Source organism: Lissotriton helveticus, chromosome 6 (assembly GCF_964261635.1).
Source record: "Lissotriton helveticus chromosome 6, aLisHel1.1, whole genome shotgun sequence".
Taxonomy (NCBI): Eukaryota; Metazoa; Chordata; class Amphibia; order Caudata; family Salamandridae; genus Lissotriton; species Lissotriton helveticus.
This window is the reverse complement of record NC_136067.1, coordinates 480184478-480328656: the sequence shown is the minus strand read 5'-3', so window position 1 is coordinate 480328656 and position 144179 is coordinate 480184478.

The window sequence follows — 144179 nt, the reverse complement described above, 5'->3', positions numbered from 1 at the left end:
TCCGTCCACAAACGCCAAAGTTATTAGACATAGAATTTTCAAAAATCCCATAGGGAAAAAATCCTAACTATATATACCTACTGGCGACCGCCAGTAGGTAATATATATATATATATATATACATATATATATAATATATTACCTACTGGCGGTCGCCAGTAGGTATATATAGTTAGGATTGATTTCCATAGGGAAATCGCAACATTCTATTGGGAATAACTTTGGCGCCGGTTAAGGAATCTGCCAGCAACTTTGCCTCGCGGCGCTCCGGTCCTTCCCTGAAAGTTTGGGGGGGATTCGTCAAGCGGGGGCCGAGATAAAAGGGGGGTCCCAAAACGTGTTTTCCCCATGTTAATTTCCATAGGGCGGTCTGTCGCACTTTTAGCTCGAACGGCTGAATGGATTTTCACCAAACTTGGCAAAATTGTAGGGACTGGTAGCCCGATGTGCCTTTGCTATGTCTCAAGATATGTGCTCCAGAGGATTTTGAGTAATTTAGGTTAAAAAAAAATGTATATATCTATGGCCGCGCCCCGGTACGCGCACCAGGGAGCGCTCCGGGCGAGCCACGCGACTTGCGCACGGGAAGCTGATTGGTTCTCGGGTGTCTGTAAACATTCGAAACAGTCTGCAGCGGCCGCCATCTTGTGTCTCGGTAGGATTGAGACACAAGAGGTGGCAAAAATCAAAGGGGGAAATGACCAAAAGGGGGCAGGGTAGACCCCCCCTGACCCCCTAGGTTTGATGTTGGGGCCATTAAAGGCTCCCGCGGGGCAAAACAATTTTTTTTTTCATTTTTCGCGGGGGGAGCGCCCGGTACGCGCACCGGGGAGCGTACCATGGGGAAAAATAGTGAAAAAAATTATATAATCATAATAATAAATAATAAAATAATCATTTTGAGTGATTACAGGTAGGGTAGCTCTGAAAAGAGCTTTTGGTTCTGTGGCTGTTTTAGGTACCTACAAGTACGTCCCACACACACCCACACACACAACCCCACACCTTCACACCCACACACTCCCCACACACACCTCACACACGCACACCTCCACCCACACCCAAACACCCCACACCCCCACACCGACACCTTACACATCCACACCCACACCCACACATCCAACACACACTCACTCACACACACACCTCACCCCCCAACACACAGACACGCACACACAGATACCTCACAGACACACCTCACACATGCCACACACACACCTCCCCCCACACACACACACACGCACACCTCACAGACACACCCACACATCCCACACATACACACACATCCTACACACATACCCCCCACACCCACACACACCCCACACACACCTCACACACCCACACCCCAACCTACACCCAAACACCCCACACACCCACACCCACACACACACCTTACACATCCACATCCCCACCCACACCCACATACACCACACACCTACACACACCTATACACCTCATCCCCCCTCAGACACACACACACACACACACCTCACAGACACACCCCACACATCCCCCACACACCTCACCCCTTCCCCACACACACACACCTCTGACACAGACCTCACACACACACACACACACACACACCACACACACTCCTCTCACACACACCCCCACATACTCCCCCCCACACACACACCCACAGACACACCCCACACACACACCCACACATCCTACACAAACACACCCCACACACATACCCCCCCACACACACACCCCACACCCACCCCCCCACACACACACACCACACACACACACTCATTATTTTTTTTATTTTTTTGAGGGGGTGCCCCACACACATACCCCGACACACACACCCCACACCCACTCCCCCACACACACACCCCACCATACCTCATACACCCACACCCAAACACCCCACACCCACACACCCACACACACACCATACACCCCCACACCCCAACCTATACCCACACACCCCACACACCCCCACCCACACACACCTCACTCCCCCCCACACACATGCACACCTCACAGACACACCCCACACATCCCCCACACACACCTCACCCCCCCCCACACACACACCTCTGACACCCCCCCCCACACACACACACACACACCTCACACACACACACCCACACCCACACACACATTCCTCACCCCCACACACACCCACACACACCCCCACCCCCACACACACACCCACACACACACACCCCACACACACCCACACATCCTACACACACACATCCCACACACATACCCCCCACACACACACCCCACACCCACCCCCCCACACACACACCACTCACACACACACTCATTCTTTTTTTTTCTTTTTTTGAGGGGTGCGCGCCCCGGTACACGTATCAGTACACGTACCGGTACGCGTACCCTGGAGAAAAAAGAAAGACAGAGTTTTTTAAAAATGTAGCATTTTTATATAAATTGGAGGTAGTTCTGAAAAGAACAGTTTTTTTATTCTTATTGTTGTTTTACATTTTTTTATTGTTTTTTTGTACCCCGCGACTTTAAAAAAAATATATATATTATTTTTTTTGCCTTGGGGGTCCTTGTGGGACCCCCTGAGCAGGCCTAGGGGGTCAGGGTGTTTCTACTCTGGTCCCTTTGCGAGTTTCACACCTTTGTTTCACTGCTTTCTTGTGCCTTGGTTCGAACAAGGCACAAGATGGCTGCCAGGGACACCCAGTATGCAAGGGGAATTAGTTCCCCCTCTTTAAACATGCACGGGGGCTGCGTTGCAGAGAGGTGTAAAAAAGGGTGTGGCCTCATTACACCTCTATGCAATGCAGCCATCTGGCGCATACTGGAGGCTCCTGGTGGGCTAGTTGGCCCCCAGGGACCCCCATTATGCAAGGGGAATTAGTTCCCCCTCTGCAAACGCGCCAGGCGGCTGCGTTGCAGAGAGGTGTAACAAGGGGCATAGCCTCATTACACCTCTGCAATGCAGCCCCCTGGCGCATACTGGAGGTTCCAGGTGGGCTAGTTGGCCCCCAGGGGCCCCCAGTATGCAGGGGGAATGAGTTCCCCTCTTCAAACATGCACGGGGGCTTCGTTGCAGAGAGGTGTAAAAAGGGCCATGGCTTAGTTACACCTCTCTGCAATGCAGTCCCCTGGTGCATACTGGAGATTCCTGGTGGGCTTTCAGGTCTTATATAGTTAGGAATTAGCATTTAAAAAACCTTTGAAATTCACTGAAAAACCATAGGTTTCAGGCCTTATATAGTTAGGAATTAGCATTTAAAAAACCTTGCAAATTCACTGAAAAAAACATAGGTTTCAGGCCTTATATAGTTAGGAATTAGCATTTAAAAAACCTTGCAAATTCAATGAAAAAACCATAGGTTTCAGGCCTTATATAGTTAGGAATTAGCATTTAAAAAACCTTGCAAATTCACTGAAAAAAACATAGATTTCAGGCCTTATATAGTTAGGAATTAGGCACAAGAAAGCAGAAAAACAAACGTGTAGAACACAAAAAGGGGGCAGGGTAGGAACACCCTGACCCCCTAGGGCTTCTCAGGTGGTCCCACTAGGATATTAATATATTTAAACGTTATCCGCTAATAGAATTAGCATTTAAAAAACCTTTGAAATTCACTGAAAAAAACATAGGTTTCAGGCCTTATATAGTTAGGAATTAGCATTTAAAAAACCTTTGAAATTCACTGAAAAAACATAGGTTTCAGACCTTATATAGTTAGGAATTAGCATTTAAAAAAACTTTTGAAATTCACTGAAAAAAACCATAGGTTTCAGGCCTTATATAGTTAGGAACTAGCATTTAAAAAAACCTTTGAAATTCACTGAAAAAACCATAGGTTTCAGGAGTTATATAGTTAGGAATTAGCTTTTACAAAACCTTTGAAATTCACTCAAAAAACTATACGTTTTAGTGGTGTTATAGTTAGCTGGACATTTTACTCATACAAAACCATTGAAATTGCTCCTATATAGTTAGTTGTACTAAGTATATATCGCGCACCCGCAATCCACTGCTGATGATGTCACATATTACATCATTCATGACATGGTCAGTGACAACACTGATGACATCTCAAATGACATCACTGATGACATCACTGATGACATCATCCACGTGACAATCACATACACCTTTTCATACACTTTTACAATTTTTCATCACTCTTTGTAAAATACAGAGTATCATATTTTAATCCATTGTCACAGCAATACAAGTATCTAAAAATCCACTCAGTGATTCATACATGTATACACACATCTAATCCCTTACCTATGGATTCACTCATACATGCTGTCAATGAACAATAGAACACTATCAAAAATACTTATACATCTATATCGACATTAAACAACAGCACGCATCCTATTCACATATTTATTCATCCTACTCACTTATGCAAACAATGGATCATACTTACATATTTACTTAGCAAAACACTTATACAAACACCACTTCTTCTATTCATTTACATAGTAAGTCATACTTAGTGAATTATAAAATCATTATTACAAGTATACAGTTATCCATACAGTCACTCACACAATCATTGTGTCTTATGTATACTTATTTATATACAACAACTGACACATACACTGCCTTTTATTTTTCTAGTTTGTTGGACCTGTACCTTTGAGAAATATATTTGCTCATCACCACACCCATAAAGCGATTCCCTCACCCAAACTGTTAGAACATGTAGTTTTAACTTCATATATCTACTGAATAAACTATTCACACATCGTTGGACAGTCACACACCCTCCACCGAACCACACACACTTTCACACTCCCATACAAATACTCAGTTAACTAATCAATAACTAATATAGACTTTCACATAGCTAGTAACCAACTGTAGAATCAGTCTACACAACAACTGACAAAGTGATACAGATATTCACACAGTTTAGTCACTATCCACTATATTTAGTGAGACATTATAAATTGGTCAAGTAAACAGTCAATTACACTGCTACTAAATCCTCCATCCAAATATTTATTTATATATCGACTCATTCTTCAATGCAAATTGCTATATATATAATGTATATTTAAATAACGAAGCAAACCACATTCACTGGATGATGTCATCAGTGATGTCATCAGTGATGTCATTTGAGATGTCAAAATAGTTACAAAAAGGGGGTGGTGATGGACAGAGTATCTGAGTTAATCAGAACACTCCTACCCAGTCAACAGATCAGGGCTTGATCCATCACCGGGTATACTCAGATGTGAGTCCCTTGCTCATTTCACCATCAGGATTCAAGCAAGCCGGGCCGAAGACGCCTGAAATGGCAGAAACCGCCCCGGAAGCTTGTTTCCTTCCCAGTGTAAGAATTGGCTTTTGTAGTCTGGTCTGCCCTGTTCCCATGATGCACTGGGCCAGGGACAGACTAATTTGCATACAGCCAGGTTCTGAAACTGGGATGGTGCAATGAGCTAAAAAACGGTGTTGGATCTAGCCCTGATCTCTTGACTGGGTGAGAGTACTCTGCTTAATTCAGAGACTCTGTCCATCACCACCCCATGTTGTAAATAAGTCATTTGAGATGTCATCAGCAGTGGATTGGGGGTGCGCGATATATACTTAGTACAACTAACTATATAGGAGCAATTTCAATGGTTTTGTATGAGTAAAATGTCCAGCTAACTATAACACCACTAAAGCTTATAGTTTTTTGAGTGAATTTCAAAGGTTTTGTAAAAGCTAATTCCTAACTATATAACTCCTGAAACCTATGGTTTTTTCAGTGAATTTCAAAGGTTTTTTTAAATGCTAATTCCTAACTATATAAGGCCTGAAACCTATGGTTTTTTCAGTGAATTTCAAAGGTTTTTTTAAATGCTAATTCCTAACTATATAAGGTCTGAAACCTATGTTTTTTTCAGTGAATATATATATATATATATATATATATATATTACCGACTGGCGGTCGCCAGTAGGTATATATAGTTAGGATTTTTTCTCTATGGGTTTTTTGAAAATTCTATGTCTAATAACTTTGCCGTTTGTGGACGGAATTGGCTGAAATTTTCAGGAAAATGGCGCATTTTGTTTCTGAGCAGCCTTTGAAAATTTGGGGGGGGTTCGTCAAGGGGGGGCCGAGAAAAAAGGGGGGTCCCAAAACGCGTTTTTCCCATGTTAATTTCCATAGGGCGGTTGGCCTCACTTTTAGCCCGAACGGCTGAATGGATTTGCACGAAACTTGGCAAAATTGTAGGGACTGGTAGCCCGATGTGCCTTTTGTAGGTCTCAATATATGTGCTCCAGTGGATTTTGAGAAATTAACGTTTAAAAAAAGATATATATCTGTAAGCGCGGACCAGGCAGCGGTCTGGTTCGCGGACTTTTCGCGCAACGGAGCTTTGTGAAGCAAAGCTGATTGGTTCTCCGGCGTCTGTCAACATTCCAAACAGTCCGTAGCGGCCGCCATCTTGTCTCTCGGTAGGATCGAGAGACAAGAGGAGGCGAAAGCGAAGGGGCAAATGACCATAAGGGGGAATAGTAGATCCTCGCTGACCCCCTAGGTTTGATGTGGAGGTTTTAAAAGGGCCCCGCGGGGCAAAAAAAAAAATAATAATAATAATCGAACGGCTGAATGGATTTGCACGAAACTTGGCAAAATTGTAGGGACTGGTAGCCCGATGTGCCTTTGCTAGGTCTCAATATATGTGCTCCAGTGGATTTTGAGAAATTAACGTTCAAAAAAAGATATATATCTGTAACAGCGCTCCGCTTCGCGTACTTTTCGCGTTACGGAGGTTTGCGAAGCTGATTGGTTTTTCGGCGTCTGTAAACATTCCAAACAGTCCGTAGCGGCCGCCATCTTGTCTCTCGGTAGGATCGAGAGACAAGAGGAGGCCAAAGCGAAGGGGCAAATGACCATAAGGGGGCATAGTAGATCGTCCCTGACCCCCTAGGTTTGATGTGGAGGCTTTGAAAGGTTCTCGCAGGGCAAAAAAATATATACCGTTTTTTTAGTTTTTTTGCGTGGAGTGCGCTCGGTTCGCGAACCGGGAAGCGTTCTGGGGAGCGTACTTTCTTGAAAATTAGTGAAAAAAGTTAGAGTACAATAATAATTGTGAGTGATCAGATGTAGGGTAGCTCTGAGAAGAGCTTTTGGGTTTATGGTACATTTAGGTACTTATAAGTAGGTACCAATGCACATTCTTAAATTCAGAGTGAAAACTCTGTTGCCCTCATCTGAGAAGTGAACTCCATCTCCTCTGTAGATATCTTGCATGTAGTAACGCAAGTTATTGTTGTACAGGGAGCCCATTCCATGGTCTCTCATGTAAGCTGAAACAGATTTGTTTACATGCTTCCTCGATTTCTCAATTTGTGGACAAAATTGGTTCGACCACCTCCATTTCTGTCTTTGGCATATATTTGAATATACCAAGGCAGTCTGAGGAAAAAGTGCCATCAATTGCTCAAAGGTGTCCTTTAAAAGCATTTCCAGACCTACCCCAGTCAAAGTGCCCAAATCATTACCTCCACAGTGCACAATTAACAGGTCAGGTTTTGGCAAATGCATAAAGGTTTTCACCAATGGTATCAATTGGTGACATTTTAATCCTCTGTGGCCAAACCACTTAATTTCCACATCTTGTAAATTGAGGTTAGGTAAATTCCTGTTTTCAGCGTACCTTTGAGCCCAATAGATGTAGCTATGTCCAACAATCCAGACAGAAAACATGGCGAGAGAAGGTTCTCCTGCAGTCAGATGAAGTGTGGCAATGAAATGGCAGTTGAAAAAATGAGAGTGTAAAATGAAAAAAACTGAGGAGTTTCTGTGTTAATGAAGCAGTAAGAGTGATTGGTGGATTTTGATTGCTGAAAACAGAAAGTTAGTGTGCATGGATGAGTTCGTTGAAAGATGTATTTTGAGTGGCGAAGAAAAAATCATTAAATGAAAGAATGCTTTGGATATGCAGGTGCACTGAGAGTTCAGAGTTCAATTGCAACATTGTTGTGTGAGAGGTCTTGCAAGAGGTGGTTGCTATGCAGAAAAAGCAGAGAGGGGGCAGAGGGGGGAAGGGTTTTGCTTTGAAAAAAAGTGAGGGAAGAGTTTTGATTGGGTGACATGAGAGATCTGTGTGAGGAATTACAGCATTTCTGTGCTTTTGATAGCTGCAGACTCTGGAGTGCATACCTTTTGCTCTGCTGAAGACAAATTGGTGTGTTTCTGAGACTGTTTTGAAACTCAAAGTACTTGCTAAGGTGAGAAAAAATTTCTTTAATTTAGATAGAAAATAGTGTGCTTTAAGGAGAAAATTATGAAGAAAGTTGTGTTTTTCAAATGTTGCTTTGTCTCAAGTGTTTCACAAATAGATTTTGTTTGTTTGAGAAATTGTAATTGGAGAAAATGTGAAGTATTAGTACTGACAGGGCTTTTATGTGCATAGGAGCTGTGGAGTGTTTTCAAATTATGACTTGTAAATCGTTTTTGAGAAAAAGCAATGGTTTTAATATTGATGAGAAGGACATAATGGTGTCTGCTTCTTTATAAGGTAATTGAGAGTCTTTCCCATTTCAATGTAAGAAGTTTGTCTGTGGAGCAAATTGCTTGTAAATATGCTCCCACCTGTGCATGGCAAATTTAGATTTTGAATGTTTCCGTTACATAGGCATGTTAAAGGTGACTGAAACATGCTGCAAAGGCAATCAAAAAATGCTTTTATGTGTCTTAAGGACATGTTAAGTCATTTCCCCATGTGCAGTGTTTTCAAATTATGAGTTGAAAATCGTTTTTGAGGTAAAGGAATGTTTTCAAAATTTATGTGCGCCATATGACCCCAAATTTTTTTTTCAGGGGTGCAGCAGGGTGTTCTTGAGATACCCCTGCACCGTCGGAAAAATTCGTAATTTGCGATGAGGTAATTGCTAATCGCAAATTGCACCTTCATTCCTATGGGCCTCCTGCTGCATGGAAATGAATGGGTAATCTTGCTGAAATGCAAAGTCGAATCTGTATTTAAAAGGGTCTGCACCTCTGTACGGGTGTTCGCTATGTGAAGCACGAAAGTTTCACGGGCCGAACTCAAGGCCACCTCTCTCTGAGACAAAAGAGCTCTTATTCTTGCCATGCTGTTGAAATGTGCTCCCAAGGTTGGTATTTGTGGCCAGATTGAAAACTCCCTATGTTCATGTGTGGGAGGAAATAGAACATTTCTGCAGCAAATAACCCGTTCATTTACTGTTACGATAAAATGAATACTTTTAATTAACCCAGAACAATCTTCATTATTGAGCATCAAATAACTACCATTTTCCAAGAACTTGAACGTGGGGATGATAGCAGGAACTGGCGTGCCTTGCAACACGCAAGCCATATTTGGTCGGTGTTTGTTGCATGAACCGTGTAACTGTCTGTGCCTACACATTAGTGAATGATCTGGCGTCTCAGTGCATTCCTCTCCATTCAGATAAAGTTCTTGATCATCTTTGAAAATCTGTATGTGTATGGAAGCGACCAGACTTGATGAAGAAAACCACTACCTAAAGGTTAATAACGACCTATTGGTATATATTTCATACAATTTGAAAACTTATATAAAGCAAAAGGCAGCGTTATTAAACCGTGGATAAGGCACGTTGCCAAAGCAGTCAACCTTTTGGATTTATACTGGAAATGTTTTTTTTTTTTTTTTTTTTTTTTTTTTTTTTTTATCCTCATTTGCCTGGCCACCTCTTATTTAGCCTCCAACTGCCAGCCACTCTATCCAGGTGCTGAGTTTCCTCTGCATCCTATGCTCTATTAGGTGGAATTCGGCAAGAAGATGGCTCGAAGAGTATCGTGGGGAAAAACTCCGAACTTGAATTTTTATTCAGTTGAACTAGCCATTCTGAGCCGTCTGGGGGGGAGGCCTAGTTCTTGGAGTTTCAAGGCATAATCATAGGACCGGGGAAAAAAAAAAAAAAAAAAAAAAAAAAAAAAAAAAAAAAAAAACCCCGGTCATTGTCTCCAGTGAACCAGAACGTCCCAAAAGAAGCGGCTACGCTCGCCACCTGTTCTCCTCAAATCAGTTTTAGAGGTTGCATAGAGAGACGACAGCCAGTTAGCGTGAGATGGTGCTGAGTTTTCAATCCAAACTTTGCATATCTCTCTTCTTGCAAGCAGTATGGCAAAAAACAAAAATGTCCTAGCGTGGCCCTTTATGTTGTTATCCCATCCAAATATGATCAAGGAGAGTGTGATGGAGATCGAAGTATTAAGGATGGAGTCCAGAGTTGCTTTAACTTCATTCCAGAATTGTAATATATTGGGGCATTCTTTGAACATGTGGACATCTGAGGCTGCAATGTGGCCACATTTATTGCATTTCTTCCCTGGGATGAATTTGGAAAGTTTTAGCGGTGTAAAATATGCACGGTGAATTGTAAAAAAATGATTGCGTCTGAGCCATGCGGGTTTAACACATTTATATAATAGGGTACAGGAGTTCTGCCAGATTTCGCTGCTCTGGTCCCCCAGATCTGAGCCCCATAGTTGTTCCGGGAGGGTGAAATCTCCGTCTATCTCTTCTAGCAGGCACCAGTACCATTTTGAGACCTCTTTACCCCCTGCAGGTTGCGCTACCAATTTCTCCTCGGTGATGCTATACTTCCCTAATGATGCCCCAGACCTATTTGTTGCCTTAACCCAGCTATCTAATTGTAGGTATTTAAACCTCGAAAGCTCTATCCCCCACTGCTCTCGCAAATCCTCCCAGGGCCTCAGAGAGTTACCTGTCAACATATCTCCCCATGTTAGTATCCCTCCTGATCTCAACGGGATAGTAAGCCTATCATCCCAGCAGGAAGGGAGCCCTGGTGATTCCCAGATGTGTGCAAGGTTGGAGTAGTATGACAAACCCAGGTTCCTCCTTATCTGTGCCCATAGTTTCGCTTGGGACATAAGAATTTTTAATTTAACTTTCTTGAAGTATTTCTGTTCTCCAAACTTAAACATATAGCCATTAGTTGGTAGGCCAGCACCGATCAACATTGCCATGAACATGAGGCCTATTGAAGTATTAGATGGTACTTTTAAGAGCATTCTTGAATGGGATAGTTGGAATGCCCACGCATAGTATTGTAAGTCAGGAAGGGATAGGCCCCCCTTTTCCCTCCTCCTCCTCAGCTTCTTCCAGGATATCCTTGCTGACTTGTATCCCCAAACAAAGGAGTTAATCTCTCTCTGGCATTTCTCTAACGCTGTTTTATCAAATGCGAGGGGGATCGTATTAAATAAGAAGGTAAACTTGGGAAGAATTGACATCTTTAGCAGGCTTACTCTGCCTAGGATAGTTAGTGGGAGATTAGACCAAGAATTCAAAGATTTTTTAATTTCCTTAAGGATTCTCTCAAGATTGACTTGGGCGATTTGTGCGATATCTTGCACTATCTGAATTCCCAAATATCTCATAGCATTTGATGTATTTGAGCGTAGGTCGGGTATGTTCCATGCCATAATATCTGTTTTAGAGGCGTTTATCTCATAGCCCGAGATACGTCCAAAATCTGCGGCTCTATCGATGACTACTGGTAGAGCAATCTCCGGGTCTGAAGTAAAGACCAAGATGTCATCTGCGTACAAGGCTACCCGCTTTTCCCACTCCCCAAACCTAAAAGATGGAATAGAGTCTTCTCGTCTGAGAACTTCCGCAAACGGTTCTATGTAAAGGTTAAAGAGGAGGGGGGAAAGCGGGCAGCCCTGTCTTGTGCCTCTAGAGATCTTAAACAATTCAGACAGCTTACCATTTATTAGAAGCCGTGCTGTTGGTGATTTATATATAAGTTTTATTGTTCGACAGAGTTTCTCTCCTAAATTGAACTTTTTTAAGACATCGTTTAAATAGGGCCAATTTACCCTGTCAAAAGCTTTAGCTGCGTCTAGGGTGAGGGTTGCCAGTGGGATAGAAAAAGCTGAGGCGATGTCAATTGCCCCCACTAGATCATATGTTAGGTCAGAAAGCTGACGCCCTTTAATGAATCCCTTTTGGTCTTGATGAATTATTTTCCCCATTACTGCTCCCAATCTAGCTGCTAAAATAGAGGCATATATTTTATAGTCATTATTTAATAATGATATTGGCCGGTAGGACCCACATAATGTTGGGTCTTTCCCAGGTTTTAAAATCAAGACTATAGTTGCCTCGCTCCATGATTGAGGTGGGTCATTACCGTCCTTCAGAATACCGTTGAAAAGGGCCGTCAGAGTAGGGACAATAATATCGGCCAAGGCTCTATACAGTTCTCCGGGGAGTCCGTCAGGACCTGTAGCCTTGCCATGTTTTAGTGCGGATAGAGTCTTTTTAACCTCTGTCTCTGAAATGTCCATTTCCAATGCCTCACTTTGTGCTTGCGATAAGTGTGGCAGAGGGATCTTATCCAGCCATGCCTTCCTCGCCTGTTGGTCCTCTTTGATATCATCCCTATATATTTCCGCAAAAAACTGCGTAAAGGCAGAACTAATTCCTACATCTGATGACCTAAGCTGATTTTCCCCCGCTACCATGATCCCTCTTATGTGGTTTTTTGCTTGGTCTGCTTTGACCCTCCAGGCTAAAATCTTCCCTGCGGTTTCTCCGAATTCAAAATTGGAGAGTTTACTCGCCTCCCATTTTTTTGAAACCCTTTCTTGTAGGATATCTTCTATCTGACTCTTGAGGCCTGACATATTTTTTTGATCTTGTAATGAGCCAGTTGTGCCCCTAAGCCTTTGTTCAATTATCTCCAGCTCCTGTTCTAGGTTTTTGATTTTGGCTAGATAGTTTTTCCTCCTAAAGGAGGCTCTGTTAGTAATGCAACCTCTCAGGTAAGCCTTCAGAGTTTCCCATACTAAGGCAAGGGAGGTTGAATGCAAATTGCTATCTAAAAACATCCTAGCTTCGAAGTTGAGATATGTTACTTCCTCCGGGACCAAAAGAATAGTTCGATCAAATGTCCAGGAGGGATGTTTTTTATAAGTTTGAAGTGTTAAGGTGAAAGAGAGGGCTGAGTGGTCGGATAAGTGAGAGGGTATATACTTAATACTGGCTATAGAGTTTTGGAGACAGTAACTAAACAGGGCAAAATCTATTCGTGAAGTATGTTTATACTTTATATTCCTATAAGATACCCCTGGTTTAGAGCCAGCTCTTTCTCTCCATAAATCTGCGAGACCCAAGTCCTCCATAATCCCTTTTATAGTCTGTCTAGATTTTGAGGGGGGTTGACCCCTATATCTGCTACTATTGGTGGTTTTATCAAGTTTGGGGTTCAAAATAACGTTAAAGTCCCCTGTCCAGATTATGGGATCAGAGGTGGTTATTAAATCGTTCCTTATTGTCTCCAAAAAAGATGGATCATCGGAGTTAGGACCATAATATCCGACTAAAGTGTATTTCTGCTCATGTATAGAGAGGTTGACTATGAGCCATCTTCCAGAATTGTCCTCTCTGAATTCAAGGATCCGCACGTTAGCTGGTTTTTTGCAGATTAAGAGAATTCCTCTTATATTTGCATTATGGTCAGTGCTTAAGAATACGTCAATCCATTTTTGCTTTTTTAAAATTGCATCTGCCTCGTTTTTTAAAAGATGCGATTCTTGAATGATGATGATCTGCGCCGGGGAGTCGCGCAAATATTGAAAGATGCGTTCTCTTCTCCCCTGCACGCGCAAACCATTCACGTTCCAAGATAAAAAGGATATCGATGTCATTTCTCCTTCCCTTTGCTCACTTCCATTCCACCTGATTTAGTGTTTATTACTTTATTTCTTTTAGTTATTGTATCTAAGGCGATTGGACTGTAAAAAAGAAAAATCTGTTTTAAAGGGCCAAGTTTCTGAGGATAATTTTGAGTTTTTATGCTTTTGTGTCCCCCCCCCCCCACCCCTCTGGAGAACCCCTCCATACTTATTCCGGCCAGTTGAAAGGCCGGTTTGCGCCGAACTGAGCTCTACTCTCGGCACGAGGTTGCACTCCTTAAAATTATCTGTGAAGAAACATTATACTATCGTGCCTGATCACCATCACCATCACCATCCCACTTTCCCCCTAATGATTATTACTCACTATCTCCAGATTTATCCATTTGCTCATTTATTTAGCTACAGAAAGGGGTTGTTTTGTGAAATAGTGCAATTTATTTATTTACTTTGTTTATTTGTTTATTTATTTATTTATTTATTTATTTATTTTTCCTCCATTAAAGTTCCTTTCCCTTTTCTTCCCCTTTTTTTTTTTTTTTTTTTTTTTCTTCTCCGTTCCTTCTTTTCCCCCTTACTTTCCTTCTCTTCTTTTTTTTTTTTTCCCCTTTTCTTTCCCTTATATATATATATTTTTTTTTTTATATATATATATATATATATATATATTTTTTTTTTTTTTTTTTTTTTTATCCTATTTCCTCCTCTTTTTTATTATTTTTTTTTTTATTTTATATGTGTATTTTCCCCCCTCTGTTCCTCGTTCTTCCCCCCTTCCCCCCTCCCTCACCCCAAAAGCTCGTACAGCTCCTACTTAATTAGTTACATTGTTAATCCTGTTGAGTAAGAACAAGTACACTGAGGCGGGGGGGGGGCCTAGTCATTCAAAATTTACCCTGCGAGTGGTTCTGAATAGTCTCCAGGAGCTCATCTGCCTCAAGTGGTGTTCTAACATTGTACATCTTGTTATTATACATGATGCGTAAATAGGCCGGGAATCTCATCTGGACTGTTGCACCAGCTGTTCTAAAACTATCCATCTTCTGTCCCAACTCCCACTGCCTATCAAGTGTAGCCTTGGATAAATCAGAGCGGATATCAAAAGGGAATTCAGAGCATTTTGTAGTTTTAAGTTTTAGTGCAGTATTGAGAATTTTCTCCTTTAAGGTATAAGTCAGGAAGTTGACAAGGATTTTTCGGGGTTTAGACCTGCCTGCGTTGAGACGGAATGGGTCACGATGGATCCGTTGGATGTCTTTCTCCAACACTTCTACTGTCTCCTCGAGATCCAAAGCTTCCTTCAAAAGTTTTGCAACGAAACTCTTAATGTCTCCGCCTTCTTTCCCCTCCGGAATTTTGAGAAGACGCAGGTTGTTTCTACGAGAGAAATTCTCTAATGTTTCCAATCTTTCTTTTACCACATTTCCCTCCTTGCGTAGGTTGTGAATTTTTGACTCAGCTGCTTCTAGATTGGCTTTTACCGCTCCAACTGTGCTCTCCAATGCCTCCGTTCTTTCACCCAAGCCATCTACTTTCCTTTCCAGAGCTTCACAAGATGAGCGAATGTCGTTTTGGTTAGCTTTGGAGACCAAAAAGTCACTACGAATTTCTTCTCTCATTGACGCGATTGAAGCTGCCAACGCTGCCAATGCCAACTCGGTCGTGGTATGAGTTATGATACCGACCTCCCCTTCCTCCTCTCTCCCCCCTGAAGCCTTTGCAGAGCCTGATGGTAAAGTGTTTAGGGCCTCTCCTTCAACATTGCATGGAGTATTAGCCTCCACTGACTGTGGCAGAGCGGGCGGTGATGAATCATCCATTTCTGTTAGTGGGAGTACACCCGCTAAGGGAATATCAATACCCAGAGGGGTCTCAAGGCTCTCTTCCTGATTATTAACTGGGCTTAGATCCAGAACTTGAGGCAGGACCTTAAAAAAAGAGCGTAAAGAGGGGGTGATTTTCACAGCGCTGTTAGTTGGACCTAGAGTCTTAGCCCCTTCTTGGCTGCTTTTACTGACTCTTTTGTCTCCCCTCTTTTTGGCTTTCGGTTTTATAGCTGTTTTTGTAGCTGTTAATCTGGGTTTCTGACTGAATTTCTTTTTCTCTTTCTCTTTCCCTTTTGATTGAGCTGGAAGACTAGGAGGGGCAAGCTCGCTTGAAGAATTGCCTGCAGAGGAGACAGGAGGAAGGGCAGGAGCGGGGACAGAAGACTCAATTGCTGCTGTTATATGAGACACCGTCTCTAAAGAAGGGGGTTCTGGTAGCTGTAGTAAAGCCTGGCTAACCCGTTTAATCTCTTTTAGATTGTTAACTACGGAGTTAAGATTACTTGCCACCCCTGATAAGTTGCACTTACTATTGCACTTACTATTGCCAAGTCCAGCTTTCCCTGATCCCTCAAAAAGCGACGAGCGCCCCCCCCACTGCTCCTTACTGTTACAGGTATTGTGTGTTGTTGTTGAGCCTGCACCGACTTGCACCTGGGGCTTGCTGATGGGCTCAGACTGCTTCTGTAGCAGCTGAACCACTGTGCCCCCGGAGCCCACACATTCAAGTCTGCCTCTAAGCAGACCTCGCGCCGAGCGCCCCCGGCGAAGCTCCACGGCTGCTCTGCTCCACAAACTCTGAGGGGGCGGAGAGCTGCTGGAAGGCAGGGCGAGACACATCCGAGGTGCACCGACTGACCAGGTGAGGGAGAAACGAGCCGGCAGTCCTATCCTCACCTTCCGCTATTCCGTCCTAGCTTTTCAGCGGCCGTCGATGGGCGCAGGGAGACTGGGGAGGGGGGAGGGGTCGGGGGTGCGACAGGGTGCGACAGGGCAGTGACTCCTCCGATGTCTCCGGAGCGGACCTGGTCTAACAAAGGGGCCCCCGGCAACCTCCTACCTTACTCCGCAGTCTCAGCCTGATGACAATCGGCCCGGCGTTTAAGTTGTTGCGCCGAGTCAGGTAGGGGGAAACAAAGCAGAAAGCAGCGGGAGCAGTGGGAGCTCAAAAAACGCCCGATCCTCACTCAGAGCGGAGAGCGAAGAGGAGTGCTTCCCATGCCAGAGGAGCTCAGATGCTCAGCGCGCGCACCGCACTAGCCTGCGGCCGCCATGTTCTCCGTGAACTGATCGGCGTTGTCGATGCTTGTTACTAACGTATTTGAGACTCTAGATTTGACCAAGTCTATACTGGAAATGTTAAAGGAAGAATTACGGAGTAGGGCCTGTAAATCTTTAATAGACAACGAGTAAAATTACTCCAACCATCGTATTCCTCTAACTCCGGGATAGTAGGGGTGTTTAATTTTTTAGAAGTAGCCAATCCAAAGCATTTGGTCTGGGAAATTGTTTCATTCACAAACAACATATGTTTTGGGATGAGACATGCACGGTGGAAAGCCTCAGTGCCTTGTACCTGCCAGGTTCGTGAACCCCAAACTGATGTAGATCCTGGATATTTTTACTCTGTATTACGTTAGCATGGTCTCATTACTGGTTTAAACGCCATTTTTCCTTTTTTGTAACTTCTGCACACGACACTTAGTTGTTGCTTTAGCTTTCAGCCTACCTGCGTCAAGATCTATGCCTGCTTCAAGCAGGCGCAGGGTTTTGATGTAGCTTTGTCCTATCTGATTGTAAATGCGGCACACCGTGGGTGGCAGAGCAGCGGTGCACGTTAACTGGTGCATCCCTGGGGATGTGCTAGTTAATATAAATCTGCCCCTTTACATTTAATTATGTGCAGGGGACACAGAGTAGGTGAGGTTTATCCAAGGTTAAGAAGAGATGAGTCCTGTTCAGTGAAAAATTGAAGATAGGCTTCAGTATATTATATACTTAAGTAGTGTGTTAAGTTTTTGATGACTGTTATTAATTTACTGTTGGGTAATAGTGGTTAATAACATTTTTTATTATATTTTACCACAGATTCAACTGCACATTATTTCAAGATTTTAGGATGCCTAGCAAAGAAAGAGTAAGAAAGGCTGGAAAACGTCAAAGACAGCAGGAGCATGGAATATTGCAGCAGTCCTCTAACAAAAAGATTTGTCAAGTCACCAAGAAAGCACCGGGTAAGAGTCGAAAAACAGTCATAAGAAATATGTGTAGTAAAAAAAATATTACTACAGAAAATGTTTCACTCCAGAAAAGGAGACCGAATTCAAATGGTAAGGAAAGGCCAATGAGAAATGTTACTGCTAGAGTAAGAGATAACTCTATGCATGAAAGTAGAAGGAAACAACAGTTTAGGGATATTCGTAAACGAATGTTCCGCAACAGGATAATTGGGAATTTGTTAAAAAATATTAAGAAAGGTCAGCAGAAAGTGGTTTTTTATAAGAGAAAAAAAATAGTTGAGAAAGTTATTGATCAGGCCTTTGAAATTAAACGTAAGTTATTTATTTTGACAATCAATAGAATTAGGAAGCTAAACAAGGTAATTTATGATTTCAAAAGAAATAGTAGATGGAAGAGAATAGTTAATCGTAGTAATTTTTGTGAAGTTTTTTCTGGAGAATGGATGCATAGTTCAAGCTCTGAGGCATTTTTTAATGAGGAGAGTTATTTCCAGGATAATGATTTGGTGCATGCAGTTGACACCAGTGGTCGAGCTTATGAAGTGAAAGATGGTTGTCCAGTTGAAAAAGAAAAACTTGTGAGAACAGAGATAGAAGAGGTGTTAGGTAATGAGGTTTTAGGGAGACGTCCTAAGGGTCCTGTGTACACCTGGAAGTGTAGTAGTATTTGCAGTGTACGACAGGATTCCATCAATTTGCTTTGTGATTTTATACGGTCATTTAGTAAGAAAAGTTTGAAGCAGAAAATGAAGTTGTTGCAAGAATTAGATCCTTGCAGAGTGAGAGAAGTGATAGGTTTGCATGGTCATTCACTGGCTTGTCTTTCCAGGAGAGTATGCCAGAGTGTTTTTCATCATTTCAGGATGCTAGCAGTGCATCATAATAAAGTGAGGAAATTAGTTAGAATGTTGTATTATGCTAAGAGTCCAGCAATTATGCTAAAACAATTATGCGCTGCTCTTTTGCATGGTTCTGAAATAGATGTGAAAAATATATGTGAAGAAATTGAGTTTTGTTACTTTGGAAGTAAAGAGGAGAATGTTGAAATTGACCAAGAAGAAGAGAGTAATGTGGAAGATAGTGTACAGGTTTCCAGTACAGATAATTTCCAGAGGGAAATTGCGACGTTTGAGGTGAAATCAAGTGAGAGGCCAAATTTCACTTGTGTGTGTTGTCGACGCACTTATTATAAGAATCAGACTAAGTTAGTGGATTTATATGGAAAAAGTGAAAGGGAAAATAATAGTGAATGGAAGGATTTTACAACATACTTGATGGTAGAAAATTGTTTTGATTTGGGATTGGATCAACGTGTGTGTACTTATTGTTGTAACAAATTAAATCAAAACCAGATGCCTGCTAGAGCAGTTCATAATAATCTGGAATTGGTTGAAATTCCTTCTGAATTGAAGGATTTAAATACTTATGAATCTATTTTGATTCAAAGTATCCATCCCTTTCAGGCTATTGTAAGAATGGAGCCAAAGACAGGGAAATTGCCTCCATCAGATTTACAGAGAGGATTAAAGGGAAGAGTTGTTTATTTGCCTCTAGATTTGAAGAAAAACATTAACACAATTGGAGTAGAAAAAGTGGAAGAGGAACCTCTGGTTATCTTAGTTAATGGGGTTCCGACAAAGAATAAGAAAATATGGCAAGATTTAGTAGATGTTAGGAAAGTCAAAAGGGCAACATTGTATTTGAAAAAATATAATAAATACTATAAAAATGTATATGTTGCAGAAGAGGAAGTAAGTGAGGAAGAGGATAGCGATTTGTGTGCTGGTCAAATTGAGAAAGTAGAACCCTGTACTAGTGAAGAAATATATGAACATTATAGTGTTCATCCTTTGCATTCCAAGGAAGTCATGGGGAATGCTATTGAGTTGTTTCAAATGAAACAAGCGAAAGGGAGTCCCATTAGTGTTTGGGAGGAAAGTTTGGAAGCTCGGTGTTTCCCACAGCTTTTTCCAACAGGTCAGGGAGGAAGATATGATGAGCGACCTCATCAAATTCCTGCTTCTGAATACCGGACTTTGCGATTGTATGCAGGAGATCCTAGGTTTCGACAATGCATTCCTTATTTGTTTCATCTCCTGTTTGAAAGCGATCAGTCTGGACTGTCATATGCAGTGAACCACATCTTGAAAAGTGGTATACACATGCAAAACATCTCGGCAAGTGACTTTATGGATAAAGTCAATGTCCAAGACAGTATTTTGGATTCTCACCTGATTAATCTCATGGCGTGTCAGCGTGGTACTAATGAGTACTGGTACCGTCGTCATGGTGATTTAAAATGTATGCTGAGGAACTTAGGAACTCCCACATGGTTCCTCACTTTGAGCTGTGCTGAGTATGGCTGGGAAGACTTACTTGAATTTCTACGAGAGGCAAATGCTAACGTAGAAAACATCGAATTCAAGACACCCGGAGAACTGTGCTCTTTGGATCCAGTCAATGTATGTAGGTACTTCAATCATAGATTTGAAGGTATGATGTCTTTCATCATGAATAAGAAGAATCCACCTCTTGGAGAGGTGTTGGATTTCTTCTGGAGGAAGGAGTACCAAGCAAGAGGTGCTCCTCATATACATATGTTGCTGTGGATCAAGGATGCACCTAAATTTGGAACGGATGCAGACGACTCAGTGATGAGTTTCATAGAACAGTATTCTACGTGTGCTGTTCCAAACGCAAAGGAGAAAAAAAGCCTAAGAGAAAAAGTTCTACGTTTCCAAAGCCATCGATGTGGAAAGTACTGTCGTCGTAAATTCCGGAACAAAGACAAGTTCTACACCAAATGTCGTTTCGGCTTTCCACGATCGGTGATTTCTAAAGGAAGAGTGAACAGTTTGATGTCTTCGCTGCGACATAATGTGATGAAGAAATCACCTAAAAACACATACAATTTGAAGAGGAACGAAGAGTCTAAGTACATCAACGACTACAACCCGGTGATTTTGTCCATGTGGAATGCTAACATGGATATACAGTTTGTGGCTGATAACTGTATGGCTGTGGCTAGGTATGTGACATCTTACATCACCAAAAAAGAGAAGACAGAATTGAAGGATATGTGGGAGGACATTTCCCATGAAAAGAGCCTCAGCAAGAAGTTGTACAGTTTCAGTCTGAAGATGTTGTCGCATCGAGAAATCGGAGCTTACGAATGTTCTGACCGGTTGTCTTCAGCAAGTCTCTATGCCAAGTCCAGGAGTATCGTTTGGGCGAGTGTTGGTCTTGCTGCAACGCGTAATCGAGTTCTGAAACCTGTGCGGGAAATTGAGTATTTGGCGGAAAAGGAGCCAAACAGTACCGACATTTTGAAGAGCAACATGTTGGATACATATTATCCAAATCGAAGCAGTCACCTCGAGAATGTTTGTCTGTATGAGGTTCTGCAAAATTACATATTCAAGAGGAACATCAAAGAAGATACTGAGAAAGGAGTGTATGCTGTAATAGGAAGTGAGGGATGTCTGGTCAAGCAAAGAAAATGCCACTTGATAAACCATCGAAAATTGAGTGGCGAATCTCCTGAAAAAAAGGAGTTTTTCTATTTAGCACTTTTGCAACTTTTTAAGCCTTGGCGTGCAGAAGAGGAACTGCTTGGAGATTTCCTCTGTTACGAAGACTCTTTCAATGCTGCCAAGGAGACCATAGAATGTCCTGCTTTTCCCAAATATGTAGAAATGTTGAATGTGGAAATTGAGCAGGAAGCAACGATTGCAGCCGAGATTGCCAGAGACAGTTCTCAGGACAGTCAGAGTTCTGCTTCATTGAGTCAGGATCCACTAGGAGGACCTCTTATCGAAAATGAAGCTGCCACTGCTATGAATGAAGTGGAAAGAGCCATGGCACATGCTCAGGAGGATGCGGTTAACTTAGAAGAGTTGGAAAGACAACTCAACGTTGAGCAGAGGAAAATATATGACGAACTTACCATGCAAATTGATCATGGATTAAGTCATGATAAGAAAGAGTGCTCATGTACGTCGTTGAAGCCTGTCCGACTGTACGTGAGTGGAGAAGCGGGAACTGGAAAAAGTTTCCTTATTAAAGCAATTTCATGTTATTTGCAGGAAAGGACAGAGTCATCGCTGTCTTGTGTTGTCACCGCTCCAACTGGACTGGCAGCACATAACATTAAAGGGATTACTTTACATCGTTTACTGATGCTGCCAGTGGAGCATGACAACAAATTAGAATATCACAAGCTATCTGGAGATGCTTGTTTTGAAGTTTCAAGAGTCTTGAGGAAAATGAAACTTCTTATCATTCACGAAGTAAGCATGGTTTCCAATGTTATGCTTGCCTTTGTGCATTTGAGAATGCAAGAAGTTCTCAAAACAGAGTATGATGTGTTATTTGGTGGCAAACACATCATTGTTTTTGGAGATCTTCTGCAGCTGACACCAGTGAAAGGGCAACCTGTGTTCAAAATGCTCACGCATGAAGATACCAGGAAGTGCTTAGGGAGTATTGGCAACGTCAATATATGGTTAAACTTCAATTATGCTGAACTGCATGAAAATATGCGTCAGGCAAAGGATGAAGTTTACAAGACTATTCTACAAGATGTTAGAATTGGAAAAGTGACCGAGCATGGGAAAGAAGCTTTACATGCACGATTACTGACAAATTTATATCCAGACGAAGATGTTGTGCCTGAGAATATTTTTCAGAAAGTTACTGAGAAAAAATCTGGAATATGTTTGATGCCAACTCTTGCAGAATGTGCCAAATTCAACAACAAAATGTTGCATTTAGAAAAGCAAGAGATTGTGAAATTGGAAGCTATTGACAGAGTAGAGCATATGGGATCAACAATTATTTTGTCTGAGAATCTGAAAACAAAATTGGATTCATTAGAGAAGAGTATATCTAAAACTGCGGGTTTTGAAAAGACTCTGAATGTGTGCTTGAACTGCCGTATAATTTTAAGAAGGAATTTACATGTTGAAAGAGGTCTGGTAAATGGATCAATGGGTAATGTTGTTGATTTTGTGAAATACAGAAATAGAGATGGAATTGAATTTTAAAAAATTAAATTTGATGGCATTGAGGAAGTACAGCTAATTGCTCGTTGTTCTGCTAGATTTTTGCTTGTAAAAGACTTATATGTTCGTCGTAAGCAGTTTCCTGTTTGCTTGGCATATGCGGTGACAATCCATAAATCGCAAGGTTTAAGTGTAGACTGTGCATTGGTGAATATTGGCAGTTCTGTGTTCAAGGAGGGTATGGCATATGTGGCATTGTCACGAGTTAGGACTTTATCGGGATTGTACTTGATTGAGTGTGATGTCACAAACATTTGTGCGGATCTAGATTGTGTTAAGGAATACAATAGGTTGAGAAGAGAGTATGCGCCACATTTGCCTCAGTATCCTTTGTTTGAGAAACGTGTGGTAGGCCGGAAACGAAGAAATGTGACCAATACTGGGGAGGTTGTAGCAAAAAGACGAAAAGTTGATGAACCTGAAATTATAAGCAGAAACAAAAAGGATTCTGTTGAAGATGTTGTTGGTTTTCAATTTGAAAACAGTTCTGGTGTCAACTGCTATGCTAATGTAGTGGTTAATGTTGTCTTTTCTCTAGAAACTTTAAAAGAACAGATTGTGGTCAATTCGGATCAAAGATTTTGCAGTTTGTTAAATTCTGTGTTAGAGAAATGTAGCACTGATAGAACAAACATAGAAAGTGTGTCTGAAATTCGAAATCTGTTAGACAGATGTTCAGGCCAAACACAATTCTCTCAAAATAGTCAGCAAGATTGTCAGGAGTTTTTAATGTATATGCTTGATGTATTGCATGATGAAGGTGTAGATGTAGATCACCTGTTTGGGCTTTCTTATCAATGGCAGCATGACTGCGAGAACTGTAGGGTATCAGCTACTACTAGTGTAGACTCAGAAAGATTTATATATTTAACTTTGCCAGACAGTAAATCAGTCTCTTTTAATAAGCTAGTAAAAGCAGCTGATCACAACATGGAGTGTAGCCAATGTAAATCTGAAATGATGTCCACTTTATTTATACGAACATATGGCCAGTATGTCATTTTAATGTTCCAACGATGTAGGCCTGATGGAACAAAATTGACAACTTTAATTAAAAATTTTGTGGCTTCACAGTTGTCAATATCAGGAAGGACTTTTGTAACTGTAGCAATTATATATCATGATGGTCCTTCAATAACATCAGGACATTATACAGCTTATTTAAAGTGTAGAAATGGCTGGTCATTCTGCAATGATTCTGTTTTAATTTTCAAAAAAAAATTGCCATATGACCTTAAAAACTCTTACCTGGTGTTTTTAAAACCAAAATTTTAGGGAAAGAATCTCGGGATGTGCTCTGAGGAATTTCAAGAAGTTCTTATGGCTCCTACACTATTTGGCCTTGAGGATAAGTGTAGTACAGAGACATAACTTCTAACCATAAGACTGGACGTCATGGAAAAATAACTGCACTTTGAATGAGTTCAGAAAAACTATTTCTTTTTATAAGCTAATTGAAGCAGCGAATCAAAACATGGAGTAGAGGGAATGTAAGTCTGCAATGCTGTCTACTGTTTTACATTGCTTTGTGATTAAAAGTGATGTAGAGAATTAAATAATTGTACTAGTCATAAAGGTAGTGTAAGTCTGCTTCATAGTAAGCAGTATCAGTGTGATAGGAAATGTAGAACATGATTGAGCAAGAAGGGGAAGATATTACTAGTCCAGGATTGTGTAAATGATCTTCAACATTTTAATTCTGAAAGTTGCGGAAATGCGAAAAGACGGGATTGGCTTACAAGAAATCCAAGAGTTATACATGGCTCTGACACGATTTGGCCTTGTGGAATCGTGTGGTAGAGAGCGAGAAGTCATTTATTGTATGTAACATGTTTTTGAAAACGATGGAGGTTTTCTTTCAGAAAGTGGCGGGTTGAAAGTAATAACAGCACAACAGAGTGTAAGCTGTTCATAGGACATCCTTGGCCGTCATGGAAAGTAAGTTAACTTTAAGGAGTTCTGAATTCTGATTTGTAATGTATGGGTTTTTTAAACACAATCATTTTGATTGTGTTTTTTTTTCCCCGCTGTTATATGATGAATACCTTCAAGTCACTGTTTTAGTGAAATTTGATACATTCTGAGAACAGCAAAAATAAACCATTTAACATGTATAATTAATTCTGTTCTGTTTGCATTTATGATGTACATGTAGAACTGTGTAGGAGGCATGGAGAAGGTGAGGCTTCTGTCAGTGTCAAAGTTGTTGCATACAGTGCTCATATTCTACGTAGTCTTTTATATTTCATTACTTTCACTGTTTCTGACAGATCTAAAAAAAATTTTTTTGAAAGAACAGTAAGTATAAGGGAAGGAAACAGACAGTTATGTTAAAAGAAACACAGCTATAGGGAATAAACTAGGGATACTGTTACCCGCAATCCTCTGCTGATGATGTCACTGAGCATGTCATGAATGATGTAATATGTGACATCATCAGCAGTGGATTACGGGTAATAGTATCTCTAGTTTACTCCCCTATAGCTGTCTTTCTTTTAACATAACTGTCTGTTTCCTTCCCTTATACTTACTGTTCTTTTTTATAAAAAAATTTTTTTGGTTCGCTTCCGGTTCGCGTACCGGGGAGCGAACTGGGAAGCGAACTAAGAGAAATAGAGGTTGGCACAGTTGCAAATATTGTACCAATTTTTTTATAACGGGGAGGTAGTTCTGAAAAGAACTTTTTTTTAAATTGTTTTTGTTGTTTTATATTTTTTTTATTATTTTTCTGAACATTTTTTTTACTTTTTTTGAATTTTTCTGAACAGTTTTATATTTTTTTTGTTTTTTTTTCGGAGGGGGCAACGAAAACGATTCATTGTAAAGGGCTCAACAGGAGGAAGAAAACAAAAAAAAGAATTTATTGTTTGGGGAGTTTCGGACAAACATGAGCATGATTGTTAATAGCTCTGTTGATCAGAGTGATGCTACTTTCTGCGTAGCAAATGATTCCACTGCAATGTACCCAGACTTGTTTTACTTCACGAAATCTCGTTTGTATATTTGGCACCATCTCCCTGCCCTCTGGTCCCGTTACTTCCGGTACAACAGATCTTCTGGCCATAATAGGGAGATTATCTAGGTCGTCCTGTTCCTCTTCTTCCTCTTCTTGCTGAATTATAACTTTAGCAGGTGGTCCACTCTTCCTTGGATGTGGTGGAGGTGGTGGGGAAGCACCAGCTGAAGCTAGTAAAGAAGCCATTGCTCACTGGTAACAAAGGGTCTTTCTCTCACAATGATGAAAGTCAGAGTGAGGAAAGAAGGAGGGATTTTCACCATTTGGGAAAAAAAATAGTTCTCAACCAATGAAAAGTGTTCATTTTAGATCATATGACCTAGTCTTACATCATTAGGAAACCGAAAGTGAAATGAACCAATGAAAAGTGTTATTACCAAGTCACATGACCTGCTGTGTTTACGTTACGCGCTTTGCAGGGCCTCCCGGTTTGCTTCCAGAAACCTGTGCTTTGCGACTCGGTAAGCGTACGAGTTCGCTAACGTAGCACGTCATATGACGTATCACGCGACAACGCGAAACGTCATGCGGACGGGAGGCGTCACGATGTTGTTTTCTAACGCGGCAGTTGCGGTATAGAAACGTTTACCGGCTCGCGGTCTATTTCGCGGCATCAAGGTCAGCTAACGGGAAGCTTCCCGATTCGCGAAGCGGGAACGAAGAAAAAAAAATATTTAAAAAAAAAAATTATTCATAAACATATAAAATATATTTTTGGATTTAAAGAAGAATACATTTTACAGCTACAGATATTAGCTGTTAAAAAACCAATGAAATTCACAGAAAAAACCATAGGTTATAGACCATATATAGTTAGGAATTAGCATTTACAAAACCTTGAAAATTCACTGAAAAAACCATAGGTTATAGACCATATATAGTTAGGAATTAGCATTTAAAAAACCTTATTTTACTCACACAAAACCATTGAAATTCCATATATAGTTAGTTGCACTAACTATATATCGCGCACCCGTAATCCACTGCTGATGATGTCACATATTACATCATTCATGACATGGTCAGTGACATCACTGATGACATCACTGATGACATCTCAAATGACATCACTGATGATATCTCATTTGACATCAATGGTCACATCAATGATGATATCATTAATGTGACAATACAATGCATCTCCTCACACTTTAATATAACCTCTGTTACACCCAGTGTTAAATACAGAGTATAATTTTTGAAACCATTGACACACCAATACTAGTTACTACATACCCACTCACTGATTCCTACGTCTACACACACATTCACTCATTCACCCATACAATCATTCATACATACAATCACTCATCTTTACAACACTATCATATGCACTCATACACCTATACAGACACTCACACTCTGCCACTCATCCATGGAGTTACTCACACACCTAGTCAGTCCTGTAAAGAATCAATCACAGTTCCATTTTCTAATCTACACAGTTAAACATAGAGTACCTTACATTTTAAAACATATACTAACACATACTTACTCTCTTATAGAATCACTGATACAAGTACACATTGATCTGCACAGAGTCACACACCTCCCAGCCAGTCATACACACACTCAGTCTCCCATACAAATACTTGTGCAACCAATCAATAACCCATATAGCTACTTATATAGCTACTGATCAACACATGCAGCAGCTTGCACAACAACAGACATGCTGATGCACACTTTCAGACAGTTTAGTCACTAACCCGTGCATTTAGTAAGACGCATTTAATCACTCACTCATACAGTCAATCACGCACCTACTAAAACCTTCATTGAGACACTTATACATCCACTCATTCTTCAATATGTAAAACATATTTAAACTTTACAGAAACACATAATCACTGGATGTTGTCATCAGTGATGTCATTTGAGATGTCATCAGTGATGTCATCAGTGATGTCACTGACCATGTCATGAATGATGTAATATGTGACATCATCAGCAGTGGATTACGGGTGCGCGATATATAGTTAGTGCAACTAACTATATATGGAATTTCAATGGTTTTGTGTGAGTAAAATAAGGTTTTTTAAATGCTAATTCCTAACTATATATGGTCTATAACCTATGGTTTTTTCAGTGAATTTTCAAGGTTTTGTAAATGCTAATTCCTAACTATATATGGTCTATAACCTATGGTTTTTTCTGTGAATATATATATATATATATATATATATATATATATATATATATATATATATATATATATATATATATATATATATATATTCCAACAACTCTCCCCCACAGAGAAGAAGTAGAGCCGCACAGAAACCGAAGTCTTTGCCACATTAGTTCATTTTATTTCCATTTCCTTTTCTTTTGGAAAAACGGCATTTATGCAAGACGCGTTTCGTTCTGCCAAGAACTTCATCAGTTTGCAAACACAGTTTCATTAGGAAGCCGATTCGTCACCACATGTTTCTTTGGTTTTAGAGGCTCATTTTCATTTGATGGTACGATCTTCGTTAGGTCACTTCCTGTTACTGAGCATGGTGGTCCTTGTAGTGCTCACGGCTCCCTTTTATAATTTCTTCCGAATTTTTTTTTATCCCTCCAGTGGGTCCGTGTTGTTCAATGCCATTAGTTATCATTTCTCCGGGCATTTTTAGGCAGCAGGTTTCCCCAAGTCGGCCCCCTTTCATGGCCGCTTGAAACCATAACCGGGTCCAGTACCCGGGAGCACCGCATCCACCTTGACCGTTTGGACGGAGTCAACGATATGGTTCGAGTCGGGGATGATGGCGCTCTCACTGGCTGTGTAGTCTCTTTCGGCGGAACTAAGCCGATTAAATATTCCAACAACTCTCCCCCGCAGAGAAGAAGTAGAGCTGCACAGAAACCGAAGTCTTTGCCACATTAGTTCATTTTATTTCGATTTCCTTTTCTTTTGGAAAAACGGCATTTATGCAAGACGCGTTTCGTTCTGCCAAGAACTTCATCAGTTTGCAAACACAGTTTCATTAGGAAGCCGATTTGTCACCACATGTTTCTTTGGTTTTAGAGGCTCATTTTCATTTGATGGTACGATCTTCGTTAGGTCACTTCCTGTTACTGAGCATGGTGGTCCTTGTAGTGCTCACGGCTCCCTTTTATAATTTCTTCCGAATTTTTTTTTATTCCTCCAGTGGGTCCGTATTGTTCAATGCCATTAGTTATCATTTCTCCGGGCATTTTTAGGCAGCAGGTTTCCCCAAGTCGGCCCCCTTTCATGGCCGCTTGAAACCATAACCGGGTCCAGTACCCGGGAGCACCGCATCCACCTTGACCGTTTGGACGGAGTCAACGATATGGTTCGAGTCGGGGATGATGGCGCTCTCACTGGCTGTGTAGTCTCTTTCGGCGGAACTAAGCCGATTAAATATTCCAACAACTCTCCCCCGCAGAGAAGAAGTAGAGCCGCACAGAAACCGAAGTCTTTGCCACATTAGTTCATTTTATTTCCATTTCCTTTTCTTTTGGAAAAACGGCATTTATGCAAGACGCGTTTCGTTCTGCCAAGAACTTCATCAGTTTGCAAACACTGTTTCATTAGGAAGCCGATTTGTCACCACATGTTTCTTTGGTTTTAGAGGCTCATTTTCATTTGATGGTACGATCTTCGTTAGGTCACTTCCTGTTACTGAGCATGGTGGTCCTTGTAGTGCTCACGGCTCCCTTTTATAATTTCTTCCGAAATTTTTTTTATCCCTCCAGTGGGTCCGTGTTGTTCAATGCCATTAGTTATCATTTCTCCGGGCATTTTTAGGCAGCAGGTTTCCCCAAGTCGGCCCCCTTTCATGGCCGCTTGAAACCATAACCGGGTCCAGTACCCGGGAGCACCGCATCCACCTTGACCGTTTGGACGGAGTCAACGATATGGTTCGAGTCGGGGATGATGGCGCTCTCACTGGCTGTGTAGTCTCTTTCGGCGGAACCAAGCCGATTAAATATTCCAACAACTCTCCCCCGCAGAGAAGAAGTAGAGCCGCACAGAAACCGAAGTCTTTGCCACATTAGTTCATTTTATTTCGATTTCCTTTTCTTTTGGAAAAACGGCATTTATGCAAGACGCGTTTCGTTCTGCCAAGAACTTCATTTGATATTTGATATTTTGATATTTGTGGGTATTTGTAAAGCGCGAGCGTTCGCTCCCAGGGGAGCATCATGGCGCTGGGCGAGTTACGGAGGAATAACTGAGATAAGTGGTGAATAAAAGATGGAACTAGATGGCAGCCAGGACAGAGGAGTCTGAGAGTTTGTAGACCCATGTCTTAAGAAGTTTCCTGAAGTTGTTCTCATTATTGATAACTCTGAGGTCAATGGGTAAGGTGTTCCAGGCTTTAGCTGCCAGAACATTAAAGGATTTTCCTCCTCTGGTCTTATATTTAAATCTGGGGATTTGGACAAGGTTAGTCCCAGAAGATCTCAGGCAGCGCGAAGGATTGTAGCGCTTGAAGCGGTTTACAAAATAGCGGGGTCCTGTATTTTGCATGGTCTTATAGACTGTGAGGAGCAGTTTGAAGAAGATTCTTTTGTGCAGTGGCATCCAATGAAGTGAATTCAGGGCTGCAGATGCAGATGACCTTCTGGGGAGTTGTAGAACCAGTCGAGCTGCAGCATGTTGTAGACTCTGCAGCTTCCTGAGGGTAGATTTTTTCACCCCAGCCATGAGGCCGTTGCAGTAGTCAAGTCGGGAGAGTAGAAGAGCTACCGCGACTGACTTTCTGGCTGTAATTGGGAGGAAATCGAAGAATTTCCTCAGGGATTTTATTAGTCCAAAACATCGACCGGCAGTGATCTTGACGTGGTCGTCAAAAGTGAGGGAGGAATCAAATTGTACGCCCAGATTTCTGGCTGCTGTAACTGCACTAGGAGGAGCCTCGGAGCCTGTGGGCCACCAATCTTTAGGGGAGAAAGAGATATTCTTGCCTATTGGAATGATCTCTGTCTTAGCGCTATTGCATCTAAGATGATTAGTGTTTAGCCATACAAAGACATCGGATAGGCAGTTTTTAAAGCGAAGCTCTGCGTCCGTACGCTGTTTGTCGATGGTGACGACCAATTGTGTGTCGTCAGCGTAGGACGTAACCAGGATACCATGCGACTCTATCACAGCTAAGAGGGGTGCCATGTAGATATTAAAAAATAGGGGGCTCAATATGGACCCCTGGGGCACTCCAGATGTAATTGACTTTTCGCTGGAAAGATATGGTCCAAGTGTTACAGTCTGGGACCTGTTTGATAGGAATGATGAAATCCAAGCCAGGGCTAAGTCTGTCACACCGATCTCTCGCATTCGATTGATTAGAATAGCGTGCGAGATGGTATCGAATGCCGCTGTGAGATCCAACAGGATGAGGACAGCTTGCTTGCCCTCATCCTGTAGGAATTTAATGGAGTCGGTAAGCTCGATCAAAGCTGTTTCTGTCGAGTGACCGGAGCGGAAGCCCGATTGCTGTGGATGCAGGATGTTATGGGCTTCTGTGAAGGTTTTAAGTTCCTCGTGCACTAAATGCTCCGTGACTTTGCCTAGGAAAGGAAGTAGGGAGATAGGCCGCATATTAGTCAGGTCTGTGGGTGGTTTATTCTGTTTTTTTAACAGGGGTTTGACAGTGGCCTTCTTCCATTTGGCAGGTACAATTCCAGATGCAAGGGATTCATTAATGATTCCATTGATGTGGGGATTGACTGTATCAATCAGGTGATGAAGGATGATAGGAGGACAGGAGTCCGTAGGTGCTCCTGATTTACAGGCGCGGATTGCCTTGCTTGTCTGTTCCAAGGATACTGGTTTAAAACTGGAGAGAGGAAGGTGATTGACTGTGACTTGTGTGGTGGTCGTCAGGGGTAGAGGAAAGTCTTTCTGAATGTTGACAATTTTGTCAACGAAGTAGTCTGCAATTTGGTTGCAGAGACTCTCTGACGGAGGTATGTCAGCGGTAAGAGCTTTTGGGTGGGTGAAGGACTTGACTATAGTGAAGATTGTTTTTTGGTTTTGGTGCGCTTCCATTATGAGATTAGTAAAATAGTCCTTTTTAGCTGCTTTGATGTCAGAGAGATATACTTTTCTCTGTTGAACATAGCGAGTTTTGGAGGCCGTGTCATATGTTTGTCTCCAGTGTCTTTCAAGTCTCCGGCATTGGAGGTGGCTATCTGCCAGGGTCTTAGTGTACCATGGGGCATTGTTTTTTTTTTTCTTGGGTCCCTTTCCTTGGTTGTTTTTGGGTTCAGAGTTAACCGCAACTATTTGGTGCATCCAGGTGTGGAAGTTGCATGAGTCAGCTTCGACATCTCCAGTTAGTGCGGGGGGTAGGGGCAACGGTTTTGACTCAAGCTGTATACGTTCTGCCACCTTCTTCCAGTTGACTGTATAAGCGGCTTGGGTGTGTCTGGGGTTAGATGGGGGAGCAGTAGGTGTCGTGATGTCAAAGGGGATAAAGAAATGATCGGTCCAAATTAAGGGCAGTGGAAGGGAGGTGGAAAGGGTAGGGATATTAGAACAGATGCCGTCAATGGTATGACCAGCACTATGGGTGGCCATATTAATAAGTTGGGGGAGGCTGAAGATGTTCAGGGACTGTAAAAAGGAAATGACGTGGGGGTCAGTGGATGATTCCATGTGTAAATTCATATCGCCAAGGAGCATGAAATTAGAATATTGTAACATAAGTGCGCCTAAGGCCTCGTCCAGAGAGTTGAGGAAAGAGGAGGGATTGCCCGGAGGACGATAGAGAAGTCCGGCCGAGAGAGAGAACGATGGAGTAATTTTAATTGAGAAACCCAGACTTTCAACGTCTTTAAGATGGTATAGGTCGAATGTGTGGCAAGGAAATATATCCTTGATTATTAATGCTATCCCACCACCTCGACCTGAGGGTCTGTCCCTTCTAAGAATAGTGTAACCTGGGGGGAGAGCAATGGCCAGGTCAGGGTTGGAAGAATCGTTAAGCCAACTTTCCGTGATAAACAAGGCATCCAGCTCTTGGTTTAGTATTAGGTCATGTACATCTTGGCAATGGCAGGCTAAGGACCTGGCATTAACCAGACCTCCCTTAAAGAGGGTGGGGCGAGTCTTTGGAGGGGCGTGCATGTCGTCGACGCCATTTGTGGGTATCAAAGGTGTCCATTTACAGCAAGGACATAACAGAGGGCTGGAGGAGGGGTCAATATGGGGGCAGACATGACCATGGAGGGCGGGTGGAGGGCGTAGGGACAATAAATGATTGTTGTCATACCTGATGACAGGCTTTGGACCGACAGCGTGCCCTGCGCCCAGCGCGATCCGGTCGCGGACGGGCGCAGACAGGCTTGGCTTAGGCGCGGCTTCGGCGCGCATCCGGCGCGCCCGCTGCGCCAGCCCGCTGCGCCGTCTGGCCGGATTGCACATGATATAGGGAGAAAAGGGGGCGGGAGTATAGCGCGACTAGAGCGCTCTCCCTGCCTCCCTCAAGATGGCGCCCACCGTCGCCGGTGTTAGAACAAAGCGGGAATGGCGGAAAAGTAGAGATTTTAGAGTGGTAGCGGTGTCAGTGTGCCTACTAAAATGTTTCCCCTTAGCTACAAGCAAGTCCCCCAAATTAAGGAAGAATAAAAGACTAAAAAACAATTAAGTTTAAAATTTGCACAAAGCGTATTTCAAAGTTTCCACGTTAATTAATAATTCACCACAGTTTCCAAGAATAAGAAGTAGCTCGCAGCCCCAGTTGCCTCGCTGGGGAGAGCTACTGTAGGGCACCGAGCGCGAGGAGGAGTCTGGTTAAATATTCCAGGGGGGCGGGAGTATAGCGCGACTAGAGCGCTCTCCCTGCCTCCCTCAAGATGGCGCCCACCGTCGCCGGTGTTAGAACAAAGCGGGAATGGCGGAAAAGTAGAGATTTTAGAGTGGTAGCGGTGTCAGTGTGCCTACTAAAATGTTTCCCCTTAGCTACAAGCAAGTCCCCCAAATTAAGGAAGAATAAAAGACTAAAAAACAATTAAGTTTAAAATTTGCACAAAGCGTATTTCAAAGTTTCCACGTTAATTAATAATTCACCACAGTTTCCAAGAATAAGAAGTAGCTCGCAGCCCCAGTTGCCTCGCTGGGGAGAGCTACTGTAGGGCACCGAGCGCGAGGAGGAGTCTGGTTAAATATTCCAGGGGGGCGGGAGTATAGCGCGACTAGAGCGCTCTCCCTGCCTCCCTCAAGATGGCGCCCACCGTCATCAGTTTGCAAACACAGTTTCATTAGGAAGCCGATTCGTCACCACATGTTTCTTTGGTTTTAGAGGCTCATTTTCATTTGATGGTACGATCTTCGTTAGGTCACTTCCTGTTACTGAGCATGGTGGTCCTTGTAGTGCTCACGGCTCCCTTTTATAATTTCTTCCGAATTTTTTTTTATCCCTCCAGTGGGTCCGTGTTGTTCAATGCCATTAGTTATCATTTCTCCGGGCATTTTTAGGCAGCAGGTTTCCCCAAGTCGGCCCCCTTTCATGGCCGCTTGAAACCATAACCGGGTCCAGTACCCGGGAGCACCGCATCCACCTTGACCGTTTGGACGGAGTCAACGATATGGTTCGAGTCGGGGATGATGGCGCTCTCACTGGCTGTGTAGTCTCTTTCGGCGGAACTAAGCCGATTAAATATTCCAACAACTCTCCCCCGCAGAGAAGAAGTAGAGCTGCACAGAAACCGAAGTCTTTGCCACATTAGTTCATTTTATTTCGATTTCCTTTTCTTTTGGAAAAACGGCATTTATGCAAGACGCGTTTCGTTCTGCCAAGAACTTCATCAGTTTGCAAACACAGTTTCATTAGGAAGCCGATTTGTCACCACATGTTTCTTTGGTTTTAGAGGCTCATTTTCATTTGATGGTACGATCTTCGTTAGGTCACTTCCTGTTACTGAGCATGGTGGTCCTTGTAGTGCTCACGGCTCCCTTTTATAATTTCTTCCGAAATTTTTTTTATTCCTCCAGTGGGTCCGTGTTGTTCAATGCCATTAGTTATCATTTCTCCGGGCATTTTTAGGCAGCAGGTTTCCCCAAGTCGGCCCCCTTTCATGGCCGCTTGAAACCATAACCGGGTCCAGTACCCGGGAGCACCGCATCCGCCTTGACCGTTTGGACGGAGTCAACGATATGGTTCGAGTCGGGGATGATGGCGCTCTCACTGGCTGTGTAGTCTCTTTCGGCGGAACCAAGCCGATTAAATATTCCAACAACTCTCCCCCGCAGAGAAGAAGTAGAGCTGCACAGAAACCGAAGTCTTTGCCACATTAGTTCATTTTATTTCGATTTCCTTTTCTTTTGGAAAAACGGCATTTATGCAAGACGCGTTTCGTTCTGCCAAGAACTTCATCAGTTTGCAAACACAGTTTCATTAGGAAGCCGATTTGTCACCACATGTTTCTTTGGTTTTAGAGGCTCATTTTCATTTGATGGTACGATCTTCGTTAGGTCACTTCCTGTTACTGAGCATGGTGGTCCTTGTAGTGCTCACGGCTCCCTTTTATAATTTCTTCCGAATTTTTTTTTATCCCTCCAGTGGGTCCGTGTTGTTCAATGCCATTAGTTATCATTTCTCCGGGCATTTTTAGGCAGCAGGTTTCCCCAAGTCGGCCCCCTTTCATGGCCGCTTGAAACCATAACCGGGTCCAGTACCCGGGTGCACCGCATCCACCTTGACCGTTTGGACGGAGTCAACGATATGGTTCGAGTCGGGGATGATGGCGCTCTCACTGGCTGTGTAGTCTCTTTCGGCGGAACCAAGCCGATTAAATATTCCAACAACTCTCCCCCGCAGAGAAGAAGTAGAGCCGCACAGAAACCGAAGTCTTTGCCACATTAGTTCATTTTATTTCCATTTCCTTTTCTTTTGGAAAAACGGCATTTATGCAAGACGCGTTTCGTTCTGCCAAGAACTTCATCAGTTTGCAAACACAGTTTCATTAGGAAGCCGATTTGTCACCACATGTTTCTTTGGTTTTAGAGGCTCATTTTCATTTGATGGTACGATCTTTGTTAGGTCACTTCCTGTTACTGAGCATGGTGGTCCTTGTAGTGCTCACGGCTCCCTTTTATAATTTCTTCCGAATTTTTTTTATCCCTCCAGTGGGTCCGTGTTGTTCAATGCCATTAGTTATCATTTCTCCTGGCATTTTTAGGCAGCAGGTTTCCCCAAGTCGGCCCCCTTTCATGGCCGCTTGAAACCATAACCCGGTCCAGTACCCGGGAGCACCGCATCCACCTTGACCATTTGGACGGAGTCAACGATATGGTTCGAGTCGGGGATGATGGCGCTCTCACTGTCTGTGTAGTCTCTTTTGGCGGAACCAAGCCGATTAAATATTCCAACAACTCTCCCCCGCAGAGAAGAAGTAGAGCCGCACAGAAACCGAAGTCTTTGCCACATTAGTTCATTTTATTTCGATTTCCTTTTCTTTTGGAAAAACGGCATTTATGCAAGACGCGTTTCGTTCTGCCAAGAACTTCATCAGTTTGCAAACACAGTTTCATTAGGAAGCCGATTTGTCACCACATGTTTCTTTGGTTTTAGAGGCTCATTTTCATTTGATGGTACGATCTTCGTTAGGTCACTTCCTGTTACTGAGCATGGTGGTCCTTGTAGTGCTCACGGCTCCCTTTTATAATTTCTTCCGAAATTTTTTTTATCCCTCCAGTGGGTCCGTGTTGTTCAATGCCATTAGTTATCATTTCTCCGGGCATTTTTAGGCAGCAGGTTTCCCCAAGTCGGCCCCCTTTCATGGCCGCTTGAAACCATAACCGGGTCCAGTACCCGGGAGCACCGCATCCACCTTGACCGTTTGGACGGAGTCAACGATATGGTTCGAGTCGGGGATGATGGCGCTCTCACTGGCTGTGTAGTCTCTTTTGGCGGAACCAAGCCGATTAAATATTCCAACAACTCTCCCCCGCAGAGAAGAAGTAGAGCCGCACAGAAACCGAAGTCTTTGCCACATTAGTTCATTTTATTTCGATTTCCTTTTCTTTTGGAAAAACGGCATTTATGCAAGACGCGTTTCGTTCTGCCAAGAACTTCATCAGTTTGCAAACAGAGTTTCATTAGGAAGCCGATTTGTCACCACATATTTCTTTGGTTTTAGAGGCTCATTTTCATTTGATGGTATGATCTTCGTTAGGTCACTTCCTGTTACTGAGCATGGTGGTCCTTGTAGTGCTCACGGCTCCCTTTTATAATTTCTTCCGAAATTTTTTTTATCCCTCCAGTGGGTCCGTGTTGTTCAATGCCATTAGTTATCATTTCTCCGGGCATTTTTAGGCAGCAGGTTTCCCCAAGTCGGCCCCCTTTCATGGCCGCTTGAAACCATAACCGGGTCCAGTACCCGGGAGCACCGCATCCACCTTGACCGTTTGGACGGAGTCAACGATATGGTTCGAGTCGGGGATGATGGCACTCTCACTGGCTGTGTAGTCTCTTTCGGTGGAACCAAGCCGATTAAATATTCCAACAACTCTCCCCCGCAGAGAAGAAGTAGAGCCGCACAGAAACCGAAGTCTTTGCCACATTAGTTCATTTTATTTCCATTTCCTTTTCTTTTGGAAAAACGGCATTTATGCAAGACGCGTTTCGTTCTGCCAAGAACTTCATCAGTTTGCAAACACAGTTTCATTAGGAAGCCGATTTGTCACCACATGTTTCTTTGGTTTTAGAGGCTCATTTTCATTTGATGGTACGATCTTTGTTAGGTCACTTCCTGTTACTGAGCATGGTGGTCCTTGTAGTGCTCACGGCTCCCTTTTATAATTTCTTCCGAATTTTTTTTATCCCTCCAGTGGGTCCGTGTTGTTCAATGCCATTAGTTATCATTTCTCCGGGCATTTTTAGGCAGCAGGTTTCCCCAAGTCGGCCCCCTTTCATGGCCGCTTGAAACCATAACCGGGTCCAGTACCCGGGAGCACCGCATCCACCTTGACCATTTGGACGGAGTCAACGATATGGTTCGAGTCGGGGATGATGGCGCTCTCACTGTCTGTGTAGTCTCTTTCGGCGGAACCAAGCCGATTAAATATTCCAACAACTCTCCCCCGCAGAGAAGAAGTAGAGCCGCACAGAAACCGAAGTCTTTGCCACATTAGTTCATTTTATTTCCATTTCCTTTTCTTTTGGAAAAACGGCATTTATGCAAGACGCGTTTCGTTCTGCCAAGAACTTCATCAGTTTGCAAACACAGTTTCATTAGGAAGCCGATTTGTCACCACATGTTTCTTTGGTTTTAGAGGCTCATTTTCATTTGATGGTACGATCTTCGTTAAGTCACTTCCTGTTACTGAGCATGGTGGTCCTTGTAGTGCTCACGGCTCCCTTTTATAATTTCTTCCGAATTTTTTTTTATCCCTCCAGTGGGTCCGTGTTGTTCAATGCCATTAGTTATCATTTCTCCGGGCATTTTTAGCCAGCAGGTTTCCCCAAGTCGGCCCCCTTTCATGGCCGCTTGAAACCATAACCGGGTCCAGTACCCGGGAGCACCGCATCCACCTTGACCGTTTGGACGGAGTCAACGATATGGTTCGAGTCGGGGATGATGGCGCTCTCACTGGCTGTGTAGTCTCTTTCGGCGGAACTAAGCCGATTAAATATTCCAACAACTCTCCCCCGCAGAGAAGAAGTAGAGCCGCACAGAAACCGAAGTCTTTGCCACATTAGTTCATTTTATTTCCATTTCCTTTTCTTTTGGAAAAACGGCATTTATGCAAGACGCGTTTCGTTCTGCCAAGAACTTCATCAGTTTGCAAACACAGTTTCATTAGGAAGCCGATTTGTCACCACATGTTTCTTTGGTTTTAGAGGCTCATTTTCATTTGATGGTACGATCTTCGTTAGGTCACTTCCTGTTACTGAGCATGGTGGTCCTTGTAGTGCTCACGGCTCCCTTTTATAATTTCTTCCGAATTTTTTTTTGTCCCTCCAGTGGGTCCGTGTTGTTCAATGCCATTAGTTATCATTTCTCCGGGCATTTTTAGGCAGCAGGTTTCCCCAAGTCGGCCCCCTTTCATGGCCGCTTGAAACCATAACCGGGTCCAGTACCCGGGAGCACCGCATCCACCTTGACCGTTTGGACGGAGTCAACGATATGGTTCGAGTCGGGGATGATGGCGCTCTCACTGGCTGTGTAGTCTCTTTCGGCGGAACCAAGCCGATTAAATATTCCAACAACTCTCCCCCGCAGAGAAGAAGTAGAGCCGCACAGAAACCGAAGTCTTTGCCACATTAGTTCATTTTATTTCCATTTCCTTTTCTTTTGGAAAAACGGCATTTATGCAAGACGCGTTTCGTTCTGCCAAGAACTTCATCAGTTTGCAAACACAGTTTCATTAGGAAGCCGATTTGTCACCACATGTTTCTTTGGTTTTAGAGGCTCATTTTCATTTGATGGTACGATCTTTGTTAGGTCACTTCCTGTTACTGAGCATGGTGGTCGTTGTAGTGCTCACGGCTCCCTTTTATAATTTCTTCCGAATTTTTTTTATCCCTCCAGTGGGTCCGTGTTGTTCAATGCCATTAGTTATCATTTCTCCGGGCATTTTTAGGCAGCAGGTTTCCCCAAGTCGGCCCCCTTTCATGGCCGCTTGAAACCATAACCGGGTCCAGTACCCGGGAGCACCGCATCCACCTTGACCATTCGGACGGAGTCAACGATATGGTTTGAGTCGGGGATGATGGAGCTCTCACTGTCTGTGTAGTCTCTTTCGGCGGAACCAAGCCGATTAAATATTCCAACAACTCTCCCCCGCAGAGAAGAAGTAGAGCCGCACAGAAACCGAAGTCTTTGCCACATTAGTTCATTTTATTTCCATTTCCTTTTCTTTTGGAAAAACGGCATTTATGCAAGACGCGTTTCGTTCTGCCAAGAACTTCATCAGTTTGCAAACACAGTTTCATTAGGAAGCCGATTTGTCACCACATGTTTCTTTGGTTTTAGAGGCTCATTTTCATTTGATGGTACGATCTTCGTTAGGTCACTTCCTGTTACTGAGCATGGTGGTCCTTGTAGTGCTCACGGCTCCCTTTTATAATTTCTTCCGAATTTTTTTTTATCCCTTCAGTGGGTCCGTGTTGTTCAATGCCATTAGTTATCATTTCTCCGGGCATTTTTAGGCAGCAGGTTTCCCCAAGTCGGCCCCCTTTCATGGCCGCTTGAAACCATAACCGGGTCCAGTACCCGGGAGCACCGCATCCACCTTGACCGTTTGGACGGAGTCAACGATATGGTTCGAGTCGGGGATGATGGCGCTCTCACTGGCTGTGTAGTCTCTTTCGGCGGAACTAAGCCGATTAAATATTCCAACAACTCTCCCCCGCAGAGAAGAAGTAGAGCCGCACAGAAACCGAAGTCTTTGCCACATTAGTTCATTTTATTTCCATTTCCTTTTCTTTTGGAAAAACGGCATTTATGCAAGACGCGTTTCGTTCTGCCAAGAACTTCATCAGTTTGCAAACACAGTTTCATTAGGAAGCCGATTTGTCACCACATGTTTCTTTGGTTTTAGGGGCTCATTTTCATTTGATGGTACGATCTTCGTTAGGTCACTTCCTGTTACTGAGCATGGTGGTCCTTGTAGTGCTCACGGCTCCCTTTTATAATTTCTTCCGAATTTTTTTTTATCCCTCCAGTGGGTCCGTGTTGTTCAATGCCATTAGTTATCATTTCTCCGGGCATTTTTAGGCAGCAGGTTTCCCCAAGTCGGCCCCCTTTCATGGCCGCTTGAAACCATAACCGGGTCCAGTACCCGGGAGCACCGCATCCACCTTGACCGTTTGGACGGAGTCAACGATATGGTTCGAGTCGGGGATGATGGCGCTCTCACTGGCTGTGTAGTCTCTTTCGGCGGAACCAAGCCGATTAAATATTCCAACAACTCTCCCCCGCAGAGAAGAAGTAGAGCCGCACAGAAACCGAAGTCTTTGCCACATTAGTTCATTTTATTTCGATTTCCTTTTCTTTTGGAAAAACGGCATTTATGCAAGACGCGTTTCGTTCTGCCAAGAACTTCATCAGTTTGCAAACACAGTTTCATTAGGAAGCCGATTTGTCACCACATGTTTCTTTGGTTTTAGAGGCTCATTTTCATTTGAGGGTACGATCTTCGTTAGGTCACTTCCTGTTACTGAGCATGGTGGTCCTTGTAGTGCTCACGGCTCCCTTTTATAATTTCTTCCGAATTTTTTTTTATCCCTCCAGTGGGTCCGTGTTGTTCAATGCCATTAGTTATCATTTCTCCGGGCATTTTTAGGCAGCAGGTTTCCCCAAGTCGGCCCCCTTTCATGGCCGCTTGAAACCATAACCGGGTCCAGTACCCGGGAGCACCGCATCCACCTTGACCGTTTGGACGGAGTCAACGATATGGTTCGAGTCGGGGATGATGGCGCTCTCACTGGCTGTGTAGTCTCTTTCGGCGGAACTAAGCCGATTAAATATTCCAACAACTCTCCCCCGCAGAGAAGAAGTAGAGCCGCACAGAAACCGAAGTCTTTGCCACATTAGTTCATTTTATTTCCATTTCCTTTTCTTTTGGAAAAACGGCATTTATGCAAGACGCGTTTCGTTCTGCCAAGAACTTCATCAGTTTGCAAACACAGTTTCATTAGGAAGCCGATTTGTCACCACATGTTTCTTTGGTTTTAGAGGCTCATTTTCATTTGATGGTACGATCTTCGTTAGGTCACTTCCTGTTACTGAGCATGGTGGTCCTTGTAGTGCTCACGGCTCCCTTTTATAATTTCTTCCGAAATTTTTTTTATCCCTCCAGTGGGTCCGTGTTGTTCAATGCCATTAGTTATCATTTCTCCGGGCATTTTTAGGCAGCAGGTTTCCCCAAGTCGGCCCCCTTTCATGGCCGCTTGAAACCATAACCGGGTCCAGTACCCGGGAGCACCGCATCCACCTTGACCGTTTGGACGGAGTCAACGATATGGTTCGAGTCGGGGATGATGGCGCTCTCACTGGCTGTGTAGTCTCTTTCGGCGGAACCAAGCCGATTAAATATTCCAACAACTCTCCCCCGCAGAGAATAAGTAGAGCCGCACAGAAACCGAAGTCTTTGCCACATTAGTTCATTTTATTTCGATTTCCTTTTCTTTTGGAAAAACGGCATTTATGCAAGACGCGTTTCGTTCTGCCAAGAACTTCATCAGTTTGCAAACACAGTTTCATTAGGAAGCCGATTTGTCACCACATGTTTCTTTGGTTTTAGGGGCTCATTTTCATTTGATGGTACGATCTTCGTTAGGTCACTTCCTGTTACTGAGCATGGTGGTCCTTGTAGTGCTCACGGCTCCCTTTTATAATTTCTTCCGAATATTTTTTTATCCCTCCAGTGGGTCCGTGTTGTTCAATGCCATTAGTTATCATTTCTCCGGGCATTTTTAGGCAGCAGGTTTCCCCAAGTCGGCCCCCTTTCATGGCCGCTTGAAACCATAACCGGGTCCAGTACCCGGGAGCACCGCATCCACCTTGACCGTTTGGACGGAGTCAACGATATGGTTCGAGTCGGGGATGATGGCGCTCTCACTGGCTGTGTAGTCTCTTTCGGCGGAACCAAGCCGATTAAATATTCCAACAACTCTCCCCCGCAGAGAAGAAGTAGAGCCGCACAGAAACCGAAGTCTTTGCCACATTAGTTCATTTTATTTCGATTTCCTTTTCTTTTGGAAACACGGCATTTATGCAAGACGCGTTTCGTTCTGCCAAGAACTTCATCAGTTTGCAAACACAGTTTCATTAGGAAGCCGATTTGTCACCACATGTTTCTTTGGTTTTAGAGGCTCATTTTCATTTGAGGGTACGATCTTCGTTAGGTCACTTCCTGTTACTGAGCATGGTGGTCCTTGTAGTGCTCACGGCTCCCTTTTATAATTTCTTCCGAATTTTTTTTTATCCCTCCAGTGGGTCCGTGTTGTTCAATGCCATTAGTTATCATTTCTCCGGGCATTTTTAGGCAGCAGGTTTCCCCAAGTCGGCCCCCTTTCATGGCCGCTTGAAACCATAACCGGGTCCAGTACCCGGGAGCACCGCATCCACCTTGACCGTTTGGACGGAGTCAACGATATGGTTCGAGTCGGGGATGATGGCGCTCTCACTGGCTGTGTAGTCTCTTTCGGCGGAACCAAGCCGATTAAATATTCCAACAACTCTCCCCCGCAGAGAAGAAGTAGAGCCGCACAGAAACCGAAGTCTTTGCCACATTAGTTCATTTTATTTCGATTTCCTTTTCTTTTGGAAAAACGGCATTTATGCAAGACGCGTTTCGTTCTGCCAAGAACTTCATCAGTTTGCAAACACAGTTTCATTAGGAAGCCGATTTGTCACCACATGTTTCTTTGGTTTTAGAGGCTCATTTTCATTTGAGGGTACGATCTTCGTTAGGTCACTTCCTGTTACTGAGCATGGTGGTCCTTGTAGTGCTCACGGCTCCCTTTTATAATTTCTTCCGAATTTTTTTTTATCCCTCCAGTGGGTCCGTGTTGTTCAATGCCATTAGTTATCATTTCTCCGGGCATTTTTAGCTAGCAGGTTTCCCCAAGTCGGCCCCCTTTCATGGCCGCTTGAAACCATAACCGGGTCCAGTACCCGGGAGCACCGCATCCACCTTGACCGTTTGGACGGAGTCAACGATATGGTTCGAGTCGGGGATGATGGCGCTCTCACTGGCTGTGTAGTCTCTTTCGGCGGAACTAAGCCGATTAAATATTCCAACAACTCTCCCCCGCAGAGAAGAAGTAGAGCCGCACAGAAACCGAAGTCTTTGCCACATTAGTTCATTTTATTTCCATTTCCTTTTCTTTTGGAAAAACGGCATTTATGCAAGACGCGTTTCGTTCTGCCAAGAACTTCATCAGTTTGCAAACACAGTTTCATTAGGAAGCCGATTTGCACCACATGTTTCTTTGGTTTTAGAGGCTCATTTTCATTTGATGGTACGATCTTCGTTAGGTCACTTCCTGTTACTGAGCATGGTGGTCCTTGTAGTGCTCACGGCTCCCTTTTATAATTTCTTCCGAAATTTTTTTTATCCCTCCAGTGGGTCCGTGTTGTTCAATGCCATTAGTTATCATTTCTCCGGGCATTTTTAGGCAGCAGGTTTCCCCAAGTCGGCCCCCTTTCATGGCCGCTTGAAACCATAACCGGGTCCAGTACCCGGGAGCACCGCATCCACCTTGACCGTTTGGACGGAGTCAACGATATGGTTCGAGTCGGGGATGATGGCGCTCTCACTGGCTGTGTAGTCTCTTTCGGCGGAACCAAGCCGATTAAATATTCCAACAACTCTCCCCCGCAGAGAATAAGTAGAGCCGCACAGAAACCGAAGTCTTTGCCACATTAGTTCATTTTATTTCGATTTCCTTTTCTTTTGGAAAAACGGCATTTATGCAAGACGCGTTTCGCTCTGCCAAGAACTTCATCAGTTTGCAAACACAGTTTCATTAGGAAGCCGATTTGTCACCACATGTTTCTTTGGTTTTAGAGGCTCATTTTCATTTGATGGTACGATCTTCGTTAGGTCACTTCCTGTTACTGAGCATGGTGGTCCTTGTAGTGCTCACGGCTCCCTTTTATAATTTCTTCCGAAATTTTTTTTATCCCTCCAGTGGGTCCGTGTTGTTCAATGCCATTAGTTATCATTTCTCCGGGCATTTTTAGGCAGCAGGTTTCCCCAAGTCGGCCCCCTTTCATGACCGCTTGAAACCATAACCGGGTCCAGTACCCGGGAGCACCGCATCCACCTTGACCGTTTGGACGGAGTCAACGATATGGTTCGAGTCGGGGATGATGGCGCTCTCACTGGCTGTGTAGTCTCTTTCGGCGGAACCAAGCCGAATAAATATTCCAACAACTCTCCCCCGCAGAGAAGAAGTAGAGCCGCACAGAAACCGAAGTCTTTGCCACATTAGTTCATTTTATTTCCATTTCCTTTTCTTTTGGAAAAACGGCATTTATGCAAGACGCGTTTCGTTCTGCCAAGAACTTCATCAGTTTGCAAACACAGTTTCATTAGGAAGCCGATTTGTCACCACATATTTCTTTGGTTTTAGAGGCTCATTTTCATTTGATGGTACGATCTTTGTTAGGTCACTTCCTGTTACTGAGCATGGTGGTCCTTGTAGTGCTCACGGCTCCCTTTTATAATTTCTTCCGAATTTTTTTTATCCCTCCAGTGGGTCCGTGTTGTTCAATGCCATTAGTTATCATTTCTCGGGGCATTTTTAGGCAGCAGGTTTCCCCAAGTCGGCCCCCTTTCATGGCCGCTTGAAACCATAACCGGGTCCAGTACCCGGGAGCACCGCATCCACCTTGACCGTTTGGACGGAGTCAACGATATGGTTCGAGTCGGGGATGATGGCGCTCTCACTGGCTGTGTAGTCTCTTTCGGCGGAACCAAGCCGATTAAATATTCCAACAACTCTCCCCCGCAGAGAAGAAGTAGCGCCGCACAGAAACCGAAGTCTTTGCCACATTAGTTCATTTTATTTCCATTTCCTTTTCTTTTGGAAAAACGGCATTTATGCAAGACGCGTTTCGTTCTGCCAAGAACTTCATCAGTTTGCAAACACAGTTTCATTAGGAAGCCGATTTGTCACCACATGTTTCTTTGGTTTTAGAGGCTCATTTTCATTTGATGGTACGATCTTCGTTAGGTCACTTCCTGTTACTGAGCATGGTGGTCCTTGTAGTGCTCACGGCTCCCTTTTATAATTTCTTCCGAAATTTTTTTTATCCCTCCAGTGGGTCCGTGTTGTTCAATGCCATTAGTTATCATTTCTCCGGGCATTTTTAGGCAGCAGGTTTCCCCAAGTCAGCCCACTTTCATGGCCACTTGAAATATATATATATTACCTACTGGCGGTCGCCAGTAGGTAGTTATAGTTAGGACCTAGTTTCCATAGGAAATCCGCAACATTCTATTGGGAATAACTTTGGCGTTGATGGATGGAATTGGCTGCTTTCTTGTGCCTAATTCCTAACTATATAAGGCCTGAAACCTATGGTTTTTTCATTGAATTTGCAAGGTTTTTTAAATGCTAATTCCTAACTATATAACTCCTGAAACCTATGGTTTTTTCAGTGAATTTCAAAGGTTTTTTTAAATGCTAATTCCTAACTATATAAGGCCTGAAACCTATGGTTTTTTAAGTGAATTTCAAAGGTTTTTTTAAATGCTAATTCCTAACTATATAAGGTCTGAAACCTATGTTTTTTTCAGTGAATATATATATATATATATATATTCACTGAAAAAACCATAGGTTATAGACCATATATAGTTAGGAATTAGCATTTAAAAAACCTTATTTTACTCACACAAAACCATTGAAATTCCATATATAGTTAGTTGCACTAACTATATATCGCGCACCCGCAATCCACTGCTGATCATGTCACAAATTACATCATTCATGACATGGTCAGTGACATCACTGATGACATCAGTGATGTCATTTGAGATGTCATCAGTGATGTCATCAGTGATGTCACTGACCATGTCATGAATGATGTAATTTGTGACATGATCAGCAGTGGATTGCGGGTGCGCGATATATAGTTAGTGCAACTAACTATATATGGAATTTCAATGGTTTTGTGTGAGTAAAATAAGGTTTTTTAAATGCTAATTCCTAACTATATATGGTCTATAACCTATGGTTTTTTCAGTGAATATATATATATATATATATATTCACTGAAAAAACCATAGGTTATAGACCATATATAGTTAGGAATTAGCATTTAAAAAACCTTATTTTACTCACACAAAACCATTGAAATTCCATATATAGTTAGTTGCACTAACTATATATCGCGCACCCGCAATCCACTGCTGATCATGTCACAAATTACATCATTCATGACATGGTCAGTGACATCACTGATGACATCACTGATGACATCTCAAATGACATCACTGATGACATCACTGATGACAACATCCAGTGACTGTATGTGTCTGTAAAGTTAAAATATGTCTTACATATTGAAGAATGAGTGGATGTATAAGTGTCTGGATGAAGGATTTAGTAGGTGCGTGACTGACTGTATGAGTGAGTGATTAAATGTGTCTCACTGAATGCATGGGTTAGTGACTAAACTGTCTTAATTTGTGCATCATTATGTCTGTTGTTCTGTAAACTGCTGCATGTGTTGATCATTAGCTATACGAGAGGCTATATGTGGTATTAATTGGTTGCCCAAGTATTTCTATGGGAGATTGAGTTTGTGTGGGGGTGGCTGGAAGGTGTGTGACTCTATGCATAGATGTGTGAGCAGTTTATTCACTAGGTGTATGAGTTCAAGAGTGCATGTGGAAACAGCTACATGGGCAGTTGACTGAGTGCATGAGTGTATTGATGAGTGAATGGATATCTCAATGCTACATGTCATAGTAAGTACATATGTAAAACACAGTACATGTGAGAGTTGGCATATATAAATAACTGTGCATGAGAGCCACTGAATGAGTGAGTGGTTGTATCGATCATTGTGAACTTGTATCAGGGATTGTATAAGAGAGTAAATATGTGTTAGTATATGTTTCAATAAGTAAGGTGTGTTTAACAGTATAGTTGAAGAAATGGAGGTGAGATTGTTTCTTTGCATGACTGACTGGGTGTGTGAGTAACTCCATGGATGAGTGGCAGTGTGTGAGTGTCTGTATACACTGAGTGTATCTAAGGTTATATTAGAGTCTGAAGAGGTTTATCGTATTAGCACAAGAATGATGTCAAATGAGATGTCATCAGTGATGTCATCAGTGATGTCACTGACCATGTCATGAATGATGTAATAAGTGACATGATCAGCAGTGGATTGCGGGTGCGCGATATATAGTTAGTGCAACTAACTATATATGGAATTTCAATGGTTTTGTGTGAGTAAAATAAGGTTTTTTAAATGCTAATTCCTAACTATATATGGTCTATAACCTATGGTTTTTTCAGTGAATTTTCAAGGTTTTGTAAATGCTAATTCCTAACTATATATGGTCTATAACCTATGGTTTTTTCAGTGAATTTCAATGTTTTTTTAATAGCAAATATCATAAGCTGTCGAATGTCAAGTACGTGGTAAGTGAAAACATTTTCGTGTTTATGCACACTGATCTGCTTTGAATGGTGCCCCCCCCCCTCATTTCTATTAGGAGTACTCTCTCTTTGCAGATAGTGAAAGGTAGTTAACGCAGGCCTTTGCCCCCGTTGTAATCCGTCGTGCCTGCTTCTCTCTCCATTTGATTGATTGTTATCCAAGTATTTACTGTTTTAGAATTAGTTCTCTTTGGTTCATTCTCTATTTACAAACAAACACAGAGTCGCAATACTCTGTTTAGTCTTTGCAGATAACGAAAAATCGTGTAAAAAAAAAGAAAAGGAATCGAGCAAAATCAGTAGGCCACTAATGGGATCTCTTTTTGACCTCGCTAAAATAAAAACATTAGGAACAACCCCTCATGACAAATACAAAACTAGTGAGATGAACTGAACTCCACACAATGATGGCTGCAAAACAGCTCGGCTCCGCCACCCACCCCGCCCAAAATAACGATAAAGAACGGCTGCCATGATTGGTTGCGGAATGACCACGACGGAGCTACGAAATGGTGCTGCTCTCATGCTAACCCCAGCTTCAGTCTGAAACATCCAGAAACACTGTAGACTACCAATTCGATCAGTTCCGGTAGCTCCCCAATGTAACCCGGTAGAGAAGAACTAGCCCTCCCCTCTTTGACTGATGGTTCTTGTTGCCTGTCCCTTCTGTTGTCATTTAACAGAACTATTTAGCCTGCTGAAAGGGGTTGTGTTCCGACCGCTGGTAGGTGGAGACATTTTGACTATATTCTGTACCTGCGTTGTCGCGTAATGCGTCATATGACGCGCCGCATTAGCGCATCCGGAAGTCATCCGGGGCACGCAGCGCGTAACGTAAGCATAACAAGTCATGTGACTTGTTAATAAAACTTTTCATTGGTTCATTTTATTTTTCTTATTGTAATGATGAAAGGCTTGGTCATATGACCTAAAAATTACGCTTTTCATTACTTCCGAACATTATTTTTTCTTAAATATATGTTATAATGTTCCAGGCTAATGTACTTTCCCGGAAATTTTACAACTGTCCTGCAAGTAAAATATATTCTTTTTTCGAGAAAAAGAGCGTTTCTTCGTCCCATGACGGAGCCGTTGAGCAAAAGAGGGTCGACCTGCTGTCTTAGTCGCCGATACGCCTGAATATGAGATTCTTATCGATCACTTTATGTTGCAGGAATAGAAAACACAACAGCCCTTGACCATTTATCTTTACTGCGTTCCTTCGTATTATACCTTTTACCCTTCATGTAATTGGTCTGCTTTATTTCACTTGCCTTTTAATGATTCTAAAACAGTCACTATTATTAAAAACTTTACCAATGTATATACTACTACCATGTTTTCTTTTAAAAACCTTTATTGTGAAAATTTCATTATACAAATACGAGCCTATAACCACGTGGGCCTGCCACAGAGCAAACTGTAATCGTATATGATGAATAGACATTTACACTGTAGAGGAACGTAACGGGCGGGCCATTAGGTTGCAAGAACTAAGGTGTCTAACAGTTACGGAATCGGTGGACGTACATTTTATAATTAAAATACGACAGGGCCAGTTACAATAAAATTATCTAGATATACATTTGCGGGCAAGTACCATGGGTGACGTTAATTCGAACTTTCAACAGTACAGTAATCAATAACACATCAGAACTTAATATCAATAGGGATGTCGAAATAGTCAATCAATTCTCGTCCCCGCCCGCCATGTGCTTCAAAACTGCATACGTATCTCGTGATTTCAAGGTTCTGCAACCAGTACACAACAAGGAGTTACGAGTCCCATTTATTCCGGCGCCATTTTGGGCGAGGACGGGCAGGTCCAGGATATAGTCAAAATGTCTCTACCAACCATCGACTATGATGATGTTCATATGCTGTATTTATTAGAGTAACACTCATCTGTCCACATGAAATTAATTTGCCACAATCTAAACATGTCATTTTAATCTTTCCAAAGTTCTTTTAAATATTTTGGACCGTTTCCCTTGCCTCTGAAGCTCTCAGTGCCACTTCTTTGATGAATGTACTAGCAGGTCAGGGGTTCTCCTCCAAATCTCTCTTTTATGCAGCACTATAATTAATTGGTGCCACCTCTCCATATGACGATGCATGGTATAGTTACCACAACTATATTTTTTTCGGTTCCTCTGGAGAGTTCATCGTGGCAGATGAAGCGTGTAACGTACCGGGCATTTACCTTTTTTTGCATGTACAGGAAAGGAAAAAAAAATCGAGCGTCCGAGTTCTAAGGTGTCCCAGGGCCATTTTAGTGGACCAGGCCCAAATCCAAAGAACAGGCCGCCATTTTGAGAGTCCTCTTGCAGCCGCCTGTCGCTGTAGCATCAAGAGCAGCCGAAACTCAGCTGAATGGCAACTGAAACGGTAAAGGGGCGCCCCACTACAGCAGACGAGCCTCCGCCTAGGAAGGCCCATTCACGCCGGCTCCCCCCCCCCCTTCGGGCACCCCACGCCGTTATTCGGAGCAGTATTGTAGGATGGCCACACCAGTGCGGCAACTTGCTAGACATCACCTCGGTGGTAACCGAATCTCAACGCCTTGTGGTGTCTTCTATTCAAAAAACATTGTTATGCTGCCTTCGACCTATTCGCCGCAAGTGCGCACACAACTCAACTGCATAGCTTGCTAGACACCACCTCGGTGCCATCCGGATCTTGGAATGTCAGCACCTTTTGGTGTCTTCTCTTCAGAAAATATTGTTGCGCTGCCTTTGGCCCCATTCGCACATCAGTCCGCTACTGACGCCATCTCACAGGCTAATGGGGCGCCCCACGCCGACTTTCAGCATTGTAGAATGACCACACCAGTACAGCAACTTGCTAGACATCACCTCGGTGCCATCCGGATCTCGGCGCCCCACTGCAGATGAAGTGCCTCTCAACTATGAAACCACCACGGTGACATCCGGATCTTGGCGCGTTGTGCTGCCTTCGGCCTATTCGCACATCGGTCAGCTACTGACGCCATCTCACAGGCTAATGGGGCGACCCACGCCGAGTTTCAGCATTGTAGGATGACCACACCAGTACAGCAACTTGCTAGACATCACCTCGGTGCCATCCGAATCTTGGCATCTCAACGCCTAGTGGTATCTTCCATACAAAAAATATTGTTACGCTGCCTTTGGCCCCATTCGCACATCAGTCCGCAACTTAGACATCACCTCGGTGCCATCCGGATCTTGGCATCTCAGCGCCTTGTGGTGTCAGTCAGAAAATATTGTTGCGCTGCCTTTGGCCCCATTCGCACATCGGTCCGCTACTGACGCTATCTCACAGGCCAACGGGGCGCCCCACGCCGACTTTCAACATTGTAGGATGGCCACAGAAGTGCGACAACTTACTAGACACCACCTCGGTGCCATCCGGATCTTGGCGCGTTGTGCTGCCTTCGGCCTATTCGCACATCGGTCCGCTACTGACGCCATCTCACAGGCCAACGGGGCGCCCCACGCCGACTTCCAGCATTGTTGGATGGCCACACCAGTGCGGCAACTTACTAGACACCACCTCGGTGCCATCCGGATCTTGGCGCGTTGTGCTGCCTTCGGCCTATTCGCACATCGGTCCGCTACTGACGCAAACTCACAGGCCAACGGGGCACCCCACGCCGACTTTCAGCATTGTAGGATGGCCACACCAGTGCTGCAACTTGCTGGACACCACCTCGGTGCCATTCGGATCTTGGCGCGTTGTATTGCCTTCGGCCTATTCGCACATCGGTCCGCTACTGACGCCGCCTCACGTGCCAACGTATTTTCTCCGCATTTTATACCCTATGCCGCATAACAGGTCATGTGACTTGTTTATAAAACTTTTCATTGGTTCATTTTACTTTTGGTTTCCTAATGATGGAAGGCTTGATCATATGACCTATAAACAACACTTTTCATTGGATGAAAACTTTTTTTTTTTCCCAAACGATGAAAGCCCCACCTTGTTTCTGGATGTTTCAGACTAAACTGGCGTCAGCATGAGAGCACCACCATCTCGTAGCTCCGTCGTGGTCATTCCACGAGCAATCATGGCAGCCGCTCCCCACCAGAAGCCTGCAGGAGTCGGGGCCCCCAAAACTTTTGATGAATTCTCAAGGCGGAGGGGACGCTTTCGAGAATGGGGTCCAAGACCTAGCAGACAAGCGTCCGATTTCCAAGGTGTCCCAGGGCCATTTCAGTGGACCAGGCCCAAAAAGGAAAGAGCCTGCCGCCATTTTGAGAGTCCTGTGACAGCCGCCTATCGCTGCACCGCAAGAGTGGGCGCAACTCAGCTGAATTGCGGCTTTTGACACAGTGGACCAAAAACGGACGGAATGGCAACTGAAACGGTAAAGGGGCGCCCCACTACAACAGATGACACTCCACCTGGAGAGGCCCGTTCACGCCGCCTCCCCCGGGGCGCCCCACGCCGTTATTCGGAGCAGCATTGTAGGATACCAAAACCAGTGCGGCAACTTACTGGACATCACCTTGGTGCCATCGTTCTGCTGCCTTGGAACTATTCGCACAACAGTTTGCTACTGATGACCCACCCCCCGCGACGCCCCACGCCGTTATTTGCTGGGTGGCAACTTACTAGACATCACTTTCGTGTCATCTAGATTTCGGCGCGTTCTGCTGCCTTGGAACTATTCGCACAACAGTTTGCTACTGATGACCCACCCCCTGCGACGCCCCACGCCGGAAATCTGGACGTTGTGCTGCGTTGGGACTATTCGCACAGCCGACCGCTACTTCGTTGTTTTTCCCTAAAAATGTTTATATGTTATTACTATTTTTGTTTTCTTGTATATATTTATAAATTATTAAAGTTTTATAATCTTACTACTTTGTCGGAGTGCTATATATTTTTAATGTGACACATAATTGTAAAAACTTTGATGTACAAAGAGTCATCCCTGGAATCTTCCGCTTCACGCTCGGTCCCCTCCCCAATCACAATACAGGATGGTTTTCAGATAATAGCAACGCTTCTGCTGTGACGGATCTCATCGAGTGTGGGCCTTGATCTACTATAACTCCTTTGAAGAGGGGTGATTCTTTACAGCTGTGGCCATAAACTACATCTGCAGGGCTAGCTGATAGCCTAGGACCGGCCTGGACAATCGGACACAGAGGAAAAGGAGTGTCAGAGGGTGCGGTAGTGAATAGGGCGAAAGGGAGGTGTCGGGCGGGCACAGGGTGTGATTCTCAGGGAAGAGCAGCGCAGATGGGGGGAGGTTTATTACCCATGCATAAGACAGAGAGCGGGGGTGACCACTGCCTGGGTGAGATGCTTGCGAGGGTGGGGAGCCATGCTAAGGATCGACAGCGTGCACAGAGTGGGTCTGGTCAAGGCATCTAAAATGGCTGCCGTGCACGACAAAAGTGTGGCATTTGAAAAAAGACAAGATGGCGCAGACAATGTTTTTCAACACTTCCTGATTTCCTTCGAATCGAACGTTAACAGACGTTGGGGCATATTACCAAAGTTAAGCGATATTTATCCCTAACGATGCATTGCAAAGATTTTTTTACCGTCAGAAATTATCGCAGATAAACCTTGCTATTATCAAGGTTTATCGCAAATACGATAAAAAACGACCGCAATGCATTAATATCGCTGAAAACTCAGCGATATTCATGCATTACCGAGCTATTGCTCTTAGCCATGTTATCCACCTCCCATTGGATAACATGGCTAAGAACTGCTCAGGGCAGCTGTTACTTTTTGGAGATATTCGCGCTTATCTCGAATATTTCCAAAAGTTGATAATAGGAGATAGCGATGTTAGCGACTGTTTCCAGTCGCTAACATCTTGGCATGCCCACTTTGCATGTCATTAGTGATAAATATCACTCACATGCAAAGTGGGGCCCAAGATGGTCGCTATCTCCTACTAGCCGTCGCTAACTGGTGTTAGCAACAGCTAGGTAATACAGATATAATTTTATCTCCGCGAAGCGGAGCGCTGTTACAGATATATATCTTGTTTTTGAACGTTAATTTCTCAAAATGCACTGAAGCACATATATTGAGACCTAGCAAAGGCACATCGGGCTACCAGTCCCTAATATTTTACCAAGTTTCGTGCAAATCCATTCAGCCGTTCGATTATTATTATTATTATATTTTTTTTTGCCCCGCGGGGCCCTTTTAAAACCTCCACATCAAACCTAGGGGGTCAGCGAGGATCTACTATGCCCCCTTATGGTCATTTGCCCCTTCGCTTTGGCCTCCTCTTGTCTCTCGATCCTACCGAGAGACAAGATGGCGGCCGCTACGTACTGTTTGGAATGTTTACAGACACCGGAGAGCCAATCAGCTTCGCTTCGCAAAGCTCCGTAACGCGAAAAGTACGCGAAGCGGTGCGCTGTTACAGATATATATCTTTTTTTGAACGTTAATTTCTCAAAATCCACTGAAGCACATATATTGAGACCTAGCAAAGGCACATCGGGCTACCAGTCCCTACAATTTTGCCAAGTTTCGTGCAAATCCATTCAGCCGTTCGATTATTATTATTATTTTTTTTTTTTGCCCCGCGGGGCCCTTTTAAAACCTCCACATCAAACCTAGGGGGTCAGCGAGGATCTACTATTCCCCCTTATGGTCATTTGCCCCTTTGCTTTGGCCTCCTCTTGTCTCTCGATCCTACCGAGAGACAAGATGGCGGCCGGTACGGACTGTTTGGAATGTTGACAGACGCCGGAGAACCAATCAGCTTCGCTTCACAAAGCTCCGTTGCGCGAAAAGTACGCGTCCTGGAGCGCTGCCCGGTCCGCTGTTACGGATATATATCTTTTTTTAAACGTTAATTTCTCAAAATCCACTGTAGCACATATATTGAGACCTACAAAAGGTACATCGGGCTACCAGTCCCTACAATTTTGCCAAGTTTCGTGCAAATCCATTCAGCCGTTCGGGCTAAAAGTGAGGCCAACCGCCCAATGGAAAACTCAATGTTAAAAACACGTTTTGGGACCCCCCTTTTTTCTCAACCCCCCCTGGACGAACCCCCCCCCAATTTTCAGGGGCTGCTCAGAAACAAAATGTGCCGTTTTCCTGAAAATTTCAGCCAATTCCGTCCACAAACGCCAAAGTTATTAGACATAGAATTTTCAAAAAACCCATAGAGAAAAAATCCTAACTATATATACCTACTGGCGACCGCCAGTAGGTAATATATATATATATATATATATATATATATATATATATATATATATATATATATATTATATATATATATATATATATATATATATATATATATATATATATATATATATATTACCCACTGGCGATAGCCAGTAGGTATATATAGTTAGGATTTTTTTCCTATGGGATTTTTGAAAATTCTATGTCGAATAACTTTGGCGTTTGAGGACAGAATTGGCCGAAATTTTCAGGAAAATGGAACATTTTGTTTCTGAGCAGCCCCTGAAAATTTGGGGGGGTTTCGTAAAGGGGGGTAGAGAAAAAAGGGGGGTCCCAAAACGTGTTTTTCCCATGCAATTTTCCATAGGGCGGTTGGCCTCACTTTTAGCCTGAACGGCTGAATGGATTTACACCAAACTTGGCAAAATTGTAGGGACTGGTAGCCCGATGTGCCTTTGCTATGTCTCAAGATATAGGCTCCAGTGGTTTTTCCGAAAATTAACTTTGAAAAATATATATTGGGCTACATTGGGCTATATATATGTTGGAGCCCAAATGTAGCCCAATGTAGCCCAATGTAGCCCAAAGATGGCCACCAGAGACAAAGAAAAACAAATGTAGCCCAAATATCAGCCAGATGTAGCCCAACTATAGCCCAATGACAGAATGTCCCAGAGTGTTCTAAAGAACAACTAGAGTGCTAACAGTCCTACTTATTACAAAGGTATGGCACACCTGAAGCCATCTTGATTGAAATAAAGTGGTAACTCTTAAAACATTTAATTTAAAAAGGAACAAAATGAGGGGGTTCATTTTGCCATAGAAAGTATGATTAGCGAATATATGACGAAATCCCGCATACCATCAGTCCGCAAAAAAAATCCCGCATGTACTATTAGGCCGCAAATTAAAATAACGAAAACTTTTAGAACGAATATGCCTTTAGCATACACTAAACAACTAAACTACCCTAAACCCTAATACACTACCCCCAGCATGACCCTACACTACACAAACAGTACAACACTACCCTAAACCCTAAAACACTACCCCCAGCATGACCCTACACTACACAAACACTACAACACTACCCTAAACCCTAAAACACTACCCCCAGCATGACCCTACACTACGCAAACACTACAACACTACCCAAAACCCTAAAACACTACACCCCAGCATGACCCTACACTACGCAAACACTACAACACTACCCTAAACCCTAAAACACTACCCCCAGCATGACCCTACACTACACAAACACTACAACACAACCCTAAACCCTAAAACACTACCCCCAGCATGACCCTACATTACGCAAACACTACAACACAACCCTAAACCCTAAAACACTACCCCCAGCATGACCCTACACTACGCAAACACTACAACACTACCCTAAACCCTAAAACACTACCCCCAGCATGACCCGACACTATGCAAACACTACAACACTACCCAAAACCCTAAAACACTACACCCCAGCATGACCCTACACTAAACAAACACTACAACACTACCCTAAACCCTAAAACACTACCCCCAGCATGACCCTACACTACGCAAACACTACAACACTACCCAAAACGCTAAAACACTACACCCCAGCATGACCCTACACTACGCAAACACTACAACACTACCCTAAACCCTAAAACACTACCCCCAGCATGACCCTACACTACGCAAACACTACAACACTACCCTAAACTCTAAAACACTACCCCCAGCATGACCCTACACTACGCAAACACTACAACACTACCCTAAACCCTAAAACACTACCCCCAGCATGACCCTACACTACGCAAACACTACAACCCTACCCTAAACCCTAAAACACTACCCCCAGCATGACCCTACACTACGCAAACACTACAACCCTACCCTAAACCCTAAAACACTACCCCCAGCATGACCCTACACTACGCAAACACTACAACACTACCCTAAACCCTAAAACACTACCCCCAGCATGACCCTACACTACGCAAACACTACAACACTACCCAAAACCCTAAAACACTACCCACCAGCATGACCCTACACTACGCAAACACTACAACACTACCCAAAACCCTAAAACACTACCCCCAGCATGACCCTACACTACGCAAACACTACAACACTACCCAAAACCCTAAAACACTACCCCCAGCATGACCCTACACTACGCAAACACTACAACACTACCCAAAACCCTAAAACACTACACCCCAGCTTGACCCTTCAATACGCAAACACTACAACACTACCCAAAACCCTAAAACACTACAACCCAGCATGACCCTACACTACGCAAACACTACAACACTACCCAAAACCCTAAAACACTACCCCCAGCATGACCCTACACTACACAAGCACTACAACACTACCCCAAACCCTAAAATACTACACCCCAGCATGACCCTACACTACGCAAACACTACAACACTACCCAAAACCCTAAAACACTACCCCCAGCATGACCCTACACTACGCAAACACTACAACACTATCCTAAACCCTAAAACACTACGCCCAGCATGACCCTACACTACGCAAACACTACAACACTACCCTAAACCCTAAAACACTAGCCCCAGCATGACCCTACACTACGCAAACACTACAACACAACCCTAAACCCTAAAACACTACCCCCAGCATGACCCTACACTACGCAAACACTACAACACAACCCTAAACCCTAAAACACTACCCCCAGCATGACCCTACACTAAACAACCACCACAACTCTACACTACACTAACACAACACTACACTACACAACACTACACTACACTACACAATCACTAACCCACGAAAAAATTAACACAAACCCACTTACCTCTCTCGTCATCGTGGTTTTCACAACGCAAATGCATTTACCATACATGCCTTTAAAACGTAATTCTTTGTAAAGGCATGCGCGATAAATGCACATGCGTTTTGAAAAAATGCGGGATAATGGTATGCGAGGTCAATGACCTTGCGGGATAATGGTATGCGGACTGAAAGTCTGCGGGATAAAAAATGCGGGAAAATGGCTGCAAACCATGATTAGCAGAAGACTTCCCTGGTGAGCACTAGCTTTACTACAGTGATCTAATGAGCCACTAGAGTGCTAACATTCAGAATTTATGGCAAATGTGTGACACATCTGAATGCCTTCTTAATAGAACCAAAGTAAACAAGCATTGAAAATGCAATAGATCTCGCCCTCGTTTAAGTCAAAGCCATTCTGTTTGTAATGAGGTGGCTTTTTAGCTTTGCTTTTATTACTGTTTTTAAAACTTTCATGTAAATAACATGCATATGTATGCATATATGTATATGTATGCATGCATTTATATTTATATAGATATGCAGATTATATATGTTTATATATGTATATTACCTACTGGCGATAGCCAGTGGGTATATATAGTTAGGATTTTTTCTCTATGGGATTTCTGAAAATTCTATGTCTAATAACTTTGGCGTTTGTGGACGGAATTGGTTGAAATTTTCAGGAAAATGGCACATTTTCTTTCTGAGCAGCCCCTGAAAATTTGGGGGGGTTTCGTCAAGGGGGGGGCCGAGAAAAAAGGGGGGTCCCAAAACGCGTTTTTCCCATTCATTTTTCCATAGGGCGGTTGGACTCACTTTTAGCTCGAACGGCTGAATAGATTTACATGAAACTTGGCAAAATTGTAGATATGGTTTGCCCGACGTGCCTTTGCTATGTCTCAATATATGTGCTCCAGTGGATTTTGAGAAATTAACGTTTAAAAACATATATATATCTGTGACAGCGCTCCGGTTAGCGCCCCGGTTCGCGTACCTGACGCGTAACGGAACTTCGCGAAGCAAAGCTGATTGGCTCTCCGGTGTCTGTCAACATTCTAAACAGTCCGAAGCGGCCGCCATCTTGTCTCTCGGTACGATCGAGAGACAAGATGTGGTGAAAAACGAAGGGGGAAATGAAGGAAAGGGGGCAAGGTAGACCACTCCTGACCCCCTAGGATTGATGAGGGGGATATTAAAGTGCCCCGCGGGGCAAAAAATAAATGTATTTTTTTGGGCGATTTTACGCCGTAGAGGCGCGTCCCGGTACGCGAACCGGGCAGCTCACCAGGCAGCTCACCGGGCAGCTCACCGGGCAGCTAACCGGGCAGCTAACCGGCAGCGTAGCTGTCAACATTGTAAACAGTCCGGAGCGGCCGCCATCTTGTCTCTCGGTAGGTTCGAGAGACAAGATGTGGTGAAAAAAGAAGGGGGAAATGAAGGAAAGGGGGCAAGGTAAACCCCTCCTGACCCCCTAGGATTGATGAGGGGGATATTAAAGTCCCCCGCGATTTTTCGCGGTAGAGGCGCTTCCCGGTACGCGAACCGGGCAGCTAACCGGCAGCGTAACGGGAGTCCGCCATCTTGTGTTTTTGGAGCGTCCGGTTCGCGTACCGGGTAGCGTCCCGGTAAGCGTAACAAGGGGAAAACCAAGAGAAACAGTAAAAAAAAAATTAAGGGAATAGATTTCCAGCAAACTTGGCAAAATTGTAGGGACTGTTTGTTTGATGTGCCTTTGCAAGGCCTCAAGATATGTGCACGTGTGGATTTTGTCTAATTAAGGTTAAAAAAAAATATATATATCTGTAAGCGTGCTCCGGCACGCTTACGTTACGGGTTTTGTTTGCGCTGCAGAGCCGATACGTCACGGTTATGCGACGCGTCATGAGGCGTCTCACGTGGCTACGTGATACGTCACGTAATAAAGAATATATTTTACAGCTACAGCTATAGATATTAGCTTTTAAAAAACCAATGAAATTCACTGAACCTTGAAAATTCACTGGACAAACCATAGGTTAGAGACCATATATTGACATAAAACCAATGAAATTCCATATATAGTTAGTTGCACTAACTATATATCGCGCACCCGCAATCCACTGCTGATGATGTCACATATTACATCATTCATGACATGGTCAGTGACATCACTGATGACATCACTGATGACATCTCAAATGACATCACTGATGACATCACTGATGACATCTCAAATTACATCACTGATGACATCATGACACTCCAATACCAGTTACTACATACGCACTCACTGATTCCTACGTCTACACACACATTCACTCATTCACCCATACAATCACTCATACATACAGTCACTCATTATTACAACACTATCATATGCACTCATACACCTATGCAGACACTCACACACTGCCACTCATCCATGGAGTTACTCACACACCTAGTCAGTCCTGTAAAGAATCAATCACACTTCCATTTCCTCATCTATACAGTTAAACACAGAACACCATACTTCAGTGACATCACTGATGACATCACTGATGACATCTCAAATGACATCACTGATGACATCTCAAATGACATCACTGATGACATCATGACACACCAATACCAGTTACTACATACACACTCACTGATTCCTACGTCTACACACACATTCACTCATTCACCCATACAATCACTCATACATACAGTCACTCATTATTACAACACTATCATATGCACTCATACACCTAGTCAGTCCTTTGAAGAATCAATCACACTTCGATTTCCTCATCTATACAGTTAAACACAGAACACCATACTTTTCACACATATACTAACACATACTTACTCTCTTATACAATCACTGATACAAGTACACATTGATATGCAGAGTCACACACCTCCCAGCCAGCCACACACACACTCAGTCTTCCATACATCCACTCATTCTTCAATATGTAAAACATATTTAAACTTTACAAAAACACACAGACACTAGATGATGTCATCAGTGATGTCATTTGAGATGTCATCAGTGATGTCATCAGTGATGTCATTTGAGATGTCATCAGTGATGTCATCAGTGATGTCACTGACCATGTCATGAATGATGTAATATGTGACATCATCAGCAGTGGATTGCGGGTGCGCGATATATAGTTAGTGCAACTAACTATATATGGAATTTCATTGGTTTTATGTCAATAAAATGTCCAGCTAACTATATATGGTCTCTAACCTATGGTTTTTTCAGTGAATTTTCAAGGTTTTGAAAAATGCAAATTCCTAACTATATATGGTCTATAACCTATGGTTTTTTCAGTGAATATATATATATATATATATATATATTCACTGAAAAAACCATAGGTTATAGACCATATATAGTTAGGAATTAGCATTTAAAAAACCTTATTTTACTCACACAAAACCATTGAAATTCCATATATAGTTAGTTGCACTAACTATATATCGCGCACCTGCAATCCACTGCTGATGATGTCACATATTACATCATTCATGACATGGTCAGTGACATCACTGATGACATCACTGATGACATCTCAAATGACATCACTGATGACATCACTGATGACATCTCAAATGACATCACTGATGACATCACTGATGACAACATCCAGTGACTGTATGTTTCTGTAAAGTTAAAATGTGTCTTACATATTGAAGAATGAGTGGAAGTATAAGTGTCTGAACAAAGGATTTAGTAGGTGCATGACTGAATGCATGAGTGAGTGATTAAATGTGTCTCACTGAGTGCATGGGTTAGTGACTAAAGTGTCTTAATTTGTGCATCATTATGTCTGTTGTTCTGTAAACTGCTGCATGTTTTGATCAGTAGCTATATAATTAACTATATGGGTTACTGATTGATTGTCCAAGTATTTGTATGGGAGACTGAGTGTGTGTGTGGCTGGCTGGGAGGTGTGTGACTCTGTGCAGATCAATGTGTACTTGTATCAATGATTGTATAACAAGGTAAGTATGTGTTAGTATATGTTTGAAAATGTAAGGTGCTCTATGTTTAACTGTATAGACAAGAAAATGGAAGTGTCATTGATTCTTTACAGGACTGACTAGGTGTGTGAGTAACTCCATGGATGAGTGGCAGACTGTGAGTGTCTGTATAGGTGTATGAGTGCATATGATAGTGTTGTAAAGATGAGTGATTGTATGTATGAATGATAGTATGGGTGAATGAGTGAAGGTGTGTGTAGACGTAGGAATCAGTGAGTGCGTATGTAGTAACTAGTATTGGTGTGTCAATGGTTTCAAAAATTATATTCTGTATTTAACACTGGGTGAAACAGAGGTTATATTAAAATGTGAGGAGATGCATTGTATTGTCACATGAATGATATCATCAGTGATGTGGTCATTGATGTCAAATGAGATGTCATCAGTGATGTCATCAGTGATGTCATTTGAGATGTCATCAGTGATGTCATCAGTGATGTCACTGACCATGTCATGAATGATGTAATATGTGACATCATCAGCAGTGGATTGCAGGTGCGCGATATATAGTTAGTGCAACTAACTATATATGGAATTTCAATGGTTTTGTGTGAGTAAAATAAGGTTTTTTAAATGCTAATTCCTAACTATATATGGTCTATAACCTATGGTTTTTTCAGTGAATTTTCAAGGTTTTGTAAATGCTAATTCCTAACTATATATGGTCTATAACCTATGGTTTTTTCAGTGAATTTCATTGGTTTTTTAAAAACTAATATCTATAGCTGTAAAATGTATTCTTCTTTAAATCCAAAAATATATTTTATATGTTTATTAATAATTTTTTTTAAATATTTTTTTTGTTTCGCTCCCGGTCCGCGAACCGGGAAGCTTCCCGTTAGCTCAATTCGATTCCGCGATCCGGTCCGCGAACCGGTAACAAATCAACATAGTTACGGTATCGCGTTGCCGCGTAATGCGTCTTATGACGTACGGCGTTAGCGCATCCGGAAGTGCCCCGGGGCGCGGACCGAGGCGCGAAACGCAACTCCCCGGAAGCGATCCGCGGCGCGAAAGCGCGACGTATCGCGTTGCCGCGAAATGCGTCTTGTGACGTACTGCGTTAGCGCACCCGGAAGTGTCCCCGGGCGCGGACCGAGGCGCGAAGCGCAGCGAACCGGAAGCTAACCGGGGAGCGTTCCGCAGCGCGTAACATGAAAGTTAGAGTCATGTGACTTGTTAATAAAGCTTTTCATTGGTTCATTTCACTTTTAGTTTCATAATTATGGAAGGCTAGGTCAGGTGACCTAAAAATAACACTTTTCATTGGTTGAGAAGTATTGTTTTTTCCAAATGATGAAAACCCCTCCTTCTTTCCTCACTCTGACTTTCATCATTGTGAGAGGAAGACCTTTATTAATACTTGAGAAATGACTTCAGTACTTGCTTCAGCTGGTGCACCCCCACCACCACCTCCACCTCCTCATGGGAAGAGAGGACCACCTCCCCAGGTGATCACCAACACAGAGGAGGAAGAGGAAGACCTAGAGGAAGAGGAGAGAGAAGAACCACAGTTCTTGGAAGAGGTGCCCCGGGTTTCCCATAGGAAAGCCAGTTTCATCTGGCAGTTTTATTCAATCCCTCCAGGGCAAAAGAAAGTGAATGCGAGGTATGTGACCTGCCTCATCTGCAAAGAGAAATTATCAAGAGGGACTGATAAAAAGTATAGCTATGGGAACTATACCATGCATCGGCACATGACCAGGAAGCATCCACTTAATTACAGCCGGGCGGAAATACGGGATATGGAACAAAACCCAACAGCAACTCCTGTGGCCAGGTCAACATCGTCAATATCATTGACACCAGCAGAGGCACGGGAAACTGTGCCAAACATCCAAGAGAATTTTGGGCACATGAAACATACTTGTATGCACTGTGGTGCGTTGATATCATGTGGTAACATGAGTATTAATGCCATCAACCTGGCTTATGACAATCATAATTGCCCTAACCGCCCCCAGTAATTTTTTTTTGCTCCTGTTGAGCCCTTTTCAACGCCTGTTTTTTGTTGTTCCCCCCCCCAAAAAAACCCAAAAAAAATATAAAATCGTTCAAAAAATACAAAAAAAAACAAAAAATGTTCAAAAAATACAAAAAAAATATAAAACAACAAAAATATAAAAAAAAAAGTTCTTTTCAGAACTACCTTCCCTTTCCAAAAAAATTGCTAGAATGTTTAGCACTCTGGCAAGCTCTATTTCTTTTGGTTCGCTTCCGGTTTAGCTTCCCGGTACGCGTACCGGGAGCTAACCAAAAAAAAAACTTTAAAAAAAAAAAGAGTAAGTATAAGGAAAGTAAACAGAGAGTGATGTTTCAAGAAAGACAGCTATAGGGAGTAAAGAAGAGATACTATTTAATAGATCTATTTACCAAAGAACAGACAGAAGATGGTATAATTGTGAAAAACAAAATAGATAACGAAGTGAAAGAAAAACAAGCATTGGCATAGCCAATAGGTATCGACTTTTGGACCTTCTAAGTCTTTAGTTATGCAGCATAATATCCTTGGTGCAGCAACATCAACTGTTGCATGGCTAAACACGTATAAGGTCCCAAAGGCAAGACCTATTGTCTATGCCAATGCTTGTTTCTTAAGTAGAATTGCAATACGTATGGCTCTTCCATGTAAAAAAATCTTATCTTGTGCTCTAAAGATTGCTAAAGTCTCGACAGAGAACAGGCTAGATTGTAAGTAGGGTAAATTGCGCTTGGTGATCTGTTTGAGGGAGCGTCTGCTTTGCCTGGTGTCTTTGGAGAGCAATTTTGATTGTTATACTGGACAATATAGCCCTAATGTAAATAACATAGGGGCATATTATCAACATAGGCAATAAAAGTTTTGCAGCTTTTATAGGCAGAAATGTGTCGCTAAAGCTGCTTTTGCGGCAGAAAACTGCCGCTAAAGCCGCTTTTGCACCAGTTTTCTGCCAATAAAAAGAGCAATAATTTTATTGGCTGCATTCATAATATGCCCCTTAGTGTGCTTCAACTACACAGAGAAAGCATTATGAACAAATAGTGATACAGTGATCAGTCTAAGACACTAAGAGTAATAGAGACGGAGTGAGTGAACAAGAGTGAGGAACTATGAGAAGAGAGGGACTGAGAAAAAAAGTGGAAGGAGTTGAGTAAGTAGGTAATAGAGAAAGGAATGAGGGAAGTAGCAAAGGCAGGAAACTGAGGATTAAAGAAATGAAGCAGTGGAACTAATAGTAGTTCAATGTGATAGAAATGTAACGAAAAGAGTACAAAATACTTACCTTATAATTGTTGTTAAATTCCTCACTTTTTATTTTTATACTTTCAATCTGTGAAAGAGAGAACAAACATTTGAAAAATATAAAAACATGTATTGAAAAATTACAAAAGACAAGGGCAAAGATTGAAGGACAAACAGTTTTTCAATAACTTTGACACTTACAGAAGCTACACAGTCCTAAAGATATACATTTTAAAGTAACACTATCTTGATGGAGATGAAGTGAGACCTATCTTAAAACATGGTGCATCTTTTGCATTGCTGTTGTCTCAGAAAAGTGTCGCAAGACACTAAAATTTAAAATAATTGCTTCAGGATGCCAATAAGATGTCTACTATCCAGAGTTTTGTTTCAGGTGAGGCCTACTCAGGGTTGCAGATGAAATTTCGAGTTGTTGAAGAGAATAGAAGACATAATACATGTGAAGGTCTACCAATGAAGTGAGTCATGTCCACTGCAATGTTCAACAAAGTCCAAACCTCCTATGTTTCCCTGGACAGACCTAAACTTGATCTGCACAATGTGATTCGTAATGATAGGAAACACAGGTGATGTAATTGAAATACATGCAATTTATTTTGCTCATTTCACAATCACATCACTTCTGTTTCCTTTGCTTAGGTATCTCATTGTGCAGATGTAGTCTAGCATATCAAAGAATACGCAGAAGTGCAGCACTGCATGCAACAACTTTGACACTTACAGAAGCCTCACCTTCTCCATGCCTTCTACACAGTTCTACATATACATCATAAATGGAAACATTACAGAATTAATTATACATGTTAAATGGTTTATTTTTGCTGTTCTCAGAATGTATCAAAATTCACTAAAAACAGTGACTTGAAGGTATTCATCATGTAACAGCGGGGAAAAAAAAACACAATCAAAATGATTGTGTTTAAAAAACCCATACAAGATCAGAAATCAAAAATCAGAACTCCTTAAAGTTAACTTACTTTCCATGACGTCCAAGGATGTCCTATGAATAGCTTATACTCTTTTGTGCTGTTATTACTTTCAGCCCACCAGTTTCTGAAAGAAAATCTCCATCGTTTTTAAAAACATGTTACATACAATAAATGACTTCTTGCTCTCTACCACAAGATTCCACAAGGCCAAATTTTGTCAGAGCCATGTATAACTCTTGGATTTCTTGTTAGCCAATCCCATCATTTGGTATTCCCGCAACTTTCAGAATTAAAATGTTGAAGATCATTTTCACAATCCTGGAATAGTAATATCTTCCCCTTCTTGCTCAGTCATGTTCTACATTTCGTATGACACTGATACTGCTTAATATGAAGCAGACTTACACTACCTCTATGAGTACTACAATTATTTAATTCTCTACATCACTTTTAATCACAAAGTAATGTAAAACAGTAGACAGCATTGCAGACTTACATTCCCTCTACTCCATGTTTTGATTGGCTGCTTTAATTAGCTTATGAAAAGAAACAGTTTTTCTGAACTCATTTAAACTGCACATACATGTCCATGATGTCCAATCCTATGATTAGAAGTTATGTCTCTGAACTACACTTATCCTCAAGGCCAAATTGTGTAGGAGCCATTAGAACTTCTTGAAATTCCACAGATCATATCCCGAGATTATTTTCCTAAAATTTTGGTTTTAAAAACACCAGGTAAGAGTTTTTAAGGTCATACGGCAATTTTTTTTTGAAAATTACAACAGAATCATTACAGAATGACCAGCCATTTCTAGACTTTAAATAAGCTGTGTAATGTCCTGATGATATTGAAGGGCCGTCATGATATATAATTGCTGTAGTTACAAAAGTCCTTCCTGATATTGACAACTGCGAAGCTACAACATTTTTTATTAAAGTTGTCAATTTTGTTCCATCAGGCCTACATCGTTGGAACATTAAAATGATGTACTGGCCATATGTTCGTATAAATAATGTGGACATCATTTCAGATTTACATTGGCTACACTCCATGTTGTGATTAGCTCCTTTTACTAGCTTATTAAAGGAGACTGATTTACTGTCTGGCAAAGTTAAATATACAAATCTTTCTGAGTCTACACTAGTAGTACTTGATACCATACAGTTCTCGCAGTCATGCTGCCATTGATAAGAAAGCCCAAACAGCTGATCTACATCTACACCTTCAGCATGTAATACATGAAGCATATACATTAAAAACTCCTGATAATCTTGCTGAATATTTTGAGAGAATTGTGTTTGGCCTGAACATCTATCTAACAGATTTCTAATTTCAGACACACTTTCTATGTTTCTTCTATCAGTGGTACATTTCTCTAACACAGAATTTAACAAACTGCAAAATCTTTGATCAGAATTGACCACAATCTCTTCTTTTACATTTTTTAGAGAAAACAAAACATTAATTACTACATTAGCATAGCAGTTGACACCAGAACTGTTTTCAAACTGAAAACCAACAACATCTTCAACAGAATCCTCTTTGTTTCTGCTTGTAATTTTAGGTTCATTCACTTTTTGTCTTTTTGCTACAACCTCTCCAGTAGTGTTCTCATTTCTTCGTTTCCGGCCTACCAGACGTTTCTCAAACAAAGGAAACTGAGGCAAATGTGGCGCATACTCTCTTCTTAACCTATTGTATTCCTTAACACAATCTAGATCTGCACAAATGTTTCTGACATCACAGTCAATCAAGTACAATCCCGATAAAGTTCTAACTCGTGACAATGCCACATATGCCATACCCTCCTTGAACACAGAACTGCCAATATTCACCAATGCAGTGTCTACACTTAAACCTTGCGATTTATGAATTGTCACCGCATATGCCAAGCAAACAGGGAACTGCTTACGGCGAACATATAAGTCTTTTACAAGCAAAAATCTAGCAGAACAACGAGCAATTAGCTGTACTTCCTCAATGCCATCAAATTTAATTTTTAAAAATTCAATTCCATCTCTATTTCTGTATTTCACAAAATCAACAACATTACCCATTGATCCATTTACCAGACCTCTTTCAACATGTAAATTCCTTCTTAAAATTATACGGCAGTTCAAGCACACATTCAGAGTCTTTTCAAAACCTGCAGTTTTAGATATACTCTTCTCTAATGAATCCAATTTTGTTTTCAGATTCTCAGACAAAATAATTGTTGATCCCATATGCTCTACTCTATCAATAGCTTCCACTTTCACAATCTCTTGCTTTTCTAAATGCAACATTTTGTTGTTAAATTTTGCACATTCTGCAAGAGTTGGCATCAAACATATTCCAGATTTCTTATCAGTAATTTTCTGAAAAATATTCTCAGGCACAACATCTTGTTCTGGATATAAATTTGTCAGTAATCGTGCATGTAAAGCTTCTTTCCCATGCTCGGTCACTTTTCCAATTCTAACATCTTGTAGAATAGTCTTGTAAACTTCATCCTTTGCCTGACGCATATTTTCATGCAGTTCAGCATAATTGAAGTTTAACCATATATTGACGTTGCCAATGCTGCCTAGGCACTTCCTGGTATCTTCATGCGTGAGCATTTTGAACACAGGTTGCCCTTTCACTGGTGTCAGCTGCAGAAGATCTCCAAAAACAATGATGTGTTTGCCACCGAATAACACATCATACTCTGTTTTGAGAACTTCTTGCATCCTCAAATGCACAAAGGCAAGCATGACATTGGAAACCATGCTTACTTCGTCAATGATAAGAAGTTTCATTTTCCTCAAGATTCTTGAAACTTCAAAACAAGCATCTCCAGATAGCTTGTGATATTCTAATTTGTTGTCATGCTCCACTGGCAGCATCAGTAAACGATGTAAAGTAATGCCTTTAATATTATGTGCTGCCAGTCCAGTTGGAGCAGTGACAACACAAGACAGTGATGACTCTGTCCTTTCCTGCAAATAGCATGAAATTGCTTTAATGAGGAAACTTTTTCCAGTTCCCGCTTCTCCACTAACGTACAGTCGGACAGGCTTCAACGACGTACATGAGCACTCTTTCTTATCATGACTTAATCCATGATCAATTTGCATGGTAACTTCGTCATATATTTTCCTCTGCTCAACGTTGAGTTGCCTTTCCAACTCTTCTAAGTTAACCGCATCCTCTTGAGCATGTGCCATGGCTCTTTCCACCTCATTCATAGCAGTGGCAGCTTCATTTTCAATAAGAGGTCCTCCTAGTGGATCCTGACTCAATGAAGCAGAACTCTGACTGTCCTGAGAACTGTCTCTGGCAATCTCGGCTGCAATCGTTGCTTCCTGCTCAATTTCCGCATTCAACATTTCTACATATTTGGGAAAAGCAGGACATTCTATGGTCTCCTTGGCGGCATTGAAAGAGTCTTCGTAACAGAGGAAATCTCCAAGCAGTTCCTCTTCTGCACGCCAAGGCTTGAAAAGTTGCAAAAGTGCTAAATAGAAAAACTCCTTTTTTTCAGGAGATTCGCCACTCAATTTTCGATGGTTTATCAAGTGGCATTTTCTTTGCTTGACCAGACATCCCTCACTTCCTATTACAGCATACACTCCTTTCTCAGTATCTTCTTTGATGTTCCTCTTGAACATGTAATTTTGCAGAACCTCATACAGACAAACATTCTCTAGGTGACTGCTTCGATTTGGATAATATGTATCCAACATGTTTGTCTTCAAAATGTCGGTATTGTTTGGCTCCTTTTCCGCCAAATACTCAATTTCCCGCACAGGTTTGAGAACTCGATTACGCGTTGCAGCAAGACCAAGACTCGCCCAAACGATACTCCTGGACTTGGCATAGAGACTTGCTGAAGACAACCGGTCAGAACATTCGTACGCTCCGATTTCTCGATGCGACAACATCTTCAGACTGAAACTGTACAACTTCTTGCTGAGGCTCTTTTCATGGGAAATGTCCTCCCACATATCCTTCAATTCTGTCTTCTCTTTTTTGGTGATATACGACGTCACATACCGAGCCACAGCCATACAGTTATCAGCCACAAACTGTATATCCATGTTAGCATTCCACATGGACAAAATCACCGGGTTGTAGTCGTTGATATACTTGGACTCTTCGTTCCTCTTCAAATTGTAAGTGTTTTTAGGTGATTTCTTCATCACATTATGTCGCAGCGAAGACATCAAACTGTTTACTCTTCCTTTAGAAATCACCGGTCGTGGGAAGCCGAAACGACATTTGGTGTAGAACTTGTCTTTGTTTCGGAATTTACGACGGCAGTACTTTCCACATCGATGGCTTTGGAAACGCAGAACTTTTTCTCTTAGGCTTTTCTTCTCCTTTGCGTTTGGAACAGCACACGTAGAATACTGTTGGATGAAACTCATCACTGAGTCTTCTGGATCCGTTCCAAATTTAGGTGCATCCTTGATCCACAGCAACATATGTATATGAGGAGCTCCTCTTGCTTGGTACTCCTTTCTCCAGAAGAAATCCAACACCTCTCCAAGAGGTGGATTCTTCTTATTCATGATGAAAGACATCATAGCTTCAAATCTATGATTGAAGTACCTACATACATTGACTGGATCCAAAGAGCACAGTTCTCCGGGTGTCTTGAATTCGATGTTTTCTACGTTAGCATTTGCCTCTCGTAGAAATTGAAGTAAGTCTTCCCAGCCATACTCGGCACAACTCAGAGTGAGGAACCATGTGGGAGTACCTAAGTTCCTCAGCATACATTTTAAATCACCATGACGACGGTACCAGTACTCATTAGTACCACGCTGACACGCCATGAGATTAATCAGGTGAGATTCCAAAATACTATCTTGGACATTCACTTTATCCATAAAATCACTTGCTGAGATGTTTTGCATGTGTATACCACTTTTCAAGATGTGGTTCACTGCATATGACAGTCCAGACAGATCACTTTCAAACAGGAGATGAAACAAATAAGGAATGCATTGTCGAAACCTAGCATCTCCTGCATACAATCGCAAAGTCCGGTATTCAGAAGCAGGAATTTGATGAGGTCGCTCATCATATCTTCCTCCCTGACCTGTTGGAAAAAGCTGTGGGAAACACCGAGCTTCCAAACTTTCCTCCCAAACACTAATGGGACTCCCTTTGGCTTGTTTCATTTGAAACAACTCAATAGCATTCCCCATGACTTCCTTTGAATGCAAAGGATGAACACTATAATGTTCATATATTTCCTCACTAGTAGAGGGTTCTACTTTCTCAATTTGACCAGCACACAAATCGCTATCCTCTTCCTCACTTACTTCCTCTTCTGCAACATATACATTCTTATAGTATTTATTATTTTTTTTCAAATACAATGTTGCCTTTTTAACTTTCCTAACATCTACTAAATCTTGCCATATTTTCTTATTCTTTGTCGGAACCCCATTAACTAAGATAACCAGAGGTTCCTCTTCCACTTTTTCTACTCCAATTGTGTTAATGTTTTTCTTCAAATCTAGAGGCAAATAAACAACTCTTCCCTTTAATCCTCTCTGTAAATCTGATGGAGGCAATTTCCCTGTCTTTGGCTCCATTCTTACAATAGCCTGAAAGGGATGGATACTTTGAATCAAAATAGATTCATAAGTATTTAAATCCTTCAATTCAGAAGGAATCTCAACCAATTCCAGATTATTATGAACTGCTCTAGCAGGCATCTGGTTTTGTTTTAATTTGTTACAACAATAAGTACACACACGTTGATCCAATCCCAAATCAAAACAATTTTCTACCATCAAGTATGTTGCAAAATCCTTCCATTCACTATTATTTTCCCTTTCACTTTTTGCATATAAATCCACTAACTTAGTCTGATTCTTATAATAAGTGCGTCTACAACACACACAAGTGAAATTAGGCCTCTCACTTGATTTCATGTCAAACGTCGCAATTTCCCTCTGGAAATTATCTGTACTGGAAACCTGTACACTATCTTCCAAATGACCCTCTACTTCTTGCTCAATTTCAACATTCTCCTCTTTACTTCCAAAGTAACAAAACTCAATTTCTTCACATATATTCTTCACATCTATTTCAGAACCATGCAAAAGAGCAGCGCATAATTGTTTCAGCATAATTGCTGGACTCTTAGCATAATACAACAGTCTAACTAACTTCCTCACTTTGTTATGATGCACTGCTAGCATCCTGAAATGATGAAAAACACTCTGGCATACTCTCCTGGAAAGACAAGCCAGTGAATGACCATGCAAACCTGTCACTTCTCTCACTCTGCAAGGATCTAATTCTTGCAACAACCTTATTTTCTGCTTCAAACTTTTCTTGTTAAATGTCCGTACAAAATCACAAAGCAAATTGATGGAATCCTGTCGCACACTGCAAATACTACTACACTTCCAGGTGTACACAGGACCCTTAGCACGTCTTCCTAAAACCTCATTACCTAACAACTCTTCTGCCTCTGTTGTCACAAGTTTTTCTTTTTCAACTGGACAACCATCTTTCACTTCATAAGCACGACCACTGATGTCAACTGCATGCACCAAATCATTATCCTGGAAATAACTCTCTTCATTAAAAAATGCCTCACAGCTTGAACTATGTATCCATTCTCCAGAAAAAACTTCACAAAAATTACTACGATTAACTATTCTCTTCCATCTACTATTTCTTTTGAAATCAAAAATTGCCTTGTTTAGCTTCCTAATTCTATTGATTATCAAAATAAATAACTTACGTTTAATTTCAAAAGCCTGATCAATAACTTTCTCAACTTTTTTTTTTCTCCTATAAAAAACTAATTTCTGTTGACCTTTCTTAATATTTTTTAACAAATTGCCAATTATCCTGTTACGGAACATTCGTTTACGAATCTCCGTAAACTGTTGTTTCCTTCTACTATCATGCACAGATTTATCTCTTGCTCTAGCAGTAACATTTTCATTTGTCCTTTTCTTTCCATTTGATTTACTTGTCATTTTATGGATTGAAACATTTTCTGTACTAATATTTTTTTTATTACAAATATTTCTTATGAAATATTTAGAGCTCTTACCCGGTGCTTTCTTCATGGCTTGAGAAATCTTTTTGTTAGAGGACTGCTGCATTTTTTTTTTCTCCTGCTGTCTTTGACGTTTTGCAGCCTTCATCTCTCTTATTTTTGTAGGCATCTTGAAATGATCTGCAGTTGAATCTGAGGAAAAAGATAATAAAAAATGTTATTAAACATTATTATCAAACAGTAAATCATTAATAGTGATCAAAAATATAACACACTACTTGACATTTTATTTTGAAGATTTTTTAGTCATTGCCATTTTTACAATACAGAAATACCAGAAAAGAAATGACATTTATATTTATGTTACCTATGCTATTTTATATGTGAATCTGATCTAATTTTATGAGCATATTTTAATATTTTATTGAAAACACTACACATAACCTGTTTTTGAAGGTGTTTTTATTTTTAAATTAAACGGTTTACCTTTTTACTTTTTATTGATTATAAATTTTAAAAATAAATGTTTATAATTCCAAAGGCTGAAGCGAGTCAGCTTCCCATCCGATATCATATAATTCAGACAAATCTGCATCCTCATCACGCTCTTCTTCATCCTCAGGATTTAAATCATCCAATGGATCAACATCCACTGATGTTTCAATTACAAGTTCAATGATGAGGTCAAAATCAACTGATTGCAGATTGTCGCTCATGTTGAGGTTGTCTTTATCTTTAAAGAAAGATAACAACAATGAGATGTTGCAGAGTAAGAGACAAATCTCACAGATTATAATAGTAAAATTATTTAACAAGAGTAACATTTTGCAGCTATTATTTAACCATGTCCAGCGATGCTGAGCAGGTGAAGCCTATGTCTAATTTTTCACTGAACAGGACTCATCTGTTCTTAACCTTGGATAAGCCTCAACGACTCTGTGTCCCCTGCACATACTCAAATGTTAAAGTGCAGATTTATATTAAATGGCAGATCCCCAGGCATGCACCAGTTAATGTGCACCACTGTTTTACCACCCATGGTGTGCCGCATTTACAATCAGATAGGAGAAAGCTGCTTCAAAACCCTGCGCCTGCTTGAAGCTTGCATAGGTCTTGACGCAGCATTGTATAGATGGGGCACCCCTGAGCCTTGCTGGAGCTGCATCGCACTTACGATACAACTCCAGCAATGCGCCACCTTTACAGCACAGATACGTCACGCATCTGTGCCATTTTTGCCCCATGCTGCGCCGCATTGTAAATACAGCACACCATGGGTGGCGGAACAGCGGCGCAAAATGACTGGCACATCCACTGCTGCATCGGTTTCATGTGGCACGTTTTTTTTACACCATGACACATCTGCCTAAATGCATCAATTTGTAATTTTCTCGCCTCATAGCAAATCTTTTGCACCGCCACTGCGTCACAAAAGTGACGCACAGTGGCGCAAAAGATGCATACACCTATCATAAATCTGTCCCTAGCATTTTAAATGATTAATTCAGGATGACGATAAGGTGTGGCCTATGCAGAGCTTTGTTTAAGGTGAGGCCTACTCAGGGTTGCAGATCAAAGTTACGCTTGATGAAGAATACAGAGGAGATAATACATGTAAAGGCCTACCAATGAAGTAAGTAATGTCCACTTTATTGCACCAGTCATCATAAATGTATCCCTAAGCTTCTTATCTTGTTACAGATGAACCACCATATGTACATGACATTTTAAGTAATTTCCACATGTGCAGTGTTTTCAAAATATAATTTGAAAATCGTTTTTGGGGAAAAGTAATGGTTTGCAAAATTATGACAATTACATAATGGTGTATGCTTCTCTATAAAGCATTTCAGTATCTCTAATGTCATTTTTCCCATATTACATTATAAGACCTTTCCCCATGAAGCACATTCCTTGTAAATATGCTCCCACCTGTGCATTGCAAATTTAGATTTTCACTGTTTCAGACACATAGCCATGTTGAAAGTGACCCAAAAAAATTGCAAACGTTTCCCCATGAAGCACATTCCTTGTAAATATGCTCCCACCTGTACATTGCAAATTTAGATTTTGACTGTTGCAGACACATAGCCATGTTGAAAGTGACCCAAAAAATTTGCAAACGTTTAAAAAAAAAAAACATTCATGTGTCTTAATGACATTTTAAGTCATTTCCCCATGGAGAATGTTTTCTAAGTGGCACAAAAGAGGTATACACCTATCATAAATCTATCCCTAGCATTATAAATGATTAAATCAGGATGACAATAATATGTGGCCTATCCAGAGGTTTGTTTAAGGTGAGGCCTACTCAGGATTGCAGATTAAAGTTACGCTTGATGAACAAAACAGAGGAGAACATTTTATTGTAAATGCCTACCAATGAAGTAAGTGATTTCTACTTCATTGCACCAGTCATCATAAATGTATCCATAACCTTACTTAAATTGTCCTTAAGACACATAAAAGCGTTTTTTGATTGGCTTTCCTGCATGGTAGGGTCACTTTTAACATGGCTATGTAACATAAACATTCAAAATCAAAATTTTCCATGTACAGGTGGGAGCATATTTACAAGCAATTTGCGCCACAAAGAAAGGTCTGACATTAAAATGGCAAAAATAACATCAGGGACAGTCAATTGCCTTATAAAAAACCATACACCATTATGTCCTTCTCATGCATTTAAAAACAATTCCTTTTTCCCAAAAACGATTTTCAAATCATAATTTCAAAAAACTGCACATGAGAAAATGACTTAAAATGTCATTGAAACACATTAAAGCATTTTTTGATTGGTTTTCCTGCATTGTTGATTCATTTTTATCATGGCTATGTAACACAAACATTGATAATTAAAATTTTCATGCACATGTAAGAGCATATTTACAAGCAATTTGCGCCACAGAGAAAGGTCTTACACTAAAATGAGAAAAATAACATCAGGAACAGTCAATTGCCTTATAAAGAACCATACACCATTATGTCCTTGTCATGAATTTATAAACAATTCCTTTTCCCCAAAAACGATTTTAAAATCATAATTTCTAAACACTGCACATCAGAAAATGACTTAAAATGTCATTAAAACACATGAAAGCGTTTTTTGATTGCCTTCCCAGCATGGTTTGGTCACTTTTAACATAGCTATTTAACACAAACATTCAAAATCTAAATTTTCCATGCACATGTGAGAGCATATTTACAAGCAATTTGCGCCACATAAATCATAATTTTCTCCTTAAAGCACACTATTCTCTATCTAAAGTAAAGAAATATTTTCTCACCTTAGCAAATACTTTGAGTTTGAAAACAGTCTCAGAAACACACCAATTTGTCTTCAGCAGAGCAAAAGGTATGCACTCCAGAGTCTGCAGCTATGAAAAGCACAGAAATGGTGTAATTCTTCACACATATTTCTCATGTCACCCAATCAAAACTCTTCCCTCACTTTTTTTCAAATGAAAACCCTTCCCCCTCTGCCCTTTCTGCCTATTTTCCATAGCAACCACCTCTTGGAGAAACTCTGGTGTTTGCAAATTCACACAACAATGTTGCAATTGAACTCTGAACTCTCAGTGCACCTGCATATCCAGTGCTTTCTTTCATTTAATGATTTTTTATTGACCACTCAAAATACATCTTTCAAAGAACACATCTCTACACCCTAACTTTCTGTTTTCATCAATCAAAATCCACCAATCACTGTTACTACTTCATGAACACAGAAACTCCACAGTTTTTTTCATTTCAAACTCACATTTTTTCAACTGCCATTTCATTGCCACACTTCATCTGACTGCAGGAGAACCTTCTCTCACCATGTTTTCTGTCTGGATTGTTGGTCATAGTTATATTCACTGGGCTCAAAGGTACGTTGAAAGCAGGAATTTACCTAACCTCAATTTACAAGATGTGGAAATTAAGTGGTTTGGCCACAGAGGATTAAAATGTCACCAATTGATACCATTGGTGAAAACCTTTATGCATTTGCCCAAACCTGACCTGTTAATTGTGCACTGTGGAGGTAATGACTTGGGCACTTTGACTGGTGTAGGTCTGGAAATGCTTTTAAAGGACACCTTTGAGCAATTAATGGCACTTTTTCCTCAGACTGCCTTGGTATATTCAAATATATGCCAAAGACAGAAATGGAGGTGGTCAAACCAATTTTGTCCACAAATTGAGAAGTCGAGGAAGCATGTAAACAAATCTGTTTCAGCTTACATGAGAGACCATGGAATGGGCTCCCTGTACAACAATAACTTGCGTTACTACATGCAAGATATCTACAGAGGAGATGGAGTTCACTTCTCAGATGAGGGCAACAGAGTTTTCACTCTGAATTTAAAAATGTGCATTGGTACCTACTTATAAGTACCAAAATGTACCATAAACCCAAAAGCTCTTCTCAGAGCTACCCTACATCTAATCACTCACAATTATTATTTTACTCTAACTTTTTTTACTAATTTTCAACAAAGTACGCTCCCTGGGGCGCTACCCGGTACGCGTACCGGGAGCTAACCTCGCGAAATTTTTAAAAAAAATGTTTTTTTTTCGCACATATGGGCCTCCTCAGCCACCCTCATAAAACCTAGGGGGTCAAGATAAGTCTACCATGCCCCCTTCTACCTATTCTGAACATTATTTGCCCTCCATCTTGTATCATAATTCGACCGAAACACAAAATGGTGGACTCCCGTTACGCTTAAGGTTCGCGTACCAGGGCGCTCACCGGTTCGCGTACCGGGTCGCTTCCTGGGAAGCGCACCATCAAAAAAGGTGGGAAAGTAGTTCACACAAAAGCCACTTGAGACAATTTCACCAAATATAGATTAGCTCATACTACATACCAATCCCTACCATTTTCACAAATTTGATTGGAATTCCATTTAGCCATTTAGCCTATAGAACTCACTAAATACCGTGAGGTAAATTACTTCACAAAACACATCTGAAGTGTTGGAATTGACAACCAATTAAAATGTTACTTTCATTTTCTACTTTTTTTACCTGACATTTAATTGGTTATGTACCCGAATATATATAAAGGAAGAGAAGGAAACACAGCCATTTTGACTACTACTTCCTGGTGTACATTTCTATTAGAATTTTCATTAATAACTTCAACTTCTTTTTAAAGGTAAGTTGTTATTTTTAAAACTGAAGTATATTGAGCACTTTAAGTTAATATGGCAAACTTTTTCTGTTAGTTATATACTATCCCTCTGTAGTACTTATAAATTTAGATACACTTTTTTATATTCCTACTTCCACTCTGATACTATACACTGCCCAAAGATAAATTCTCTGTTAAAAACTGCCTATCTAAAATTAATCCCAACTGTGCCCTACCTCTACTAATATATATTTTTTTTATGCAAATTTCAGGAAAAATGGAAAGTGAACAAAACATTTCATTTGAAATTGTCCTTCCAGAGTCCAACACAGAAATCATTGATCCAAATGAGATTGAATTTATGGATGAATCTTGGGACCAAGAACTACTGCAATGTGTACAAGCAGTAGATAACCTCCTTGCAAATGAGGACATTTTACAACCTCAGAGACTACAATCTATATTCCATGATTATGAAATTTCTGACAATGAAATGTTAGAAAGTTTAATAAATTATGAAACACAATAAAAAAAACTTAAAAAAAAAAAAAAAAATAATCAACAAAACCAACAATCAATTAACATACAGCATTTGAAAAGTCTATCATTCATTTTTCATTGTGATACGCTCCCCAGAACGCTTCCCGGTTCGCGTACCGGGCGCTAACCACGAAAAAAAATAAAAAAAAATTTTTTTTTTTTTGCTTAGCGGGGCCCCTTTAAAGCCTCCACATCAAACCTAGGGGGTCAGGGAGGAGCTAGTATGCCCCCTTATGGTTATTTCCCCCTTTGTTTTGGCCTCCTCTTGTCTCTCAATCCTACCGAGAGACAAGATGGCGGCCGCTCCGGACTGTTTAGAATGTTGACAGACACCGGAGAGCCAATCAGCTTAGCTACGCGAAGTTCCGGTACGCTTAAGGTCCGCGGACCGGAGCGCTGCCCAGAGCGCGCTTACAGATATATATCTTTTTTTAAACGTTAATTTCTCAAAATCCACTGGAGCACATATATTGAGACCTACAAAAGGCACATCGGGCTACCAGTCCCTACAATTTTGCCAAGTTTCGTGCAAATCCATTCAGCCGTTCGGGCTAAAAGTGAGGCTAACCGCCCTATGGAAAACTCAATGTTAAAAACACGTTTTGGGACCCCCCTTTTTTCTCGGCCCCCCCTGGACGAACCCCCCCAAAATTTTCAGGGGCTGCTCAGAAACAAAATGTTCCATTTTCCTGAAAATTTCAGCCAATTCCGTCCACAAACGCCAAAGTTATTAGACATAGAATTTTCAAAAATCCCATAGGGAAAAAATCCTAACTATATATACCTACTGGCGACCGCCAGTAGGTAATATATATATATATATATATATATATATATATATATATATATATTACCTACTGGCGGTCGCCAGTAGGTAGTTATAGTTAGGACCTAGTTTCCATAGGAAATCCGCAACATTCTATTGGAAATAACTTTGGCGTTGATGGATGGAATTGGCTGAATTTCTCCAAGGAAATGGCCAGCTCCGTACAGCTCCTTCCCCGAAAATATGGGGGGGATTAGTGAAGTGGGGGCCGAGATAAAAGGGGGGTCCCAAAACGTGTTTTCCCCATGTTAATTTCCATAGGGCGGTTGGAATCACTTTTTGCCCGAACGGCTGAATGGATTTCCACCAAACTTGGCAAAATTGTAGGGACTGGTAGCCCGATGTGCCATTGCTATGTCTCAAGATATGTGCTCCAGTGGATTTTAAGTAATTTAGGTTAAAAAAAACATATATATATCTATAAGCGCGCCCCGGTAGGCGCACGGGGGCGCCTACCAGCGCGTAACTCGAGTTCGCGAGCGGAAAGCTGATTGGCTCTCGGGTGTCTGTCAACATTCCAAACAGTCCGGAGCGGCCACCATCTTGTGTCTCGGTAGGATCGAGACACAAGAGGTGGCAAAAACAAAGGGGGAAATGACCAAAAGGGGGCAGGGTAGACCACCCTGACCCCCTAGGTTTGATGTGGGGGCCATAAAAGGGCCCCGAGGGGCAAAAAAAAAACATTTGTTTTTCCGATTTTCATGGGGGGAGCGCCCGGTACGCGCACCGGGGAGCGTACCAAGGGGAAAACCCAGTGAAACAGTAAAATATTAATTTAAATTGCTTAGAGGTAGGGCAGCTGTGAATAGAGTTGTTGTATTGTGTGGGTGATTTAAGTACCAACATGTAGGTACCAATGCAGAGTCTTAAATTCAGTGTACACCGTCTCCTCTGTAGATATCTTGCATGTTGTTACAGAAGTTATTGTGGTATATGGAATCCATACCATAGTCTGTCAGGAAAGAAGAAACAGATCCTTTAAGCACTCCTTGAGAAAGCCTATGGGATCATGGGTAGTCTACCCTGTTCCCTTATGATGTTTTCAAGTATTACATTTTACTCTCTTCTGAATCTACACAAAATTGGCGGTGATATGGTGCATTAGAGACAGACAGTGAGAGAAAGGAGGCTGGAGATCAAAAAGAGATGTCAAATACATATTCGAGATAATATAGTGGGAGAAAGGAAGTAACTATGAGCAAACTTACTATGTAACACAAACAAATTGCACAGTATACTGTAAGTCTCACTTTATATTATAATCATTTTGGTACTACTTCATGAATTACATATAAAAATGAATAATGTCTCAAACAATTTTTAATTATTAAATTTTAATTTATTGTTCTGAATTTTCATAATTTAATAACACCTGCAACATTTCATTATCCGGAATCTCCTCCAAATTTGTATTGCATGATTCCATATTATCTAAACCGTCAATGAATTGTTGGTCAAGAGACTCATCCAGGAAGTCAACAAAATCTTCTTGAAGAATCTCCTCATCGATAATTTCGAAAAGAATCTCCTCATCAGTAATTTCGAAAGAAATATTGATGGTCTGTTGTGTATCTTCCATTTTCTTGCTGTAAATTGCATAAAAAATAATTATATCAGTAGAGTTAGGGCACTGTTGGGTTTAAGTTCAGAGAGGTACTACTGAGTTTTTAACAGTCAAGTTATCTTTGGGCAGTGTATGGTATCAGGCATGAAGTAGAAATATAAAAAAGTGCATGTGATGAAGTCTAAGTAAATTCATAAGTATACCAGAGAAGCCTAACTCAATCCATAACTATAACAGAGAAACCTATCTCAATCTATAACTATAACAGAGGGACAGTAAATAAGCATCAGAAAACGTGTTTCCAAATTAACTTAAAGTGCACAACATAGTTCCCCTTACAATTTAACAACTTATCTTACAGAAAGCTGTTGAAGTTTTCTGAGAATATCCTGTATAAATGTACCTGAGGTAGTTCTAGTCAAAATGGCCGTGTTTCCCTCTCATTTTCCATATATATTCATGTACATAACCAATCAAATGTCAGCACATAAAAGTAGAAAATGAAAGTAACATTTTAATTGGTTGTAAATCCTAACACTTTATATGTGTTTTTGTCATGTAATTTACCTCAGGATATTTAGACAGGGCTACAGCCCAAACGGCTCAATGGAATTCCACCAAATTTGGGAAAATGGTAGGGACTGTATTGTAGTAGGGTCTATTCTATATTTGGTGAAAGTTTCTCCAGTGTTTTTTAAGTAAATTGACTTACAAAAATATTTGGGGGCGCTTACCGGTGCGCGCCCCGGTACGCGCACCGGCAGCGCAACGGGAGTCCTCCATCTTGTGTTTCGGTAGAATTGAGACATAAGATGGAGGATAAACAACGTTGGGAATGGGTATAAGGGGGCACGGTAGAAGAGAAGGAGAAGAACGTGGCAGAGGCGTAAACAGATACTTGAGCAGAACATATCCAGTTCCCAAGCCAAGAAATACTGATATATGCCCGTTCATGAGAACGTTTTAATCCCTATAAAGATATTTACACAAATCAATAAAAAGAGGGGATCCACGTCCACCTGACTGTAGAACAGGAAAAAGGCTTCTTTATTCTTGAGAAGCTTTATCACCCCTGAGGTATATCAAAACCTAGAACAACAGTGATCGTCTGGAGGAGGCCTTCCTGACGGCTGTTTTTCCTAGGGGACTCCTACAACACCTACAGGAGATTTTTAAGTATAAGTCTAGAAGCCGGTGACCCCAAAGAGACGGCATGTTCTTATGAAGGTGTTACAACATCCAGCAATATAACACCGAAACGCGTCGACGCATTTTTTACTGTACTAGAATCCAAATAAGGTCAAGGCAGTAACAGATATTCATGCACTATTGATACTGTTTACTGTGCCACCAACATCAAAGAAAGACCAGTGGATCTATAACAATAGTGGCGGGAGAATCTTAAGGCCACAGTGTTAGGGGGTTTGTGTAAAGGATTCAATTGCATTTTTATATTGTATTTGTATTGATTATTTTTCTCCTTTATCTCTTGTCGTATAATTTTAATGATTGTGATACTGTTTCTGATCATGTATGTAATGATCTGTCATTAATTGTCTATTTAATTTTATTGTACTTGTTCAAAGAGTTTTCTTTGAATTTTTAATGTTTTCCTTTGTGAAGAGAGGTCTTCACTTTTTATAAACAATAAAAAGATTGTGAACGTTCATTTTTAGTGTGGAAATCTATTTCTAATGTTTAATTTTCATATAATTTCCCCCTTGATGTATTTAGAAGAAATGTGTGTATGATTGGGTAGAACCTATATAGCAACATAACACATATTTGCTTTAGTGTACACCCAGGGATTTCCCTTTGACTAAGTTGACAACCCCTGACCCCCTAGGTTTTGTGAGGGGGGCTTAGGAGGCCCATATAGGCCCCACATTTTTTTTTGCGGGAGTAGCGCCCGTACGCGCACCGGGGAGCGCACCGGAAAGCGTACCGGGGAGCGTACTTTGGTGAAAAACAGTGAAAACAGTTAGAGTAAAGTAATCATTTTGAGTGATCAGAGGTAGGGTAGCCCTGAAAAGAGCTTTTGGGTTCTGTGGCTGAGTTAGGTACCTACAAGTAGGTTCCAATGCACAGTCTTAAATTTAGGAGGAATATTCTATTCCCCTCATCTGAGAAGTGCACACCATCTCCTCTGTAGATATCTTGCATGTTGTAACACAAGTTGATGTTGTATATTGAACCCATTCCATAGTCTCTCATGTAAGCAGAAACAGATTTTTTCACATGTTTCGGTGCTTTCTCAAATTGTGGACAAAATTGGTTTGACCATTTCCATTTCTGTCTTTTGCATATATTGGAATATACCAAGGCAGTTTGTGGAAAAAGTGTCATCAATTGCTCAAAGGTGTCCTTTAAAAGCATTTCCAGACCTACCCCAGTCAAAGTGCCTAGGTCATTTCCACCACAGTGCAAAATTATGAGGTCAGGGTGTGGCAGATGGTAAAAGGTTTTCACCAATGGTATCAATTGATGACATCTCAATCCTCTTTGGCCAATCCACTTGATGTCTACATTTGGTAAATCAAGGTTGTGAAAATTTCTGATAGCTGCATACCTTTGAGCCCAGTGGATGTAGCTATGTCCAATAATCCAGACAGAATACATGGTGAGAGGAGGTTCTGGTGCAGTCAGATGAAGTGTGGGAATGAAATGGCAGTTGGAACAGTAGGAGTTTGTAAAAAAAAACTGTGGAGTTTCAGTGGTCTTGAATCACAAGCAATGATTGGTGGATTCAGATAGTTGAAAACTGAAAGTTAGGGTGCATGGTTCTGTTCTAAGAAAGAAGTAATTTGAATGGTTAAGAAAAAGTCATTTAAAGAAACATTGCACTGGATAAGCTGGTGTATTCAGAGGTCAAACATCCTTGCTGAGTTCATTTGCAACATTGTAGAATAAACTTTTAAACCTGAGAGCTCAGTGAGGAGGGAGTTGCTATGGTAACAGGTAGAAAGGGCTGAGAAGGGAAGGGTGTTGGTTTGAAAATAGAGAGGGAAGAGTTTTAATTGGTTAACATGAGGGATATGTGTGTAGAATTAAAGGTTTTCTGTGCCATTCATGGTTGCAGTTCCTGGAGTACATACCTTTTGCTCTGCTAAAGAAATATTGGTGTATGTGTCTGACACTGTTCTCAATCTCCCAAAGCATTTGTAAAGGTGAGTAATGATTCATTTAATATAGATAGAGACTTGTATACTCTATGGAAAAGATTTGGAAGCAAATTGTGTTTTTTTAATGTTGCTTTGTGTCATGTTTTTTGATAATGCTTGGTAAAAAGTTTTTACTGCATAGAGGAATTGTATTTTGTAAAATTGTGAAGTTTCAGTAGTGACAGGTAATGCTTGTACATAGGACCTGTACTGTGTTTCTTAAATGTCATGTGAAAAACAATTTTGGGGAAAATGAATGGCTTTTACATTTTTGAGAAGGAATAAATAGTGTCTGCATGATTAAAGAAATACATTTGAACCTTTCACAATTATGTCACCTGTGTTAACTCAGATTAGGAAGCAGATTGAGCTTCTTTCTTGTTGTTTTCTGTCATGTTTTTTGATAATGCTTGGTATTAACATTTACAAGATAGAGGAATAGTATTTTGTGAAATAGTGAGGTTTCAGTAGTGAAATTGAATGCTTGTACATAGGACCTGCGCTCTGTTTCTAAAATGTTATTTAAAAAACGATTTTGAGAAAAATGAATGGATTTTACATTTTTGACAAGGAATAAATAGTGTCTGCATGATTAATTAAATATATTTGAACTTTTCACAATGATTTCACCTGTGTTACCTCAGATTAGGAAGCAGATTGAGATTCTTTCTTGTTGGTTTGTGTCATGTTTTTTGATAAGGCTTGGTATCAACATTTGCAAGATAGAGGAATAGTATTTTGTGAAATAGTGAGGTTTCAGTAGTGAAATTGAATGCTTGTACATAGGACCTGCGCACTGTTTCTTAAATGTTATTTAAACAACGATTTTGGGGCAAATGAATGGCTTTTACATTTTTAAGAAGGAATAATTAGTGTCTGCATGATTAAATAAATATATTTGAACCTTTCACAATCATGTCACCTGTGTTACCTCAGATTAGGAAGCAGATCGTGCTTTTTTCTTGTTGGTTTGTGTCATGGTTTTTGATAATGTTTGGTATCAATGTTTGCAAGAGAGAGGAATTGTATTTTGTAAAATAGTGAGGTTTCAGTAGTGAAATGGAATGCTTGTACATAGGACCTGCGCTCTGTTTCTTAAATCTTATTTAAAAAACGATTTTGGGGCAAATGAATGGCTTTTACATTTTTGAGAAAGAATAAATAGTGTCTGCATGATTAAATAAATATATTTGAACTCTTTGCAATGATGTCACCTGTGTTACCTCAGATTAGGAAGCAGATTGAGATTCTTTCTTGTTGGTTTGTGTCATGTTTTTTGATAATGGTTGGTATCAACATTTGTAAGATAGAGGAAAGGAGGTGGGGCCTGTGTCTAAGAGTGCAGTGGGGGAGAGGCTTCATGAAGTCCAGTCCACTGCCCTCTTACACACAGGCCTCAACACCTCCCCAGGACAGGCCTGACCTCATCTGTACTCCTGGTCAGGTCTCACCTCATCTGCATCCTGTTACTATCTATTTTACCCAATAGATTGAGGCCTGTCCAGGGGGCACGGAGGAGGTGAGTCTTGTATAGGGGTCAGAGGAGGTGAGTCCTGTCCACAGCACTCTTGGACACAGGACTTACCTCCTCTGCACCCCTGGACAGGCCTCACCTCATCTGCACAATCTGCTTACTAATTGAATGCTTGTACATAGGACGATCGCTCTGTTTCTTGAATGTTATTGGAAAATCGATTTTGGGGCAAATGAATAGCTTTTACATTTTTGAGAAGCAATAAATAGTGTCTGCTAGATTAAATAGATATATTTGAACCTTTCACAGTCGTGTCACCTGTGTTTCCTCAGATTAGGAAGTAGATTGTGCAGATGAGGTAAGGCATGTCCAGGGGTGCAGAGGAGGTGAGGCCTGTATCCAAGAGTGCAGTGGAGAGGACTCACCTCCTCTGACACTTGGACAAGCCTCACCTCATCCGTGCCCCCTGGACAGGCCTCAATCTATTGGGTATAATAGATGGTAACAGGGTGCAGATAAGGTGAGGCCTGTCCAGGGGTGTAGATATGGTGAGGCCTCTCCAGGGGTGCAGATGAGGTGAGGCCTGTTCAGGGTTGCAGATGAGTTGAGGCTTGTCCACGGGTGCAGAGGAGATGAGGCCTGTGTTCAAGAGTGTAGTGGGAGAGAAGCCCGTCCAGGGGTGCAAAGGAGGTGAGGCTTGTGTCTAAGAGTGCAGTGGGGTAGAGGCTTCATGAAGTCCATTCCGCTGCCCTCTTAGACACAGGCCTCAACATCTCTGCTCCCCAGGACAAGCCTGACCTCATCTGTACTCCTGGTCAGGTCTCACCTCATCTGCATCCTGTTACTATCTATTTTACCCAATAGATTGAGGCCTGTCCAGGGTGCACGGAGGAGGTGAGGCTTGTATAGGGGTCAGAGGAGGTGAGTCCTGTCCACAGCACTCTTGGACACAGGACTTACCTCCTCTGCACCCCTGGACAGGCCTCACCTCATCTGTACAATCTGCTTTCTCGTACACCCTGTCTCTAATTGATTCCCTCTCTCTCTTTTTTACAGCAATTTGTAAGTCATACTTTCTCTTACATCCTCTTCCTGATTTACTCCGTCTTACAACCTTTCTCTTTCTAACATTCTCTCCCAGAGTTACTCCCTATTACACCTTTTGTCTGTTTTACACCCTTTCTCCCTCTTTCTGACTTTTTTATTCTCTTCCTCTCTTCGTGTTACACCCTCTGTCTGACATACTCCTTGTTACATCCTCTCTCTGATTTACTTCCTCTTACAGCCTCTCTCAAACTTACTCTCTCTCTCTCCCTTTTACAGCCTCTCTGTGTTTTAGTCTCTTTTACATCCTCTCCCATTCTAATACCCCCTCTCTGTCTTACATCCTCTTACACCCTTTCCATATCTTCCACCCTGTTACATCCTTTTTCTGACTTACTCCCTTTCTCCCTTTCTTTGACTTACTCCCTCTCCCTATTACATCCTTTCTCTGTCTTACAACATATTATACACTCTCTCTGTCTTACTCCTTCTGTATGTTTTACTCCCTCTACCTGTTTCTTTGTCCGACTCTCTCTGTCTCTTTGTGTTACTCCCTCTAGCTCTTTTTCTCTGTCTTACTCCTAGTTACATAGTTGCTGTGGTATAAACTTAGATATGTTGTAAACTAGTGTTTATATCGTTTGCTTATTATCATTGCTTTGTTGTTTGGTAATAGTGGTCTATAATGTGTTATTTTTTTTGTTTACCACAGATTGAAATCAAGATTTCAATAGTAAGGAAATATGCCCTCAAGGCAGAGGAGAAGGAAAGATGCCAAGCGGAAAAAATCAAAAACAGCAACGGAATTAAAGCACTCCCCTACAACAAATACTTCAAAAAACATCAAAAAAGCTCCTGGTAAGACAACTAAGTCTTTTTTTCGGGACATATGCAGATCAAAAAAAAATGTTAATGGGAATGTTAACATACAGAAGGAGAGAGCAAATTTGAAAAAGAAGGAGAGACCCCCCAAAAATGTTAATACTGGAGCAGGAGAGAACAGTTTGTATAGGAATAGAAGGCAAAACCAATTTAGGGACATTCGTAGACGAATGTTTCGCAATAGGGTAGTTTTAAATTTGTTAAAAAATATTAAGAAAGATAAACAGAGAGCTGCTTTTTACAAGAAAAAGAAAAGTGTAGAGAAGATTGTTAATCAGGCTTTTGAAGTTATATAAAAATTATTTATTTAAATAATCAATAGAATTAGGACACTTAACAGGCAATTGATGTTTTCAAATCAAATAGTAGATGCAAGAGAATAATTAATCTGACTAATTTTTGTAAAGTTTTTTCTGGAGAATGGATGCATAGTTCAAGTTGTGAGCCATTTTTTAATGAGGAGAGTTACTTCCAGGAGAATGTTTTGGTGCATGCTGTTGACACCAGTGCTCGAGCATATGCGGTGAAAGACGGTTGTCCGATTGAAAAAGAGAAACTTGTGTCTAGAGATGCAGAGGAGGTGTTAGCTGATGAAGTTTTAGGGAGACGTACTAAGGGTCCTGTGTATACTTGGAAGTGTAGTAGTATTTGTAGAGTGTGACAGGATTCAATTGATTTGCTTCGTAATTTCTTACGGACATATAGTAAGTAAAGTCTAAAACAGAAAATGAAGATATTGCAAGACTTAGATCCTTGCAGAGTGAGAGAAAACACAGGTTTGCATGGGCATTCACTGGCTTGTCTTTCTAGAAAAGTCTGTCAGAGTGTTTTTCATCATTTTAGGATGTTAGCAGTGCATCATACTAAAATGAGGAAATTAGTGAGAATGTTGTATTATGCAAAATGTCCAGCACTTAAGCTTAAACAGTTAAACAGTGCTCTTTTGCATGGAAGTGAATTAGATGTGAAGAACATTTGTGAAGAAATTGAGTTAAGTTACTTTGGTGAAAAAGAGGACAGTGTAGAAATTGACACAGTAATAGAAGGTAATGTGGAAGATAATGTACAGATTTCAAGTACAGAAAAGTTTGACCAGGAAGTTTCCAAGTTTAAGGTGAAATCAAGTGAAAGGCAAACTTTTAGTTGTGTGTGTTGTCGACGAACTCATTATAAGCATCAGACTAGATTAGTTGATTTATATGTAAAAAGCGAAAAGGTAAATAATAATGAGTGGAAGGATTTTGCAACTTATTTGTTGGTAGAAAATTGTTTTGATTTGGGTTCCGATCTCAACGTATTTGTAAATATTGTTATAATAAATTAAATGAAAACAGAATGCCTGCTAGAGCTGTTCATAATAATCTGGAGTTGGTAGACATTCCTTCTGAATTATCGGATTTAAATACCTATGAGTGTATTCTGATTCAATGTGTGCATCCTTTTCAGGCTATTGTTCGCATGGTGCCTAAGATAGGGAAATTGCCTCCTTCAGATTTACAGAGAGGATTAAAGGGAAGAGTTGTTTATTTGCCTCTAGATTTCAAGAAAAATATTGATACAATTGGTGTAGAAAAAGTGGAAGAGGAACCTCTGGTTATTCTAGTTACTGGGGTTCCGACAAAGAGTAAGAAAATCTGGAAAGATTTAGTGGACGTTAGGAAAGTAAAAAATGCAACGTTGTATTTGGTCAAAAACAATGAGTACTACAAACATGTATGTGTTGGAGCAGAGGAAACAATTGCAGAAGAAGACAGTGATTGTTCAGCCGGCCAAATTGAAAAAGTTGATGTGTCTACAAGTGAAAAAATATATGAACATTATACTGTTCATCCTTTGCATTCCAAAGAAGTAATGGGGAATGCAATTGACTTGTTTCAAATGAAAGCAGCAAAAGAAAGTCCCATTAGTGTATGGGAAGAATGTTTGGAAGCTCGTTGTTTTCCACAGTTTTTTCCAACAGGTCAAGGTGGACGATATGACGATCGACCACTTCAAATTCCTGCATCTGAATACCGGACTTTAAGATTATATGCTGAAGATCCAAGGTTCCGTCAATGCATTCCGTATTTGTTTCATCTACTGTATGAAAGTGACTTGTCTAGGCTTTCTTATGCAGTGCACCATATACTGAAAAGTGGACCACATCTGCAAAATGTTTCGGCGAGGGACTTCATGGAGAAAGTCAATCTGCAAGACAGTATTTTGGAATCTCAGCTAATCAATCTCATGGCATGTCAACGTGGTACAAACGAGTATTGGTTCCGTCGTCATGGGGAATTGAAATGTATGCTAAGAAACTTAGGAACTCCTACATGGTTCCTCACTCTTAGCTGTGCCGAGTATGCATGGGATGACTTACTTCAATTTATACGCGAGGCAAATGCAAATATGCAAACTATAGAACTCAAAACACCTGGAGAACTGTGTTCTTTGGATCCAGTCAATGTATGCAGATATTTTAATCATAGATTTGAAGCTATGATGTTTTTTATTACCAACAAGAAAAATCCTCCCCTTGGAGAGGTTTTGGATTTCTTTTGGAGAAAGGAGTATCAAGTGAGAGGTGCTCCTCACATACATATGTTGTTGTGGATTAAAGATGCACCCAAATTTGGAACAGATTCGGATGAAACAGTGATGAGTTTCATTGAAGAGTATTCAACATGTGCTGTTCCGAAAACTACAGAGGAAAACAGTTTAAGGCAACAAGTTTTACGCTTTCAATCCCATCGTTGTGGGATGTATTGTCGGCGAAAATTCAAAAACAAGGAAAAGTTCTACACAAAATGTCGTTTCAGCTTTCCACGACCAGTGATTTCTAAAGGAAGAGTAAATAATTAGATGTCTTCTCTACGACATACTGTGACGAGGAAATCACCCAAAAATACATAAAATTTAAAAAGAAACGAAGAATCCAAGTACATCAACGACTACAACCCAGTGATTTTGTCCATGTGGACTGCTAACATGGATATTCAATTTGTTGCTGACAACTCTATTGCTGTGGCTCGATATGTGACGTCTTACATCACAAAAAAAGAAAAGACAGAACTGAAGGAAATGTGGGAGGATATTTCACATGAAAAGAGTCTAAGCAAGAAATTATACAGTTACAGTCTGAAGATGTTGTCACATCGAGAAATTGGAGCACATGAATGTTCTGATCGATTGTCATCAGCAAGTCTGTATGCCAAATCTAGAACCATCATTTGGGTGAGTCTAGGTCATGCTGCAACACGAAACCGAGTTTTGAAATCTGTACAAGAAATAGAGTATTTGGCGGAGAAAGAACCAGAAAGTACAGATATTTTGAAGACAAACATGTTGGATACATACTATCCAAATAGAAGTCCTTACCTTGAGAACGCTTGTCTCTATGAAGTTCTGCAAAGATATATTTATAAGAGGAACATCAGAGAAGATATCAATAATGGAATATATGCTGTCATTGGAGGTGAAGGATGTCTAGTGAAACAGAGAAAAGGTCATTTGATTAATCATCGAAAATTAAGTTGCGAAAATCCAGACAAAAGGGAATTTTACTATTTGGCTCTTTTGCAACTCTTTAAACCATGGCGTACAGAAGAGGAACTACTTGGAGATTTTCTCTGTTACGAAGACTCTTTTAATGCAACCAAGGATACCATAGAATGTCCTGTTTTTCCAAATTATCTGCAAATGTTGAACGAAGAAATAGAGCAAGAAACAACAATTGCTGCAGAGATTGCGAGAGACAGTTCTCAAGACAGTCAGAGTTCTACTTCATTGAGTCAGGATCCACTAGGAGGACCAATTATTCAAAATGAGGCTGCCACTGCCATGGATGAGGTGGAAAGAGCTACGGAACAAGCTGAAGAGGATGTAATTAACTTAGAAGATTTGGTGAAACAACTAAACATTGAGCAGAAACAGATATATGACGAAGTCACAGAACAGGTTGAACATGGATTCAGTCATGAGAAAAAAGAGTGCTCATGTACATCATTTAAGCCTGTCCGACTGTATGTGAGTGGAGAAGCGGGAACTGGAAAAAGTTTTCTGATTAAACCAATTGCAACTTATCTGCAGAAAAGGACTGAATCACCGCTGTCTTGTGTTGTTACCGCTCCAACTGGGCTGGCAGCACATAACATTAAAGGGATTACTTTACATCGTTTACTGATGCTACCAGTTGAGCATGATAACAAATTACAATACCACAAGCTATCTGGAGATGCTTGTTCTGAAGTTTCCAGAGTCCTGAAGAAAATGAAACTTCTAATCAGTGATGAGGTAAGCATGGTCTCAAATCTAATGCTTGCTTTTGTGCATTTGAGAATGCACGAAATTCTTAGAACAGACTATGATGTCTTATTCGGAGGAAAACCATTATTGTTTTTGGAGATCTACTGCAGTTGACTCCAATGAAAGGACAACCAGTGTTTAAAATGGTAACGCATGAAGATACCAGGAAGTGCCTAGGAAGCATTGGAAACATTAATATATGGTTAAATTTCAAATATGCAGAACTACTTCAAAATATGCGACAGGCAAAGGATGTAGATTATAAAAATATTCTACAAGATGTAAGAATCGGAAAAGTAAGTGAGCATGGAAAAGAAGCTTTACATGCACGATTAATTTCAAATTTGTATCCAAATGAAAACATTCTTCCAGAGAATATTTTTAAGAAAATTAACGAGAACAAATCTGGGATATGTTTGATGCCAACTCTGAAAGAATGTTCCATCTTCAACAACAAAATGTTAAAGTTAGAAAATGAAGAGATTGTGAAACTGGAAGCTGTAGATAAAATAAAGCATATGGGAGCAACAATTATTTTGTCTGAAAATTTGAAATCAAAATTGGAATCATTAGAGAAGAGTATATCTAAAACTGCTGGTTTTGAAAAGACTCTAAATGTGTGTTTAAATTGTCGCATCATTTTGAGAAGGAATTTAAATGTTGAAAGAGGTCTGGTAAATGGAGCAATGGGTCATGTTGTTGATTTTGTGAATTACAAAAATAGAGATGGAATTGAAATTTTAAAAATTAAATTTGATGGCATTGACGAAATAGAACAAATTTGTCGCTGTTCAGCTAGATTTTTGCTTGTGAAAGACTTATATGTTCGCCGAAAACAGTTTCCTGTTTGTTTGGCATATGCGGTGACAATTCATAAATCTCAAGGTTTAAGTGTAGATAGTGCTTTGGTGAACATTGGAAGTTCTGTGTTTAAAGAGGGTATGGCATATGTGGCATTATCATGAGTCAGATCTTTATCAGGATTGTACTTGATTGAGTGTGATGAAACAAAGATTTGTGCTGATCTAGATTGTGTTAAAGAATACAATAGGTTAAGAAGAGAGTATGCTCCACATTTGCCTCAATATCCTCTGTTTGAAAAACGTGTGGTAGGCCGAAAAAGAAGAAATGAGAATAATTGTAGTGAGGTAGTAGCAAAAAGACAAAAAGTAGATGAAACTGTAACTGTAAGCAGAAAGAAAAAGGATTCTGTTGAAGATGTTGTTGGATTTCATTTTGAAAACAGTTCTGGTGTCAACTGCTATGCTAATGTAGTGCTTAATGTTGTTTTTTTTCTTCAAAATTTACAAGAACAGATTGTTGAAAATCGGGATGAAACATTCTGCTGTTTATTGAATTCTGTGTTTGAGAAATGTAGCAGTGATAGAGCAAAAATAGAAAGTGTTTCAGAAAATTGAAATCTTCTAGACATATGTTCTGGTCAAAATCAATTTTCACAGAATATTCAGCAGGATTGTCAGGAATTTTTAATGTATATGTTTGATGTACTGGAAGATGAAGGTGTAGATATAAAAAATCTTTTAAGCCGTTCTTATCAATGGCAGCATGACTGCGACAACTGTAGTTTATCAAGTAGTAATAGAATAGACACTGAAAGATTTATATATTTGACTTTACCAGACTGCAAATCAGTGTCTTTTAATAATCTAGTTAAAGCAGCTGATCACAATATCGTGTGTACCCAATGTATGTCTGCAATGCTGTCCACATTATTTTTTACAAACTTATGGTAAATATGTCATTTTAATGTTCCAACGATGTAGACCTGATGGAAGTAAATTGTCAACTTCTATTAAAAATTTTGTGGCTTCTCAGTTATCAATTTCAGGAAGAACTTTTGCAACTGTAGCTATTATTTATCATGACGGTCCTTCAACAACATCAGGGCATTACACATGCTATTTAAAAAGTCATAAAGGTTGGACTAACTGTAATGACACTCATTTGACTTTCAAACAACGTTTGCCTTTTGACTTAAAAAATTCATACCTAGTGTTTTTAGAACCAACATTTAAGTAAAGGTAATTGCCCTATGAAGACGGGAGCAGTTAATAAAAGTTAGTTTGCTGTTTAAAGTTATATTGTGAGTAAAAGTGATGAAGATAATATAAAAATTATAGTTCTCATAAAGGTACGGTAAGTGGATCGCATATTAAGTGATATCAGTATTATAGGAAATGTTCAACATGAGAGAGCCAGAGCTGGAATTATGAATATTTAAATATTGTGAAAATGTTGTTTGAGCCTTTCTTTCAGAATGTCGGGAAATTTGTGAGTGAGTATATGTATGAGTGACTATATAGAACTGTTGGTGAATGAGTGGATGTGTATATAGATGGTGGAATTATTGAATTGGTTGTTGTAACTGGTATGGGTATCTCCATTTTTTTGAAAATTTTAATTTCTATTTTTGAATATGTGTTTCAAGGGTTACATTACAGTGAAAGGAGGTCTGTCACTCTGTCACAAGGATGGTGTCATCAGTGATGTCATGAGTGATGTCACTGACCATGTCATGAGTGATGTAATATGTGACGTCACCAGCAGTGCATTGCACGCGCAAGTTATAGTGAGTCTAACTAACTATAACGTGGATTTAGTAGGTGCGTGACTGACTGTATGAGTGAGTGATTAAATGTGTCTTACTGAATGCATGTGTTAGTGAGTAAATTGTCTGAATATGTGCATCATTATGTCTGTTGTTGTGTAAGCTGCTGCATGTGTTGATCAGTAGCTATATGAGTGGCTATATGGGTTATTGATTGGTTTCCCAAGTATTTGTATGTGAGGCTGAGTGTGTGTGTTGGTGGCTGGGAGTTGTGTGACTCTGTGTATAGATGTGTGTGCAGTTGATTCACTTGGTGTATGGGTTCAAGAGTTTATGAGGAAACAACTGTATGGGCGGTTGACTGTGTGCATGGGTGTGTTGGTGTGTGAATGGATATCTCAGTGCTACATGTCCAAGTAAGTACATATGTAAAACACTGTGCATGTGAGAGTTGGCATATATAAATGACTATACATGAGAGCCTGTCATTGCGTAAGTCGCCGTATGGATCAATGTGTACTTGTATCAGTGATTGTAAAAGAGAGTAAGTATGTGTTAGTATATGTTTGTATATTTGAGCTGTTGTCTGTATAACAGTATAGATGAGGAAATGGGAGTGTGATTGATTCTTTGCATGACTGACTAGGTGTGTGAGTAACTCCATGGATGAGTGGCAGTGTGTGAGTGTCTGTATAGCTGTATGAGTGCATATGATAGTGTTGTATTGATGAGTGTCTGTATGTATGAGTGATTGTATGGGTGAATAAGTGGATGTGTGTGTAGACCTAGGAATCAGTGAGTGCGTATGTAGTTACTGGTATTGGTGTGTCAATACTTTCAGGAATGGTAGTTTGTATTTAACACTGGGTGTATCAAAGGTTAGATTAGAGTGTGAGGAGGTGCATCGTATTATCACATGGATGATGTCATCAGTGATGTCATCAGTGATGTCATTTGAGATGTCATCAGTGATGTCATCAGTGATGTAATTTGAGATGTCTTCAGAGATGTCATCAGTGATGTCACTGACCATGTCATGAATGATGTAATATGTGACATCATCAGCAGTGGATTGCGGGCGCGTGAGTTATTGTGAGTCCAACTAACTATAACATGGGAATTTCAATGGTTTTGTATGAGTAAAATGTTCAGCTAACTATAACTGGTGTGAAACCTATGGTTTTTTCAGTGAATTTCAAAGGTTTTTTAAATGCTAATTCCTAACTATAATGAGTGTCAAAGCTATAGTTTTTTTAGTGAATTTCAAAGGTTTTTTAAATGCTAATTCCTAACTATAACGAGTGTCAAACCTATGGTTTTTTCAGTGAATTTCAAAGGTTTTTTAAATGCTAATTCCTAACTATAACGAGTGTCAAACCTATGGTTTTTTAAGTGAATTATTAAGTTTTTTTAATAGGTAATTTTTATAGCTATAAATTATTATATATTTTTTATAATTATTCCAATATTCTATATTTTTATAATATTACTTTTTTAATGTATTTTTCCTGTTTTTTTTTATATTTGAACCCTGGAGCGCTCAGGGAGCGCGTACCGGTAAGCGCAGCCGTACACGCAGTGTGAGCGCTATTCCCGCGATCGAAGAAAATATATGTATGAATTTAAAGTAAATAATAATGAAAGACATTCAGTGGCATACTCACAAAAGATGTATTTTTGATTTTTAATCACTGTATTTTGACTTTTAAACACATTTCCGAAAATCGAGCAACACGTCATTCATTCGCGCCGCGTAAGCGCCCCCAGAAGCGCCTCCGTAAGCGCCTACGTACGTGCCGCGTAAGCGCCCCGGAGCGCGTAGCGTAAGCGCGCGTCAAGCCATGTGACCTTATATCAACACTTTTGATTGGTTAATAACAGTTTTTTTACAGAACTATGGAAAGTCTCCACCCATTTCCCTCACTACCTCTTTGCAATTGCTCAGAGAACACCTCTTCTTCATTGTTCTTGGAAAAACTTGTTTTTTGGGAAAGATGTCTGGTTCCAGAGAGCCCTCTTCAGACTCTGATCTAGAATTCCTACCCCCCAGAGAAAAGAGAAAGAGCACTTTATTTGGAAGTTTTTTAGTGTCCCAGAGGGGCAAAAAAAAGTTAATGCAGCAAAAGTCACCTGCAAGATATGTGACACAACTTTGTCACGTGGAGATCCCACACGCAAATATAGATTTGGGAATGCCAACTTGATCCGGCATGTACAGAGGAGGCACCCAAATACTTTCGCAAGGTAGAGCACCAGGGACCTGGCACGCAATCCCCCCAAGAGATGGCCCCTCGACTTCCACCGGAGCATCGACATCATCGGTGAGAGGAAGACCAGTAGACATGATACCTAATATTCAGCATGGGTTTTCTGACATAACAATTCGTTGTAAGCAGTGTGACGAACTGCTTTGTTATGGGGAGCAGATTATTCTACTAATTGTTCGAAAAAGGGAAGAACACCGCTGCGCCCCTCAGCCCTAATTTTTTCCCTTTTTTTGCTTTTGTTGAGCAGTTTGGCATTCCCTAGTTTTGTTTTTGTTCTGAAAAAAATACAAAAAAAAATTAAAAACGTTCGGAAAAAGTAAAAAAATAAAATAAAAAATAAAAAAGAAGAAAAAACCCAGTTACTTTTTAAAACAACCTCCAACTGTCCAAAAAGAGCTATATTCTTTACATATTCTAAAGGAGTGAGTGAAGTGGAGTACAGTGAGATAGGAAAGGAAAATGAGTGAGGGAGCAAAGGAAGGGACAAGAGGGGAAGGGAAGTCAAGTAGGGGGACTGAAAGAAGGTGAGTGTGGGAGGTGAGTGAGGGGAAGGGGAGTGAACATGGGGAATGAGAATAAGTGAGGAAAGCGGAGTAAGGGAACGGGGTGAGGAAGGGTAAGAGAAGAGCAGTGAGGTTGAGGAAAGAGTGGTGATAGAGGGTGGAGGAAGGCAAGTGAGCGTGAGACAAGGGGAGTGAGGGAGTGAGAAGACAGACGGAGTGAAGGAAAGAGTGAGAGAAGGGGACTGAGTGAGGGAGCATAGAAAGGTAAGTGAGGGAGTATGGGAGAGTTAAAGGGAGTAAGCATGAGGGAATGGGACTGAGAGAGTGAGGGGACGGAGGTAGTGAGGCTAAGAGAGAGGAAGTGAAGTAGGGAGAATGAGGATGTGACAGGACAGAGGGAGTGAGAGAAGGACTGAGTGAGGTGGAGTAAGGTAAGTGAGCGAAGGAAGGGAAATAGAGGGGAAGAGGACTGAAGCATAGGTACTGAGAGAAGGTGAGTGGGGTATGAAAGTAAAGGGAAGGGGAAAGAAGGATGGTAAATGAGGGATAGTGAGGGAACTGGAGTAAGGGAACGGGGGTGAGGGAAGGTGAGAGAAGGGCAGTGAGGTTCAAGTTCAAGTTCAAGTTCAGGCATTTGTATAGCGCACTACTCACCCATAGGGTCTCAAGGCGCTTGGGGAAGGGGTTAATTATTTGTCGAATAGCCAGGTTTTAAGTTCTTTTCTGAAGGAGATGTGGTTATGAGTGAGGCGGAGGTAAGTGGGGAGTGAGTTCCAGGTCTTAGCAGCCAGGAAGGAGAAGGATCTGCCACCCATGGTGGACTATCGGATGCGCGGGACTTCGGCGAGTGCTTGATTGGACGATCTTAGTTGGCGGGTGGGTGTGTAGAAGGACAGTCGAGTGTTGAGGCATTCGGGTGCTAGGTTATAGAGGGCCTTGTGTGCGTGGGTGAGAAGACGGAACGTAATTCTCTTGTTGACGGGAAGCCAGTGGAGGTCTTTTAGGTGTCCGGTGATGTGATCTTGGCGAGGGATGTCCAGTATGAGTCTCGCAGATGCGTTTTGAATGCGTTGGAGTTTTTTCTGTAGTTTTGCTGTGATTCCGGCGTATAGTGTGTTGCCATAATCCAGTCGACTCGTGACCAGGGCGTGGGTGACAGTCTTTCTTGTCTCGAGGGGGATCCAGCGGAAGATCTTTTTGAGGATGCGAAGTACGTTGAAGCAGGAGGATGAGACTGCGTTGACTTGTCTGGACATTGAGAGGGAGGAGTCTATGATGAAGCCAAGGTTGCGTGCGTGGTCTGTGGGTGTGGGTGCTGTGCCCAGAGCGGAAGGCCACCAAGAGTCGTCCCAAGCAGAGGGGGAAGATCCAAGGATGAGCACTTCCGTTTTGTCTGAGTTGAGTTTTAGGCGGCTATGTTTCATCCATTCGGCTACTTCTTTCATGCCTTCGTGAAGATTGGTTTTGGCGGTGTGAGGGTCTTTGGTGAGGGAGAGGATTAACTGGGTGTCGTCGGCGTATGAGATGATGTTGAGGTTGTGTTGGCGCGCGATGGATGCGAGTGGGCTCATGTACACGTTGAAGAGGGTGGGACTGAGTGATGATCCTTGTGGTACTCCACAGATGACTTCAGTGGCCTCTGAGTTGAATGGGGGAAGTCGGACTCTTTGAGTTCTTCCTGCGGGGAACGAGATGATCCAGTCTAAGGCTTTTCCTTGTATGCCGATGTTGCTGAGGCGTTGTATAAGGGTGCTGTGGCAGACTGTGTCAAAAGCGGCGGAGAGGTCGAGTAGAATGAGGGCCGCTGTTTCTCCGTTATCCAGTATTGTTCGGATGTCGTCTGTCGCTGCAATGAGGGCGGTTTCGGTGCTGTGTTTGGCTTGAAATCGGGATTGAGAAGGATCTAGGGAATTGTTGGATTCAAGGAAGGCGGCGAGCTGGCTGTTGAGCGCTTTCTCAATGACTTTGGCGGGGAAAGGGAGGAGGGATATGGGTCGGTAGTTTTTAAGTTCAGAGGGCTCTGCTGTGGGTTTCTTTAAGAGGGCGCTGAGTTCGGCGTGTTTCCAGCTATCTGGGATGGTGGCAGAGTTGAACGAGCAGTTGATGATATCACGGAGATGGGGTGCGATGATGGAATCGGCTTTGTTGAAAATGTGGTGGGGGCAGGGGTCAGTTGGCGAGCCGGAGTGGATTGAGTTCATTAGGCGGATGGTGTCTTCAGTGGTGATTGGTTTCCAGGCGCTAAGGTTGTTAGTTGGCGGTGTAGGAACAGAGGGGAGTGGGGAGGGTTGATCGTAGGGAGAGTTCTCGAAGCTGTTGTGAATGTCAGCAATTTTGTTGTAGAAGAAGGAGGATAATGCATCGCAGAGGTCTTGGGAAGGAGTGATGTCGTTAGATGCTGCGGTGGGGTTGGTGAATTCTTTGACGATGTTGAAAAGTTCCTTGCTGTTGTGGTTGTTGTTGTCGAGACGATCCTTGAAAGCTGATTTCTTGGCGGATCGAATTAGTTGGTGGTGTTTGCGTGTGGCAGCCTTGAGGGTGCTCATGTTGTCGGTGGTAGGGTTTTTTCTCCATGCTTTCTCCAGGGTGCGGCATAGCTTCTTGGATTTTTTAAGGTCATCATTGAACCAGGGTGCCTTTTTGCTGCCTGATTTGATCTGGTGCTTTTTCAGGGGTGCTAGTTCGTCAGCACTGTGGGTGATCCATTGCTTGAGATTGGAGGCCGCTTGGTTTGGGTCCAATGAGAGGGTGGGAGGGTTTTGGCTGAGTGATGTGATGAGTTGGTCGGAGGTGATTTTGTTCCAGTTTCTCCGAGGAATAGGTTGTGGGCGGTTGTGGGTCAAGGTGGTTTTGTAGCTGAAGTGAACACAGCTGTGGTCTGTCCAATGGAGAGCTGTGGTGCGGACGAAGGAAATGTGCTTGCTGGAAGTGAAGATAGGGTCGAGCGTGTGTCCGGCTACATGGGTGGGGGTGTTAACAAGTTGTTTGAGTCCCAGATTGGCCAGGTTGTCCAGGAGGGTGGAGGTGTAGCTGTCGTGTTTGTTATCAAAGTGGAAGTTGAGGTCTCCTAGGAGAATGTAGTTTTCGGAGGCTATGGCATGTGGGCTGATGAAGTCAGTGATGTCATCGCCGAATTGAGTGCGGGTTTTTGGAGGCCTGTAGATGAGTGTGCCTCTGAGTGTTGTCCTGGGGTCGGTGTGGATCTGAAAGTGGAGATGTTCGGCGGTTGCAAGATAGTCGTCGGAGCTGGTCGTTATTTTGATGGTGTTCCTATGGATGATGGCGATGCCTCCTCCTGTTTGATTGGTGCGGTCTTTTCGGATAATTTTGTAAGCGTCCGGTATGGCTATGGCGATGTCAGGTGCTGATGATGTGTTCATCCATGTTTCTGTAAGGAAGGCAACGTCCGGTGATGCAGTGTCGAGTAGGTCCCAGAGTTCAGTGGTGTGTCTGTGGACCGAGCGGGTGTTAAGCAGGATGCACTTCAGGTGGTTAGAGTCGGAGCTATGTATAGAGGACGTGGGTTTGGTGAGGGTCCTGAAGCAGTTGAACTTGCAGGAGAGGCAGGCGAATGGGCCGTGGGTACGTCCTGGGGTGGCTTCGCAGCAATGTGGTGTGCGTCCGGGGTTGGAGGTTAGGAGAGTTGCGGCATCATACGTTACTCTAGTGGGCTGGGTACGGGGAGGACCAGGGGGTCTGGCGCTGGGCGCGGTCCAGGCGCAGACGGGCGTAGACGGGCTTACCTTTGGCGCACCTTCGGCGCGGCCGCTGCGCGTGGACGCTGCGCGTTGGGTCATCAGCCTTAAGTGGATGGTGGAGGGGGGCGGAGCGTGGGAGGGGCATCAGCTGGGAGGCGGTAGCGGGGAGGAGGGGCGGGCCAGGGAACACCTAAACAAAATGGAGGGTCAAAGGGAGAGCAAGGCAGGGGCAGCAGATGCACCACGGCACCGGGGGCACAGACGAAGTCCCAGTAAGTAAATAAAGCCTCAGCAAGTGTCGCGCTGCAAAGTACAGCAGAGCGGGCTTGCAATTTCAGGTGAGGTAGTATGTTCAAAAATCGCGCTACGATGCAGCTCAGTTATAATGTAAATACACAATGAGCACAAATGCACAGCCAAATGCACACTACAGAAGCGCGATGCCAGTTAAATATAATGCGGGTAAAAATAAGCAATCCAGTTAACGATACCACCAGCAAGCCAAAGCACGAGCAGGAGCTGGGATCAGGGAGCGTGGGGGGAGCAACCGTGCTGGAGCAGGTCCAGGCGATCACCGGTTGAGGAAAGACGGGTGATCGAGCATGGATAAAAGTGAGTGAGGGTAAGACAAGGGCACTGAGGGAGTGAGGACATAGAGGTAGTGAAGGAAAGAGTGACAGAAAGGGACTGAGTGAGGGAGCATAGAAAGATAAGTGAGGGAGTGTAGGTGCGTTATAGGGAGAAAGCGTGACGGAAGAGGAGTGAGAGAGTGAGGGGACGGAGGTAGTGAAGCTAAGAGAGAGGGAGTGAGGGAAGGAGAATGAGGATGTGACAGGACAGAGGTAGTGAGAGAAAGAGTGAGAGAAGTGGAGTAAGGTGAGTGAGGAAAGGGGAATGAGTGAGTGAGCGAAGGAAGGGAATAGAGGGGAAGAGGACTAAAGCATAGGTACTGAGAGAAGGTGAGTGGGGGATGAAAGTTAAGGGAAAGGGAGAGAAAGATAGGGAATGAGGGGTAGTGAGGGAACCAGACTAAGAGAACAGGAGTGAAAGAACGGCAGAGAGCATGAGTAAAGAGGGATGAAAGAGGGTGGATAAAAGTGAGTAAGAGTAAGACAAAGGGAGTGAGGAAGTGAGGGGATAGAGGTACTGAAGGAAAGAGTGACAGAAAGGGACTAAGTGAGGGAGCAAAGAAAGATAAGTGAGGGAGTGTGGCTGAGTTATAGGGAGTGAGCGTGAGAGAAGAGGAGTGAGAGATTAAGAGGACGGAGAGAATGGGGGTAAGAGAGAGAGAGTGAGGGAAGGAGAATGAGGATGTGACAGGACAGAGGTAGTGAGAGAAAGAGTGAGAGAAGTGGAGTAAGGTGAGTGAGGAAAGGGGAATGAGTGAGTGAGCGAAGGAAGGGAATAGAGGGGAAGAGGACTGAAGCATAGGTACTGAGAGAAGGTGAGTGGGGGATTGAAGTAAAGGGAAAGGGAGAGAAAGATAGGGAATGAGGGGTAGTGAGGGAACCAGACTAAGAGAACGGGAGTGAAAGAACGGCAGAGAGCATGAGTAAAGAGGGATGAAAGAGGGTGGATAAAAGTGAGTAAGGGTAAGACAAAGGGAGTGAGGAAGTGAGGGGATAGAGGTACTGAAGGAAAGAGTGACAGAAAGGGACTAAGTGAGGGAGCAAAGAAAGATAAGTGAGGGAGTGTGGCTGAGTTATAGGGAGTGAGCGTGAGAGAAGAGGAGTGAGAGATTAAGAGGACGGCGAGAATGGGGGTAAGAGAGAGAGAGTGAGGGAAGGGGAGTGAGAAAGTAAGAGGACAGAGGGAGTGAGAGAAGGAGTTAGTGAAGTGGAGTAAGGAGAGTAAGGGAAGGGAAAACAGTGAAGGAGCGAAGGAAGGGAAGAGAGAGGAAGGGAAGTAAACAGGAGATCTGAAAGAAAGTGAGTGTGGGAGTGTGGCTGACTTATAGGGAGTGAGTGTGACAGAAGAGGAGTGAGAGACTAAGAGGATGGAGAGAATGAGGCTAACAGAGAGAGAATGAGGGAAGGGGAGTGTAGAAGTAAGAAGACAGAGGGAGTAAGAGAAGGAGTTAGTGAAGTGGAGTAAAGAGAGTAAGGGAAGAGAAAAGAGTGAAGGAGCAAAGGAAGGGAAGAGAGAGGAAGGAAAGTAAAGCAGAAGGTCTGAAAGAAGGTGAGTGTGGGAGGAGAGTGAGGAAAAGGAGAGTAAACTTGGGGATTGAGAATAAGTGAGGGAAACGCAGTAAGGGAACAGGGGTGTGGGTGGGTGAGAAAAGAGTAGTGATGTTAAGGAAAAGAGTGTTGAGAAAGTAAATTTTGTATGTCAAACTTACCTTATAAGTAATGTAAACTTAATTACATGTTTTCAGTAAATTTAATATCTGTGAAAGAGAAAAAAAAGTAAGTTATAATATTTACCATATATATTTCACAATACAAGAGACAAAGCAGGAGATTAAAAGTCATAAAAGGGTAGTAAGAGATAAAGTAGGAGTGAAGGACACAGAAAGGAAAACAAAGGAATGGTGAAGGTCAGAGAGAGTGAAAAAGAAATAGAGGGAGAGCAAATTACTAAGAGGATAATGAGATGGATACATTCAGTGACAGAGAAGAAGAGAAGGAGAGAGAAATGAAGTGAAGGTGAATAAGATACTAAAGGAATCTGCATTAGGAAAACTAAATGAAGAAAGGGGAGTAAAGAGAGGGGAGCAAGTGAAAGGGAAGCAGGAGTGAGTGAGGGTGGATTCATGACAATTAGGGATGGAAGGTGAGTGAGGGTGAATGTAGGGACGTAAGACAGTGAGGGGACAATGGGAGTGAGGATAACAGAGAGGGAGTGAGGGAAGACAAGTGAGAATATGAGAGAACAGAGGGAGTGAGAGAAAGAGTGAGTAAAGGGGAATAAGGTGAGTGAGGGAAGGGGAATGTCTGAGGGAGCAAAGGAAGGAAAGAAGGGGAAGAGGAGTGTAGCAAAGGGACTGGGAAAGGTGAGTGCATGAGGAGAGGAAGAGGAAAGGGAGTTAAGGATGATGAATGAGGATAACTGAGGGAACTGGAGTAAGGGAACACGGGTGAGGGAGGGTGAGTGGAGGGCAGTGAGGTTGAGGAAAGAGGGAAGATAGAGGGAGGATAAAGGCAAGTGAGCATGAGACAAGCGGAGTGAAGGAGTGAGGACATAGAGGTAGTGAAGGAATGAGTGACAGAAAGGGACTAATTAAGGAAGCAAAGAAAGGTAAGTGAGGGAGTGTGGGTGAGTTATAGGGAGTGAGCAAGACAGAAGAGGAGTGAGAGACTGAAGGGAAGGAGAAAGTAAGGCTAAGAGAGAGGGACTGAGGAAAGGGGAGTGAGGAAGTGAGAGGACAGAGGGAGTGACTTAAGTAGTGAGAGAATTTAAGTAAGGTGAGTAAAGGAAGAAGAATGAGTGAGGGAGCGAAGGAAGGAAAGAGAGGGGAAGGGAAGTGAAGAAGGGAGACTGAAAGAAGTTGAGTGTGGGAGGGGAGTTAGGGAAAGGGCAGTAAACATGGGGAATGAAAATAACTGAGGGAAGTGGAGTAATGGAGAGGGGTGAAGTAGACTGAGAGAAGGGCAGTGAGGTTGAGGAAAGAAGAGTGATAGAGGGTGGATAAAGGCGAGTGATTGTAAGACAAGGGGACTGAGGGAGTGAGGACCTAGAGGTAGTGAAGGAAAAAGTGAGAAAAAAGGACTGAGTAAGGGAGCAAAGAAAGGTAAGTGAGGGAGTGTGGGTGAGTTATAAGGAGTGAGCGTAATAGAAGAGGAGTGAGAGAGTGAGAGGACCGAAAGAGTGAGGCTAAGAGTGAGAGAGTGAGGGAAGAGGAGTGAGGATATGAGAGGACAGAAGGAGTGAGTGAAGTGGAGTAAGGTCAGTAAGGGAAGGGGAATTAGTGAGGGAGCAAAGAAAGGAAAGAAGGGAAGTGGAGTGAAGTAGAGTGACTGACAGCTGGAAAGTGGTGGATGGGAGAGAGGAAAAGGGCAGTGAAGCAATTGGAAATAAGGATAAGTGAGGGAAGTGTTATAAGGGAAGGGAGGTGAGGGAGAGTGAGAGAAGGCCAGTGAGGGTGAGTTAAGAGGAGTGATAGAGGGTGGAAAAAGGTAAGTGAGCGTAAGACAAGGGGAGAATAATATGTATTTGATAATACAAAATATAAAATAATTTGTACAACATGTTATAAACATGTTATATGATTTATTTTTGCTGTTCTCAGAATATATTGAATTTCACTTAAAACAGTGACTTCAATACTACTCATCATATGACAACGGGCAAAAAAAAACCACAATCAAAATGATTGTGTTTAAAAAACCCATACAACGATTCAATAAATAATGTAAAATTTAGAAAAAACATATCTTAACTCACTTTTGATCCATGTACTTTTCCACGAGGCCAAACAGTATATGGAAAGTCCTTTTTTTTGCAAATTACTCAATAGTATTCTTATTCTTCCATTTACCCGAGTTTCTGAAAGAAAAGCTCCAGCATCTTTTACATTATGAAACAATAGTTATATTTCCACCTCTGGCTTACTTATGATTAATATTTCCTATAATACTCACATCACACACTACTTGATACACTTACACTACCTCTATGAGAACTACAAGTTTTTTATTATCTTGATCACTCTCACTCGCAATGTAATTTTGAACAGCAAACTAAGTTTTAATAACTGCTTCAATCTTCATAGTCCAATCACCTTCCCTAAAATTTTGGTTGTAAGAACACTAGGTAAGAATTTTGTAAGTTAGAAGGCAAACGTTGTTTGAAAGTCAATTGAGTATCATTACAATTACTCCAGCCTTTTTGACATTTTAAAAAAGCTGTGTAATGTCCTGATGTTGTTGAAGGACCATCATGGTAAATAATTGCTGCAGTTGCAAAGGTTCTTCCTGAAATTGATAATTAAGAAGCCACAACATTTTTAATTAAAGTTGTTAATTTAGTTCCATCAGGTCTACATCGTTGAAACATTAAAATTACATACTGTCCATATCTTTGTATAAATAATGTTGATAGCATTGCAGATTTACATTGAGTACAGACCATGTTTTGATTTGCTTCTCTAACTAGATTATTAAAAGACACTGATTTGCAGTCCGGTAAAGTCAAATATATAAATCTTTCAGAGTCTATTGTAGTACTACTTGAAAAGGAACAATTATCGCAGTCATGCTGCCATTTATAAGAAAGGCCAAAAAGATTTTCTACATCTACACCTTCATCTTGCAATACAACAAGCATATACATTAGAAATTCCTGACAATCTTGCTGAATATTCTGTGAAAACTGATTTAGACCAGAACATATGTCTAAAACATTTCGAATTTCAGAAACACTTTGTATTTTTGTTCTATCACTGCTACATTTCTCAAACACAGAATTCAACAAAGAACAAAATATTTGATCCCGATTTTCAACAATCTGTTTTGTGCAGCTTGGAGAAAAAAACCAACATTAACCACTACATTAGCATAGCAATTGACACCAGAACTGTTTTCAAACTGAAATCCAACAACATCTTTAACTGAATCCTTTTCCTTTCTGCTTACAATTACTGGTTCATCTACTTTTTTCCTTTTTAGTACAACTTCACTACAATTTTTCTCATTTCTTCTTTTTCGGCCTACTACACGCTTTTCAAATAGAGGATATTGAGGTAAATTTGGAGCATACTCTCTTCTTAACCTATTATATTATTTACACAATTTACATCTGCACTAATCTTTGTCTCATCAAAATCAATCAAGGACAATCCAGATAAAATTCGAACTCGAGATAAAGCAACATATGCCATACCCTCCTTGAACACAGAACTTCCAATATTCACCAAAGCACTATCTACACTTAAACCTTGAGATTTATGAATAGTCACTGCATATGCCAAAGAAACAGGAAACTGTTTTCTGCGGACATATAAATCTTTCACAAGCAAAAATCGGGCAGAACAACGACTGATTTGTTGTACTTCTTCAATACCATCAAATTGAATTTTTAAAAATTCAATTCCATCTCTATTTCGGTAATTCACAAAATCAACAACATGACCCATTTCTCCATTTACTAAACCTATTTCCACATGTAAATTACGTCGTAAAATTATACGACAATTTAAAGATGCATACAGAGTCTTTTTCAAACCAGCAGTTTTAGATATTGTATTCTCTAAAGAATCCAATTTTGATTTAAACTTTTCTGACAAAACAATAGTTGCTCCTTCATGCTCTATTTTATCAATAGCTTCCAGTTTCACAATCTCTTGATTTTCTAACTTTAACATTTTGTTGTTGAAGATTGAACATTCTTGCAGAGTTGGCATCAAGCATATGACAGATTTGTTTTCAGGAATTTTCTTAAAAATATTCTCTGAGAGAATGTTTTCGTTTGGAAACAAATTTGAAATTAATCGTGCATGTAAAGCTGCTTTCCCATGCTCACTTACTTTTCCAATTCTTACATCTTGTAGAATATTTTTATAATCTTTATCCTTTGCCTGTCGCATATTTTGTAGCAGTTCTGCATATTTGAAATGTAACCATATGTTAACATTTCCAATGGTTCCTAGGCACTTCCTTGTATCTTCGTGTGTAAGCATTTTAAACACTGGTTGTCCTTTCACTGGAGTTAGCTGCAGTAGATCTCCAAAAACAATGATGTGTTTGCCTCCAAATAACACATCATACTCTGTTTTAAGAATTTCTTGCATTCTTAAATGCACAAAAGCAAGCATTACATTTGATACCATGCTTACCTCATCAATGATAAGAAGTTTCATTTTCTTTAGGACTCTTGAAACTTCACAACAAGCTTCTCCAGAAAGCTTGTGGTATTGTAATTTATTATCATGCTCTACTGGCAGCATCAATAAACGATGTAAGGTAATCCCTTTAATGTTATGTGCTGCCAACCCAGTTGGAGCGGTAACAACACAAGACAGCGATGACTCCGTTCTTTTCTGCAGATAAGTTGCAATTGCTTTAATCAGAAAAGTTTTTCCAGTTCCTGCTTCTCCACTCACGTACAGTCGGACAGGTATAAATGATGTACATGAGCACTCTTTTTTCTCATGACATAAACCATGCTCAATCTGTTCTGTGTCTTCGTCATATATTTGTCTCTGATCAACGTTTAGTTCTTTTTCCAAATCTTCTAAGTTAACTACATCCTCCTGAGCTTGTTCCATGGCTCTTTCCACTTCATCCATGGCAGTGGCAGCTTCATTTTGTATAATTGGTCCTCCTAGTGGATCCTGACTCGATGAAGCAGAACTCTGACTGTCTTGAGAACTGTCTCTAGCAATCTCCGCTGCAATTGTAGCTTCTTGCTGTATTTCCTCGTTCAACATTTGCAGATAATTTGAAAAAACAGGACATTCTATGGTATCCTTGGTTGCATTAAACGAATCTTTATAAGTAAGAAAATCTCCAAGTAGCTCCTCTTCTGTATGCCATGGCTTAAAGAGTTGCAAAATAGCTAAGTAATAAAATTCCCTTTTGTCTGGAGATTCATAACTCAATGTTTGATGATTAATCAAATGGCCTTTTCTTTGTTTCATCAGACAGCCTTCACATCCAATTACAGCATATACACCGTTATTGATATCTTCTGTGACTTTCCTCTTAAAAGTATAGGTTTGCAGAACTTCATAGAGACAAATGTTCTCAAGATGACTACTTCTATTTGGATAGTATGTATCCAACATGTTTGTCTTCAAAATATCTGTACTATTTGGTTCTTTCTCCGCCAAATACTCTATTTCTTGTACAGATTTCAAAACTCAGTTTCGTGTTGCAGCAAGGCCTAGACTCACCCAAATGATTGTTCTAGATTTGGCATATAGACTTGCTAATGATAACCGATCAGAACATTCATATGCTCCAATTTCTCGATGCGACATCATCTTTAGACTGTAACTGTATAATTTCTTGCTTAGACTCTTTTCATGTGAAATTTCCTCCCACATTTCCTTCAGTTCCGTCTTTTCTGATATTGTGATGTAAGACGTCACATATCGAGCCACAGAAATAGAGTTGTCAGCAACATATTGAATATCCATGTTAGCATTCCACATGGACAAAATGACTGGGTTGTAGTCATTTATGTATTTGGATTCCTCATTTCTTTTTAGGTTGTATGTATTTTAAGGTGATTTTCTTGTCACAGTATGTCGCAGAGAAGACATAAAATTGTTCACTCTTCCTTTCGATGTTACTGGACGTGGAAAAGCAAAACAACATTTTGTGTAGAACTTGCCCTTGGTTTTGTATTTTCGACGACAGTATTTTCCACAACGTAGGGTTTGAAAGCGTAAAACTTGATGTCTTAAATGGTTTTCTTCTGTACTTTTCGGAACAGCACATGTAGAACACTGTTCAATGAAACCTGTTGGAAATAACTGTGGAAAACAACGAGCTTCCAAACTTTCTTCCCATAAACTAATGGGACTTCCTTTTGCTTCTTTCATTTGAAACAAGTCAATAGCATTCCTCCATTACTTCTTTGGAATGTAATGGATGAACACTATACTGTTCAAAATTTCTTCACTTCTAGAGACATCAACTTTTTCAATTTGCCCAGCTAAGAAATCACTGTCCACTTCTACAGTTGTTTCCTCTTCTCCTACATATACATTTTTGTAGTAGTGATTATTTTTTACCAAATACAATGTTGCCTTTTTGACTTTCCTAACATCCACTAATTCTTGCCAGATTTTCTTACTCTTTGTCGGAACACCATTAACTAGAATAACCAGAGGTTCCTCTTCTACTTTTTCTACACCAATTGTATCAATATTTTTCTTAAAATCTAGAGGCAAACAAACAACTCTTCCCTTTAATCCTCTCTGTAAATCTGAAGGAGGCAATTTCCCTGTCTTAGGCTCCATACAAACAATAGCCTGAAAAGGATGCACACATTGAATCAGAATAGACTCATAGGTATTTAAATCCATCAATTCAGAAGGAATGTCTACCAACTCCAGATTATTATGAACAGCTCTAGCAGGCATTTTGTTTTCATTTAATTTATTATAACAATATTTCCAAATACGTTGATCAGAACCCAAATCAAAACAATTTTCTACCAACAAATAAGTTGCAAAATCCTTCCACTCATTATTATTTTCCATTTCACTTTTTACATATAAATCAACTAATCTACTCTGATTCTTATAATGAGTTTGTCGACAACACACAGAAGTAAAATTAGGCCTTTCACTTGCATTGACCTTAAACTTTGTAATTTCATGGTCAATAATTTCTGTAATTGAAATCTCTACATTCTCTTCCACATTACCTTCTATTACTATATCAGTTTCTGCACTGTCCTCTTTTTCACCAAAGTAACAAAACTTAATTTCTTCACAAATGTTCTTCACATCTAAGTCACTTCCATGCAAAAGAGCACTGTTTAACTGTTTTAGCTTAAGTGCTGGACTTTTTGCATAATACAACCTTCTCACTAATTTCCTCACTTTATTATGATGCACTGCTAACATCCTAAAATGGTGAAAAACACTCTGACATACTTTTCTTGAAAGACAAGCCAGTGAATGCCCATGCAAACCTGTTTTTTCTCTCACTTTACAAGGATCTAACTCTTGCAAAATTTTCATTTTTTGTTTTAGACTTTTCTTAGTATATGTCCGTAAGAAACTGAGAAACAAATCAATTGAATCCTGTTGCACACTACAAATACTACTACAATTCCAAGTATACACTGGAGCCTTAGGACATCTCCCTAAAACTTCATCACCTAACACCTCTTCTGTATTTCTAGGCACAATTTTTTCTTTCTCAACCGGACAACCGTCCTTCACCTCATATGCTCGACCACTGGTGTCAACTGCATGCACCAAATCATTATCCTGAAAGTGACTTTCTTCATTAAAAAATGGCTCAGAACTTGAACTATGTTTCCATTCTCCAGAAAAAACATCACAAAAATTAGTCCGATTAATTACTCTTTTCTACCTACATTTTGATTTGAACACATTGATTACCTTATCTAGTGTACAAATTCTATTGATTACTAAACAATATAATTTATTTTCACTTTAAATGCTTCATCCACAATCTTCTCTATGCTTTTTCTTCTTTTAAAAAGCAGTCTTTTTTTGATACATCTTTACATTTTTTATTAAATTTGAAACTATTCTGTTATACAACATTCGTCTACGAATTTTAATAAATTGATTTCTCCTTCTATTTCTATAGACAATATCATCTCCTTCTACAAGTCTAACATTTTTTGAGGGGCACAGTTTTTTCTTTCTATTTACAGATGGGTTATTCTTCTTTGAAACAACATCTTTTTTTTTACATTTCATTAACTTCCTTAAAAAGTCCTTAGTTTGCTTACCAGGAGCATTATTTTTTTTCACTGAAGATTGTGTTTTGGATGAGTTTTGTATTTCTGTTTTCTTGGACCATAAATCCTGTTTATATTTCTTTTGACGTCTTTCCTTTGACGGCATATTCTTTTATCTTTCTATAGATGATTACAATCTGTGGTAAAGAAAAAATAACATATTCTAGACCACTACAAACATACTACATAGCAATTACAATAAGTAAACGATATAAACACTAGTTTACAACATAAGTTACTTTACACCACAGCAACTGTGTCACAGTAACAGTGCAGTACAGTTTCATAATTAATCTTACTCTCTGCCTCTACAATCTCACTCTGTGTCTGTGTCTTATGTCACTCTGTGCCTGTGTCTCATCTCACTCTGTGCCTGTGTTTCATCTCAGTCTGTGCCTGCCCCATCTCTCTCTTTGTGTGTGTCATTTCTCTCTTTGCGTGTCTCATCTCACTCTATGCCTGAGCCTCATCTCACTCTGTGCCTGTGTCTCATCTCACTCTGAGCCTGTGTCTCATCTAACCTGTGCCTGTGTATCATCTCACTCTGTGCCTGCCCCATCTCTCTCTCTTTGTGTGTGTTGTTTGTCTGTTTGCGTCTGTCTCATCTCATTCTGGTAAATGTTTTAGGGTAAAAAGCATAGCTTTAACATTTTTGACAAGGATCACACTGAGTGTCTGTATGAAATAAGGAATTATATTTTCACATTTGTCAATAATGTCACCTGTGTCTGCTCACAGTTTGCATTTCTAAGGTTAAAGGGTACTTTGTGCCTGTGTCTGACCTCACTCTCGGCCCGATTCACAGAACTAACTTAAGACAAAATCCTAAACTTACTACTTTTGGTATTCACAGAAGTTAGGATTTTGTCTTAAGTTTATCTTAAGACAGACTTAAGACAAAATCTTAACTTAAGTCTGTCTTAAGTCTGTTTTAAGACAAACTTAAGACAAAATCCTAACTTCTGTGAATACCAAAAGTAGTAAGTTTAGGATTTTGTCTTAAGTTAGTTCTGTGAATCGGCCCCCTAGTGCCTGTGTGTCATCTCACTCTGTGCCTGCCCCATCTCTCTCTCTTTGTGTGTGTCATTTGTCTGTTTGAGTCTGTCTCATATCATTCTGTTAAATGTTTTATGGTAAAAAGCATGGCTTTAACATTTTTCACAAGGATCACACTGAGTCTCTATAAAAAATAAGGAATTATATTTTCACATTTGTCAATAATGTCACCTGTGTCTGCTCACAGTTTGCATCTCTAAGCTTAAAGGGTACTCTGTGCCTGTGTCTCACCTCACTCTGTGCCTGTGTGTCATCTCACTCTGTGCCTGTCCCATCTCTCTCTCTTTCTGTGTGTCATTTGTCTGTTTGCGTGTGTCTCATCTCACTCTGGTAATTGTTTCATGGTAAAATGTATGGCTTTAACATTTTTGACAAGGATCACACTGAGTGTCTGTATGAAATAAGGAATTATATTTTCACATTTTTCAATAATGTCACCTGTGTCTGCTCACAGTTTCCATCTCTCTAACTGTCATCAAATTATTCACCCAGATCCATTTAAAATCAAGCTTGACACACAGTGTGATCTTAGGCACATGACCAGGATGTTACATGTAATCTACCATGTCTGTCTCTATATGCAAAATGTGTATCTCTGCTCATACTATTTCACGGTCTCTACTGTCAAAAAACAGACCACATATATATATAAGCAATACATAACATTCCTTTTTCATTTCAACGGCACACCCTGGATCTTGATTGCACAGCTTAGAGCCTATTTGTGAAGTAAGAGGCCTAACAGACATGCTGCCTAAGATTCCCTACTAGTACATATGCTAAAGCTTAACTGACTTTAAAAATACATGTATGTCCATATTTTTCAACACATCAACTAAGCAGATTATTCACCCAGATCCATTTAAAATCAAGCTTGACTCACAGTGTGATCTTAGGCTCATGACCAGGATGTTACATGTAATCTACAGTGTCTGTCTCTGCATGCAATATGTGTGTCTCTGCTCATACTATTTCACTGTCTCTACTGGCAAAAAACAGACCATATATATATAAGCAAGACATAACATTCCTTTTTCATTTCAACGGCACACCCTGGATCTTGATTGCACAGCTTAGAGCCTATTTGTGAAGTAAGAGGCCTAACAGACATGCTGCCTAAGATTCCCTACTAGTACATATGCTAAAGCTTAACTGACTTTAAAAATACATGTATTTCCATATTTTTAAACACATCAACTAAGCAAATTATTCACCCAGATCCATTTAAAATCAAGCTTGACTCACAGTGTGATCTTAGGCACATGACCAGGATGTTACATGTAATCTACCATGTCTGTCTCTGCATGCAATATTTGTGTCTCTGCTCATACTATTTCACTGTCTCTACTGGCAAAAAACAGACCACATATATATAAGCAAGACATAACATTCCTTTTTCATTTCAACGGCACACCCTGGATCTTGATTGCACAGCGTAGAGCCTTTTTGTGAAGTAAGAGGTCTAACAGACATGCAGCCTAAGATTCCCTACTAGTACATATGCTAAAGCTTAACTGACTTCAAAAATACATGTATTTCCATATTTTTAAACACATCAACTAAGCAAATTATTCACCCAGATTCATTAAAAATCAAGCGTGACTCACAGTGTGATCTTAGGCACATGACCAGGATGTTAAATGTAATCTACCATGTCTGTCTCTGCATGCAATATGTGTGTCTCTGCTCATACTATTTCACTGTCTCTACTGGCAAAAAACAGACCACATACATATAAGCAAGACATAACATTCCTTTTTCATTTCAACGGCACACCTTGGATCTTTATTGCACATCTTAGAGCCTATTTGTGAAGTAAGAGGCCTAACAGACATGCTGCCTAAGATTCCCTACTAGTACATATGCTAAAGCCTAACTAACTTTAAGAATACATGTATTTCCATATTTTTAAACACATCAACTAAGCAAATTATTCACCCAGATCCATTTAAAATCAAGCTTGACTCACAGTGTGATCTTAGGCACATGACCAGGATGTTACATGTAATCTACCATGTCTGTCTCTGCATGCAATATGTGTGTCTCTACTCATACTATTTCACTGTGTCTACTGGCAAAAAACAGACCACATATATATAAGCAAGACATAACATTCCTTTTTCATTTTAACGGCACACCCTGGATCTTTATTGCAGAGCTTAGAGCCTATTTGTGTAGTAAGAGGCCTAACAAACATGCTGCCTCAGATTCCCTACTAGTACATATGCTAAAGCCTAACTGACTTTAAGAATACATGTATTCCCATATTTTTAAACACATCAACTAAGCAAATTATTCAACCAGATTCATTTAAAATCAAGCTTGACTCACAGTGTGATCTTAGGCTCATGACCAGGATGTTACATGTAATCTACAGTGTCTGTCTCTGCATGCAATATGTGTGTCTCTGCTCATACTATTTCACTGTCTCTACTGGCAAAAAACAGACCATATATATATAAGCAAGACATAACATTCCTTTTTCATTTCAACGGCACACCGTGGATCTTTATTGCACATCTTAGAGCCTATTTGTGAAGTAAGAGGCCTAACAGACATGCTGCCTAAGATTCCCTACTAGTACATATGCTAAAGCTTAACTGACTTTAAAAATGCATGTATTTCCATATTTTTAAACACATCAACTAAGCAAATGATTCACCCAGATCCATTTAAAATCAAGCTTGACTCACAGTGTGATCGTAGTCACATGACCAGGATGTTACATGTAATCTACTATGTCTGTCTCTGCATGCAATATTTGTGTCTCTGTTCATACTATTTCACTGTGTCTACTGGCAAAAAACAGACCACATATATATATATAAGCAAGAGATAACATTCCTTTTTCATTTCAACGGCACACCCTGAATTTTGATTGCACTGCTTAGAGCCTATTTATGAAATATGAGGCCTAACAGACATGCTGCCTAAGATACCCTATTAGTACATATGCTAAATCCTAACTGACTTTAAAAATACATGTGTTTCCATATTTTTAAACACATCAACTAAGCAAATGATTCACCCAGATCCATATTCAATCAAGCTTGACTCACAGTGTGATCGTAGACACATGACCAGGATGTTACATGTAATCTACCATTTCTGTCTCTGCATGCAATATGTGTGTCTCTGCTCATACTATTTCACTGTCTCTATTGGCAAAAAACAGACCACTAATATATAAGCAAGACATAACATTCCTTTTTCATTTCAACGGCACACCCTGGATCTTGATTGCACAGCTTAAAGCCTATTTGTGAAGTAAGAGGCCTACCAGACATGCTGCCTAAGATTCCCTACTAGTACATATGCTAAAGCCTAACTGACTTTAAAAATACATCTATTTCCATATTTTTAAACACATCAACTAAGCACATTATTCACCCAGATCCATTTAAAATCAAGGTTGACTCACAGTTTGATCTAAGGCACATGACCAAGATGTTACATGTAATCTACCATGTCTGTCTCTGCATGCAATATGTGTGTCTCTGCTCATACTATTTCACTGTCTCTACTGGCACAAAACAGACTACATATATATAAGCAAGACATAACATTCCCTTTTCATTTCAACGGCACACCCTGGATCTTGATTGATTGCACAGCTTAGAGCCTATTTGTGAAGTAGGAGGCCTACCAGACATGCTGCCTAAGATTCCCTACTAGTACATATGCTAAAGCCTAACTGACTTTAAAAATACATGTATTTCCATATTTTTAAACACATCAACTAAGCAAATTATTCACCCAGATCCATTTAAAATCAAGCTTGACTCACAGTGTGATCTTAGGCACATGACCACGATGTTACATGTAATCTAACATGTCTGTCTCTGCATGCAATACGTGTGTCTCTGCTCATACTATTTCACTGTCTCTACTGGAAAAAAATCATCCCACATATATATAAGCAAGACATAACATTCCTTTTTCATTTCAACGGCACACCCTTGATCTTGATTGCACAGCTTAGAGCCTATTTGTGAAGTAGGAGGCCTAACAGACATGCTGCCTAAGATTCCCTACTAGTACATATGCTAAAGCCTAACTGACTTTAAAAATACATGTATTTCCATATTTTTAAATACATCAACTAAGCAAATTATTCACCCAGATCCATTTAAAATCAAGCTTGACTCACAGTGTGATCTTAGGCACATGACCTGGATGTTACATGTAATCTACCATGTCTGTCTCTGCATGCAATATGTGTGTCTCTGCTCATACTATTTCACTGTGTCTACTGGAAAAATACAGACCACATATATATATAAGCAAGACATAACATTCCTTTTTCATTTCAACGGCACACCCTGGATCTTGATTGCACAGCTTAGAGTCTAACATTTTCCATAGTAAATCGTTTTTGACACAAAGCACAGCCCATTTAAATGACCACAACAAAACAAAGCAGAAACCTAACTCATTTCCAAAATACATTTCCATTATGCACCATTCAATTTTTAAACAGCATTACAAAAAAACATGACACACAATGCAAGAATAAAGAATCACAATATGCTTCTTAATCTTCCTCATAGTGCATACAGCAGTCTATCTTTATTAAAAGAATCATTACTCACCTTTAAAAATGCTTTGGAAGAACAGTGTCAGTCACACACACCAGATTTTCTTAAGCAGAATCTCTGAAATGCACCTGAAACACTGCAACCACAAATGGCCCTGATTCCCTGGAATTCTTCACACATATCCCCGGACTTAACCAATTAAAATTCTTCCCACACTATTTCAAAACCAAACTAACATTTTAATTGGTTCTACATTTCAACACTTTGAAACTCACATAATATTCACCCATCCCCCCAGTGCTCATTCACCCTGTTACCATGGTAACTTCCACCTAACTCAGCACACAGTTGAAAAGTTCATCATACTATGTTGCAAAAGAATCCAGCAAGGGTGTTGACCTCTCAATATAGTAGCTAATCATGTGCAATGTTTCTTTCAATGACTTTTTCTCAACCATTAAAATTACTTCTTTGAAAAAAAAGCATGGACCCTAATTTTCAGAGGAGAATTTCAAGAAACCACCAATCATTTCTTGTTTTTCAAGTGCACTGAATCTCAACCACTTTTTTTCATAACTCCTACTTTCAAACTGCCATTTCATTTCCACAACTCATCTGAATACAAGCACATCTACCTTCAAGATGCCAAAAGTCTGGTTTGTGGGTCTTAGCTTTGTCTACTGGATTGAAAAATATGCAAGTAACAGAGGTATTTCCAACCTTGATTTACCAAATGTGGACATTGTGTGGATTAGACAGAGAGGATTGAGAAGTCACCAATTGATACCATTGGTAAACTCCTTTATGCATCTACCACACCCTGACCTCATAATTGTGCACTGTGGTGGCAATGACCTGGGCACTTTGACTGGGGTAGGTCTGGAAATGCTTTTAAAGGACATCTTTGGGCAATTGATGTCAATTTTCCCAAAAACTGCCTTGGTATTTTCTGATATATGCCAAAGGCAAAAATGGAACTGGTCCAACCAATTTTGTCCACAGATTGAGAAAGCAAGGAAACGGGAATAAATCTGTTTCTGCTTTCCTCAGAGACTATGGTATGGGTTCCATATAGCACAACAACTTGCGATACAACATGCAAGGCATCTATAGGAGAGATGGTGTACATTTTACAGATGAGGGGAATAGAGTCTTCCTCTTGAATTTGAGACTATGCATTGGTACCTACTTGTAGGTACAAAAAACACCCACATAACACAACAACTCTTTTCAGAGCTACCCTACCTCTAAGCACTCTAAATTACTTTTTTACTCTAATTTTTTACACTGTTTTTCCCCATGGTGCGCTCAGGGTACGCGTACCTGTAAGCGTACATGGGAACGCACCCAGCGCATACCCCGTGAAAATTTAAAAAAAAAATAGTTTTTTTGCCCTTCAGGGTCCTTCTAGGCCCCCCTCGGAAAACCTAGGGGGTCAGGGGGTGTCTACCCTGCCCCCTTTTAATCATTTCCCCCTTTTTATTTTCACCTCTGGTGTCTTGATTCTACCGAGACACAAGATGGCGGACTCTCCGGACTGTTTAGAATGTTGACAGACATCCGAGAGCCAATCAGCTTTCTGCTCGCGCACTCCCGTAGCGCGCCTGGTGCGCTCCCCGGTACGCGTACCGGTAAGCGCTCGGAGCGCGCCTATAGATATATATGTGTTTTTGAAGTTAATTTTCGAAAAAACGACTGGAGCAATTTTCACCAAATATAGAAAAGGCACTTCTGCGTACCAGTCCCTACAATTTTGCATAGTTTGGTGTAATTCCGTTCAGCGGTTCAGGCTGTAGCCTTGTCTATTCGTCCTATGAAAATTAACATGGGGAAAACACGATTTGGGACCCCCCTTTTTTGCCTAGGCCCCCACTTCACGAATCCCCCCGAAACTTTCAGGGAAGGAGCGGAGAGGAGCTGGCCTAAATTTTGGAAAATTACACGCAAATTCCTCAACCGGTGCCAAAGTTATTCCCATTAGAATGTTGCGGATTTTCTACGGTAGCTAGGTCCTAACTATAACTACCAACTGGCGGTCGCCAGTAGGTAGTTATAGTTAGGATTTTTTTCCATAGGGAAATCGCAACATTCTATTGGGAATAACTTTGGCGCCGGTTGAGGAATCTGCCTGAAATTTTCCTCAACTTTGCCTCGCGGCGCTCCAGTCCTTCCCTAAATGTTTGGGGGGGATCCGTCAAGCGGGGGCCGAGATAAAAGGGGGGTCCCAAAACGTGTTTTCCCCAAGTTAATTTCCATAGGGCGGTCGGACTCACTTTTAGCTCGAACGGCTGAATGGATTTTCACCAAACTTGGCAAAATTGTAGGGGCTGGTAGCCCGATGTGCCTTTGCTATGTCTCAAGATATGTGCTCGAGAGGATTTTGGGTAATTTAGGTTAAAAAAATATATATATCTATAGCCGCGCACCGGTACGCGCACCGGGGAGCGCTCCAGGCGCACCACGCGACTTGTGCACGGAAAGCTGATTGGCTCTCGGGTGTCTGTAAACATTCCAAACAGTCCGGAGCGGCCGCCATCTTGTGTCTCGGAAGGATCGAGACACAAGAGGTGGCAAAAACAAAGGGGGAAATAACCAAAAGGGGGCAGGGTAGACCCCCCTGAACCCCTAGGTTTGATGTGGGGGCCATAAGAGGGTCCCGCAGGTGAAAAACAATTTTAATTTTTTTTCGATTTTCGCGGGGGAAGCACCCGGTACGCGCACCGGGGAGCGTACCAGGGAGCGTACTTTGGTGAAAAATAGTGAAAATAATAGTGTAAAATAATCATTTTGAGTGATTACGAGTAGGGTAGCTCTGAAAAGAGCTTTTGGGTTCTGTGGCTGTTTTAGGTACCTACAAGTACGTCCCACACACACCCACACGCACACAACCCCACACCCCCACACCCACACACTCCCCACACACACCTCACACACGCACACCTCCACCCACACCCAAACACCCCACACCCCCACACCGACACCTTACACATCCAAACCCACACCCACACATCCCACACACCCACACTCACACACACACCTCACCCCCCAACACACACACACACGCACACACAGATACCTCACAGACACACCCACACATCCCACACATACACACACATCCTACACACATACCCCCACACCCACACACACCCCACACACACCTCACACATCCACACCCCCACCTACACCCAAACACCCCACACACCCACACCCACACACACACCTTACACACCCACATCCCCACCCACACCCACATACCCCACACACCTACACACACCTATACACCTCATCCCCCCCAGACACACACACACACACAGCTCACAGACACACCTTACACATCCCCCCCACACACCAATAGGTAATATTTACCATATATATTTCACAATACAAGAGACAAAGCAGGAGATTAAAAGTCATAAAAGGGTAGTAAGAGATAAAGTAGGAGTGAAGGACACAGAAAGGAAAACAAAGGAATGGTGAAGGTCAGAGAGAGTGAAAAAGAAATAGAGGGAGAGCCAATTACTAAGAGGATAATGAGATGGATACATTCAGTGACAGAGAAGAAGAGAAGGAGAGAGAAATGAAGTGAAGGTGAATAAGATACTAAAGGAATCTGCATTAGGAAAACTAAATGAAGAAAGGGGAGTAAAGAGCGGGGATCAAGTGAAAGGGAAGCAGGAGTGAGTGAGGGTGGATTCATGACAATTAGGGATGGAAGGTGAGTGAGGGTGAATGTAGGGACGTAAGACAGTGAGGGGACAATGGGAGTGAGGGTAACAGAGAGGGAGTGAGGGAAGACAAGTGAGAATATGAGAGAACAGAGCGAGTGAGAGAAAGAGTGAGTAAAGGGGAGTAAGGTGAGTGAGGGAAGGGGAATGTCTGAGGGAGCAAAGGAAGGAAAGAAGGGGAAGAGGAGTGTAGCAAAGGTACTGGGAAAAGGTGAGTGCGTGAGGAGAAGAAGAGGAAAGGGAGTTAAGGATGATGAATGAGGATAAATGAGGGAACTGGAGTAAGGGAACAAGGGTGAGGGAGGGTGAGTGAAGGGCAGTGAGGTTGAGGAAAGAGGGAAGATAGAGGGAGGATAAAGGCAAGTGAGCATGAGACAAGCGGGGTGAAGGAGTGAGGACATAGAGGTAGTGAAGGAATGAGTGACAGAAAGGGACTAAGTAAGGGAGCAAAGAAAGGTAAGTGAGGGAGTGTGGGTGAGTTATAGGGAGTGAGCGAGACAGAAGAGGAGTGAGAGACTGAAGGGACGGAGAAAGTAAGGCTAAGAGAGAGGGACTGAGGGAAGGGGAGTGAGGAAGTGAGGGGACAGAGGGAGTGACTTAAGGAGTGAGAGAATTTGAGTAAGGTGAGTAAAGGAAGAAGAATGAGTGAGGGAGCGAAGGAAGGAAAGAGAGGGGAAGGGAAGTGAAGAAGGGAGACTGAAAGAAGTTGAGTGTGGGAGGGGAGTTAGGGAAAGGGCAGTAAACATGGGGAATGAAAATAACTGAGGGAAGTGGAGTAATGGAAAGGGGTGAAGTAGACTGAGAGAAGGGCAGTGAGGTTGAGGAAAGAGGAGTGATAGAGGGTGTATAAAGGCGAGTGATTGTAAGACAAGGGGACTGAGGGAGTGAGGACCTAGAGGTAGTGAAGGAAAAAGTGAGAAAAAAGGACTGAGTAAGGGAGCAAAGAAAGGTAAGTGAGGGAGTGTGGGTGAGTTATAGGGAGTGAGCGTGATAGAAGAGGAGTGAGAGAGTGAGAGGACCGAAAGAGTGAGGCTAAGAGTGAGATAGTGAGGGAAGAGGAGTGAGGATATGAGAGGACAGAAGGAGTGACTGAAGTGGAGTAAGGTCAGTAAGGGAAGGGGAATTAGTGAGGGAGCAAAGAAAGGAAAGAAGGGAAGTGGAGTGAAGTAGAGTGACTGACAGCTGGAAAGTGGTGAATGGGAGAGAGGAAAAGGGCAGTGAAGCAATTGGAAATAAGGATAAGTGAGGGAAGTGTAATAAGGGAAGGGAGGTGAGGGAGAGTGAGAGAAGGCCAGTGAGGGTGAGTTAAGAGGAGTGATAGAGGGTGGAAAAAGGTGAGTGAGCGTAAGACAAGGGGAGAATAATATGTATTTGATAATACAAAATATAAAATAATTTGTACAACATGTTATAAACATGTTATATGATTTATTTTTGCTGTTCTCAGAATATATTGAATTTCACTTAAAACAGTGACTTCAATACTACTCATCATATGACAACGGGCAAAAAACAAAACACAATCAAAATGATTGTGTTTAAAAAACCCATACAACGATTCAATAAATAATGTAAAATTTAGAAAAAACATATCTTAACTCACTTTTGATCCATGTACTTTTTCACGAGGCCAAACAGTATATGGAAAGTCCTTTTCTTTGGAAATTACTCAATAGTATTCTTATTCTTCCATTTACCCGAGTTTCTGAAAGAAAAGCTCCAACATCTTTTACATTATGAAACAATAGTTATATTTCCATCTCTGGCTTACTTATGATTAATATTTCCTATAATACTCACATCACACACTACGTGATACACTTACACTACCTCTATGAGAACTACAAGTTTTTTATTATCTTGATCACTCTCACTCGCAATGTAATTTTGAACAGCAAACTAAGTTTTATTAACTGCTCCAATCTTCATAGGCCAATCACCTTCCCTAAAATTTTGCTTGTAAGAACACTAGGTAAGAATTTTGTAAGTTAGAAGGCAAACGTTGTTTGAAAGTCAATTGAGTATCATTACAATTACTCCAGCCTTTTTGACATTTTAAAAAAGCTGTGTAATGTCCTGATGTTGTTGAAGGACCATCATGGTAAATAATTGCTGCAGTTGCAAAGGTTCTTCCTGAAATTGATAATTGAGAAGCCACAACATTTTTCATTAAAGTTGTTAATTTAGTTCCATCAGGTCTACATCGTTGAAACATTAAAATTACATACTGTCCATATCTTTGTATAAATAATGTTGATAGCATTGCAGATTTACATTGAGTACAGACCATGTTTTGATTTGCTTCTCTAACTAGATTATTAAAAGACACTGATTTGCAGTCCGGTAAAGTCAAATATATAAATCTTTCAGAGTCTATTGTAGTACTACTTAAAAAGGAACAATTATCGCAGTCATGCTGCCATTTATAAGAAAGGCCAAAAAGATTTTCTACATCTACACCTTCATCTTGCAATACAACAAGCATATACATGAGAAATTCCTGACAATCTTGCTGAATATTCTGTGAAAATTGATTTAGACCAGAACATATGTCTAAAACATTTCGAATTTCAGAAACACTTTGTATTTTTGTTCTATCACTGCTACATTTTTCAAACACAGAATTCAACAAAGAACAAAATATTTGATCCCGATTTTCAACAATCTGTTCTTGTGCAGCTTGGAGAAAAAACCCAACATAAACCACTACATTAGCATAGCAATTGACACCAGAACTGTTTTCAAACTGAAATCCAACAACATCTTTAACTAAATCCTTTTCCTTTCTGCTTACAATTACTGGTTCATCTACTTTTTTCCTTTTTAGTACAACTTCACTACAATTTTTCTCATTTCTTCTTTTTCGGCCTACTACACGCTTTTCAAATAGAGGATATTGAGGTAAATTTGGAGCATACTCTCTTCTTAACCTATTATATTATTTACACAATTTACATCTGCACTAATCTTTGTCTCATCAAAATCAATCAAGGACAATCCAGATAAAATTCGAACTCGAGATAAAGCAACATATGCCATACCCTCCTTGAACACAGAACTTCCAATATTCACCAAATCACTATCTACACTTAAACCGTGAGATTTATGAATAGTCACTGCATATGCCAAAGAAACAGGAAACTGTTTTCTGCGGACATATAAATCTTTCACAAGCAAAAATCGGGCAGAACAACGACTGATTTGTTGTACTTCTTCAATACCATCAAATTGAATTTTTAAAAATTCAATTCCATCTCTATTACGGTAATTCACAAAATCAACAACATGACCCATTGCTCCATTTACTAAACCTATTTCCACATGTAAATTATGTCGTAAAATTATACGACAATTTAAAGATGCATACAGAGTCTTTTTCAAACCAGCAGTTTTAGATATTGTCTTCTCTTCTCGTGGAGAAGTGTGGCTCACTGGTTAGAAGCGGCTGACCCGGAAGCAGAGGTCGGCCCGGGACCAGGGTTCAATTCCTGATGCGGCAGGGTCTTGGGTCAATGTCCGCGGACTCAATAATTCTCGCTTAGGTGCCTAAGCTAACCATGGGTCCCACTCTGCAACTCTGGGCAATAGCTTGCTTAATCTCCACAACGGCCCCAGCAACGCCGGGGATGCCTGGCTTCACCTAGGGGTGCCCTCTCACAGGGAAAGCCAGGACGGGTTCCCCAGCGGTATACAGCGCCAGGACACCACGTAACGAGGTAACAGTGCGCTTTACAAGTATACATACATTACATTACATTACACTAAAGAATCCAATTTTGATTTAAACTTTTCTGACAAAACAATAGTTGCTCCTTCATGCTCTATTTTATCAATAGCTTCCAGTTTCACAATCTCTTGATTTTCTAACTTTAACATTTTGTTGTTGAAGATTGAACATTCTTGCAGAGTTGGCATCAAGCATATGACAGATTTGTTTTCAGGAATTTTCTTAAAAATATTCTCTGAGAGAATGTTTTCGTTTGGAAACAAATTTGAAATTAATCGTGCATGTAAAGCTGCTTTCCCATGCTCACTTACTTTTCCAATTCTTACATCTTGTAGAATATTTTTATAATCTTCATCCTTTGCCTGTCGCATATTTTGTAGCAGTTCTGCATATTTGAAATTTAACCATATGTTAACATTTCCAATGGTTCCTAGGCACTTCCTTGTATCTTCGTGTGTAAGCATTTTAAACACTGGTTGTCCTTTCACTGGAGTTAGCTGCAGTAGATCTCCAAAAACAATGATGTGTTTGCCTCCAAATAACACATCATACTCTGTTTTAAGAATTTCTTGCATTCTTAAATGCACAAAAGCAAGCATTACATTTGATACCATGCTTACCTCATCAATGATAAGAAGTTTCATTTTCTTTAGGACTCTTGAAACTTCACAACAAGCTTCTCCAGAAATCTTGTGGTATTGTAATTTATTATCATGCTCTACTGGCAGCATCAATAAACAATGTAAAGTAATCCCTTTAATGTTATGTGCTGCCAACCCAGTTGGAGCGGTAACAACACAAGACAGCGATGACTCCGTTCTTTTCTGCAGATAAGTTGCAATTGCTTAAATCAGAAAACTTTTTCCAGTTCCTGCTTCTCCACTCACGTACAGTCGGACAGGTATAAATGATGTACATGAGCACTCTTATTTCTCATGACATAAACCATGCTCAATCTGTTCTGTGTCTTCGTCATATATTTGTCTCTGATCAACGTTTAGTTCTTTTTCCAAATCTTCTAAGTTAACTACATCCTCCTGAGCTTGTTCCATGGCTCTTTCCACTTCATCCATGGCAGTGGCAGCTTCATTTTGTATAATTGGTCCTCCTAGTGGATCCTGACTCGATGAAGCAGAACTCTGACTGTCTTGAGGACTGTCTCTAGCAATCTCTGCTGCAATTGTAGCTTCTTGCTGTATTTCCTCGCTCAACATTTGCAGATAATTTGAAAAAACAGGACATTCTATGGTATCCTTGGTTGCATTGAACGAATCTTCATAAGTAAGAAAATCTCCAAGTAGTTCCTCTTCTGTATGCCATGGCTTAAAGAGTTGCAAAATAGCTAAGTAATAAAATTCCCTTTTGTCTGGAGATTCATGACTCAATTTTTGATGATTAATCAAATGGTCTTTTCTTTGTTTCATCAGACAGCCTTCACATCCAATTACAGCATATACACCTTTATTGATATCTTCTGTGACGTTCCTCTTAAAAGTAGAGGTTTGCAGAACTTCATAGAGACAAATGTTCTCAAGATGACTACTTCTATTTGGATAGTATGTATCCAACATGTTTGTCTTCAAAATATCTGTACTATTTGGTTCTTTCTCCGCCAAATACTCTATTTCTTGTACAGATTTCAAAACTCGGTTTCGTGTTGCAGCAAGGCCTAGACTCACCCAAATGATTGTTCTAGATTTGGCATATAGACTTGCTGATGATAACCGATCAGAACATTCATATGCTCCAATTTCTCGATGCGACAACATCTTCAGACTGTAACTGAATAATTTCTTGCTTAGACTCTTTTCATGTGAAATTTCCTCCCACATTTCCTTCAGTTCCGTCTTTTCTGATATTGTGATGTAAGACGTCACATATCGAGCCACAGAAATAGAGTTGTCAGCAACATATTGAATATCCATGTTAGCATTCCACATGGACAAAATGACTGGGTTGTAGTCATTTATGTATTTGGATTCCTCATTTCTTTTTAGGTTGTATGTATTTTAAGGTGATTTTCTTGTCACAGTATGTCGCAGAGAAGACATAAAATTGTTCACTCTTCCTTTCGATGTTACTGGACGTGGAAATGCAAAACAACATTTTGTGTAGAACTTGCCCTTGGTTTTGTATTTTCGACGACAGTATTTTCCACAACGTAGGGTTTGAAAGCGTAAAACTTGATGTCTTAAATGGTTTTCTTCTGTACTTTTCGGAACAGCACATGTAGAACACTGTTCAATGAAACTCATCACTTTCTCATCTGAATCTGTTCCAAATTTTGGTGCATCTTTAATCCATAGCAGGATATGTATGTGAGGAGCACCTCTTGCTTGATACTCCTTTCTCCAAAAGAAATCCAAAACCTCTCCAAGCGGAGGATTTTTTTTGTTTGTAATAAAAGACATCATAGCTTCAAACCTATGATTGAAATACCTGCATACATTAACTGGATCCAAAGAGCACAGTTCTCCAGGTGTCTTGTATTCAACATTTTCAATGTTTTTATTTGCCTCTCGTAGAAATTGAAGTAAGTCTTCCCAAGCATACTCAGCACAGCTAAGAGTGAGGAATCATGTAGGAGTTCCTAAGTTTCTTAGCATACATTTCAATTCTCCATGACAACGATACCAATACTCGTTAGTACCATGCTGATATGCCATGAGATTAATTAGCTGAGATTCCAAAACACAGTCTTGCAGTTTCACTTTATCCATAAAGTCCCTTGCCGAAACATTTTGTAGATGTTGTATATTGAACCCATTCCATAGTCTCTCATGTAAGCAGAAACAGATTTATTCACATGTTTCCGTGCTTTCTCAAATTGTGGACAAAATTGGTTGGACCAGTTCCATTTCTGTCTTTGGCATATATTGGAATATACCATGGCAGTTTGTGGAAAAATTGTCATCAATTGCCCAAAGGTGTCCTTTAAAAGCATCTCCAGACCTACCCCAGTCAAAGTGCCTAGGTCATTTCCACCACAGTGCAAAATTATGAGGTCAGGGTGTGGCAGATGGTAAAAGGTTTTCACCAATGGTATCAATTGATGACATCTCAATCCTCTTTGGCCAATCGATTTTATGTGCACATTTGGTAAATCAAGGTTGTGAAACTTTCTGGTAGCTGCATACCTTTGAGCACAGTGAATGTAGCTATGTCCAATAATCCAGACAGAGTACATGGTGAGAGGAGGTTCTGGTGCAGTCAGATGAAGTGTAGGAATAAAATGGCAGTTGGAACAGTAGGAGGTTGCAAAAAAATAAATGTAGAGTTTCAGTGCTCTTGAATCACAAGCAATGATTGGTGGATTCAGATAGTTGAAAACTGAAAGTTAGGGTGCATGGTTCTGTTATGTGAAAGAAGTAATTTGAATGGTTAAGAAAAAGTCATTTAAAGAAAGATTGCAGTGGATAAGCTGGTGTATTGAGAGGTCAAACATGCTTGCTGATTTCATTTGCAACATTGTAGAATAAACTTTTAACCCTGGGAGCTCAGTGAGGAGGGAGTTGCTATGGTTACAGGTAGAAATGGCTGAGGGGGGGAAGGGTGTTGATGTGAAAATAGAGAGGGAAGAGTTTTGATTGGTTACCATGAGGAATATGTGTGTAGAATTAGAGGTTTTCTGTGCCATTAATGGTTGCACTGCCTGGAGAACATACCTTTTGCTCTGCTAAAGAAATATTGGTGTGTGTATCTGACACTGTTCTGAATCTCCTAAAGCATTTGTAAAGGTGAGTTATGATTCATTTAGATAGAGAGTTCAGAATTAGAAGCACATTGATTTTCTTTGCTGTTGGTTTGTGTGATGCTTTTTGAAAATGCATGGTTTCTATATTTGAAAAATAGAGGATTTGTATTTTGTGAAATAGTGATGTTTCAGTAGTGAAGTTGAATGGTTGTACATAGGACTTGCACTCTGTATCTAAAATTTTATTTTAAAAATCTATTTTAGGGTAAATCAATGGGTTTCAGTAGTGAAAAAGAATGCTTGTACATAGGACCTGTGTTCTGTTCCTAAAATGGGAATTGAAAAACGATTTTAGTGCAAAACAATCAATCAATCAATCAATCAATCATGGACATTTATATAGCGCACTACTTACCCGGAGGGTCTCAAGGCGCTTGAAACAATGGGTTTTAGTAGTGAAAACGAATGCTTGTAAATAGGATCTGTGCTCTGTTCATAAAATAATGAATGCTTGTACATAGGACCTGTGTTCTGTTCCTAAAATGGGAATTGAAAAACGATTTTAGTGCAAATCAATGGGTTTCAGTAGTGAAAATGAATGCTTGTATATAGGATCTGTGCTGTGTTTCTAAAATGTTAATTGAAAAACGATTTTAGTGCAAAACAATGGGTTTTAGTAGTGAAAATGAATGCTTGTAAATAGGATCTGTGCTCTGTTCATAAAATATTAAATAAAAAACGATTTTAGGGCAAATTAATGGCTTTCAGTAGTGAAAATGAATGCTTGTACATAGGACCTGTGTTCTGTTCCTAAAATGGTAATTGAAAAACGATTTTAATTCAAATCCATGGCTTTAACATTTTTAAGAAGGAATAAATAGTGTGTGCATAATTATATAAAAATATTTGAATCTTTTACAAACATGTTATCTGTTTTACCTCAGATTGGGAATCAGACTGAGTTTCTTTGTTGTTGGTTTGTTTCATTTTTTGGGTAATGCTTGGTAGGAATGTTTACAAGAGATAGGAAATGTATTTTGTAAAATAGTGACTTTTCAGTACTGAAATGGAATGATTGTACATAGGACCTGCACTGTATTTTTAAAATGTTATTGAAAAATTGATTTTGGGGCAAATTAATAGCTTTTACATTTTTAAGAAAGAATAAAAAGTGTGTGCATGATTAAATAAAATAATTTGAAGCTTTCACAATCATGTCACCTGTGTTACCTCAGATTAGGAAGCACACTGAGAGCCTTATTTATGAAAACAGCAATGCGTCACTGTTAGACCTGTCTGCTTCTGAGAGTCCCCTCACAATATGATTTATTTTGTTCCCCCGTGCCTCCTAAAATTTGTCGCTTTTTCTTTGTCTACCAGGACCTTTTTGTGTGTTGTCCCATGGGCCTAGATGCTCTTTGATGCCCAGTTGCTCACCAGGTTCCTGGCACCTATGTACAAGGCGCCTGACGGAACCGGTGGCATAACCAACTGGGGTTGTCAACCCTAAAATGGTGGACACCATTGTCCCCTATGAGAGTGACTCCCATTGGAGCCCCTCTGACCTCTGACCCTTTGAAGGTTTTGGCGCACTTTGTGTAACCTGCAAACCTGACAGGAATCCCCTCAGGAGTTACAAGTACACAAAATGGCTGCCTTAGGAAGCCCAGTACGGTGGCTCCTAATGACCAAAAAGATACCTTGAAAGGGCCATGTCATTGACATAGCCAGGGAAGGTTCTAGAACCTTCTGGCTCGTGCTGGCATCCTAGGGCACTGGCTATAAAAGGCCCAGTCCCTGGCGGCCATGATGGAGAAGAATGATCAAAGAACACCAGAAGAAGAGGACTTGACCCCAGATTGACACCTGCCCTGTTAACCCCCTGAGGCAGCTGATAGCTCAGGCAGAAGAGCAGCAGAGGTTGCTGGCGTGGACCCTGACTGGCGTTCCAGTCAGAAGCGTGAGCAGTGTCCTCTAGCCTTCAGCGCCTGGTCAGCGAGTGCCCAATTGCCCCTCAGAGACTTTGGCCATAGTTAGAGCCTCCCCGCCCCCCAGTGGTGAGATCGCAACCGCAACTCTTAAAGTGCCACCTTCAACTTAAGTGCCTCCTGGCGGGCGTTCGGACGTCTCCGAACCCACCGCCGTCGACGCGCTGTTTGTGGATAGAAGGTGAGGTGCTGCGCTGGGGCGGGGAAAGGCTGGCCTTCATTTGGGCGAGATTACTGTCTCTGCCCTGCCCGAGTGACTTGGGAAATGGTGTGTGGGTGGGAACCCCCCCCCCGTGAGTGAGCTCGGAGTGAGGATCGCGGAGCCCCTGGAATCCCCCTTCGCCCTTGGTAGAAGTGCCATACTGACTGGAGCGCAAACCGGCGCCGCCGAAGTGAGGTGGGCCGTCTCTACCCCTGAAGTTGCCGCGTTGTTGTGGAACTGTGATGCGGTCTCATTTTGAACTGTGCACGCAGGTGTTTTGGCCCCTCCGGCAGCCCGTTCGACGGTCCCAAGACTCGTGAACTGGAGCCGCCTTCGGAAACCCCGCCTGCGCTGACAGAAGCGCACAGACACCTCCGGCAGCAGTAGCATCGAACCGGCTGACCGCGGAGTGTAATTGCCGTAGTCATTTTATGCCTTTATCTTCCAGATATACGCGCAATGAGTTGTGAGTGCAACTAAGGGAGTATCACACGTATCTTGTGCCCAGAGAGCCCGAACCTGTGAACACTTCAAAAACTGTAAGAGCACGCATTTCGCATTGAATGACAAACGTAATGTGTTTACCCTGAAAGTGATTAATTGGTGGCAGCGATACCAGAATGACCCTGTGATATTTATGTGAAACGATCAGTATCTAACCTGCTAGGAAACTGTCCAGTCATTGCTGATATTTATTCCAGTCATTGCTGATATTTATTCCAGTCATTGCTGATATTTATTCCAGTCATTGCTGATATTTATTCTAATGTATTGAATCCTGATATTTATCCAGTATATTTATTTATTAGAATCCAACTATTTATTCCTGAGAAACCAGTACACAGCTAATCAAACCCATGTAAGAAATGTGAATGTGATTACCTAAGTGAACTGCCTTCAAACCCAGAGAACTTTTACATAAACGAAACGTATTTTTCTATAACAGTGGTGTGCTGTCCTTCTTTTTGTATGGTGTGCAGGGAGTTATTATTGGGTCAGAGCCGGCTTAACACTACAGCCTTCACTTGCCTTGTCACTTGAGCCAAGCTACCCCCTTTGTGCTGGGCTTGCCCATCGCAGGTCCAACATAAAATTGGTGCTCAGCGGGTGGGATTGCGAGCCGTGCTTGTTTTGAACCCCATGATAATTCAGTGTGCACCACAGGTACACACCCGGAGTTTTCTCCTAGCGGCCCTCAAATTCAACGTTTTGCTTTTTCCAAATTCTTTCCTGGAGGTGGGTGGAAGTGACCCTCAAAGTTCTTATCCTGGTCACCTACTTCGGGGTGGTGGTCCACACTTTTCACTGACAAGATGGAATTCGAAATGTCAGAGCTGGAGACCTATACTGTGGCCCAGCTCAAGGATTTCTGTCAGGAGAGGGGAGTGTTTGTCAGGCGAGGGGCCAAAAGAGAGGAGCTCCGTACTAGTCTGCGAGCATGGGTGGAAGCACACACGGAGGGAACGGTGGAGGAGGAGGAATCGGACAGAGGTACTGTCATTGATAGGACTGCGGAATGTCCCCCGGGGGTGGGTGAGATGTCAATCAGCCCCAAGGCAACCTCACGGGAGGGCAGCAGTGTGTCATCGAGAGGGTTGTCAGAAACCGAGTTAGCTGACAGGAGAGAGAGTTCACTTTATCCATAAAGTCCCTTGCCGAAACATTTTGTCGATGTACTCCACTTTTCAGTATATGATTCACCGCATAAGAAAGTCCAGACAAATCACTCTCAAACAGTAAATGGAACAAATATGGAATGCATTGACGAAACCTTGGATCTTATGCATATAATCTTAAAGTCCGGTATTCAGATGCAGGAATTTGAACAGGTCGGTCGTCCTATCGTCCACCTTGACCTGTTGGAAATAACTGTGGAAAACAACGAGCTTCCAAACTTTCTTCCCATAAACTAATGGGACTTCCTTTTGCTTCTTTCATTTGAAACAAGTCAATAGCATTCCTCCATTACTTCTTTGGAATGCAATGGATGAACACTATACTGTTTATAATTTCTTCACTTCTAGAGACATCAACTTTTTCAATTTGCCCAGCTAAGAAATCACTGTCCACTTCTACAGTTGTTTCCTCTTCTCCTACATATACATTTTTGTAGTAGTGATTATTTTTTACCAAATACAATGTTGCCTTTTTGACTTTCCTAACATCCACTAATTCTTGCCAGATTTTCTTACTCTTTGTCGGAACACCATTAACTAGAATAACCAGAGGTTCCTCTTCTACTTTTTCTACACCAATTGTATCAATATTTTTCTTAAAATCTAGAGGCAAACAAACAACTCTTCCCTTTAATCCTCTCTGTAAATCTGAAGGAGGCAATTTCCCTGTCTTAGGCTCCATACGAACAATAGCCTGAAAAGGATGCACACATTGAATCAGAATAGACTCATAGGTATTTAAATCCATCAATTCAGAAGGAATGTCTACCAACTCCAGATTATTATGAACAGCTCTAGCAGGCATTTTGTTTTCATTTAATTTATTATAACAATATTTACAAATACGTTGATCAGAACCCAAATCAAAACAATTTTCTACCAACAAATAAGTTGCAAAATCCTTCCACTCATTATTATTTTCCATTTCACTTTTTACATATAAATCAACTAATCTACTCTGATTCTCATAATGAGTTTGTCGCCAACACACAGAAGTAAAATTAGGCCTTTTCACTTGAATTGACCTTAAACTTTGTAATTTCATGGTCAAATATTTCTGTACTTGAAATCTCTACATTCTCTTCCACATTACCTTCTATTACTATATCAGTTTCTGCACTGTCCTCTTTTTCACAAAAGTAACAAAACTTAATTTCTTCACAAATGTTCTTCACATCTAATTCACTTCCATGCAAAAGAGCACTGTTTAACTGTGTTAGCTTAAGTGCTGGACTTTTTGCATAATACAATCTTCTCACTAATTTCCTCACTTTATTATGATGCACTGCTAACATCCTAAAATGGTGAAAAACACTCTGACATACTTTTCTTGAAAGACAAGCCAGTGAATGCCCATGCAAACCTGTTTTTTCTCTCACTTTACAAGGATCTAACTCTTGCAAAATTTTCATTTTTTGTTTTAGACTTTTCTTAGTATATGTCCGTAAGAAACTGAGAAACAAATCAATTGAATCCTGTTGCACACTACAAATACTACTACGATTCCAAGTATACACTGGTGCCTTAGGACATCTCCCTAAAACTTCATCACCTAACACCTCTTCTGTATTTCTAGGCACAATTTTTTCTTTCTCAACCGGACAACCGTCCTTCACCTCATATGCTCGACCACTGGTGTCAACTGCATGCACCAAATCATTATCCTGAAAGTGACTTTCTTCATTAAAAAATGGCTCACAACTTGAACTATGTTTCCATTCTCCAGAAAAAACATCACAAAAATGAGTCCGATTAATTACTCTTTTCTACCTACATTTTGATTTGAACACATTGATTACCTTATCTAGTGTACAAATTCTATTGATTACTAAACAATATAATTTATTTTTCACTTTAAATGCTTCATACACAATCTTCACTATGCTTTTTTTTCTTTTAAAAAGCAATCTTTTTTTGATACATCTTTACATTATTTATTAAATTTGAAACTATTCTGTTATACAACATTCGTCTACGAATTTTAATAAATTGATTTCCCCTTCTATTTCTATAGACAATATCATCTCCTTCTACAGGTCTAACATTTTTTGAGGGGCACAGTTTTTTCTTTCTATTTACAGATGGGTTATTCTTCTTTGAAACAACATCTCTTTTTTTTACATTTTATTAACTTCCTTAAAAAGTCCTTAGTTTGCTTACCAGGAGCATTATTTTTTTTCACTGAAGATTGTGTTTTGGATGAGTTTTGTATTTCTGTTTTCTTGGACCATAAATCCTGTTTATATTTCTTTTGACGTCTTTCCTTTGATGGCATATTCTTTTATCTTTCTATAGATGATTACAATCTGTGGTAAAGAAAAAATAACATATTCTAGACCACTACAAACATACTACATAGCAATTACAATAAGTAAACGATATAAACACTAGTTTACAACATAAGTTACTTTACACCACAGCAACTGTGTCACAGTAACAGTGCAGTACAGTTTCATAATTAATCTTACTCTCTGCCTGTACAATCTCACTCTGTGTCTGTGTCTTATGTCACTCTGTGCCTGTGTCTCATCTCACTCTGTGCCTGTGTTTCATCTCAGTCTGTGCCTGCCCCATCTCTCTCTTTGTGTGTGTCATTTCTCTCTTTGCGTGTCTCATCTCACTCTATGCCTGAGCCTCATCTCACTCTGTGCCTGTGTCTCATCTCACTCTGAGCCTGTGTCTCATCTAACCTGTGCCTGTGTATCATCTCACTCTGTGCCTGCCCCATCTCTCTCTCTTTGTGTGTGTCATTTGTCTGTTTGCGTCTGTCTAATATCATTCTGTTAAATGTTTTATGGTAAAAAGCATGGCTTTAACATTTTTCACAAGGATCACACTGAGTCTCTATATAAAATGAGGAATTATATTTTCACATTTGTCAATAATGTCACCTGTGTCTGCTCACAGTTTGCATCTCTAAGCTTAAAGGGTACTCTGTGCCTGTGTCTCACCTCACTCTGTGCCTGTGTGTCATCTCACTCTGTGCCTGTCCCATCTCTCTCTCTTTCTGTGTGTCATTTGTCTGTTTGCGTGTGTCTCATCTCACTCTGGTAATTGTTTCATGGTAAAATGTATAGCTTTAACATTTTTGACAAGGATCACACTGAGTGTCTGTATGAAATAAGGAATTATATTTTCACATTTTTCAATAATGTCACCTGTGTCTGCTCACAGTTTCCATCTCTCTAACTCTCATCAAATTATTCACCCAGATCCATTTAAAATCAAGCTTGACACACAGTGTGATCTTAGGCACATGACCAGGATGTTACATGTAATCTACCATGTCTGTCTCTACATGCAAAATGTGTATCTCTGCTCATACTATTTATCTGTCTCTACTGTCAAAAAACAGACCACATATATATATAAGCAATACATAACATTCCTTTTTCATTTCAACGGCACACCCTGGATCTTGATTACACAGCTTAGAGCCTATCTGTGAAGTAAGAGGCCTAACAGACATGCTGCCTAAGATTCCCTACTAGTACATATGCTAAAGCCTAACTGACTTTAAGAATACATGTATTTCCATATTTTTAAACACGTCAACTAAGCAAATTATTCACCCAGATCCATTTAAAATCAAGCTTGACTCACAGTGTGATCTTAGGCACATGTCCAGGATGTTACATGTAATCTACCATGTCTGTCTCTGCATGCAATATGTGTGTCTCTACTCATACTATTTCACTGTGTCTACTGGCAAAAAACAGACCACATATATATAAGCAAGACATAACATTCCTTTTTCATTTTAACGGCACACCCTGGATCTTTATTGCAGAGCTTAGAGCCTATTTGTGTAGTAAGAGGCCTAACAAACATGCTGCCTAAGATTCCCTACAAGTACATATGCTAAAGCCTAACTGACTTTAGGAATACATGTATTCCCATATTTTTAAACACATCAACTAAGCAAATTATTCAACCAGATCCATTTAAAATCAAGCTTGACTCACAGTGTGATCTTAGGCACATGACCAGGATGTTACATGTAATCTACAGTGTCTGTCTCTGCATGCAATATGTGTGTCTCTGCTCATACTATTTCACTGTCTCTACTGGCAAAAAACAGACCACATATATATAAGCAAGACATAACATTCCTTTTTCATTTCAACGGCACACCCTGGATCTTGATTGCACAGCTTAGAGCCTTTTTGTGAAGTAAGAGGCCTAACAGACATGCTGCCTAAGATTCCCTACTAGTACATATGCTAAAGCCTAACTGACTTTAAAAATACATGTATTTCCATATTTTTAAACACATCAACTAAGCAAATTATTCACCCAGATCCATTTAAAATCAAGCTTGACTCACAGTGTGATCTTAGGCACATGACCAGGATGTTACATGTAATCTACCATGTCTGTCGCTGCATGCAATATGTGTGTCTCTGCTCATACTATTTCACTGTCTCTACTGGCAAAAAACAGACCACATATATATAAGCAAGACATACCATTCCTTTTTCATTTCAACTGCACACCCTGGATCTTGATTGCACAGCTTAGAGCCTTTTTGTGAAGTAAGAGCCCTAACAGACATGCTGCCTAAGATTCCCTACTAGTACATATGCTAAAGCTTAACTGACTTTAAAAATACATGTATTTCCATATTTTTAAACACATCAACTAAGCAAATTATTCACCCAGATCCATTTAAAATCAAGCTTGACTCACAGTGTGATCTTAGGCACATGACCAGAATGTTACATGTAATCTACCATGTCTGTCTCTGCATGCAATATGTGTGTCTCTGCTCATACTATTTCACTGTCTCTACTGGGAAAAAACAGACCATATATATATAAGCAAGATATAACATTCATTTTTCATTTCAACGGCACACCCAGGATCTAGATTGCACAGCTTAGAGCCTATTTGTGAAGTAAGACGCCTAACAGACATGCTGCCTAAGATTCCATACTAGTACATATGCTAAAGCCTAACTGACTTTAAAAATACATGTATTTCCATATTTTTAAACACATCAACTAAGCAAATTATTAACACAGATTCATTAAAAATCAAGCGTGACTCACAGTGTGATCTTAGGCACATGACCAGGATGTTACATGTAATCTACCATGTCTGTCGCTGCATGCAATATTTGTGTCTCGGTTCATACTATTTCACTGTGTCTACTGGCAAAAAACAGACCACATATATATATATAAGCAAGACATAACATTCCTTTTTCATTTCAACGGCACACCCTGGATCTTGATTGCACTGCTTAGAGCCTATTTATGAAGTAAGAGGCCTAACAGACAGGCTGCCTAAGATCCCCTATTAGTACATATGCTAAAGCCTAACTGACTTTAAAAATACATGTATTTCCATATTTTTAAACACATCAACTAAGCAAATTATTCACCCAGATCCATTTAAAATCAAGCTTGACTCACAGTGTGATCTTAGGCACATGACCAGGATGTTACATGTAATCTACCATGTCTGTCGCTGCATGCAATATGTGTGTCTCTGCTCATACTATTTCACTGTCTCTACTGGCAAAAAACAGACCACATATATATAAGCAAGACATAACATTCCTTTTTCATTTCAACGGCACACCGTGGATCTTCATTGCACATCTTAGAGCCTATTTGTGAAGTAAGAGGCCTAACAGACATGCTGTCTAAGATTCCCTACTAGTACATATGCTAAAGCTTAACTGACTTTAAAAATGCATGTATTTCCATATTTTTAAACACATCAACTAAGCAAATGATTCACCCAGATCCATTTAAAATCAAGCTTGACTCACAGTGTGATCGTAGTCACATGACCAGGATGTTACATGTAATCTACCATGTCTGTCGCTGCATGCAATATTTGTGTCTCGGTTCATACTATTTCACTGTGTCTACTGGCAAAAAACAGACCACATATATATATATAAGCAAGACATAACATTCCTTTTTCATTTCAACGGCACACCCTGGATCTTGATTGCACTGCTTAGAGCCTATTTATGAAGTAAGAGGCCTAACAGACAGGCTGCCTAAGATCCCCTATTAGTACATATGCTAAAGCCTAACTGACTTTAAAAATACATGTGTTTCCATATTTTTAAACACATCAACTAAGCAAATGATTCACCCAGATCCATATGCAATCAAGCTTGACTCACAGTGTGATCGTAGGCACATGACCAGGATGTTACATGTAATCTACCATTTCTGTCTCTGCATGCAATATGTGTGTCCCTGCTCATACTAATTCACTGTCTCTACTGGCAAAAACAGACCACTAATATATAAGCAAGACATAACATTCCTTTTTAATTTCAACGGCACACCCTGGATCTTGATTGCACAGCTTAAAGCCTATTTGTGAAGTAAGAGGCCTACCAGACATGCTGCCTAAGATTCCCTACTAGTACATATGCTAAAGCCTAACTGACTTTAAAAATACATCTATTTCCATATTTTTAAACACATCAACTAAGCAAATTATTCACCCAGATCCATTTAAAATCAAGCTTGACTCACAGTTTGATCTTAGGCACATGACCACGATGTTACATGTAATCTACCATGTCTGTCTCTGCATGCAATATGTGTGTCTCTGCTCATACTATTTCACTGTCTCTACTGGCAAAAAACAGACCACATATATATAAGCAAGACATAACATTCCCTTTTCATTTCAACGGCACACCCTGGATCTTGATTGCACAGCTTAGAGCCTATTTGTGAAGTAGGAGGCCTACCAGACATGCTGCCTAAGATTCCCTACTAGTACATATGCTAAAGCCTAACTGACTTTAAAAATACATGTATTTCCATATTCCATATTTTTAAACACATCAACTAAGCTTACTTAACCTTACTTAAAATCTTTATTTCGGTAACAGTTTTTACCATAAAAGACATTTAAAACATCCATTAAAACTTGTTTAAAAATAGAAATGTGTACAACATGTGGTCAAACATTGTCATTTAAAAACAAAGTTCCATATTACACTATCAAGTCCTTGGTGCTTTAGGGTCAGTTGCCAGCCCTGATGCATTTCCTTCTCAAACACCAGATAGCACCCACATATTTAGCCACTGCAAACACAATTTGGTCAGACGGATTGGATTTCAGTACTCTATGAGCAACCAAACACTCCACAAATCCCAGATTTCTGCACAGGGGAACTATCCATTTCTTGCGAACCTCTCGGTAAACCGGACAAAAAAAGAGTATGTGGAGGTCAGATTCATCAGACATTCTACACGCTGGGCAGATACTGGTTGATTGTTCGCTCCATTTGCTTGTGAATGATCGAATGGGAAGAGACCCATATCTCCACTGCAAATATAATTTCCTGAGCAAAGGAGGGTGCAATTTATCTAGAGTTGGTTCAAAGTTGTAAGTGTCCTTAAAGCATACAAACGAGTCAGTCAATGAACCAGCTTTTTGGTGGTTAAAAAATCCATTAATTTACTGTCGTGATATGCCTTAGCCAATTCCTTTTTGGGGATAAGTGGACAGGTAGCCAGGGGATCGGACCACATCTTCGAAAATCCCAGACTCTCCAATTCGGATTTAACAAATTTGATCCACTTAATTTTCCCCGCAGTGGGCATGGCAAGCACCTCCTGTAATCCCTGTCTGTAGGTGGCCAATTCTGGGGTTGCCCACAGCCTGCGCCAGTAAGCCAGAGGGCGAAAAGCCAGTTCTTCATCTAGCGGTCGTAACCCCAGATCCAGCCTGAGAGGGAGAAGGGGCGTGCTAGGAGGGAGTCCTACAACCCTTCGAATAAATTTGTTCTCCTCTTTCTGTAGATCTAGTGTACCTACATGGCCCCAGAGTTCACACCCGTACATGGCAGCCCCCCTTGCCTGTATCTTGTAGATCTGTATTGGAGGACCTATGGGCCTGATCGATGATTTGTTATTCGCCAGAAGATTCATAATGCCCCCCGAGTGTTGGGTCAATTTGAGGAGAGCTTTCTCCTGATGCGTGTTCCAGGACAGTCTGTCATTTAACATGACACCAAGATACTCGAAAGTTTTCACCCTCTCAAGCCTACTGTGTCCAATTTTGGGGCTGAAGTGGAGTTTCTGTGGTGGATTAAAGACCATGAATTTGGTCTTTAGGGTGTTAATTTCTAGACCATGGTCCTCACAAAAGCCCGCAAAACCATCAAGGACCCGTTGTATACCCGATGCAGACTTCGAGAGCAGCAGGGTGTCATCGGCAAACATGACAGCCGGCACCCTTACACCAGCTAATTTAGGAGCGTCAGAGTTAACAACCCCGTTTAGGTGAGAGATAACCCCGTTGACATAGAGACAGAACAGGGTCGGTGCAAGCACACAACCCTGTCTTACCCCCCTGCCAACGGGGAACCTACTAGACAGTGCCCCCATCAACTAAGCAAATTATTCACCCAGATCCATTTAAAATCAAGCTTGACTCACAGTGTGATCTTAGGCACATGACCACGATGTTACATGTAATCTAACATGTCTGTCTCTGCATGCAATATGTGTGTCTCTGCTCATACTATTTCACTGTCTATACTAGAAAAAAATCATCCCACATATATATAAGCAAGACATAACATTCCTTTTTCATTTCAACGGCACACCCTTGATCTTGATTGCACAGCTTAGAGCCTATTTGTGAAGTAGGAGGCCTAACAGACATGCTGCCTAAGATTCCCTACTAGTACATATGCTAAAGCCTAACTGACTTTAAAAATACATGTATTTCCATATTTTTAAATACATCAACTAAGCAAATTATTCACCTAGATCCATTTAAAATCAAGCTTGACTCACAGTGTGATCTTAGGCACATGACCAGGATGTTACATGTAATCTACCATGTCTGTCTCTGCATGCAATATGTGTGTCTCTGCTCATACTATTTCACTGTGTCTACTGGCAAAATACAGACCACATATATATAAGCAAGACATTACATTCCTTTTTCATTTCAACGGCACACCCTGGATCTTGATTGCACAGCTTAGAGTCTAACATTTTCCATAGTAAATCGTTTTTGACACAAAGCACAGCCCATTTAAATGACCACAACAAAAACAAGCAGAAACCTAACTCATTTCCAAAATACATTTCCATTATGCACCATTCAATTTTTAAACAGCATTACAAAAAAACATGACACACAATGCAAGAATAAAGAATCACAATATGCTTCTTAATCTTCCTCATAGTGCATACAGCAGTCTATCTTTATTAAAAGAATCATTACTCACCTTTAAAAATGCTTTGGAAGAACAGTGTCAGACACACACACCAGATTTTCTTAAGCAGAATCTCTGAAATGTACCTGAAACACTGCAACCACAAATGGCCCTGATTCCCTGGAATTCTTCACACATATCCCCAGACTTAACCAATTAAAATTCTTCCCACACTATTTCAAAACCAAACTAACATTTTAATTGGTTCTACATTTCAACACTTTGAAACTCACATAATATTCACCCATCCCCCCAGTGCTCATTCACCCTGTTACCATGGTAACTTCCACCTAACTCAGCACACAGTTGAAAAGTTCATCATACTATGTTGCAAAAGAATCCAGCAAGGGTGTTGACCTCTCAATATAGTAGCTAATCATGTGCAATGTTTCTTTCAATGACTTTTTCTCAACCATTAAAATTACTTCTTTGAAAAAAAAAGCATGCACCCTAAATCAGAGGAGAATTTTAAGAAACCACCAATCATTTCTTGTTTTTCAAGTGCACTGAATCTCAACCACTTTTTTTCATAACTCCTACTTTCAAACTGCCATTTCATTTCCACAACTCATCTGAATACAAGCACATCTACCTTCAAGATGCCAAAAGTCTGGTTTGTGGGTCTTAGCTTTGTCTACTGGAGTGAAAAATATGCAAGTAACAGAGGTATTTCCAACCTTGATTTACCAAATGTGGACATTGTGTGGATTAGACAGAGAGGATTGAGAAGTCACCAATTGATACCATTGGTAAACTCCTTTATGCATCTACCACACCCTGACCTCATAATTGTGCACTGTGGTGGCAATGACCTGGGCACTTTGACTTTGACTTTTGACTGGGGTAGGTCTGGAAATGCTTTTAAAGGACATCTTTGGGCAATTGATGTCAATTTTCCCAAAAACTGCCTTGGTATTTTCTGATATATGCCAAAGGCAAAAATGGAACTGGTCCAACCAATTTTGTCCACAGATTGAGAAAGCAAGGAAACGGGAATAAATCTGTTTCTGCTTTCCTCAGAGACTATGGTATGGGTTCCATATAGCACAACAACTTGCGATACAACATGCAAGGCATCTATAGGAGAGATGGTGTACATTTTACAGATGAGGGGAATAGAGTCTTCCTCTTGAATTTGAGACTCTGCATTGGTACCTACTTGTAGGTACAAAAAACACCCACATAACACAACAACTCTTTTCAGAGCTACCCTACCTTTAAGCACTCTAAATTATTTTTTTACTCTAATTTTTTACACTGTTTTTCCCCGTGGTGCGCTCAGGGTACGCGTACCTGTAAGCGTACATGGGAACGCACCCAGCGCATACCCCGTGAAAATTAAAAAATATATAGTTTTTTTGCCCTTCAGGGTCCTTCTAGGCCCCCCTCAGAAAACCTAGGGGGTCAGGGGGTGTCTACCCTGCCCCCTTTTAATCATTTCCCCCTTTTTATTTTCACCTCTGGTGTCTTGATTCTACCGAGACACAAGATGGCGGACTCTCCGGACTGTTTAGAATGTTGACAGACATCCGAGAGCCAATCAGCTTTCCGCTAGCTCACTCCCATAGCGCGCCTGGTGCGCTCCCCGTTACGCGTACAGGTAAGCGCTCAGAGCGCGCCTATAGATATATATGTGTTTTTGAAGTTAATTTTTGGAAAAACCACTGGAGCAATTTTCACCAAATATAGAAAAGGCACTTTTGAGTACCAGTCCCTACAATTTTGCATAGTTTGGTGTAATTCCGATAAGCGGTTCGGGCTGTAGCCTTGTCTATTCGTCCTATGGAAATTAACATGGGGAAAACACGATTTGGGACCCCCCTTTTTTGCCTAGGCCCCCACTTCACGAATCCCCCCGAAACTTTCAGGGAAGGAGCGGAGAGGAGCTGGCCTAAATTTTGGAAAATTACACGCAAATTCCTCAACCGGTGCCAAAGTTATTCCCATTAGAATGTTGCGGATTTCCTATGGTAGCTAGGTCCTAACTATAACTACCTACTGGCGACCGCCAGTAGGTAATATATATATATATATATATATATATATATATTCACTGAAAAAACCATAGGTTAGAGACCATATATAGTTAGCTGGACATTTTATTGACATAAAACCAATGAAATTCCATATATAGTTAGTTGCACTAACTATATATCGCGCACCCGCAATCCACTGCTGATGATGTCACATATTACATCATTCATGACATGGTCAGTGACATCACTGATGACATCACTGATGACATCTCAAATGACATCACTGATGACATCACTGATGACATCTCAAATGACATCACTGATGACATCATCTAGTGTCTGTGTGTTTTTGTAAAGTTTAAATATGTTTTACATATTGAAGAATGAGTGGATGTATGGAAGACTGAGTGTGTGTGTGGCTGGCTGGGAGGTGTGTGACTCTGTGCATATCAATGTGTACTTGTATCAGTGATTGTATAAGAGAGTAAGTATGTGTTAGTATATGTGTGAAAAAGTATGGTGTTCTGTGTTTAACTGTATAGATGAGGAAATCGAAGTGTGATTGATTCTTCACAGGACTGACTAGGTGTATGAGTGCATATGATAGTGTTGTAATAATGAGTGACTGTATGTATGAGTGATTGTATGGGTGAATGAGTGAATGTGTGTGTAGACGTAGGAATCAGTGAGTGCGTATGTAGTAACTGGTATTGGTGTGTCATGATGTCATCAGTGATGTCATTTGAGATGTCATTAGTGATGTCATTTGAGATGTCATCAGTGATGTCACTGAAGTATGGTGTTCTGTGTTTAACTGTATAGATGAGGAAATGTAAGTGTGATTGATTCTTTACAGGACTGACTAGGTGTGTGAGTAACTCCATGGATGAGTGGCAGTGTGTGAGTGTCTGCATAGGTGTATGAGTGCATATGATAGTGTTGTAATAATGAGTGACTGTATGTATGAGTGATTGTATGGGTGAATGAGTGAATGTGTGTGTAGACGTAGGAATCAGTGAGTGCGT